The following is a 100,940-nucleotide window of genomic DNA, read 5'->3' on the forward strand; positions in this document are numbered from 1 at the left end:
TATATTATAACGATATTGAGAGATTTGTTCAAGTTTAAAATCGTTCTCTGATCAGACTATTTCGAACGCACTTTAGTCTGGACAATAGTCTGGAACTCGTCTGGACAATGGTCTGGAACTTGCCTGATCAGAGGCCACTTTGTTCTGGGACGGTCTGATCAAAGATCACTTTGGTCTGGGACGCTCTGATCAGAGGCAGTTTCAAGCGCACACAAGTCTGATCAGAGGCCGATTCGAGCGCACACTAGTCTGACTAGAGACCAATCCGAGCGACATTTTTTCAAGTTTTTTTTTTGTTTTCTTACTGACTTTTGTTATCTCGGGTAAGAGACAGAATAAAACAGCATTCTGATCGGAACTTCATCTGAAAATCTGATGGGTTTGATCAGAACCAAGGGGTCCAGCTGATAATAACTGCCGGTCCCCTCAAGAAAAGATTTTGAATTAAAGTAGATCAAGAAGTTTTTATGCAGAACTGTCTAAGTTCATTTTTTCAGTTACAAGCATAAAAAAAAATGGCATACTCAGTAAATTTTTTTTGATCATTTTTTTTCGATTTACTTTCATTAACAATACTTTCAGGATTGGTTTTTTGTTAGTTGAATATAAGATTGATAAAATGATATATGAAATGAATATATTATAACGATATTGAGAGATTTGTTCAAGTTTAAAATCGTTCTCTGATCAGACTATTTCGAACGCACTTTAGTCTGGACAATAGTCTGGAACTCGTCTGGACAATGGTCTGGAACTTGTCTGATCAGGGGTCTTTTCGGTCTGGAACTCACCTGATCAGAGGCGGCTTCGAGCGCACAATGATCTTCGAGCGCATTCTCGTCTGATCAGAGGTCACTTCGGTCTGATATGGTCTGATCAGAGGTCCCACTTGTCTGGGACGGTCTGATCAGAGGCGATTTTGAGCGCGACCTCAACCTGGGCAACAAAAAAATGGGAATTTGCTTCGAATCAAACCTAACAACAGTTTCTTGTGGTTGAATTTCTGAAAACTACCAATTCTGTTTGCAACATAGTTTAACAAAGGTTTCTCCTCATAAATTTGCTCTTATGTTATTCCAGATTTGGGCAGTTGCAAGAGGTGTCGACTCAACACTTTTTTCAATGTCAATTGTTTCTCGCAGGAACGAATGAAAAAAATGGAATCTTTTCTATTAGTTCGCTATTCCCTACAATTTCACACGGAATTTTAGGAAACAAACAGAACGTATGATTAATGACTAGAACTTATCATGTTTGTAGGAAACATGTTTATAAATCTGGTTTTTGTGAATTTTCTTCTGCCAATTTCGGAGCATTTAAAATGCATCTATTTACGTTTTTTATGTGGCAGCGATGTCCTGCAAAATCAAAATAAAAGAGCAAATCAAGTTGCTACAATTTATTGTTATCATAATTTGGACTAAATCACAAGCAAAAGAATATTGATGCTTGGAAAGCGTCAATTTACTTTGAAACAAATCTATAACAGTTTCCTACGGTTAAAACTACAATTACTGACAATTTTTTGCAAGGAATAGGAAAGCAAGCATAAGGAAGAAACCGCTGCAGTGATGAAACAATACTTCCAGAAGCCTTGTCCAAATTGAAAACCAAATTTTATCAAATATTTTTTCTCGCAAAAACGAATGTAAAAATTAGGTTCTGTCTAATTTTGTGCAATGGTTCTTTAAAATAAAGTTATCATTGTAGTAAAAAATTTGATAAAACAAGGCGGGACATATAATGGCAAGCTATTAAATTTTTCGAAACTAGTGGTGTTGTTGAAATGGGGTTAAAAGACACAAACAAAATGTACGAGGTGTCTTGACAACTATTTAGGATAAACTATCAAAAATAGAACATTATAGTTCTTACTTCTATCGTTTCTCAAATTGCTGAAGTTTCTTTACTGCAGTTTTTCAGCCTCATTCTATCAAAGTTAGAATATTTTTTCAATGTTGAAAAAAATGTGAGCGTCTTTATCAAGAAGAAATTTTCTTTGTTTTTGAAAAATTATTGCATGAAAGGTGCATAAAATTGTGATATTTTTTAATATTTTGCCAAAGTCTGTAATGAGCATCAACCTGAAAACAGGTTAATGTTTCCTCTGGTGGTCTAATGAGTGCTATTTGTGTCTCTCCTTTCGTTTGCTATGATTTAAAAAAACTAATAGCTCTTTTCTGTTATCTTCAAGCAGTTTCTATCCAATTTTCTGCCAAATGTTTTATCGTTGAGATCCTAATTAATCTCTGTTTCGCATTTTATTCAAGAAAAGCTCAACTTTGACTTCTAACTCAAAATTTTGTTGAGGGCTGATTCAAAATTTAGAAAAAAGTTTTTCATTGATATAAGAAAAACAAAAACAAATTAAAATCCAAAAAAAAGTAAGAACTCTTTTTTCAACCCTTAAAATATTCGCATTCTAATTGAAATTGAAGAGAATGATGGATAATGTGAATTCAAGTTCTGCGTTTCAGAGACGAACTTCTTAAGAAAACTGTGCCGTTCTGTACTACATTTCTTTCTTCATTACAAAATGAACATTCCAGGTGGCAATATAGTTCTAATCATACGTATTCAAAAAACTTAGAAGCGACTGAACTTCGATTGGCAATAGAATGGAAATCTTTTAGAAAGCAAGCACTCAACAACAACCAATTAACTATTAGCTTCTTTCTCACAAAAATGATTTTTTAAACCATTTTTATTACAAGCAAAGAGGTTACCATTCGAAATTTCCATGGAATTTTTTGCTGATTTTATTTGATCGTAAAAAGTGTGGTTGGTGTTGGAAGCGAACAAAATTTGTCCGAAGTTTTGAAATTATTGGTTTTAGGAATTGTATTTTTTGTCACGTTTATGATCGGCATCTAACTTGTACGCTTTTAGAGCGTTTTAAAACAGCGTGCAGATCTCTTTTGTTTTTATAAATCGCATTTCCAAAGGGTTGATGCAGTCAGCACTTTCCGGTTTATTGTACACGATTTCCAGTTGTTTTATACTATCCAAAGTATTTGGATTGTACCAGAGCGCTGTCTTTTCCAACGTCTGTTTTTACTTATGTGGCTTTTTCACGTCCGTGAGAAGTCAACTTAAATTGGGTATTTCAATCACGGTGATATAGTAATAGGAGCAAAAAATAGAGTAGCTGTGAAGCTTTATTGTTGTCAAAATATCTTTAAAGTGGACTGAGAATAGTTTTTCCAATTCCAACATCAGTTTCGAAATTTCACTTTTAATTTTTCGACAAGAGTTTCTGGAAGCATTGCTAAAAGTGAATAATTACTAGGACTGAATATGGCTATAGGAGTCTTTTTTCAGAACTCAATTTTTTGCATGCGGAAACTTCAGCCAATATTTATAAATTGAATCTAATAACGTCTGTCATGTTACAGCATCGGCCTGCAAAATCATCCAAAAACAAAATTTTTGAAAAAATTTTAGTGTTGAGGATTCCACATGACAAAGTAGGGAATGATTTTCTCAAGGAGGCATTCAATCAGTCATTACTTGATTAATTTTCATAAAGGTACTGTTTTTGGTGTTTTTGGTTTTAATGTTTCATATTTTTCTCACATTCTGTCCCCACCACGTATTTTTGTTTGACGATTTTGGATTGCTTTCTTTGATTTTCGATACGGTTTGCCCATTTATGCTAAATTATCAAAAACAGAAGATTATATTTCTTACTTCTATTGTTTTTTGATGGTCGCTCAAATGATTCATACGAAAGAAACCTGACGGCTATTGGTTAACTGCACACTAACCTATCCAAAAATAGATTTAATTGCAGTAAAAGCTAACCTTTTCAGTTTGTGTTCCCTGAGCTACCACTAGAACCTGCGTCAATTTTAAGTAATCAAATAAAGTGATAACAGGTTTTGATTTGCGTGTAAATTGCTGACAGTTCTTCGTTGCAGTTTTTCAGCCTCATTCTATAAAACTTAAAATATTTTTCTGATTTTGAAAAAAAAAAATGCGAGCGTTTTTATCAAGATGAAATTATCTTTGCTCGCATGATAATTAGTTTAAAAAAGACTTATTGCATGAAAGGTAGTAAAATTGTGATTTTTTTTTAAATATTTTGCCAAAGTCTGTCATGATCATCAACCTGAAAACAGGTTATTTTTTCCTCTGGTGGTTTAATGAGTGCTGTTTGTGTCTCTCCTTTCAATTGCTATGGTTAAAAAAACAAATAACTCTTTTCTATTATCTTCAAGCAGTTTTTATCCAATTTTCTGCCAGATGTTTTGTCGTTGAGATCTTAAATAATCTCTGTTTCTCATTTTATTCAAGGAAAGCTCAACTTTGACTTCTAACTTAAAATTTTGTTGAGGGCTGGTTCAAAATTTAGAAAAAAGTTTTTCATTGATATAAGAAAAACAAAACAAATTAAAATCCAAAAAAAAATAGTAAGAGCTCTTTTTTCAACCCTTAAAACATTCGCACTCTAATTGAAACTGAAGAGAATGAAGGATAATGTGAAATCAAGTTCTGCGTTTCAGAAACGAATTTTTTAAGAAATCTGTGCCGTTCTGTACTACATTTCTTTCTTCATTTCGAAATGAACATTACAGGTGGCAATATAGTTCTAATCATACGTATTCAAAAAACTTAGAAGCGATTGAATTTCGTTTGGCAATTCAATGGCAATCGTTTAGAAAGCAAGCACTCAACAACAACCAATTAACTATTAGCTTCTTTCTATAAAAAAAAATGATTTTTTAAACCATTTTTATTATAAGCAAAGAGGTTACCATTCGAAATTTTAAAGGAAAGTTTTCCCAATTGTATTTGATCGGAAAAGCGTGGTTGGTGTTGGAAGCGAACAAAATTTGTCCTAAGTTTTGAAGTTATTGGTTTCATGAATTGTTTTTTTTTGTCACGTTTACGATCGGCATCAAACTTGTACGCTTTTAGAACGTTTAAAAAAAGGCGTGCAGATCTGTTTTGTTTTTTAAATCGCATTTCTAAAGGGTTGAGGCAGTCAGCACTTTTCGATTTATTATAAACGATGTCTATTTGTTTTATACTATCCAAAGTATTTGGATTGTGCTAGTGTGCTGTCTTTTTCGAGGTCTGTTCATACTTATTTGACTTTTTCACGTCCGTGAGAAGTCAAATTAGATTGGTTATTTCAATCACGAAGAAATAGCAATGGGAGCAAAAAATATTTTTTCCAATTCCGACATCAGTTTCGAAATTTCACTTTCAATTTTCCGACAACAGTTTCTGGAAACATTGCTAAAAGCGAGTAATTAGTAGGACTGAATATGACTATAAAAATCTTTTTTCAGAACTCAATCCTTTGCATGAAGAAACTTCAGCCAATATTTATAAATTGCGTCTCAAATGGCATTCAATCAGTCAATAATTATCTGAAAAAAAAACCGGAATTAGCACATTCATTTTTTCCATTTTTGCATAGCAGATCTATCTGTTTGTCAGAGTTCGAAAATTTTAAAAAAAGATTTGCAAAAAGATTTCTTCATAGAACTAGAGAGTTTTTTGTGAATAATACTTCATAATTTTCTCACATTCTGTCCCCACCACGGTTTTTCAGTTCGAAGATTTTGGATTGCTTTCTTTGGAGTTCGATACGGTTTACCCATTTATGATAAATTATCAAAAACTGAACATTATATTTCCTACTTCTATTGCTATTTAAATTGCTGACTTTTCTTCGTTGCAGTTTTTCAGCTTCACTCTACCAAACTTAGAATATTTTTTAATGTTAAAAAAATGTGAGCGTTTTCATAAAGAAGAAATTATCTTTGTTCGCACGGTATTTATTTTAAATAAGACATATCGCATGAAAGCTAGCAAAATTGTGATATTTTTTTTCTATTTTGCCGAAGTCTGTCAAGAGCATCAACCTGCGAACTGCCTAATTTTTCCTCTGGTGGTCTAATGAGTGCTGTTTGTGTCTCTCTTTTCAATTGCTATGGTTTAAAAAAACAAATAACTCTTTTCTATTATCTTCAAGCAGTTTTTATCCAATTTTCTGCCATATGTTATGTCGTTGAGATCTTAATTAATCTCTGTTTCTGATTTTGTTCAAGGAAAGATCAACTTTGACTTCTAAATTAAAATTTTGTTGAGAACTGGTTTAAAACTTAGAAAAAAATTTTTCATTGATATAAGAAAAACACCATCGGCATGTTACACTATCGTCCTGCAAAATCAACCAGGATTAAAAACTTTGAAAAAAACTTTAAAGTTGAGGATTCCACAAGACAAAGTAGGGCATGATTTTTTCAAGGAGGCTTTCAATCAGTCATTACTTATCTGAAAAAAAGGCGCAATTAGCGCATTCGTTTTGTCCATTTTTCCACAACAGATCTAACTTTTTGCCAGAGTTCAGAAATTTTAAAAATTGAATTGCAAAAAAAGAATTTTTCATAGAAGTAGAGAGTTTTTGGTGAATAATATTTCATAATTTTCTCACATTCTGTCCCCACCACGGTTTTTTTAATTTGAAGATTTTGGATTGTTTTCTTTGGAATTCGATACGGTCTACCCATTTAGGATAAACTATCAAAAATAGAACATTATAGTTCTTACTTCTATCGTTTCTCAAATTTCTGACGTTTCTTTACTGCAGTTTTTCAGCCTCATTCTATCAAAGTTAGAATATTTTTTCAATGTTGAAAAAAAATGTGAGCGTCTTTATCAAGAAGAAATACTTATTTTAAGAAAAATTATTGCATGAAAGGTGCATAAAATTGTGATATTTTTAATATTTTGCCAAAGTCTGTAATGAGCATCAACCTGAAAACAGGTTAATGTTTCCTCTGGTGGTCTAATGAGTGCTATTTGTGTCTCTCCTTTCGTTTGCTATGATTTAAAAAAATTAATAGCTCTTTTCTGTTATCTTCAAGCAGTTTCTATCCAATTTTCTGCCAAATGTTTTATCGTTGAGATCCTAATTAATCTCTGTTTCGCATTTTATTCAAGAAAAGCTCAACTTTGACTTCTAACTCAAAATTTTGTTGAGGGCTGATTCAAAATTTAGAAAAAAGTTTTTCATTGATATAAGAAAAACAAAAACAAATTAAAATCCAAAAAAATGTAAAAGCTCTTTTTTCAACCCTTAAAATATTCGCAATCTAATTGAAATTGAAGAGAATGATGGATAATGTGAATTCAAGTTCTGCGTTTCAGAGATGAACTTCTTAATAAAACTGTGCCGTTCTGTACTACATTTCTTTCTTCATTACAAAATGAACATTACAGGTGGCAATATAGTTCTAATCATACGTATTCAAAAAACTTGGAAGCGATTGAATTTCGTTTGGCAATTGAATGGAAATCTATTAGAAAGCAAGCACTCAACAACAACCAATTAACTATTAGCTTCTTTCTCAAAAAAATGATTTTTTTAAACCATTTCTATTATAAGCAAAGAGGTTACCATTCGAAATTTCCATGGAATTTTTTGCTGATTTTATTTGATCGAAAAAAAGTGTGGTTGGTGTTGGAAGCGAACAAAATTTGTCCTAAGTTTTAAATTTATTGGTTTTATGAATTGTATTTTTTTGTCACGTTTACGATCGGCATCTAACTTGTACGCTTTTAGAACGTTTTAAAAAAGCGTGCAGATCTGTTTTGTTTTTATAAATCGCATTTCCAAAGGGTTGATGCAGTCAGCACTTTCCGATTTATTGTACACGATGTCCAGTTGTTTTATACTATCCAAAGTATTTGGATTGTACCAGAGCGCTGTCTTTTCCAACGTCTGTTTTTACTTATGTGGCTTTTTCACGTCCGTGAGAAGTCAAATTAAATTGGCTATTTTAATAACGGTGATATAGTAATAGGAGCAAAAAATAGAGTAACTGTGAAGCTTTATTGTTTTCAAAACATCTTTAAAGTGGACTGAAAAAAGTTTTTCCAATTTCAACACCAGTTTCCAAATTTCACTTTCATTTTTTCGACAACATTTTCGACTTACATTTTTCTGGAAACATTGCTAAAAGCGAGTAATTAGTAGGATTGAATATGACTATAAAATTCTTTTTTCAGAACTCAATCCTTTGCATGAAAAAACTTTAGCCAATATTTATAAATTGCGTCTATAAATGTCTGTCATGTTACAGCATCGGCCTGCAAAATCAACCAGGATTAAAAATTTTGAAAAAAATTTAGTGTTGAGGATTCCACAAGACAAAGTAGGGCATGATGTTCTCAATGAGGCATTCAATCAGTCAAAAACTATCTGAATAAAAAGGAATTAGAGCATTCATTTTGTCCATTTTTCCATAGCAGATCTAACATTTTGTCAGAATTCAAAAATTTTAAAAATTGATTTGCAAAAAGAATTTTTCAGAGAAGTAGAGAGTTTTTGGGTGAACAATGTTTCATAATTTTCTCACATTTTGTCCCCACCACAGTTGTTTAGTTTGAAGATTTTGGATTGTTTTCTTTGGAATTCGATACGGTTTACCCATTTATGATAAATTATCAAAAATTGAACATTATAGCTTGTGTTTTTATCTGTTCACCAGGAGCACGTTTTATGCTTTCTAAAAATAGTTTCGCTTGTTTTCGCAATTGTTGATTATCGAATGTCTTTTGAAATTCACGGCGAAGTGCTTGCCAGTTCTTTTTTATTTCAAGTGGTAAATGTGAATACCACTGTTGTGCCGGGCCAATTAGGGCCGTTTGTATCATGGCAATTCGTTTCAGGATCCATGCTTCATGACATGGTGAATCAGTCTGTTCTGGTCTTGCCGTCTTTATCCAATTTGCTGTGATAGCATTTAAGACATCCTCTGTTGTGTAAGTAGGATCAGCCCATCAAACGGTCTTAGAGACTGTTGCATGGGCACTGAGCCTCCTAAATAAGGATACGTTATTTGCGAATTTCGGCAAACTACAGGTGACGGTGTTTGTGTAGACGCCGCCTGTAGATAATAAGGAGTTGGCGCATTTGTTGTTTGTTGAATATTCTGTGAATTAAGCGTCTAATTACTTTTTCTTATTGTTGTGGAGTGATTTAAATATTTTGATTATTTTTTAGTGATGTTTGGGTTGAATTGTTTAATTTGATAGGTGCAGTGTTAGGTGTACAGAGTTCTGTCCTCGTAAACGTGGTAAAGATGTGTTTACGTTTGCTAACGTGGGTAGAGTTTTATTTAATGGATCTGAATTTTTCTGTCAACTCAGTCAAGTTAACAATTTGTCGGTGTTGATGATTCTGATAAATATTTGTGTTGTTAGTGGTACCAGTAGTGACATTATTGTTATTATTATTTTGTTTATTATTTTTGCCATTATCTTCGAGATCAATTAATGTGTTAACTGTATGTGATGAAAAGAGTGTTCTATCATCTAACAATGTGGAAATAAACTTTGTTTCTGTAGTTTCGTTAATACTAGTGTCTGTAGGTTGTGAGTGGACTATGGTATCCATATTTTTTTATCGGTGATGCTTCCAGAGTAATATTTGTGTTCTCTGGAATGTTTGTGCGTTTAAATGGTTAATTCTGTGCGTTATAGTTTATAATTTTAATATTGTTACGGTTAGTGGATAATTTTTGTATAATTTCCGATGGTACTTCTGTGATATTTACAAAATTTTATGGAAACCAGTTGGAATCATAAAAGTAATGTAGTGTTTCCGGTAGTTTAGATATTAACTGTGGGTTTCTCTCAGCTTTTAATTTTGTAGCTGGAAAAATGTGTCTTACAGGGTTTTCCAAAATCTGTGTATGTAACAAGATAGAAGTGTAAGAGAATCGAGAATCTCTTCTTCATGTAAGTCTGCGTCTTTTACAGAGCTTATATATGTTTTAAGAAGATGAGTGGAACCTTCTACTTCTTGTCGAGCGATTTTGTGTAAGCTCTCTTTTCGTGAATGTAGAGCGGCAGTATTAATTGTGGAAGCGAGACGTTTAAGAAATTCGAAAAAAGATTTTCGAAATACATCCGTTTTATCCAAGGGTTGTATTTCCGACCATACTCAATTAAGGAATTCAAGTAGTGTATCTGATAGTGGGTTAAATAAAGTGTCATTTATAAGGGGAAATATGTGTCTGTAAGAGGATCACAAATTTAAAAAATCGATTTCTTTGTGAGTTGAGCTCCATAAATTTCAATTAGATATGAGATAAACGCAGTCCGTGAAACTTGTGATGCTTTATCTGGTAAAGAAGGGAGCTGCTGATGATCTGCTGCAAAATAGTGATATTTGAGTTGTTTTGCTACGTTTAGAAGTAAATTTATTTCATCTTGGTGTCGATAGTGTTTAACTTCAAAGGGTAAAATGTCACGTTGAGGACGTTTCTTCTGTTGCGTAAGAGCAGCTAATTATAGTTCGTCAGAGTGTGTGTCTGTATTTGAGGAAGTTTGACCAATGTGATGGTTCATTTTCTCAATTTGTACTTTGTTTTTGATGGGGTTGTGTTCCCCGTTTTTCCTAAGTTTTAAATGAAGAAAAATTAAAAGATTATATAAACTATTTCTCAGTTTCTTTATCAAAAGAGAATAGTGTGTTTTTGTCAGTTCTTTTTAGGGTCAGGGTTTGATCACTCACTGGTCGCACCAGTTAACGCAGACCCAAGGTGGGCTCCTTTTACAGCCTTAAAGTATAAATAGCTAAGGCTACTCATTTCTGCGCGCGAAGTAGGCATACCTATATCTCTCAGACTAACCGACTCGGTAAAACATTGAAGATATACTTTAATTATAACGATGTATAAAAGAGTTAACACCGGAGTCAGAGGTTTACACATCGCGCAGTTACACTAATAGACTGACTATAGTTAGTGGAGTTCTCTGTATATAAAAGAGAATAGTGTCTTTTCAGTCTGTGATTGGTTGGAGGTGTACATCCAGTATTTCTACTGCTACAGTAGTATCTTCTTTCTCTGATCTCTGAACAATACTATCACAGGTGGTCATCCCATAAAATCTTTACTAAAACCTATTGTAACGGTTAAGCATTCTCCTAAAATTGTGCTTAGTTTAAGCACTAATGTTTATTTTTTATTTGCGAATTTGCTAATACAAGTTTGTGTTATCGTCTTTGTTATGCTTTTGGGTTCATCTAACCTTTGACAAAGATAAAATCATTGGATTTTTTTAAATAAGCAATTTATCAAGGTTTTCATAAAGTTAGCGGTTAATTGGACACAGATGGAGACCACATATTTATTTATATGAAATGATAATAAACAAGCATTTCATGCTCTCAAAGGACTCAATAAATGAGTATATTTGGTTGACAAGAGCCAAAACAGCGCTCAGAATTACCCACAGCTTCTCGCGATTATTCTCATTGGTTAATTCTGTTGTTCTGATTATGCTGGTTGTCCACTTTCACAGACCATTCTTGAAGAAAATGAAGGCGGTGTTGACGAAATTCAACTGAAGAGCGCGGATCTTTTAAAACTCTAGGGTTGAAATTCAGTGAAAGGAAAAAAGCTTCGAAACATTCGATTTCTGACAGCAATATTTATTTACTTAGCTTAGTAATCAATTGGGATTTAGCATTTCGCAGTAGGATTAGTTGCGAGGATTTAAAGATTTACAGTGAATTGTTAAAACTAGCGGTGAAACTTCTAATTTATGATGATTTCAACTTAATTCGATCATTAATTCAACCGATTATTGAGCATAATGAAAAGTACGTGACTAAGTTAGCAAATAAGCCTCATTTTCTCGAAAGTTATTTTAACCGGTCTTAGTATATGGTTTTACATATCGTCTTTGCATAATTTCCACAATTTCTTACACCCAAAATATGAAATTAATTAGATGATTGTCAATTTTCAAGAATCAATTAAAAAGAGAAGAAGACCACTAGAAAACTTATAAAGATTAATTCTGAAAATGATGCTGGAAAAAAGACTGCTACATTGACCAATACTTCGTTGCACCAATTATGATGTGTTGTTGAGGCTAGGTCAGTCAATTTTGACAACATTGCTAAGATTAAAACGCAGCACAAATGATAGACGTTCAAAAGATTTTTTAAAGATAAAAACTTCTCGTACAGGTTTTCCTTCGCATTATAACTTGACGCAAGAACTCTAAATTCTTGTTAAGCCGATATTGACAAGAGATTTGTTTGAATTTCGGTGACAACTCTGATAAAAAATTGTTAATAAAATTAATTTTAAATTCATCAGTGCAGAACAATGAAAACCAGAATCAATTTCAGAAAAATAATTGGAAGCGGGTTAAAAGTATAGTACATTTCTGAGCCACAATATCAATTTTAAGGCGAGTATGAATGTCTGTCTCCTTTTCATTTTTTTTTCAGATCTTACTTTGCAGCCAAAATCGCTATGAAATAGGCTTAGAAAATCAGTATAAGAGAGAAAATGGCCCTGACCTAATATCAAGTCTATTTCAGTACTGGAAAAGTCTTAATACCAGTCTGATTTCATTAGTGATTCGGAAGAATGATGATGTCACTTTTTACACTTGGTGGCCTAAATCCAAATATTGACCAATATTGAAAAGTCTAATGCCAAGTGTAAATATTCCAAAATAGGTCCAAAAACGCAAAAATCAGCCAAAAATCGTCTAGGTTATGTCTGAAAAATAATAAACTGCAAATCGTCCAAAAAAGGAAATCGCAAAAGAATAACCGATAAATTGTCCAGAATGGGTCCGGAAACCGTAAGAATTGCTGTTGGAGCTGAGCTCGCTAAGCTTGCGTAGGCGGGAAAATTGAAACAAAACACTTTCTTTGTCCTATTCATTTAATAGCTATAGTTATAGTTCTAGTTCTAGTAACAGTTTGTCACGTGATAAAAGAGAGAAAAAGGGGGAAATAACAAAAAGCAACACACAGAACTCAACGTAGCAGCCGCAGACAACGGCTGAAAGTATAACTCAGCAAAATATTGCAAAACAACTTCTCTTGAGCAGTAAATAACGTGTTACTGTGTCTTGAACTAGAAATATTCCTGATTAGTAAATTGTTACTGTGTCTTGTATCAACGAATTATTGGAGCTGAAATTGAACTGTTACAACCCCAACTTCTGGTATTCTCAACTTGTGAGTACAAACAGCAAAAGCCAACTTAAGTTTAAATTTAAATATTTTTGCACAAACAGGTCTTAGACATATATCTTTGTCTTCGATTTGTTTTTTCTATGCGATTGAACTGGTATACATAAAGAGATCCCGTATTGTGTGATCTGTAGCAATCCAGTTCAAATTGATATTTGAAAAAAAAACAAAAATTAGCCAATAGTTACGAAGTGATTTTTTAATGCAACGGTTTGAACATAGCGGATATACAGTTACTAAGGCGAACTGCAAAAACAAAATATCCGGAAAGATTTTGAACCGTTAAAACGAACTGGGCGGTGTAAAGCTTTCCTTGTCAATTCTGGGAGAGCAGCCATTACATTTGGTCCGCCGACCCGGACAGTTGAATAAACTGCTGTCCAACCCAACAATCGAATTGACGAAGTCATCGACGAACGAGAACAAAATCCAATGAGCAATTCAACAACTCAAAGCCAACTAGGCAAAGCAAACAGGAACGCTGAAAAGCAAAACTTAATTAAAGCAAACAAACAAAGGAGCTGTAGAGATTCAAGCTGCAGTCCCAAAGTACACAAGAAGCGACCCCGTCACAGAGTCAAAGCGTTTTGGATAGACAGATCAGCAACTTGCGAAACAACTGGTTAGAGAAACAGAAAGACGGTTTTGAGCTCATTAAGAATCGAGATCGACCAAGCAAGCTCAAGACTCTTTATCAGCAGATACTGCAATTGGACGACAGCGTTCAAAAACTGGTGAATAAGAAAGCTGAGACTCTCCGAGACCCAGATATTTCTTCAAAACGCAAAGTCGAGACAGAAAAATACTTTCAATATTTGAACGCTGAGTGGTTACCGTATATCCGTAAATCCACGGACAGACAAACATGTCAAGCCAGCAAAGTCGGTCAACTCTTCATGCCAATGAAAGGCAACCGCCTGCGAAAAATTTGCATCAGATAGAACAAAACGTTGGAATTCCAGAGTTTAACCAAAACCATGATAACACAAGCTATGCAACAACGAATACGGTTACACGAATCGTGCACACAATCAACCGGGATACAGAAAACGTTTCGGAAATATCTTCAGTGAAACGTCGGGCTGAAGAACGAATGAAGGAAATTGAAATTGAAGTTGAAACAAGGTTGCAAATCGAACGAGCACAATTTGATCGAAAGACATTGGAGCTAGAAATGCAAATGAGAGAACTAGTGATACAACATCAGCTTCGGGAAAAGGAGCGGGACCTAGAGCGCCAATTGCAAAAAACAGCATTGGAGAAAGATGACGTTCTCAATCGACTAAGGCGCGTGACAAGTCACCTTTCAGTTGGACCCCAAAGGGAGAGATGTCTCGGAGTGGGCGAATTCGATGGTCGACACTCGAACACCAAATGGACCAAGAGCTCGCTTCGACGTCAGCCCTGAACGGAATAAACATAGGCATTATCCATGGTACCTAAACTCTCGTGAACGCTCAGCAAGTGTTGAAGAGCGATATATATCGCTGATAGCTGGAAGACACTACCACACTGGACATTCAAGCAATAGTTTACCAAAATTGAGGTTGAACAATTTTGACGGAAACCCGCTGGAGTGGCCTGAATGGTCTAGCATGTTCACAGCAACAGTAGATAAACGCATGCATCCCGACTCAGAGAAAATGAGCCATTTGAAGACTCTGCTAACAGGCAAAGCAAAATCTGCGATCTCGGCAATGGGCTATTCTGGACAGTTTTATAGTGCTTCCTGGAACATTTTAGAAAAAAAAACTTGGAAGACCGCATGTAATTATAGATGCGCAGTTCGAGAGCCTACGAAAGGCAAATCAAGTGAAACCTCATGATTCGACCAGCCTGATTATTTTTTCTGTTATTGTATCTAACTTCGTGAACGTGCTCAAAGGGTACAGACATTTTGGTGATTTGCAATCAAGTTCGACATTGTACATGACAGTTGATAAGCTATCACAAGTTCTTAAAGAAAAATGGTGGTTCTACGTCGATGACAAAGACGAGGACTGGCCTGATCTAATCATGTTCGAAAATGGCTATCACCAATGGCTTTCGTGCATGAAAGGTTTTCAGCGTTTAAAGAAGCGAAACGCAAAGAAGAACACTGACCCAACACAAATAGAGAAAAACGTTTCTCGAAGGGATCGAACTTCAGTTCATGTTCAAACTTGCAAGAAACCAAGCAAACGCAAAGCGATCACTGTCCATTAGCCGAAGGCACTCATAAAGTGGGAACTGTCCGTCATTCAAAAACATGAGTGTGAATGATCGATCCGTGGCAGTGAGGAAGGAACGCTTATGTTATGGATGTCTGGGAAAAGGATATGCAATCCAAGTTTGCAAAGTCAAAGCGTGCGGTATAAACGGATGTACCAAAAAGCACAATCGATTGCTACACTCAGAAAAACAAATGGATCACGCAGTCAACCCGGGCAATCAGAAAACCAGGGCAATCACGCAGTCAATGTAAGCGCAGCAACAATAAATCCAAGTAACAAAGTTACCAGCTTTCTTCGGATAGTTCCTGTATCAATACAGAGCGGTCGCAACCGATTTAATACCTATGCCTTCCTTGATAGTGGATCAACGGTATCTTTCATCGATCAAAGCGTTCAGGAGAAGTTGCAAGCTGCAGGCACGGATGTAACGCTCAACATAGCTGGCATACATGGAACAAGGGATCTGAAGACAGAAAAGGTTCCTCTAAAGATAAAGGGACTGCATTCAAAGGTGCATTCGCTTGAGGCGTTTGTACACCCGTCAATTTCATTGGGAGACACAAACTATGACTACAGCAAACTAAAACAAATGTTCAACCATTTTAGTGTACTTCCCAACAAAAACTTTAATTTGATGGAAGTTGGCATCATTTTAGATCAAGATGCGTACAACCTCCAAAGAGCATTAGACTACAAATTTGGAACACAAAGTCAACCTTTCGCTGTCCTAACAGAGTTAGGATGGGTAGTTAGTGGACCCATGAAAGGTAACAGGAGACAAAATGTTTGTCATTTCGTCAGCACAGAATAGGTGAAAATTGTAGACAATATTCAGTCATGGTGGGACATAGAAACCTATGCTTCCAAAATAAACGTCGTCAGTCAATCCAGGAAGGAACTGCAAGCACAAAACATGCTTGAGAGTGCGACAAAGTTCACAGGCGAGCGGTATGAAGTAGGAATGCTGTGGAGTGAACCAGAGCCGAACCTACCAAACAACTACGGCTCAGCCTTGGGTCAGCTTCACTCATTGAAGCGAAGGTTCCAAAGGGACCCAGATCTTAAAAGTTTGTATCAACAGTCAATAGATGCGGATGTTGAGAAGAGATTCGTGAAAATATTGAACGAATCAGAAATCAAGGGCACTTTTGGGAAAGAATGGTATTTTCCACACCATCCAGTCCTAAACCCGAACAAACCCGGTAAAGTCCGCCGTGTTTGCAACGCTGCATCAAAGTATAAAGAAGTATGCCCAAACTATAAGCCACTAGCCGGACTCGATTTACTACATGGGTTAGTTGAAACAATTTTCAGATTTCGCGAAGGACCAATAGCCCTGACAGCTGATATCGAATCAATGTTTCTGCAAGTGCAGGTTCCTGAACAAGACAGGAGCGCCCTGAGATTTTTATGGAGACCAAAATTTAATGAGTCGGTGCAAATATACGAAAAACAGCGCCAAGATTTTGGAGCAAAGAGTTCAACAACGTGCGCGAACTACGCTCTCAAAGGAGTCGGCATTGATAATGAGGATGAATTCCCTATTGCGGCAAAAGCAATCCACAACAACTTCTACATGGACGATTTAATCAAATTAGTAGAAACAGCCGAAGAAGGTATCGAGGTGTCCAATCAGCTACAACCACTTCTCTCGAAACATGCATTTGAGTTGAAGAAATGGATTAGCAACAATAATGAAGTGAACACAGTGATACCTGAAGGCTTAAAATCAATCAGCAAAACCAAGCAAGTTGATGTTGAACCAAATGCACAGGGATCATCTGTGCTTGGACTGCAATGGAATGTTACTGACGATAGTCTTCAGGTCTGCAGAGGTACCAACAAAGAAGTCGAGGCTCCTATAAATCAAAGGAAGATCTTGTCTCCGGTATCTTCAGTTTTTGACCCAATTGGATTATTTGCTCTATTCAGTGTTCGCATGAGACGACTGCTGAAGAACATCTGGACGAAGAATGGGCAACATTGGGACAACAAAGTCGAGCCCGGCGAAGAAGCAGAATTCCTGAAATGGAAGGAACAGCTTCCTATTGTAGCCGAAAAAAGCACTGACAGAAGATATTTCAATACATTGGAGAACAAAATTGAACTTCATTTGTTTGCTGACGCATCTGAGGATACGATGTGTGCAGTGGCCTATCTGCGTTCGCAACCAAAGGAATATTCATCCGGCTTAGCATTTGTAATTGGAAAGTGCAGAGTCGCGCCAATGTTACATCTTTCAATACCACGCTTGGAATTGCAAGCAGCGGTAATGGCAGTGAGATTGAAAGAACAAATTGTCAAAGAACACGAGATGAAGATACACAGTTACAGTTTCTGGTCGGACTCAACTACAGTACTGCAATGGATACACAGCTCTCACCGCAAACAGCAAGTGTTTGTGGCCAACCGTGTGGCTGAGATACTGGATACAACTGTTGTTTCACAGTGGAAACATGTGAGCGGAATTAACAACCCAGCAGACATTGGCACCAGAGCCATTAAGGTTGATGAACTCAAGAGAAGCGAGTGGCTTACTGGGCCGGCCTGGTTGAAGCAACCAGAAAGCGAGTGGCCTGAGCAATTCAACCTGATCTTTACTGCAGATAAAGAGAACATACCCATGTCAACCTTCATAACGCAGGCCGCAGAAATGAAACCAATCGTTCAGTGGGGACAATTCAGCAATTTCAATATACTTGTAAATACAATGGCATACGTGAAGCGAGCATTGAGGGAAAAGAAACCAGCAACAAAGATGATTGACATTGAAGAGAATGAAGATGCCAAAGCAACTATCTTCAGATTATTACAGCAAGAACAATTCGCTGAAGAGACGAAGTCTCTAAAAGCTGAAAAGGAAATCCCATAAGGTAGCAAAATTTTACAGTTTTCACCTTTCATTGACCAAAGGGGACTTATTCGCGCCAAAGGCAGAATAGGCAAAGTCAATTGGACATCAACGCAAAGCATCCAATATTGTTACATTGGAAGCACCATGTTGTGGAATTATTTTTGCGTAACGAGCACAAGAACAATTCCCATGAAGTGACTGAGCATGTCAAAAACATAGTTCAGCAACGATTCTGGATTATTGGCGTAAGGAATGCCTTGCGTTCAATAAAGAACAAATGCATCAACTTCCGAAGAGGCAGAGCACAAACAATGACTCCAGTGATGGCCGAGCTACCGAAAGAAAGGCTTGATGCTTCAACCGCTTTCGCAAATGTTGGAGTAGACTACTTTGGGCCATCTACAGTTAAAATTGGGCGCAGAAACGAAAAACGATGGTGTTGTTTGTTCACATGTCAAACAGTACGAGCCGTACATACAGAGATAGTTCCAAAGTTGGACACTGACAGTTGTCTAAATGCAATTATGCGGTTCATAGCTCGAAGAGGTAAACCCATAAAAATGATCAGTGATAACGGGACAAACTTCGTTGGAGCAGACCGGGAATTCAAAGATTATATCGCAATATGGAACAAGGAAAGAATTGAAGAACATTTGGTTCAATAAGGAATCATATGGAAGTTCAAACCGCCTGCCGCACCTCACTCTGGAGGAGTGTGGGAAAGACTGGTCAGAAGTTGCAGGAAGGCAATGAACGCAGTGTTGGGGAACCGATCAATTACGGACGATGTTCTTTCAACAACAATATGTCTTGTTGAGCAGACGTTAAATGCAAGACCCTTGACACCAGTCAGTTCGGATGTAAATGATTTGGAATCTATTACTCAAAATCACTTCCTGCTTGGCAACAAAAATATTTGTTTACCATACCTACCATGCGAAGAAGAGTTTCTTAATCATAGAAAGCTCTTCCGACAAACACAAGCGTACTCCGATCTCATCTGGGGCAGATTCAGAAAAGAGTATCTGCCAACATTGAACAATCGACAAAAACGGAATTGTGAAAAAAAAACAGAATTTTGAACAAAGGTGATCTAGTTTGGTTTGTCGAAGACAGTGACAAAGGAGGATATTACAAACTTGGTCGGGTAACAGAAACTAAACTATGGAGGGTTATGACCGAACAATTCGATCAGCAACGATTCAAACAAAAGACGGAGTCTACAAAAGGCTTGTGGTGAAGCTCGCTCCAGTACTATCAATGGACGAAGTTGTTTTCACAAAGGAAAACAGGGCCGGCGATGTTGGAGCGGAGCTCGCTAAGCTTGCGTAGGCGGTAAAATAGAAACAAAGCACTTTCTTTGTCCTAATCATTTAATAGTTATAGTTATAGTTCTAGTTCTAGTTACAGTTTGTCACGTGATAAAAAACGAAAAGGGGGAAAAACAAAAAGCAAGACACAGAACTCAACGTAGCAGCCGCAGAAAACGGCTGAAATTTTAATATTGCAAAACAAATTGTCTTGAGCAGTAAATAACGTGTTACTGTGTCTTGAACTAGAAAATATTCCTGATTAGTAAATTGTTACTGTGTCTTGTATCAACGAATTATTGGAGCTGAAATTGAACTGTTACAACCCCAACTTCTGGTATTCTCAACTTGTGAGTACCAACAGCAAAAGCCAACTTAAGTTTGAATTATTTAAATATTAATTTAACTATTAATATTATTATTATTATTTAAATATTAGTTATTAATTTAAATATTTTTGCAGAAACAGGTCTTAGACATATATCTTTGTCTTCGATTTGTTTCTTCTATCCGATTGAACTGGTATAGATAAAGAGATCCCGTATTGTGTGATCTGTAGCAATCCAGTACAAATTGATATTTGAAAAAACAAAGATTAGCCAATAGTTACGAAGTGAATTTTTAATGCAACGGTAAGAACATAGCGGATATACAGTTACTAAAGCGAACTGCAAAAACAAAATATCCGGACAGATTTCGAACCGCTAAAACGAACTGGATGGTGTAAAGCTTTCCTTGTCAATTCTGGGAGAGCAGCCGTTACAATCGCCCAACAAATCTTCCAAAAAAGGTTTGGAAACGCAAAAAGAAATAGCCGACAACGGGTTGACAAACGGGCTGAAACGGATTTAAAGCGGCTGAAAACGGCCCAGAAACACCAGCAATGACACATTGTACCCTTTGTTCCCAAATGGTCAATCGTTTCTCTAGTACCCTTTGGTATCATTTGGTAGCAATTGATGTCTGTTTTGAAGGACTGTCTGTTTTGGGGAAATTAGGTGAAAACTGTCCTCGAAATGGTGCCACGTTACAAAAATTTTTGAAATTCAAAATTTTTAATCGAAAGTCTGAAAAATTGGTTTTGGTTTTGGAATGAACTGGCAAGTGTGAGTCATGTCTTGGCCAAGAATTTTTCGATTTGTAGGACTGGAAAATATACTAATTGCTCAGTACTGGCCCACTTGGATTTTGGTCAGGGGACAGAATAAGACTCAAACATTGAGTCCTTGTCTACAATGAGGAAAAGTAGCCTCGAATTGAGAAAGAAGGCCTTTTCGAAGGCAGTTGCAAATATTAATGACAAAAGAAGGATGAGGAGAAAAAGAAGAAGAAAAAGAAGAAGACGAAGAAGAAAAAGAAGACTAATAAGAAGAAGAAGAACAAGAAGGAGGAGAAGAAGAAGAAGAAGAAGAAAAAGAACAAGAAGGAGAAGAAAAAGAAGAAGAAGAAGAAGAAGAAGAAGAAGAAAAAGAACAGGAAAAAGAAGAAGAAGAAGAAGAAGAAGAAAAAGAACAAGAAGGAGAAAAAGAAGAAGAAGAAGAAGAAGAAAAAGAAGAAGAAGAAGAAGAAAAAGAACAAGAAGGAGAAGAAGAAGAAGAAGAAGAAGAAGAAGAAAAAGAACAAGAAGAAGAAGAAAAAGAAGAAGAAGAAGAAGAAGAAGAAGAAGAAAAAGAACAAGGAGGAGAAGAAGAAAAAGAAGAAGAAGAAGAAGAAAAAGAAGAAGAAGAAGAAGAAGAAGAAAAAGAACAAGAAGGAGAAAAAGAACAAGAAAAAGAAGAAGAAGAAGAAAAAGAACAAGAAGAAGAAGAAGAAGAAGAAGAAAAAGAAGAAGAAGGAGAAGAAAAAGAACAAGAAGAAGAAGATGAAGAAGAAGAAGAAGAAGAAGAAGAAGAGGAAGAAAAAGAACAAGAAGGAGAAGAAGAAGAAGAAGAAGAAGAAGAAGAAGAAGAAGAAGAGGAAGAAAAGGAACAAGAAGAGGAAGAAAAAACTGGAGTAACCATTAAATGTGAACCCGTGCAACGAAGTCATCAAAGGTATTCTTCGGTTTTGGCCCTGAAGCCCTGCGGATGGCGGTTGAAAAATGCGGCCTTATAGGATTTATTGGAGCACATTTGATAGGATGCAAAAAAATAAAACACTTAGATCAGCTCACCAGAGACACGCAGTCCAATGTAAAATGCCGGCATTAACATTGATTGGTCACCGGAAAAAAAGGTATTCATGAAGGAAACAGTAAGATTTTTGAGGTCTCTAGGCTTTTCGAAAGCGGCAATCGTGCTGAGAAAGTTCACATGAACAGTTCACCTGAGACAAAAAACGATTAAAAACAAGTCTTTTTTGTCCACTGAATGATTTCCTGAGACAAGGAGTCGCTGAGTTTGCGGATAGTACCAAATACCCAACAAAACAGAGCAAATTGTGTGTATAGGCGAAATGTGGGTTTTGGCCAGACCAAAAAGACCAAAGTTTGGACATTGGACAGACAGAACAGACCAAAATGTGGGTATTGGGCTGATAAAATAGACAGAAATATGGGTATTGAGCAGACAAAACAAACAAAAATGTGGGTATTGGGCAGACAAAACAGGCCGAAATTGGGGCATTGGGCACAAAAAACAGACAGAAATGTGGGTATTGAGCAGATAAAACAGACAGAATTGTTGATATTGAGCAGACAAAAAAGACAGAAATGTGGGTATTCGGCAGACAAAACAGACAGAATTGTTCATATTGAGCAGACAAAATAGACAGAAATGTGAGTATTGGTGAGACCAAACAGGCCGAAATTGGGGCATTAGGCAGACAAAACAGACTTAACTTAAATTTTTTTGGACACAAGATAATGTATGCAGACATGGCCAGGACTGTGATAATTGCATCGTTCGTATTAAATTTCATTGCTTACATTTAAAATACTGAATTTTAATTGCTTCTTTGATATAATTGTGACATTTCCTTCTAATTTTCTACTTTACATAAGTTCAAAGCAAAAGTTGAGCTCTAAAATTAAAAAATTTTGTCACGTTTAGTACCTATTCTACGTTTAAAGTTAAAATCATGTAATTTATGTGTTGAATGTCAGACGCCTTGGCAGGAGCTTCTATTAAGTATAACTTTATGTTTCATTGCTTTTTTTATACAAAGAAAAAGTCTATTGGAAAATTGTTTTTTATAGTGCTTGATGCTTGCTGTCTAACGCCGTTTGGAGTGAAAACGTAGTTTTATATGTGCAAAAGATGAAGTGGTACCGGGATATAAATAATTAGTCACCTATAAAAGATCCGCTGGACATTGAAAATGTTAGCGTTTTTTTCCTCCATTGTCGATACCAACTTTTGATTCTTAACCTATCAGTTTCATGAAACAAAAATTTCTAAATCCGGTCCCTGAGTTTTACAGAGCTTTTTTAAGGATTTTTTTCGTGTACCCATTGACTAGAATTTCTCCTTCTTTCTGTCTCGTATAGGAATAATTAGTAATAAACTATAGGATCTTTTTCATTACTTAGCAGAAAATAGCTATTACAAGTATAATTTGACAATCGGAGAACTTAATCCCACGTTTGGTTGTGATAGCTTCATATCAAGTCCCAAGGGCCGCTGAGGCATGACTATGACCATTAAGTATGTTAAAACATACGAGTACCAGCAACTGCTAATTTGCTCGGGATTTTGAACAAAATATCAAAGTACATTGGTTATAATGGCATTGGGTATATTGGCATTGGGTATATTGGCATTGGGTATATTGGCATTGGGTATATTGGCATTGGGTATATTGGCATTGGGTATATTGGCATTGGGTATATTGGCATTGAGTGAATCGTCCTAACGCTTTTATTGATACTTTGTTGAAATAAATTATACACCTTGTTGAAATTAATTAAACATATTGTTGATTTTTGATTACAAAAATTAGTGACTTTTATGTCCGAAATGTCCGAAATTATTTGCATGCATTGTGAAATTCGAGTAAAGGATTTCCTTATTAAGTTCTGTTTTTGAATATGACCCAATTGTGGAAAACTCGGAAATTCGGTCTTTGCGGATATCATGCTATGAAAGATTTAGCTTGAATTCCGCAAATAAGTATAATCGAATTCTGCGAGGGAAAAATCAGCCAAAATTGTTTCAGTTTTGCCTTTGCGATGTAAATCAGACTAATGAAAATGATAATAAATGCATATAAAGCTAAGCTATTATGAGCAGTTTTTTATTAGAAAGGAAATAACCAGATCAGTTTTGCGGGTGAAAAGAAAAACAAGGTGAACGAATAATGGATCCTTAACTGTTGGTATCGACAATACTACCAGACTATTACCCAGCCTTGAATATATTAATCCTGTTCTCCTTATCCAATTTAATTAATTTTTTGTCAAATCATCCTCTTCCATTTTATCATAATATCCAGTGACTCAATGAGTTTAACAAATGTCAGCCAAAAATGGTTTTGTCATGTCTTTTAATAGAGTACAGTCAATGCATATAAAGAAAAAGGGAAAAACGTAAATGGTTTTGTCATGTCTTTTAATAGAGTACAGTCAATGCATATAAAGAAAAAGGGAAAAAACGTTTTTTTTTTTTACTTGAACAATAACTTTTTGGGTAGCGTCACGTTCTAAAATTCCGAATTTCAATTTATTCAAATATAAGAGCTTCAAAAACGGCATTAATAGCGGCAAAAACAAATTGATGCTCTTTGATTAAATGGCGGTAATGTTTAATGATTGCAAGAACAACGAAGTAAACCGAGAATAGCTTAGCAAGCCAGCGGGTCATCTCTGGCCAATTGGTCCAATTCCACAGATCCATACATAGGTTGGTCCTCTCAGTTTGGGATTTAGCGATAAAAGGACCCATTATGCTAACTGATATTTGAACGATCCAATTGTCCTTTTCCATTTAATTCGACATTTAAGCAATACTAATTAAAAGTGGGGGGGGGGGTGTGGCTTGTAATGAGCTTGTGGAAAAACATGATCAATTAAAAAAATTATTGATTAGACTTGTATTAAAAAACAACTAAACGGATGCTGAAGATGTTTAAACAAAACTGATAAAAGGCAGGATTGATTGCCAAGCTTTTTCATAGTTAGTGGCGGCAAATAAAAAATATAATTTAAACAACCGTTTTATTAAAATATTTGCTTGCTCATTTCTTACTGATGACAAACAATCTTTTCAATTTTCCGCAAATTTACATCTTTTAAAATCAGTGTTAAACATTGTTTCTGTTGGTTGACAAAAAGTCCCAATACGCGTTGACAATATTTTGGCTAATTGAAAATGCAGAACAAAACATAAAATTGATGTAATTATTAACCTCCACATAAGGGAAAAGTCACTTCCCATTTTTTTGCTTAGTTTTCGAGTACTCCAAGTTTCGAGAGCAAGCAAATGAGAACTACCACGAACAAATGAATAGAAATAAAGTTCAATTATTTTTTCTCTTAGAATTTGTCTTTTTTTAAAGTTTTTTTCTCTTAGAAAAAAAACTTAGAATTTGTCAAAACTCGAAAATGGTCAACCCCCCCCTGACGGCACATGGTTAGGGTTACCTCTAAGCTTCACATGGACCCAACGAATGTCATTGAATCAGAGTCACAAGTACGGCTATTAGCACTAATATGTTGCAAAATTTGCGTTTTTTGATATTTTGTCATTTACTGTTTAATTTCCTAACAGTTGTTTAATTTATGATAATTTAGGAGACCATTAAAGGTCAGATATCGTACATTTGAGATATTTAGAGCTACGGAAAAACCATTCGTGCTGATGTGAATAATAGTAAATATTGCAGTAATTTGACATTTACTATGTAAACATTGACCTAAATCACATTCTTGAGTAACCAATCAGAAACAAGTAGCAATGATGTTACAAATGATAAACATTTGATTATTACTCTAACGAAATTGATTGAATAGTGAAACCATATTGTAGTCAGAACAATTAGAAACGGTTCTACAGAGCAGTTGACTCTCAGATTAGACTAAAATTTGATACTTTAACAACCTTAGTCTTTTTTGCTAAGCACGAGATTGAACATAGATTATCACTGAATGTTTTCTTAATTTCAATCAACAAAATAAAGTTACAGTCATTTAATACGTCCGAGCAACCAATTGTTTTGACGAGATTATTGGTCAATCGAACCCTGTGAAGAACCGAGCCGGCGTAAAGCTCGAGAACCAGGCTGTGATAATTCGGTTCCGCTGAGATTCTTGAGCAGCCGCAAGATTTAGTCCGCCGACCCCGACAACAACACGAACAGCAATGAATCTTCGGTTCAATTTGGTGGACCAGAAGGAAACCCTTACGATGACTGGAAAGAGCCCTAATAGACATTGGAAAACAACTGACTTCAAGATGTCAGGCCAAATCAAGAAACTAGAAAGCTCGCAAGCTGAATTCCTCAAAACATTTGATGGACACCTCGTTGATGTGAAAGGTCACTTGGCCCAGAAGAAAACTGTTTATGAGCTAAAAAATAAACGAGTGGGATAAAGCTAAGATTGAGAGTGACTTACCTCAGAAAAAGATTGCTTGGAAATTAGATCCACCTGGAGGCCCACACTTTGGTGGAATTTGGGAAAGACTGGTTAAAATTTGCAAGAAAGTCATGATTGCAGTCTTGGACAACCGAAGCCTCAACGACGAGGTACTCAGCACAACAAGTTGTCTTGTGGAACAAACTCAAGGCAAGACGCCTGAGAGCAGTAAGTGACGATCCAGAATATTTGACAGCACTCACACCTAATCATTTCTTGCTAAGACAAGAAAACGCTTGTGCTCCCTTCATGCCATCCAGCAAGCACTACCATGACTTGAGAAAATCTTTCAAAAAGGCTCAAGCATACTCCAACAAGATATAGAAAAGATAGACTTGTGAATACCTTCCACAATGGAACCAAAGATCGAAGTAATGAAAAGAACATGTGCGAAACCCGAAATAAGGCGAGCTGGAATGATTAGTAGATGACTCTGTGAAACGCTTTGAGTACCAACTGGGACGAATCATTGATATCTAGACTGGTAACGACGGTGTGTGCGATCAGCGAGAGTCAAAACGGCACATGGAGAATTGAACGCCAGTCGTGAAGCTAGCGCCAGTGGTCTACGAGGCTGTTTCCAAGAAAACAGGGCCGGCGATGTTGGTGCCACTTCAAATCAGCAGCAAGAGCCATCAGACAGTAAAAAATAGACTTTGAAACTGAAAAAAATTAGAATTTGTTAAAACTCAAAAATGGTCAAAATTAAAAACTTTTACAAGTTGGCACCGAAATTTTGTACACCCCCGGACTTTTGGAAAGAAAACATTAGCAACACAAGGTTATGCCACACCGTTAGGTTTAGTTGTAAGCTACACATGGACCCAACGAACGTTATTGGATCAGAGCCACAAGTGCGGCTATTAACACTTATATGGTGCAAAATTGGCATTTTTTGATATTTTGTCATTTAATGTTTAATTTCCTAACAGTTGTTTATTTTGTGATAATTTAGGTTAACATTGAAGGTAAAATAACGTACATTTGAGGTATGTAGATTTACGTAAAAACCATTCGTGTTGACGTGGATAAAAGTAATTATAGCATTAATTTGACTTTTACTATGTAAAAATTGACCTTAATCACTTTCTTGAGTAACCAATCAGAAAGAAGTAGCAATGATGTTGTAAATGATAAATATTTGATTTTTTACTTAAACCGAATTGTTTGAATAGTATAACAATTTTGTAGACAGAATCATTAGAAATTGTTATGCAGAGCCGTTGGCTCTCAGATTAGATTAAAATTTAATTCTTTAACAACTTTAGTCTTTTTGCTAAGTTTTGCTAGATCTTAAGACCTTGCAAGTTTAATTAATTGAGCTTACTTAGCGAGAAATTAGCAACATATTTAATACTGGTTGAAGTCTTACAAATCTCAGCACGATATTGAACATAGATTATCACTGAAGATTTTCTCACCTTCAATAAACAAACTTTAAGTTACAGTCCTTTCATACGTCCAAGCGACTCATTGTTTTGACGAGATTATTACTCAATCAAACCCTGTGAAGAACCAGGTTGGCGTAAAGCCCGAGAACAAGGCTTTGATTTTTCAGTTCTGCTGATGTTCTTGAGCAGCCGCAACAATGCGTTTGAAATCCTTATACAAAATTGAAAATTGATAATGTGTTCGAGGAAAAAAATTCAAATTGATTGCAAACAAAATAATCCTGCAAACCTTCAGGTGGATCTACAAAAATTTTAGCGAGTTTGAAGAGTTGATGAAAGTACAGGAGAGTCAGCTTTTGGCCATATGTTTGACGGAAACGTGGATCAATCTAACACAAAAAATGCATTAACCTTGATGGCTACCAGGAGATTGCTACAAGCAACTGCAATAAATTGAAAGGAGGAGAGGTCTGGATCTTTTTAAGGATGTATTTTTAAAAATCAATTATTAATAAGTTCAGCTGTACCAGTAATCAAATTTCAACTGTGAAAATCAACACAAAAAATTGCAAAAGTTTTTTATTAACAGTGATCTATACCAAACCGAACACAAGTATGAATGAAATAACGGAATCTTTTCAAATATTTTTTTGAGGAACTGACTCCGGAAGCCGAACAGTTGCACATTGTTTGTGGAGATATTAACATTGACCATAGTAGCAAAAACAAACATCAAGCTTATGAAATTAAAAGACATTTTTAGTTCTGACAAATTAAGCAATATGTCAAACGTTGGGTATACTAGAGAAACGGCAAAGTCGAGAACTAATATTGACGTAGTTTACTGATTGAAGACAGCAAAAATTGAAATCATCAAGTCAGCACTAAGTGATGATTACAGTGTCCAAATCGTGTTCTCTGATTACGTCGAAAAGACTGTACCACTGAAAAACAAAGTTTACAGAGATTGGACCGTTCTTGAAAACCACTTAACTTTTGAAAAATAGTTTTTAAAATGAGAGAGACAAATTAGGCAGAGTTATGTTGCAATTTTATGCTTTGAATTGTGATCTTTCTTTTGAAAATTTCCAAGAAGCTATCACTGAGGCAGTTGAGAAATATATTCCACCGAAAAAAACCAAAACTTTCTAAGCAAACAAATTTGATTGACAACAGTACAAAAAATTTAGCGGCAAAAACAAAGCCTATTCCAAATTTTTTAGAGACACAAGAATCATAAAAAGAACGAGTATTTCAATAAAATCAGGAGTAAGCTGCGGAAGAAAATAAGAGAAAACAAAAAAAAACTTATCAGAAAATTTTGCACAAAAACGGAAAAGGCAATTCCAGTAGCTTTTTTAATACAATGAAAATTTTGAAGCAGATACAAAAAAAGAACACGAAGAGTTTTCAGAGAAACAGATTTAAAGTTTAAACATTTATTTCACAACAATCGGAAAAATATTATCGAACAAATTAATTGACCCTGGAAGAAGCGGAAGACAAAAAGAACTTTAAAAAGCATGTTTTTGTCCTCTACAAATGAAAAAAAATATTATTGCTCATTAAAAAGTCGAAAACAAATACTATGTTTTCGAATGACCACATTCCCCGACAAATTCGATTTGCTGAAATAAAAATCAATTTGGTTTCCAAAAAAAATGAGGGACTACTGACGCATTAGTTAATTTCCTTGAGGGAATCAGAGAAGACTGGGAAGATCGATTTAAAAAACTGAAAACTGTCTTCATAGATCTGAAGAAAGCATTTGATACAATTGAACAAAATTTGCTCCTGGAAAACCCAGAAAACGTAGGAACGAAAGTACTTGTACAAAAATACTGAAAACCTACCTGAGTGATCAACATCAATGAGTGATATCCGTTGAGTTCAGATCGGAATTTTTCCCAACAGAATATGGAGTGCCGAAGGGCTCGGTGTCAGGACCACTTCTCTTTCTAGTTTATGTAAATGATATTAAGGAGTTCTGCGGTGCCTCAACTGCAATTTTGTTTGCTGATGACGCTGTTTTTAGCAAAATGAGTATTCAAGTAAAGAAATTCAATCGAATCTGGAGCCGACTATTTTCTGCCAAGAAAACTGACACTCAATTTAAAAAACCGCACCTCGTGAATTTCAAAACAATCAGAAAATCTTTTCAACCAGAGATAATGTTGCAGAAACACTGCAAAATCGAGTAGCATAAAAATGCATTTGATCAAGATTTCCACATTTTTGAAATGTTTAAAAAATTAACAGAGATACTTAGATCGGAGTGCAAAATAAATAGTCTAAAATTTTTATAACAAAGAAAGAAATAGAGTCAGCTGAGTCAAAAAGAACATCATCCCGTCAATTAAAAAGTACAAACGCGGTTAGCGGACTTAGCCCTAAACCACTAGGAGTAAGAATAAGAAAACTGTTGAAATTTATATTAAATGTTAGGCCCAAATTCAATTCATAAAAACAAATTTTGACAAAAAAACGACTGAAACGTTATCATTATACATTAGCAATAACCAAATTATAGTTTTGTTAATATATCAAGGTGATTTCAAATCTTCTTTGCGTCTTAAGCAGGGCAAACAGACAAAACTGGAAACCTCTACCCTGTTTTGATGACTTTTGCCATCTTTGAGGGCTTTCAACTTAGATAATCAAAGTTTTAGATTGCCTACCCTTCACTGCTTACCGTTCTTTGCAAAAATGATTCGATAAAGATTCAAACATCTCAAAGATTCATCATATATTCTTCTGAATAAATTTTTTTTCTCAAAATTTCTTTAACCACAATCTGTGAAAGCAAAACAAAACACCTAATTAAACAAGCAGCATGAGTTATATAAAACATTCTGCAGATAAAACTAACATAGCCGGCAGATTACCCGAAAATAGCCGCGATGGACGCTTGTGGCCTTCCATGTATTGAAACAACTAAAGAAGTAAGATAGACAGATCGACCAGCAGTACTTTATTACACCACTAGGATTATGGGTTAGATTTGGACTGTCCATTCTATTACACATACGGTCTATGAAGAAAAGCCCTAAAAAAGCTTTTTCAAAATTGCTTTTCGAAATCAAAAACTTGTATTTTTGATTTCTCAGATAATACTCAAGAATTAGAGCATATAAGTGTGGCGCCACTTAGATGCACACTATTGATCTTTAGCTAGTAAAAGTTCGTAAAAAATAAAGTTCCATAAGTGAGTTCAGAAGTCATTTTTTTTAGTGAGGTAAGTCACGCAATTGACCTAAAAGCAAAAATGAAGTCAGTCACACTGCAAAGCGGTAGTTGTCCTTAAAGTCGTCCAAAGTCAATTCTAAGAAATCAGGTCGTAAGAATCATCGATAGAGACGACGAATTAAAAAAGATAGCAGGAGAAGTCCCGAATTACAATCCAAAGAACTGAATAAAAAACAGACCTAATGTACCTGACCAGTAGATTGAACAATCCAAGCCAAAAATACAAATAATCAAAGTGTGACAAACTAAAAGAATCATACAAACTAAACAAAAAAATGACCATTGCTAAAACTCTTCAAGCCATATAATTCATGCACACGCTTTGAAAGAGCTTAATTTGCCACAGAAATTCGAAAAAATATGACAAATGCTTCAAAAAAGCACTAAGTGCACAACGTAAAGAAAGTTTCGAAATTTTGATCTCTGGAGTTTTGTCATTTAACCCAAAGGCAAGACTGAAAAGGCTTCGTGGCCCAGTATAAAGATCGTTAACATCAGAAAACGATTAAAAAAATTCAAAACATTTAGAAACAATCAAAAACGGTAACAAAATTTTGCTCAAATTGTAACAATATTATCCTAAGAACTTCTTCATTGTCCCCAGATACTATCCACGATCTCGACTGCAAGCCTTAAATAGTTTCACGGGCTCTTAAAGATCCACAAACTTATAATATATTAATTTTCATAAAATTTGAAAAATTGTGAATTTTATCAACAAAATTGCAAAAACTCGTGTTATTATTGTATTGATAACCAATCCATTGCCTCTAGCAATTATTCAGTAACTTATTATCAAACCCTGGAAGAGGTTCGTCAGCCCCTGGTGCAGGAAAAACTGAAAAAGTTTTCAAAAAACTTGAAATTGCAACTTTTATTTAAAAACCTTCTAAAATTTGAGATATTAAAGAATTGACAACTATTTTATTGCCACTAGAAGCTATGCAGTAACACACTTGCAATCCCTATAGGAGCTTCCTTCCTGGCCAGTGGGCAAAAAATACTAAATTTACAGACACTTAAAAAATTGCTTTTTTCTTTGAAAATCGCCAAAATTCGTAATATTAAAATCTTGAAATACATTGAAAACCATTAAATGGCCAATAAATTTTTTTATAACCTATTATTAAACCCTAGTCGAGGTTTCTTTGCCCCAGGGGCTGGCAAAAATTAAACAATGACAAAAAATATCAGAGTTTGAAAAATTTTCTAAAATTTTCAATGTTAATAAGTTAAAACCATTCGATTACCACCATACACTAAGAGGAAGTGTCTTTACACCATGGGCTGAAAAATCTCACAAAAATACAAAAATTTTCGAAAAACTTGAAAACTGTAAAAATTGTAAAAATCCTTCCATTAAAAATTAGTATAAACTTGCGTGTTTATGTTTGGAGTACCAAAACATATAGCCCTTAAAATGACCATAAAACGTATTAACGTCAAGCAAAAGACCGTTGCAAAGCTCATTTTTAGACTGGTCCAACCAAAAATTTTGCAAAATGGCCAAGCATGCGAAAAATTGCAACATTTTGGGCTCAAAAACTGCTAAAAATGGCCTTTTAACCTTGAATTAGGGCCCTTCCAGTAGCTTCACCACTCTAAGCACATGAAGGACTACTAAACGCGGCTAAGGGCCTCTAATCAAACTTGATACCTGCTGCTTTACCGGTTTATCCCTTTTTGAACACTCAAAGTCTTGAAAAAAGGTGTGAAAACATCTTACAAATATAATAAAGACGGAGCACCAATACAACCCAATTCTTGGTTGGTAAAACACATGATGTCCCCAATAACAGCCACTATCGCTTCGCGGCTATTAAAATAGACAGACATATTCGTAAGAAACAATGGTCTCAACCACATACATGTCACTACAACACACTGCTTACAGTCAATGTACAATAGTCGGCGCATATATCTGGTCTTTATATATCAACAATCATTTTTTTGGCAGTGCAAGGCTGGGTCCAATGGGGTTTAGTTGTGTCGATTTGATTGAAACCTTTCAAAAGTTCATCCTGAGTCCTCATGGGCCAGGAATATTTGGTAAAGAATGTCTGGAGGGAAAGTCCTGGTCAAATCCCATTACTGGTCAAAACAGACCCCTTAATTTAGTTCAAATTCTTCCATATTTTATAGACCAATAGATTTAACTTACGGCTGCCAGGAGGGGGATTTCTCATCTAACTATATGACCTATGGTTCTGAGATTCCTGAGGACTTTAGTTTTTTCTATGATCAGAAACATTGTTCAACACCAAAGTTGTCATTTATAGCTATTCCTTGAGCCTGTGTTTCAATCACCTCTTTTGTGGAAATAGCCGACTTTTTCTCCACTGACTTATGTTCAGAGCAGGAACTTGCTATTTTTGTTTGGATTTCCGGACCCGTATTGCTACAAAATGAACCCAAAACAAACTTTAAAACATACCCGGCCGATTGCCGGAAAATAGCCGCCGTTGATTCTAATGAGCATGATTGGGATTGAACGAATAGAATATATTGAAAAGATTTTTGCACAAAAATATTTTTAAAGTCCGATTTATTTTGATGGCATTTCGTAGTTGAACATACTTCTGTTTCTTAGAGAGACGCTACAGGGGCTACTATCAACACCAATAAGCATTAGAGGTGGTAACTAAGACTTATAGGAACGACGTTCAAATAGCGGGCATCTAAAATTGGGCTTTATGGGTTTATCCCGTTTCTATTTCTGACTTCAATTTTTTATACCGACTCTGTTCATTTTGAATTGCTTTGCTTAGCAACTGATGTTCAAATTCACTTTTAGCAGAATGAGAGAAGAGAGAAACTAGCCTAGAGAAGTCAAAAAGAGAACTAGCCTAGAGAACTGGAAACATGACAAAGGACGAAATCAAAAAATAATATTCTCTAAAAATCCAAACAAAATTCTCTACAAAAAGAAAACATGCAGCTTCCCATCCATAACTCATAGAAATCAATTAGTTATATATTTGGCTAGATCAATCGACCACCTAGTACTTGCAGAGAAACCTTAAACAACAAACTAAAGAAAGACTAAGAAAAAATCTTTAACGAATTAGAGTTTTTGTATAATTTGTTTAAATGAAAACTGCCCTGCTAAGCATTCAAGTGCAAATTCAAAGTATCGACACCTACAAAAATGCTCCTTATTGAGAAAAAGTTATCAACAAAAAACATTAAATTGGAAGAAATAGGCAAAAAACTTAGAAAAGACAAAAATTGGCCAAAATTTGCTCTGATTTACTCGATTTTCTTTAACAAAAACAACTCGAAACAAAAATCAATCAAAATGAGAGACATCCAAAATAACTACAACAACTGACTTACTCTATAAAACCCCCAAATGCTATCAAAGGCTGAGGAAGAATAGAAACGACATTAAAATCAAATTGAACAAAAAAACGAGAAAAAGTAAGGCGTTTTTTTTTAATTTTACAAGAAAAAATGAAGCCAAATAAAGTTACTTTGAGCAATTAGAGCAATGAAATGCTCGCAAAACAATGGGCAAGTTATAGCAAGCTAAAAAAAATTGCCTACGATTGAAAAAAAAAACGAAAAAAAGCAAAAAAATCAAAAAAGTGGTTAAAAAATTATCAGTTTTTCTGTCATTTTTCTTAAGAAAAAAAGTTTTATACCAACAAAATTGTAATCAGTTTGTATCCCTGATATTCCTTGAGCAACGAGCTTCTATGCAAATTGCACTTAAAGCAGTAAAAGAAAACAAAAGGCCAAAATACATTAAATTTCGTCGAAAAATCAGCAAAACTGATCAAAAACCTCCAAATTTGCATAAAACTCAAATTAACTACTTGAAACCTTCAATTCCTATCAGAACGAGCCCAAATCCAATACAATATCATAATCAAACCTCATAAACAAGAAAAATTGCAAAAAAAACTGCTTTTAAAAGCCGCACGTGAACAAAAAAATTTCGCTCGCTCAGAGAAAATTTTTTCACACATCAATTTCTCGCTCTCTCAAAAACAACGGTATGAACAAAAAACCACTCTCGTTTCGCTCTACTCTTCACTTTTGTTCAGCACCAAAAGCACTCTTAATTTTTTCACGCGTTTCATTTCCCGCTTCAAAATTCACTCCAATAAAATTGATTTAAAAAAAAAGACTTCTCCAATACTCCTCTTCGAGTCGTAAAAAATACGAGCGCAATAATAGCCTGCTGAGAAGATGAGGGCGGCTATTAATAAAAATTACAACTCTTACAAGGCTAAATATAGGACAGTTCACAAAAAATTCAACAACAAATACCTTCTATTAATTGTAACATCTTTATATTATTTATAGACCAATGGATTACACTTACGGCTGCCAGGCGGGTGATTTCTCATCTAACTATATGACCTATTGATCTGAGGTTCCTGAAGATTTTAGTTTTCTCTATGATCAGAAACATTTTTTAACATCCAAGTTCTAATTCATAGCTATGCCTTGAGCAGCCTGTTTTAATCGGGTTTATTTTCCTGTAACTGGTTTGTTCTCCACTGGCTTATGCTCCCAGCAGCAACTTGTTATTTTTGTTTGGAGTTCCGGACCCGTACTGCCACAAAATAAACCAAAAACAAAATTTCAAAAAAAACTACAACTCCCTACAAGGCTAAATATAGGACCGCTCAGAAAAAATTCAACAAGTACCTTCTATTAATTGTAACATCTGTATACTTAGGAATCCACAATTCTCCCAGTCTGTAATCTTCTAATTCGAACGACTGAACACCGCGCTTTATTTTCATTTATCTCAGGAGAATTTCATCATTTCGGTTTCAGTTGGACCCAAATTGCTTCAAACTTTTTTGCAAAATGACCCGACTTACGTAGTCTTTTTCGCATTTAACTTCAAATACCTGAAAAGCTGTCCCAATTTTCATTCCAACAAAAACTCAAGGTAGTACAAAAAATGATGTCTAAATTTTTGAAGCGCTTATTAAGAATAAGATACGAGCGACAAAGATCAAGTTAACTCAAGTCAAACAAACAACCAGATATCAACTACATAATAGCTGTAACCATTTTTCCAGCACTATATTTTGCTACTGCCACAGCGACAAAACGACAATTGGGTGAATTTTCCCTTAAGGTCCTGAACGATTTTAATTAGATAAAGAAAATTGATATTTTTGCACATTAAATTTAAGAAATATGCGAAAGATAATCCACTAAGGTTTTTTTTAAAGAGGTGATTATTGAAAATAGTTTTTTTATTGGAACAGTGTGCACGTATATAAGAGATTAACAATAATTGCTTCAAACACATTTTAATCTTCTAATACGATTCAGAAATGTTTAGAAGTCTCAGCTCAACCGAATGAGAGTAAGAAAAAATTGAAGGTGAAGAATAATCGTTTTCTCATATCTTTAGAATGAGAGAACAGGCTGTAGTTTTGGAGCCATAGTTTCCTGCCCAGAACTGTCTGTCTTTGCCTGTACTCCGATACACAATGGTGTCTATAGGCAATGCACATTGAACCTCGTCCTCCATCTGAAATAACGAAAAAATAATAGGTTCTAGAAAAATGCTACAAGTCAGTTTAAACAGGAGAAAGCGCTTCAAACATCTTTATGGGAAAAAAACAAAAAAGCTCACTTATACCATTTTTAAACCAATGTCGAATCTCTTCAAAAAGAGTGTCAAAAGACTCTGTTCAAAAGGAGTGTTAAAAGTATTTTTTCTTACCAACGCTATTAAAAAACGCACTGCAATGGCGTTTACACGCCGTGTTCATGATTAAAATTCACTCCAAATACTTAAAATTTAACACAGAACAAGACCACCGGAGTAAGCCCAGAAAAACCAATTCAGCAATTCAACTACAGTCAAGAAGAACCCATGTTTCTAAAAGCTATCCACAGATATATACTGAGATATATACTAAATACAAGTTGTTTTCGTGCAACAATTTGACCATATCAGGTTGCGCACAAAACTTCAATTGCTATGCAGACCTTTAATCTTCAAATACCAAGAAAAATGGGATCTATTCTGTCCCCCCCCCCCCCCCAGTGTTTTTACGACCCCCAGTTACAAATTATATGATTTTTTTTATATGATTATATGATTTTATATGATTAAATGATTTTATATGATTATATGATTTTTTTGTTATATAGCACGTTACTATGTAAGAAAATAGCACGTGCGCTTGGGGGTCATGAAAGATTTATGCTCACTAAGCTGTGGGGGGGGGGTGCAAAACAAATAGATCCAAAAAATGAAGAGACCTAAGATACTCAGCCGAAAGATTCACTATTGCTACAAATGTAACCGTCAATTAAATTGAGAAATCCTTAGTTTACATAATCATCCCAAATTAAAGTTAGCTTTTGTCATCTATAGCGTCATGCAGAAATCATGTATGGTCATAAATAATTCAGCAAACCAAAAAAGATTATTCATATAAGAAAAAATGACGCCAAGCAAACAACTCAGTCAAAAAATTTGGGATCTATTCTGTTTCGTTTCGCCACCCCCCCCCCCCCCCCTCCGCGTTTTTACGACCCCCCGTTACAAATTATATGTTGTTATATAGCACGTTACTATGTAAAATAACAGCACGTGCGCTTGGGGGTCATAAAAGGTTTATGCTCACTAAGCTGGGGGGGGGGGGCGAAACAGAATAGATCCGAAAAATGAAGAGCCCTAAGATACTCAGCAGAAAGATTCAATATTGATACAAAAGTAACCGTCAATTAAATTGAGAAATCCTCAGTTTAAATCCTCAAAACTAACAAAACAATTGAGATCCAAGCTTTGAAACTACCTGTTCCGAAACATTAGATATCACAAAATCAGAAATACATAACCGGTACTATTAACGGAAACAACTCGACGATGCGTGCAATATAGTATCTAAACTAATCTTAACCTAAATGAGAATGGAGAAGTAACAAAAAAATGAATTGCCTAATAAAACTATAAAGTATTTTCAAAATACGAGGACACAATTCTTAGTAATTAGGTGAGGGTAAGAGGAGTGAGGGCGCATGGGGTTGGGGTAGGTAGCTGGAGGTGTGTATTAAAATACAAACAAAGCGTAGAAAAAATGGACAAAAACCGCCAAAAACCGACTAGTAAGTGTACAGTTTTATCGAAATGAAAACACCACTCGTCATAAACAAAGGAATTAAATGCAAGAACCACAAAACGGACGTTTCCATATACAATGATTACAAAAAAAGTCCGCTCAACGATTTTAAAAAAGACATTATTCAGGAAAAGCTAAAAATAAACCAAGAAAACAGCCGATTTTGAACTTGAAACGCATTATTAGGCTCTCCATAACAGGGTTACACATTGATTCTGGGTCATTCAAAATATTTTACAAAAATCAAACAAAGCAATAAACTGAACAAAAAGGCAAAAAAAGTTATCCATATGCTTCGAATTCTCCCAAAAACTTTCCAATGTAAAAAATTCATTCACTCAATGCAGTGCATGATCAGAGACGTTTTCTTACTCAAAAATTCATAGAGCAATTTTACTCACGTTCACTTGGTGAAAATGCCGTGTAAACAAATAGTAACTTCAAGTAAACCTAAAAAATACTCTTCTTCAAGTAGTTAAAAAAACAGAAATACCACAATACAGCAACACTCAACTTATAGCCTCGCAGCTCTAATGATAAGAACTGAAAAACCGACTGTTGAATTCGCAAAAAACCCCGGAAAATACTTTCACTGATGCTTTCAGCGATTACTTTTGCTAATACTTTTAAACATTATTTAAACAAAATGATGATGTGCTCTCGTACCAACTGAAAAAAAACTGAAGCAATCAATAGTAATTTTACAAGGCAACAAGCAATACGTAAATGGCGTGGGAGAATAAACTAGGTGCTTTTTAATTTTAAATCAAAAAATTAATAATTATTAAGCCGGTCATATAATTTAATTTTCTTAATCTAAATTAATTAAACTGACAAATTATTTTATTATATTGATATCTTAATTACTTTATGGAATAACCAAATATATACCAGACCTTGTACCATACCCTCCTTTCGACACCCTCTTGAGAAGTGTTCCAATCCAGAGGGTCTGGCTTCATCGTCCATAGACCAGACTTGACCTGGATTGACAATTCCGCTTCACAGCCACAGTCATGCCGAGACGAGACCCTACACAATCAAGAGCTCTCTTAGAAGGTTGAAGTAACAACTAAATGTAAAATCCGTGACCAATTAAGCGCGATATGATTGATTAACATAACTTAACACGTGTAATGTCTCCAGTGGAGTCTTGATATCTATTATTTACAGAAAATTAATTAAATTTTGTTTCTCCTCAAAGAAGGTTGGACAAAAATGCTGCTGTCTTTGTCGGTTTTTTTTTCGAGTGAGAATAAAAATGTCAAAACAATTCTCAAATTGATCATTATATTACCAAAACAAAAGTGGCCAACCCAGCGGGCCAACAAAATACACCACCAACAGTAGGTGCTAATTTTTACAGCGCTTTATGTATCACATTAATTATAATTGTGGGCTTAAAACGGTCCCTCACTGAGGTCAAAAAAGAATATATAAAAGTTTATTAGAAACATCAATGACAGCTAACCATTGAGAGTAGTTAATTGTTGGCTTTAGTAGCTCCATTACTCCTTCTCTGATGCTGTACTTGGAAAAGTTCAGCACCTGTACTCTAATTCCCAGTCTGTAGGATGTCACAAAACAATGTTGGGTTGGAACACCTGAAAATTACTGAGAAACTAAAACCAAACTTGTATTAAGATCTTTTCTGTTTCGGCTCCCACGGCGACTTTTATGACCCAAAATAAATTGTGTGTTGTTAGATAGCACGTTACTAAAAAAATCATGCGCACCTGAGGGCGTAAAAAATATATACTCATTAAGTTCGAGATATGCCTTTTGACGTCATCAACTACTGTAAAAAACGAGCAACATATTCTTTGAATGTGGTAAACATTAAACACTGATGGTGTAAATGCAACTGATTTTACAGAAATCACAATATACAGAAATTTAACGTCGTGCAAATTGCCCTCATACGACCAGCGAGCGGTTGTATTTGGTAGTAGTCAGCTGGGGCGTAGGGATTGTAGTAGCATTTGGGCGTGTATGGAGGGGGAGGGGGGAGTGGGGGTGAGCGAAGCGGAGGTCCTCAGCAGTTTCGATGAACGACATAATTAGAGACTAGTAAAGCGTAAGGCTCGAAAAGAGCTGCTCGGCCACTTATTACGCTGCAGGCTTTTCAGGTTTATCCCGTTTTTGAGAACAAAAAGTTTAAAAAGCGTCAGACAAAAAATCAGCCAAGCGAGCTACAAATAACATTAGAAGACCGCAGGTCTAATATATTTGCTACAAACTACAAACGCAGATTGAGGTAAGTTTAAAAAAAGTAAAATCTCTGTCTTACATTTAATTAGGAACATTTTTGAAAGTTTCAATTGTAGTATTGGGCAACAGTTGTCAAAATTACTAGTTACTCCATATGAGTTGACAATAGATCAAGCCGACAGTAGATAGAAAAAATTTAAAGCGGAACAGCAGGTTTGAAGGTGAGGCATTGAAGCGTGATCGAAACCGTTTTTGAGGTTCAAGAAGTGAACAAATCAAATTTAAAACATCAAGAACGAATTCACTGAACAGATCCAGTTACGCCTCATGAGAGAGCGAATAAAACGTCACAAACAACGCTAAGTAGGACAGGGCAAAACGTGCAAATAATTTGCCATTCTTTTAAGTTTAGTTCTAAAGTCGAAAAGCATGAAACTGAAAACATAAACCTCATACATCTCTGCCTCATTGGAGAGCCAATAAGACATCTCATTGGCAAGTCTTGGTGACGCGATAACAAAAACAACAATTACAACCAAGGTTAAAATTTCACATTTTTAGATCAAATAGCTTAAATTCATACAAATTATTGGCTGCCCTTTGAGGGACGGGCACGAACCGTTGCAACAACTATGCAACATTACAGCACATAATATCATGTATGAATTCACAAAAAATACCAAGAGAAAACAATGAGAATAGAGATCAAACTGCAGCACGTTCAAAGATAATTTTCTCTCGAAAGCCAAAAAAATTGCGCAGATACCAATTTCTCGTTCCATATTAAAAACAAATTCAGAAAAAAAAATATTTGCGCCATTTATTAAATCACCTTTTTGCTCCGGAGTGACTAATATTACTTCCCCAGTTTGAGTTCTATCAACATGACAGTCTCGACAAAAAAGATTCCGTAATTAAATCCGTGCAAAACCTGATCAAACTAGATATTATTTGCATTTTATTGTGTGGCACCATTTATTTTGCATCAATTTTATACAGTATAATATACAAAACAATAACATCGATATACACCAAAAACGTCAAGGAAATAGTAAACACACGCGAACAATTTTTTCAAAAAACCTATACCTAAAACTGCTCACTGAACAAAGTGCACCACACTAAAAGCAATTCAAAAGTAATTGCAACCATTTTTTGTTGAAGCAATATCGTCAGTAACGATTTCATGCATATATGTTCTCGGCAAATACTTATTGTTGGTGATAAATAGCAGACGTGTTCAGATGCAAAAAACAGTTGTTAATTGATTACTCGTGTAAAGCGAGAGTTGCCTTTCGTGGTCGAATACTATTTCTCAAATTTCTTGTAAGTTGTCTTCATGAACTCGTTCTTTATTGATTTTCACTTTTTGGGATGAAATTTAGTTAATGATTAGGTCAGAGAGTAGATTGTTTCTTTAATAATATTGATCAACTGTTCGACTTTGTCCTTTTCACTCCATTCCATAGTCGACCCGAACTAGCTTTTGACTACTTTTGAGTAAATAATTATCATTTTGCTTTTTGAAAGTGAGGTGTCGGAATCAAAATCACACAGGGCAGTCGGCCAAGAACTTCAAGCAGTGAAAGAAGAAGGTTGCTTGTAAATGTTGCATGTAGCTCTGAAAATTGGTTCTTTATGCGCAACAGTGGTACGCTTAGGAAACCAAATGCTTAGCGCCGAATTGCAAAAAAGCGAGAGTTTGTCCGCTTTCTAACAAAGTTTTGGAAAGGTGCGCAATAACGATACGCCAAAAATTTAATTTACAAAAGTTATAAACCGTCACCGTCACATTTTTTTTATATTCATTACTTTTACGATAAATCCTAACTAGCATGTGAACGACTCAAGTCTAAATAATGTCACTTTTTAGGAATTAATATGTCAGATTCAAGACCACAACGTATTCCAACAAAAACAAATGACTTTCCTCCCAATTACAACTACCTGTTATATTACAAATGCATCAAAAGCTTCGAGTATTACACCCAGTTCAGTCCAAGACGTTCAACAAATTTTAAATAATAAATAAATGTCACTAGTCAAAAAAGAAGTAATCATGACGAAAAAGTTTGCAGCTGTCTATATAATTCACGACGACAAAGGTCAGTGTGTTTAATGCTGAGTGCTGTTTTGATAAATAAAAAGACCATTGAACAGATCGACATTACTCAAGTAGCACTCGATGAGATTAATATCGATAATCTTCGTCTACAAGTAGTAGTAAAATGAAAGCCAGTAAGCAAAAAATGAAGTCGGGAATCGCAGAAAAGTCGTAATCAGAGAGGTAAAACTCGAGAAGAGAATGGAATCAGCTACAAAAATGTTCAAGGATGCGAGTCTCTCGCAGATCGAAGAACTCGACCTTGAACAAGTGGTGCGAATCAACTTTGTTCAAAATGTTTTGAGTTTATCGAGACATCCAAGCAGAGAAAGGTGATTCTTTTAAAATACGTTAAGCACAATCGTGAAACGCAAAGATGACTGGCGGGTTCACGCCTTCTCAAGATACATTTTGATTGTAGCTGCCACCTGAAGCTCTTAAAAGAGATTCGTTGCGCGCAACTGCGACACGCATGGGAAACCAATTTTAGCTCCTAAGAATAAAAAAATGCTAGAGATTTGTGTAATTTGGTTTGGGAAGTTTCGCAACGATGGTACGCATTTCCTCACGAAATTGTTTTCTATTGGTTGGTAAGCTATCTGTCAGTTTGGGCTTCTGTGGTACGCACAATGACTACTCTTGAACAGTGCCTGATTTGTAATTAAGGTTCAGGGGTCAGTCTTCAACTAATTCTGAAAAAAAGCGGAAATTAGTGCAAACATGTGTACTTGCCACCATTTTTTGTTGAAGCAAAATTGTCAGTTGAGTATGATTAAAATTGATCCCAACAGTTGTACAAACAGCGACTCTTTCATTATCAGTGACCACTTGGTAACAATTAATCGATGCTCACCCGGTTTTACCCAATTTTATGTCAGGGAAGACTTCCTTTGTTTGCGTTTTTTTGTATAGCACAATTTAATCTCAAACTCTAAGTTGTGCACATTAATGCAAACGGACACAGTCACAAATTTGAAAGGAAAAAAAACTTTACGCAAAGCTGACGCTACACTTGAACTGATAAAAAAAATCTGACATGGCTCTGAGGGTTAGATTTTTTCTCCACGATCACTATTTAGATGTCCACTTTTTCGGCAGCTCTCATTGCTCTCCGCAGTTCTCTGTTCACTGCTGGTTCAACAAAAGATAGCAAATAAATTTCTGTAAGGCAAAAAGATAACGCTGGATAAATTTGAGACACGGATGGATCGCGATGAGATTGCAGGGCCAGGATGCGATTGCACAAGATGAGATTGCAGAGCCATAATCTGGCAGCTCGGAGTTGCACAACCGAGCTAACCTCCTAATTCTAGGTGATATGAACGATGCAGACAAGACAAAGAGAATAACTGCAAAACTACGGACTGCTGAGGAAACGAAACTAATTGTCCTTGACCCAAAAAGGGACCGTGTTACCTGTTCTCCGCCAGACATAGAGACAACTGAAAAATAAAAGGCTGTACAAATTGTTTTGGAAGCCGTAACAGTGGGAAGTTGTATCGATACACGCTCCGTCCGGATAATCAGCAAAGTTTGGACGCGGTAGGAAGTAAGTTGGACTGTTCTTTCAGGCAGGATATAATTAGTACAAACAACTCTCAAGAACCATAAAATGAAGAGATTACTAATATGGGCTAATACCGGTTCAGAGATCGTTACCGTGGATTCAAGCAATGGTAACGCGGAGTCTGAGAAGGGTGACCCGGAGGCAGAGAATGTCGATTAATAAGGATTCAGTGATTGTTAATAAAAAATTGTGATGGCGGAGAAAAATTGCGAACTACAAGAAAAATTCTACAGTGCTTCACATTGTCTTCTACCGTTGATTGTTTTTCAGTTGTTCCTTCTGGCTCCCCATTGCAGTATTATATTTTCTTTTTTGCGCACTGATTCTTCTCGCTTTGCTTTTATCAGTATATAGGTATACCCTTAGTCTTTCGGCTGTTTTTTTTTGGTAGAAAATTCTCTGGCATTTTGTCTATTTTTGATGAGATCTTCAAAATTTTTGTCTTCTCGACGTGAGATTGGCCAATGCAACTTTAATTCTATTGTCTGTCTCCTTCAAGTTTGAGTGATGTACCTCAACAACAATCATCACACTCGATTGTGAGACTAAAATGGATAAAAGTTGAAGCATTTTGAATGCCCACTAAAACTGCTTTATTATTGGCCATACTATCAGAGGCAAATTTCCTCAGCCTATAAATCAATCTACTACAATAATGTAAAAAAAGATTTGACGCTTTGATGGAAATGTCGAAGCTCTGTATCGTGAGCTTCAACGAGAGCGAAGCAATTTTTTTACTCAACTTAAGAAGTACAATTCACATTGTTTGAAACTTCACTACACATTTCTTTGGCGAGTTGTTTCATATTTGTGAAACTCGTTGATTTTTGGGGCATTTGTTCATGCACAAAGCAGGGTTACTTTAAAGATTTGTCAGTTTTGATATGAAATTTGAGAATATAGCCTTCCAATTGGAGAATTACAACCTATTCTTACAGTGATTGCTACCAATGTTTTTGTGAGCGTTTTAACATATGACAATTCCGTGACAAATCATCTTTTAATAAATCTGGATTTATTTTCTTATAATAATCGGATCATACACTTTTAATAATCTACTATTAATAATTTATCATTAATCTTCTAAAAAAAGATATCTCATTCGTTCTCAAAGAAATATTATTTTTGCATGCATTTAGCAAATTTTGTCTGCTTCAGTGGCCCACACATTCAAGCTCGTAGCATGGTCATTGAAAATTTTAGAAGATGCTTTAGAGATCTGTTATATCTTACAAAAACAATGTGCCTGATGAGATTCTTATAAGATCTTAAAAGAAATGTTTTAATCTTCAAAGATTAATGTTTGTCTTATAAGATTCTTATGAGATCTCACCAGCTATGTTATAATCTTACAAGAATAATGTGTCTTAAAAGATACCTATAAGATCTTACCAGTGCTCAACATTCTTAGGAAGTCTTGAAAGATTAAAAACATATAAGAATCATATAAGATCTTAGGAATTTTTACAATTCTTAGATCTTGACGTTCAGAGTGAATCTTTATTTCTCCTATAATATCTTGATCCAAGATTATTGCATTAACTCGTAAGGCAATATGGGAAGCTTATACTATCTTATGACAGGAGAGTTTCAGTGACCAGGGATGTCAGGAGTTCAAAAGTTACCAAATCATAATCAGAAAATTCGATGAACTCAACCAAAATCATTTCTCAACCGATCGAAAAATTGGAATAACCAGGAAACTGTTCAAATGAGTTTTGAAAAGAAGAATTTTAACTAAAATGATTAACCAATAAAATTATGCAAATCAGTTTTTAAAAATAAGATTTCAGCCATTATCTACCTAGAATCAAATCAATTAAAAAGATCATTTTTTCGAGAAAATTTTATTGTTCGATTAAACTTCCCCTAATTATACCTGTCTAGGACGTTTCGAAGAGCAATCAGAAATCTTATTAACAGCATGTGGTCAAACCACTACGCGATTTCCAGCTCAAAAATTGCTCCAAAATACAGTTTCACAAATTACCGAACACTAACAATCAATTGCTAAAGAAATCCGAATAGCACCAAATAACGTCGGGCGAATCGCTCTCAAACGATCGGGTTGGTTTTGGTAGTACCCAGATCGAGATGCTAGTATAGGGGAAGCGACGTGGGGGGGGGGGTTAATCGGAGTGTGCAGTAGGGTTGGGATGGCTGGACAAGAGCGGGCCCAAACCTCAAGCTGTAGGACTGTGGACTGAAATTGTGTTGGGGAGGGAGGTGAGGGTGACTACGGGGGTTAAAACTTTCAAGATCAAAAACCGCCCTTCACAGCATGCAATTGTCTCCTAAATACAGTTTTAGTGAACCGCATTCTTAGAGAACGGGCGTCAACTGTTTATACCGTTTTCGGGGATGAAAAATCAAATGCATCACAAAAATCGATCAAGCAAAATATCGCATTAAAAACGAACCAGTAGAACTTTCAAATTTAGAAAATGAAATAGCAAGAAAATACCATAAGCTTACAAAAATTGAAAGAAAGATGGAAAAAAAGCGAAGTCAGTGGATTCTGCAACAAGTTTTTTCATGGCAACAGCGAACTCAACATAGCAAGCTGTGTATTAGTTGGTTCAAAATGAATGCATAAGGATAAAATATGCGATCATACCTAGAGACAAATCAGAATTATATGGAAAAAACTACGAAAAAGATCAAAATCAGTCAACTTTTTCTAAAAATATTGTTATCTTGAGAAATTAATGTTGACAGAATCCGAAAAACAGGATTCCATCTGTACAGAAAAGCATCGGTCCAAAACAGGGTTTCCACTTAATGCTTTCCGCATTGGTAAAATTGATCGAAACGCGTTAAAACGAGTAGAAAGTCAGAGCCTGAATACAATAGAATTTTTCTGAACTGTAATAAACGAAGAGTACCTCAATATATACTTACCCATCATACAGATTTGCAGCTATGAATAGTAACTGCAAGACAACCATTTTAATTCAATACCAATTTGTTTGAATAGGTAGACGACAACTTTTCTCCAAATTGTTTCCTCCATAACCCCCAGATTAATCGGTGGATAATATTTGCAACCCATAGGCGCAGCTGTCTGAAGCAACTTACAATTGACTTATCTGAGGGCGACGGCGGATTTATTCACTTTTCAAACATAGCCGGCAGATTGCCGGAAAATAGCCGCAATAGACGCTCGTGACCTTCCATGAACTGAAACACCTAAAGAAATAAGATAGACAGGTCGACCACCAGTCCTTTAATAGACCACTAGACTTTTTGGGTTAGCTTCGGACTGTCAATTTTTTGACACATACGTTCTATAAGGAAAAAGCCCGTAAAGAGCTATTTCAAAATTGATATTCGAAATCAAAAACTCCAGACTAATAATCACGAATTAGGGCATATAAGATTGGAACTACTTAGATGCACACTAATAACTAGTAAATCTTCATAAAAAATTGAAGTTCCATAAGTGAGTTCAGAAGTCATTTTTTGAGTGAGGTAAGTCACGCAATTGACCTAAAAGCAGAACCGATGTCACGTACATAAATTTTATCTGCAAAGCAATAGAAGTCACTGAAGTCAATTCCAAGAAGTCATGTCGTAAGAATCATCGATGGAGACGACGAATTAAAAAAACATGGCAGGACAAGTCCTGACGTACAATTCAAAGAAAATTCAATGACTAAACAGAAAACTAGACCTAGTAGGGACTATGAATGGATTGGAAAAACCATTTTAAAAAATCCAATCCAAAAAATTGGAAAAAAAGTAAAAATCAAGGTGAAATTGCCGCATGTGAACAAAAACCACTAGCGAGAAAGCGAATTTTTGTTCAAACACCGTTTTCTCACTCTACTTTAAAATTAGAGCAAAAAATATTCACGCCGCAAAACCACTCGCTTTTTTGCTCCATTTCCTGTTTCGGCGTGACCAAAATCACTACTCCAATTTGACTTCAAAAATCATGAAAATAAATTGAACAGATCTTAAAAAAAGGCAGCGCCCCAATACAATTCAAATTCTTTGAATTGTAAAAAAAACCACGATGTCCCCAATAATAGCCGCTATCGCTTCGCGGCTATTAAAAACGAGTGCGAGTACTAACCGACCTTGTCCGGAATCGGGTAGGCGCCCACTGGTTTCTCTTCAACCTCGAATCGAACAGCGCTGTATTGGTCATCGTAATCCTCATCTTCATCCGAGTCGCTATCATAATCTGCATGCCTTTTGTGTGCTTCTTTTTGAACCCAATACTTGCGCCCATCTAAGCAAAGAGAATTAGCTACCCTGGCATCTTTTACTATATAAATTCCAATCGGAAGTCCTAAAACGTAAAATACAATATATTCATTCATATGTCAACAAAGAGAACATCGTGCAATTTCTGATTTTTAATTTTTGCCTGTATTTGTCGTTCTTCTTGTAGTCAATGACATATCCTGGATAATGAAAGTTCTCAATCACTTTCTATGGATGTATCAATGAACCTCTCAATGATTTCAGTTCATATATAATGTTTTTATTCTGTTTGACATTAAGTTTTTTCAAAAAAATGGAAACGTTTTTTAAAACTTTGCCCTTTCGCTCTTTTCTTGTCGACTTGTTATGTGGCATTGAGGAAAAGTGCCGCATTTTTTTTTCAAATGAAGTACATGTTTATTTTTTTAGTATAGGTTTTATCTGATGCCATTTTGATTTGGTAATTAGTTGTTTTAAAAAAATGAAAAATGGACAACGAGTTTTGGTCGTAATTAATATTTGTAAATATTTGATTTTTGTCGCTCTCTTTTCTGGTAGTCACATGAATTACAGGTCTAATCGACCTCTACGGTATAATGTTTTTTTTTCATTCAATGGTTTGTTGAACGATATAGTAATTTTTAAAGTAAAAAATGTAGATGATCGGTGTCGCAACATGATGTGCGAAGGCACATTACCGAGCCTCGTTGTTTACAACAACAACACCCGATAAACAGATTGAAGTTTCTTCCTTAGATACACCAGAACATATATAAGAGCACGTTAAAATGGAAACAAGAGTTATCATACACAGTTTGATCAACGAAGTTCAAGTTACAATTTCTATAGCAGAAAACTTCTGAAACTTATGAACGTATCTGAAATTTTAAAAGTTTCAATCTAATCCGAATACAGTAGTTATTTCCTTTTGCATCGAAGTTGGTTGCCATGTTATCATTTGATATCAGTCAATTCTGATATTTTTCCTCTCCTAGAATAGGTACCATCTATTTTAGTTTTTAGTTTAATAATTGCTGACAGTTATCGAAGCTCCAGAGTTTGGGGAGTTCAATTTTGCTCCTGTTAATTTAGTTAAAGGACTCACCTTCCCCACACGGATTTCTGATGAGATTCCGGTTGAATGGCAACAAACCACACGCCACGCCTTTCAGAATGTAGATGCACAAACTATAGTCACTGTTGTCTAGTAGCAATTGGCGATTCCTCTCAGATATCCGCATTCCCTCAGATTCTATTCTAAACAATACATTGTCAATTTGGTATGTAGTTCGTCGAAATTATGCAGTAATTATTTATTTACAGAAACAAAAACAGAAATCGATAGTCCGTTTCTTGTCCCGAAGAAAAAGTGCGAACAATAAAAAAACAGCAATGAAAGAGAACTTAGATATAGTCTGTCCCATAAATTTGGAATAAGCGAACGTTCGAAAAACGCCAAAAACGTGCAATTGAGCATCAATGTTCTCATTTGAATGTCAACGTTTTCTCCATTAACTTTCCATTCATCAATTTTTTCTACATGTTTTAAATTTGAACTTTGACCTTTGAACTCTAACCTGTGGCATTTGAAACGTTCGCTTATTTCAACTTGACGCGACACGCTATAACTTGAACAACGATTTTTAAAATACCGTCAAAAATGATTCTCTTCTGACGTACGTGATTAACTGCCACAAACGATCTGTGATTGCTTTCTAGACCTATAGAGAAACGAAAAAAAGGTCATAAAAGCATTTTTTAAACTTCATTACTGGGGAGTTTTTTGGAAATCAAACGGCACACGGCAACTCAAAACAAAGTTTTATGTTTGGAGTTGTAGTCTGAACTGAAACAAATATTGTTAGATTGCAAATATAGAAGCTGTTTGTAGTCATGAAAGCAGAAATTTTTACAGAATTTTTTTACTAAATAGTCTTTCAGTCGTAAAAACCACGAGATGGATAATGCTCTAAGCTATTCCCCAATCAAATGAAAAGCCAATGATTTGTTCAAGATTTGGCTATCCCATTTTTTTTGGAAAAAAGAAGGTTGCCATATGTAACCATGCAGAACTGATTCTAAAAATGTGATGTCATCAACTAAGCTTATACAATCAGTCTTCGACATGCAAGATCGAAAGCTCCCATAATTATGATTCAAATAAATCGAGTTGCATCTGAGTAGATTTCAAGACTTTCATTACTGCTTTGACATAAAACGAATATGGAAAACGCAATAAATTTTGTTAAACTAGAACATACCCGGCAGATTGCCGGAAAATAGCCGCCGTTGATTCCAATAAATATGATTGGGATTGAACGAATAGAATATATTGAAAAAGAAAAGATTTTTGTACAAAAATATTTTTGAAGTCCGATTTATTTTGATGGCATTTCGCAGTTGAACATACTTCTGTTTCTTAGAGAGAGGCTACAGGGGCTACTATCAACACCAATAAGCATTAGAGGTGGTAACTAAGACGTATAGGAACGACGTTCAAATAGCGGGCATCTAAAATTGGGCTTTATGGGTTTATCCCGTTTCTATTTCTGACTTCAATTTTTTATACCGACTCTGTTCATTTTGAATTGCTTTGCTTAGCAACTGATGTTCAAATTCACTTTTAGCAGAATGAGAGAAGAGAGAAACTAGCCTAGAGAAGTCAAAAAGATTTCACGCAAAATGTCGAAAAAGCGGCAAAATGGTAAAGCGAAAAAAAGTTTGACGAAGTAAAAAAAAAACGAGCGCAATAATAGCCGGCTGAGAAGATGAGGGCGGCTATTAATAATCCAAAACTTACTTCTGTAGCCAAAAATATCTGCCAGACAGAGCCTCAAACCATCTTCTGCAAACGAGAGGACAATTCAAAACTAAATCCAGAGCAGGGGTACGTAGAAAAATAGCATCCAACACATCTTCAGGGACAATGTCAAACACAGACATGCTTGTCATATCTCAGTCGAAAAGAATAAATTGACTCAAAGTCAATATATCACATATCATCTGAAACTAACAAAAATTCAAATTAAAAAGATTAACAACACTTCATACATAAATTTTTTATTCCATTTCTGTATGTTGAAATATATAGCCAACATGTTTTAAATAGATAGATTTCATTTGCGTTTCTCGCAATTTTCGACGGCTGCATCGCAATTTCAAGAATAAGATCACTTTTCATTTAGGTTACTGATAATAGTAAAACTTTCCTATTCAGCATTTCAGTAGTGAAAAATGGGGTGGTCTACAATGGTGCTGATCGAAAATCGTTACGATAAGCACAATTCCCACGGCAAATCTAAAACGTGTGGTTGCATAATATGCTCAGAGCTCCTACAATTCTTAAAGATTTTTAGACATCATTACACATTAGACAACAAGTTTTTTTTTGTCTTCTGTGTAATGATAAAAGACTGAAAAATCTAAAACAAAATCGTGAAATTTTTTGAAAAAAAGGAAGTGTCAAATTCGTAAAAACCATCAGATTTCGAATCAAATCAGGAAATTAGTTTATATAACCCAGCAGAAAGCCAATGTCACCTATCATTAACGGGACCAAAAAACAAAACAACAAAAAACTACAGAAACAGGTAGAATCTAAAAAATCACTTATTGAAGACAAATAGTGTTTAAATCCTGGGAAACGTTAGTTTCATTTTGACGGCTTACACAACTGCAATTAAGCATTATTAGAACACACTTATCGCATTTTAAAAGTATTTTTTACAGAAAATGAAGAGAAAAACAAGTCAAAATGCCTCACGCGATAACAAAATGTGACACATTTTCTCACTTCACTTTAAGAGCAATTTGCAAAAATGTTACACCTTAAAACTTATCGCCTTTTGCTACTCCAGAATGATTAAAATCACTGCCTCCAATATGACTTCTCATTGAAAAGAAAAGGTCGAAAAAAAGGTGAACAGATCTTAGAGAGCGCAACAATACAATTCAAATTCTTTGAATTGTAGGAAAAAACCAGGAACACCGCAATATAGTTATGTTTAGCCTCCAACTTCGCAACTATAATAAAAAACATTGAGGAGGGACAATATACCCCAAATCCCTACCTTGTACAATACTCTCCTTTCAACACGTTCCTGTTCAGTGTCCCAGTGGATGGTTTTGGTACTCAATTTTCATTCCCCAGATATCACGAGGAGAGACTAATCTGTTGAAAAACTCCTGAAAATGACCTTTTAACCTTAAACTACGGCCTTTCAAGAAGCTTTACAACACTAACCACTTAAAGGCTTACTAAAATGCCAAGGGCCTCTAATGAAACTTAATGCCTTCTGGTCGCTACCTGTTTATCCCGTTTTGAGGACGAAAAGTCAAAATGGTGAGACAAAATATCGGTCAAGCTAAAAATCTGATACAAAAGACCGCAGCACCAAAATAATTGCTAAAACTTTGTTTGAGAGCAATTAACTAGACGAAAAATCGCATAACAAAGACCATCAGGACTTAAATTAAAAAAATGAACGCCGTCAATAAACCCAAAAACAAGGGACTACGATATAAATATTCTCAAATTAATACCTCAAAAAGATTGAAAACCAGGGAGGAGAAACGCAAAAAAATGACATTCTGAATACATCACACATCGAAAATTAAAATTCATGACGCAGCACAACTGAGTGAAAACTCAAGCTTCCAAATGAATTCTAAACTATCTTTGCAACGATATAACAATGCGCTCTTAGGAGAATAAGGCGTTTTGTAAAAAAAAACAACAGCCAAGCGAGTTCTCTGTTAGCATAGAGCATTGCATCAATGAGACAAGCATATTAAATTGATTCTTCTACGTCAAAGCAAATATGAAAACTATCGCACAAACACACTCTGTCGCACAATTTTCGGAAAAATTAGGATACAATTACTACAATACAAGGGGTTAACGTAATTAAAATAATTCAAATAATGTTTTTAGTAAATTAGGAGCTATGAGTAGGGAAAACTTAAAATCATCAAACAGGGATCGATTTCATTCACATTTGAAAAAAAGTGCAAAAACAAACCTGAAGTTCAAAGAATCTCTCTTCGTGAATTAAAGGGCTCCAAAAAAGATAATAGAAAAAAAGCATTCTCAACCATTATTTTAACAGCAATACTCCTGCTGTAACGTCAAATCCAAAACCCTATTATGCACATAACAGAGAATTTAATAGGGTGTAAAAAGTACCATCTTTTTTGGGGGGGGGGGGGAGGGCTTTCCAACCTTTTACCCGCGGAGGGTTGTTTCTGGATACCGGCCTAGCCACTTTCGATGCGTACCCACAACTAATATCCTCGCCTACAACCAGATTGCGTCAGCAAGGCTTAATTTTTGGAGAGCAATTGAGACAGCACGAAAAACCAATAAGTCAAGAGTGAAAATGTCACACGAGAAGTTAAATCGCTCACGGGGGCGACAGAATGCTCTAGAAAACCATGGTGCCACAAACATTGAGCACAAAAAGACACAAAGGTTTCCAATAGTTGCTACAAACTTCGAAGGAGAGCAGTTAAAAACAACAGATCAATTAATTCAGAACAAAACATAAAAACGAAAAAAAAAATAAATGCGCTTAATCTTTAACCTGGAAATAAATTTTAGGACAACAGAGCTTAGGGCTTTATTGGACATTTGCGTATATGAAGTAGCAACCAAAGCACGATTGTTCTAACATAATCATATACGCAATTGTCCAATAAAGCCCTAAGCTCTGTTGTGTGAAAACTTTTTCAAGGTTTCACGAGAGCGCTCATTTTTGTACCTGCCAAACTAAATTGTGACCAAGAAAGAACAGTCGCTAAGCTCTACTGTGGCTAGATTGGAAAATTGCTATCAAGGGTATACACTCTCTGAAAAAGGTATCAATTCATTCTTAGAATAAAAAAGCGGTTCAAAATATTTCTTTTGTTCCTCTATAGGCCTCGCCTTAACAGGGCAGGAACCTCAAGTTCAGATTTTGGATCCTGTGCCCCCCTAGGCACAAACGGAAAAGATCACAGATTTGTGCCTTCATTCAGAATAGTGTTTAATGAAAGGGTTCTGGTATACACCCTCTTTCAAATTGTACTTAGTGAGGTCAATCAGTTGAGTTCTGGCACCAGGTGTAAAAGAAGTCACAAAACAGTGCTGTGTTGGGACATCTTAAATAAAAATATCATAAGCAAGGCAGGATATTCTTCCACATTACTCATAATCGCCCAACCCGCAACCAACCCGCAACCAACCCGCCTACGAGTTTGCCAACTATCCTCAATTGTATATTGCTGACTGAATCGATTAGAAATCTCAGATGATTCTGGAATTACTTTTTGAAAAGGCACGAGTAAAAATTGATCAGATGACGTAATTGGTAAATGGTGGGTTTTTAGCATTGAGTCTTTTGGCTCTGAAACCGTAATATGTGTACCGGACTGCAAGTAGATTTCGCAAAATGTAGAAAGAGTTCAACTCTTTCAACTTTTTGCGAAATCTACTTACAGTCCGGTACACATATTACGGTCTCAGAGCCAAAAGACTCAATGCCAAAAACCCACCATTTACCAATTACGTCATCTGATCAAGTTTTACTCGTGCCTTTTCAAAAAGTAAGTCATCCATGAGATTTCTACATCTACTTCTTCGAAGAAGAAACGAACTTAGAAATTTAAATTCTGTATTTAGCTGTATTTTGAAGTGAGCACAATGATTACACAAAAAAAGCCAGATTACCCAAAAAATATACCAAGACTACCCATTTTTCATCAAACTGCCTTAACAAATAATCTGGCTGACAAACTAAGCCATCGCTCAAACGCAAGCTGATCCGGAAAAAATATGATCCTAGATGTACTTTTGTCCTCAAAGGGCGGGTGTTGAGTAAAGCAAAGACACCTATGATGACATAACAATCGCTTAATGACACAATAATCAAATGATGACATAATAATCACTTGATGACATAATAATCACTTGATGACATAATAATCAATTGTTGACATAAAAATCATATGATGACACAAAATTAACTTGATGACATAATAATCATATGATCAAATAACAAGCACTTGATGACAAAACAATTATATGATGACATAATAATCACATGATGACATAATTATTATATGATAACATAACAATAACTTGATGACATAATAATCATTCGATGGCATAATAATCAATTCATGACACAATGATCACAAATTGGTTCATCAGCCACTTAAAAACACAAAAAATAAGTAAACAAAGTAAACCACCGAAGCCTGACGAAATGCACACAAAAATATGAAAACATAGCCGGCAGATTGCCAGAATAGCTGCGAAAGAATAGACCTGCGTGCCATATAATAGAGATAGAAACAGATACAGATCTAAATTGAAAAAAAAATCGACGCCGCTCAAAAAACTAGGTAAAAAAATTTAGCGATAAATTAATAAAGCTTGTTGAAATTCATTCCGCAGAAGCCTCTTATTAAGGACCTTTACTGCACATATGAGTTCCTTTGACCTTAAACAAATTCAAATTAAACTTAAGTTTTAAAGTGCAAAAGTCATTTTATTGAGTGAGGTAAGTCACTTGTGATCAAAATCTAATCACGCAAAAAACTTTTGCTAAAGAGGGTGAGAAATGACGTCACGCGCGCAAACGCCGTTAGTGAGAGGAAGAAGTCATTCAGAAAATTTGACTTTTTCAGCTTTTCTGTGTGAACAAATGTAAAACGAAAAAAGAGCGTCAGACGACGAAACAAAACAAAAACCAAGAGCACCGCAATATAGCTACGCTCAGCTTACAGCTTCGTAGCTATAAAAAGATTGGCCTTGGTTATAGTTAACTAAAACTTAAAAAGTCCAGCCTCGTTGGGTGCGATGGGGCCGGCGTGAAAAAATTGGAAGAAAAGAAGAGGGAAATTATTTCACGAAAAACAAAACTGGACAAAAATTAGTTCACTTCGATTTTCGTAGATTTTTTTCAACTTAGATTTTTTTTAAATTCATATCATGTCAGCTCAAATTCTCAATTTCTATAACATCCAGAATTCTCAAATGAGCTAAAACCCCTACAATTTCTCAAGAGAGATAAACGCTCAGGTTGTAGATTTATTTTTTACTTCCACAACAGTTTGTTTTCATTTTAACTAGCTGGCTGAAAAGTACGTAGGGCCGCCTTAGTGCGCAAAAAGATGAGTATAAAGCTTGCAGTATTTGTATTATGGCACCATCAAACCGTGGACCTATTCTGTAACCCCACATACACCCTAAATAAAACAATATACAATACTGAGGAGAGGGGACGATAAAACTGCGCGGAAGAAGGCTAACTTGCGTAAAAACAAAAAAGTACTCATTCTGACCATATTTTCTACTATTAATGTTGGCAATGTCACATCGACAGCGAGGAAAACGCATAACTAACTACTACTACTACCTCCAAGTCATCAACGTGCAGTGGTTATCACGTGCGCCACACACGCACCAGACACGCGGTTCGAGCCAGCGGGGTGACATCAAACACTTTTATTCTATCGTACATGTGCCGAGAAAACCAGCTATTTTCGGCATTGACTCGGGTGCGAACCCATGCCCCTCACTTTACAGCCATAGGTATTATCCCATTCACTAACGTTACTTATTCCATTTGTCTATTGTTCTTTCTCAATCAGCAATAATTTGGTCAATGGCTTCATTGGGTTGCCTGTTTTGGCAAGCTTAATGATTATAATGATTATTAATGACTAGAAAGACATGAAGAGAAAAACAGCAATTACACACTTTTGGGTTGAAAAATGAGCAATTTTTAGCAACAACTTGGGTGCTAACAAATGCCCTCGCTTAACCACCATAAGCCTCATTCTATAAGCTACCGATGCGTGTTGAAATCGTCAATTGCTTTTTTACAATCCGCGGTTTTTGCCTCACCTGTACTGGCTATGTGCCAATCATAATGAGCGCAAAACATAAGCAATTTAGGACACTAATTATGACAACAGAGAAATATCAGAAAAGAAAACGAAAAGTGAAAAATGAAGCAACAAAAAAAAACGAAATAAAAAGAAAAACAACATTCAAATTTTGTGGTCAAGGAAACTATACGTCTTTTTCCATCCAAATCGGGCTCGAACTCTTTCCCCTCGCTTAACAGTCATTGCTCTCATCCCTTACACTAACGATTCCTATTGCTTACTTCTATTCGCCTTCTTAATCAGCAAATTTTTCTTTGGTACGCAGCTAATTGGCTCGATGGTTTTTGCTATGCAGCATCCTCAAAAAGCGCAAAATCATGCAGATCAGCAGCCTTAACATGGCGGTATAGCGAGTCCCAAAGCGCATGTGTTACGCCTGATGTAGCTCTGAGGGCAGTTAGAGCATGTGATGATAGCAGCGCTTGTAATCATTGAGCTCAAGTGCAATTTGTATTTGATAGAACAGTTAAAAATGTTTTATCAAAAAATAAAAAAAAAATAAAAAGAAAGAAGAAAGCAAGAACGAAAAACAACAATTATCTATTTTTTGGGCCAAGAAAAGCATACCCATTTTTGGCATCAGCTCGGGTAGAAACCCATGCCCTCGCTTAACAGCTACAGGTCTTGTCTCTTACGCTAGCTGAGTATTGCATTTGTCTACTGCTCTCTCTCTCAATAAGCAATGTATTGGTCAATGGCACTATTGGCTCCCCTGTTTGGGTTATGCGGCAAGCTTAATGAGCGCAAAAAAAGTGCAGATTGGGAGCCAAATTATGACAACAGAGAAAGATAAGAACAAAACGAAAAGAAGCGAAGTAAAAGGAACAAAAAAACCTCAAAAACAAAAGAAAAAGAACTTCGAAAATTTTGGGTTCCAGGATATTATACGCCTTTTCCCGCTCTACTCGAACTCGAACGCCCTCTCCTCGCTTAACAGCCAATGCTCGTATCCCTTACGCTACCGATGCCTATCGCTTACGTCTATTGTCCTTTCTAATCAGCAAATTTTTGGTAAGTGGCTATTTATTTGGCTCGCTGATTTCCGATATGCGGCACGCTTAAACAGCTCAAAAACATGTGCAGATCAGGAGCTTAAACATGGTGGTATAACGCGTCTCAAAATCGCATGAGTTATGCTCCGCTGTAGCTCTAAGAAAAGTTAAAGCATGCAAAGATAGGAGCGCAATTAACCATTGCCGCTCTTGTCCGATCTACATTTTATAGAAGAGAAGATAGAAAGAGAAAAATATTTAACGAAGAAAGACAAGAAAGAATTAACGAGGAAGAAAGAAAACGAGAGTGCATGAAAAACAACAATTGCCCATTTTTGGGCCGAAAACGGAAGAATCATTTTTGGCATCAACTCGGGTGCAAACCCAAGCCCCTCGCTTAACAGCCATAGGTCTTATCCCTTATGCTGCCAATACGTATTGCATTTGTCGATTGCTATTTCTCAACCAGCAATTCTTTGTCAATAATCTTTATTGGCTCGCCTGATTTGGCTATGCGCCAAGCTTACTGAGCAGATTAGAAGCACAAATATGAAAAAATAGAAAGATGAGAAAAAACGATAAGAAGCGAATAAAAAAGAACAAAAAATCCGAACTCCAAAATTTGCGGTCCAGGAAAATATGCGTCTTTTTTGGCCCTCAATCGAACACATCCCCAGCCCTCGCTTAACAGTCGTTGGCCTTATCCATTACGCCACCGATGCCAATTGCTGGCGTCTATTGCCATTCCTGATCACCAAATTTTGGTAGTGACAAGTTGGCTCGCTTGTTTTTACTATGCGGCATGATTTGAGTACAAAAAATGAGCAAATCTGGAGCTTAAATATGGCAACATCTCGCGCCTCATAAAGGAAATACTACGCTAGGCTGCATGCTTGAGGACTGTTAAAACATGCCAGGATTGGAGCTTAAACCTGATGGTATAGCATCCGAGTTAGATAAAAATATAGGGACCAAAAGAAAAAAATTCTTTTTGCAACGAACGATAAGAACGAATTAAAGAAAAAGGGAAAGAAAGAAAGAACGACAGGGGTGGATGAAAAACAACATTACCCGTTCTTATGGTCAACAAAACAAGAGCCATAAATTTCTATACTTGCTACAAATGCTAGGGTAGAAAAAACCAGTGTTGTTAGCGCCGTCATTATGCCCGCCGTGGAACCAAATAGGATTATTTGGCAACGACTGATTGGCAAAATGGGCTATAAAGATCAATTTGTTAAATTAGGATAAAATTTGTTACATTGTTACACATTGTGCTGAAATTGGGGTGCGATATCATGTTACTGACTTCAAGACAAGCCATTTTAAGATATCATACGTTGTACATTATTTTCAACTTTTACCCGCTATCTCCGGAACAGTATCGGCACCAACTGCACTCTCCTCAATACTGAATTCATATCTCATCACCTGGTCTTCATCCTCATCACTTTCAGACAATTCTTGGCCAGACTCAATTCTTCCGAATTCATCCTCAATGCCGAATTCATCTTCAATTTCAGAATCTGATTAATTCCGAAACGAAAGAGGGCGAGCTAAAACATCACAGACCTTCGTCTTGCATTTTAAAACATTGCCATATTATTTATTATGAAAAATAATACCAACCAAAAGTTATACTCAGTAAGAATGAAGACATTTTACCTAAGACATCAACAACCGAACAAAGCTTGCATATGTATCTAACAGTCTATGTATACAAACGACTTTTCACAAATGTGACTAAATAAACCCTACTCAATTTTGGCAAACCCTACTCAAAAATTGCCATTCAGTTATGACACATAATTGGTTTAAAATTGACCAAATATGTTACCAAATCTTACAAAAAATGGAATTTCTTTTGAATTTTAGTGGTTAACTTCCCGCAATTAAGTTAAGCTGATGTAAATTTACAATTATAGATCACTTTAAGAACCAAAAATTGAAACGAGAAATCAAGCGTGCAAAATACATTTGAAAAGTCAGACGGAAAAACGGTCACAGAAAAAAATGAGTTAAAAGACAAAACGTAACCGACTAACGTCGGGCGAATTGCTCTCAAACGACCGGCGAGCAGTTGGCTTTGTCAGTAGCTAGCCACGGGGGGGGGGGGATGTCTCAACCTCTAAGAACCGCCCTTCACACCATTAGTATAAGTATAAGTCTCCAAAACAGTGAGCTGAAACAGAGCTGAAAGGCTCTAAGAGCACTTAATGCCCACTGGGCGCTACCTGTCTATCCCGTTTTTGAGGACCAAAAGTCAAAAGCGTCAGAAAAAAATCGGTCAAGCAAAAAATCGCATAAAAAAGACCGACAGGACTAATATAATTGCTACAAACTTCGTTTGAGAGCAATTAAACAGGACAAATGAATTGTCCGAATTTTGTTTGAAAACAATTGAATACCTGTTTTCCCCCTATAAAAAACACACGAACTGAACATTAATCTTAGGGTGGAAAGGATAGCTGAATTTTTTTTAATCTATTGTGCAAAAAGCCCATTTTTGTTTGGGTGTGATTATCTTAAACTTCGCAAAAAGTTTTCGTAAATTTTTGATAATCACAGCTAAACAAAATCGACTTTTTCGAACAGTAGATGAAAATCCAATTATCACCAACGGTCTTTACGGAGATTTTTGCATCACAAAAGCGTGTACAGTTAAACTCCCGGCTTTATGAGCAGATGTACATAACAATCTGAAGACTCGTGTCGAAAGCAGCGTCATAGGAGAGAAGCCAATAACTACAGTTCGGCTAAAACTTTTAAGTACTGAAACTTTGCAGTCAACGGCTCTGTAGCATAGTGGTTAATGCGCCGGTCTCGTAAACCGGAGATCAGTGGTTCAAATCCGCTCAGAGCCTACATCGCACTCTTTTTTACTATTGAAAACCAGAACAGACTAAACGTCGGAAGAATTGCTCTCGAACGACTAGTGTGAGCTCTAATCAAATTCAGTGTTCAAGTTAATAGGAAATTGCTCAGCAGAAAAGAATTGGTGAGAATACATCGCCTTGTCGGGCACCTGCCATTTGTTTGAAATAAGCCATTAATATCTCACCAACTTGAACTTGTTTCAGTTATTGGCTAAACAGACGAGCGAAGATTACACAGGCAAAAAGATAGAACAACATCCATTCCCAAATCGAACTCATTAAGAAATGAATTAAATTTTTGTGAAAAATTCGAGATGCTTAGAGTGAGACTGTTATTTTCGCCTCAAAAGTTCTGACTCTAAAACTCACATCAGTCGGTTTTTTTGTTCATCTCAAAGTATAACCGTCAGAGTGACGGAAAAAGTCAGGATTTCTTTTTTAATCTTCAAAAATGTAAATTTAAAGTTATAACCACAACAAAAATGTTTGGTTAAATATTTACATTTTCAAAATCGCCTCGTAAATATATGAATAGTTTGGTCTTTATACTTCAGTAGAAGAAATGTCTAAAGCCTCTTACTTGTCTATCTATTGGAACACGTTCATGCAGTTTGACCATTTCGCTGCTTAGTTTTTCCTTAAATTTATTAGTTTTCTCTTTTCGGATTTCAATTGGCAAATTATTCCACTTCCTAGAAAAATTTCTAATCAGTGACCTGTCACTCCATTAGGAATGGCACTTATTCTTTGGAAAGTACTGGAGAGTTCTGGAGTTTTTGGTCAATTCGTACTTTTCAAAAATCCTGAATGAGGAGTTTTTGGTTTCTCGACTGCTCTCTTTATATTGTGAGAGGAGGTCAAAAAATTTAGGAAGACAAACTTTTTTAATGAAAAGCTCTGCTGGTAAAATTTTGTCTTTCAATAATAAATCTTTTGCACTGTCAAACTTTTTGCGAAGGTGGCAAACCTTTATTCCCCAATTTATTTGCCTATTAACTCTCTGAAGTGACATAACCGACAACGATTGAAAAAAAAATGGCACTGAAATTGAGATGGGACAAAACAAGTGATTTAAAAAGCCCGATTCTTGCTTTTAATGGTAGAAAATGTCTTACTAAGTAAATTGACCTAATAGCATTTGCCATTTTTGTTAACGTTTTGTTTAGCTGAATATCAAAATTTAGATTGTTATCAATCATTATACCTAAATAACGACAACTTGTTCATGGCTCTATGAAAATTTCATTATAATGAAATTGTTCAATTTTTGATTCAGCATTTTTTGAAAAAACCACAATTTGTGCTTTATCTCGGTTTAAAGTTAGCATATTTTGCCTCATATAACTGTCAGTATTTTCAAATACACTGTTAATTTCTCATAAAAGATTTTCATCGGATTTGGAATGACAAATAATGCATTTGTCATCTGCAAACTGTAAAACCTCCTCTCTTTTTTTCATTTTTTCTGGGAAATCGTTGATATACATAATAAAAATTAAAGGTCCGAGAACTGTTCCTTGAGGTACTCCGTGATTGATTGTCACCCAGTTCGAATATTCAATGCCGTTCTTTACGCATTGTTTTCTGTTAGATAAAAACGATTCTAGCATTGCAATTGATTCCGTACTAAATCCATATTTTGCAATTTTTTCGAGAAAAATTTTGTGAGATATTGAGTTAAAAGCTTTGGACAAATCCAAGAATATACTAACAACGGTTTCGTTTTCTTTTAACAAACTGTTCACTGATTCTGTCAACGATATTACTGTATCATTCGAAGATTTTCTTTTCCGAAACCCAAACTGATTTTTATTGATTATTTCATACTTTTCAACATATTCTAGCATTTGTTGGAGCAAAAGTCTTTCAAAAATTTTTGTAAGAGTCGGTGTAACTGAAATTGGTCGGTAGTTTTCTGCTTCCAGTGGATCACCTTTTTTGTAAATTGGAGTTACATATGCTTTTTTAAGTACATCGGGAAAAACATTTTTTGATATGCATTCGTTTATTGCAAACTGTAGATGTGTTCCAATAGACATTTTGCTACACTTGAAGGACCATGTAGTAAGTAATCCAGGACCCGCTGCTTTGTTTTGTGGTAAATGATCAATTACAGTAAACAGTTCTTTTCTCGTTATGTCTGAAGGAAAACTCAGTTTTGTCAAAATCATAGTCCGGTAGCTCAAACTTTTCTGTCTCGCCTTCGTATAAATCTAATTTAGAAAAACAAATATTAATTAAGTTAGCGATTTCTTTTTTGTCTTTTAAAATAATTTGTTTGAACCGAATTCTAGAAACCACAAAGTAACCACAATAAGTAACCACAATTTAAAAAGTAACCACAATTGGTCAAAGGTTGCAATGCTTTCATAAAAGACGAGAAGGTGTGACCAGACAATAGATCGAAAGGACAATAGATAGAAAAATAGATATTATACAATGAACAAGGGAATAAATAGAAACGAGAGATCGAAAATTGTTCTATTCTCATTGGCCAATATTGGTCATTATTTGCAAGCGGGTATAAAATTAACCCATCTGGCCATGTCTCGCAAGCCACGGCCAAGCCTTAGCAGCCCGTGGGACTAGATATGAACATATCACAACCGAAAAAAATATCACGACCAAAAATGTTATGCGCTGCATTATTGATGCGGGCTAAAATCTGATTTTCCAAAACGCAACTCAAAATTTGAACTTTGAATTTATAAAAGACACCATTGAACAGGAGCAGAACCCGGATCAATTTAGAAGTGTATAAATAAAAAGATTGATTTTAAAACTTGGAATAAGTATTTTAGTTCAAGAAGTAGTTTCATATTGCAGTTCCATTCTTTCTTTCTTTCCTTATTCAATCCATTCAAATCAATTCAATTCAGTTCAATTAGTGAGTTTTGCAGCTACTCTAGCAGAACGCATCACTTCAAAATATTATAGATATTTAATTAAAACTTATGACGCGCTGATCCTTTTAACGAATGCATGTGAAAATGCAAAGACTAAGCAGTTCTGCTGCACATCTGGTCCCGTTATCGCAGCTTGAAAAAAATGCTAGATCATACGGTTCATATACGTTCGTATAAGCTGGATGGAACTGTTTCTAGGAAAGTTTCTATTGAAAGTCTGAGAGACAATTTATGAATTGATGTTCCTAATATCAGTTTTCAGGTCTGAACAAGCAAGTTCTCAAAACCCGCATTCGATAAATTCAACCGCTGATGCGATAGCAACAAAACAAATTTTGGAAGTAGATTAGCGTAATCAAACAGTTTTAACGGGAATATTATTTTTTCGCAAAAATAAATCTCATCCAATGATAGGGGAGAATGAAAACCGATATATAATATTTGAATTCCAGATAGCAGGATTTGTGGTAGCCTGATGGAACTGTTTCTAGGAAAGTTTCTATTGAACGTCTGAGAGACAGCTTATGAATTGATGTTCCTAATATCAGTTTTCAGGTCTGAACAAGTAAGTTCTCAAAACTCGCATTCGACAAATTCGTCGAATTGGAAAACAGACCCCCAAAAATGGACGCAATCGTCGTTAAAATGAAACTATTGTTTAGACTTTTCGATGATTTGGTCCAAAGTGTTTTGTATAATTGATCTGAAAATAAATTGAACTCAATTAATCAACTTGTGGGTGGACAAGTTGATTAATTGAGTTCAATTTATTTTCATAAAATAAATTACAAGATACGATAAACATAGCCTGTTGGTAGAAGAACAGAAAGGACTCGGAGAGTTGTGCAACAAGAACTTTTAATTATCCAACCTAGTTGATAGAGAAGTAGGTTAGATAGGTAGGAGGGACTTAAATTGGATCAAAAACATTCGAGATGAAATTTTCACCTTGAATATAACCAGCAGTTCCTATTTACTATACATTACAAACAAAGCTTCACAAACACTGACTGCTAAAATAGAAGTCAACGTTCAAAAACGGGGGCAAATGTTCGAATAGAAAAAAAAGTCCAAATTGAAGTTATGAACAAAATTGCTTCAGCTTAAAATTGTAGCCGGTAGAATAACGTAAACGAATCGAAGAGACGTGTAACCAAAACCGGCATTTAATCCTACCTATTTCAGAAATATGAACAAATAAAAAACCAATTAGTGAGATATCACTAAAGATTTAAAAAAAGTCAACTTTTAGTGAGAAATGTGGCTCGATAGGTGGGGGACGGCGGTAAGTGGGGGGGGGGGGTATTTGGAGGGGGAACGATGCGTGTATAGGGTAGGCGTGGGGTATTTGGGGGGACGGGTAGGTTAGATATGTTGGAGGGACTTGCATGGGATCAAAAATTCTAAAATAACTTTTTCACCTTTAATATTACAATTAGTTCCTATTTACTACACATTACAAACTAAACTAAAGTCCATTGTACGAAAACAGAAGTCAACGTTCTAAAACAAGTCAAAATTCGAAAACGAAAGTCAAAAATTCAAGTCATGACTTCAGTTTAAAAAACCTGTAGAATGCCAACACTTCTCTTCGAGATGTAAGAAACCTGTACAATACCAATACGCCTCTTCGAGTCGTAACAAGTAATTTGTGCTAAACTCGCCAGGTCATAACCAAGTTAAAATAGACAAAATTGTACACGAAAAACCTATATTACCTATTCAAAAACGCATTTCATCCAAAAAACTTATGAACAATTTGGGCATACAAGAAATCAGCAATACGTAGAAAACTATTATTTGATTACATTTCAATGATGATTTTCCAGCCAATCTTTTTAAAAAACGAAAGCCTCTAGAAACAAATCGAATCTCAGTATTAACTCATTAACGAGGAACTTATTTTAATACAGAGCAGTTTGAGCAGGTACAAAAAATTTCTCATCAAAAAAGGAAAGAAAATCTGAACTTCTCGAAGCTTGAAGTAGAATTCAGATCAACAACAGAAATTGAGCAAATGAGCTCAATAGTCAATTCTAGAGCGTAACATACTGCATGATGACAAAAAAACAATAGGAAATTAATGCATTAATCCAAGAAAAGCTTGATATATCAGAAAGACAATGAATAAAAACTTGTTAAGAACCCAAAAAAATCCTTGTGAATATTCCTAAAAATCGAGTCCTTGATCATGCTTAAAAAAATTTCTAGCAGCGCCCCAAGAGCTCCGTCAAATGCACCAAATCTGCTGGCTAAGAAAAAATTTTTGCGATCTTCAAAGCGTAAAACGGGCATCAAAGCAAAATTTTAAAAACCAATTGGCCAAATATACAACTAATTAGTCACAAAATAGCCAGAATATGAGAGCAATTCTTCATTATAGGCGAAATACCGATTTCGAAATCAAAATCTAAATGACAAAGTCACAAAATCTAGACCGACAAATTCATAAAAATGGTCTTTTCAAATCAAAACTGCTTAAGGAAAAAATCAGAAGAAAAACTGGACGAAACACTGAGAACATAAAAACTGTCACGATACCAAAAACTCTCCCTCGAAAACTAACGTGCTAGTTTTGCACTCTATTTTACATGCTGCAAAGAAGAAATCGAAACGTAACACTGCTCTGCCTCTTTTTTCTTTGCTGTATCGTCTTGAATAAATGAAAAATTAGCTAATTAAATTCAACTAATTCAAGTAAACTCCTTAGCTACAATTCAGAGCATTACAATTGCTCAAACAGAAAACTACACCAAAAAAACGAACAGATTTTGGAGACCACTTAGAAAACTTAACCGGCAGGTTGCCGGGAAATAGCCGCTTTTGACTCCAATAACCAAGATTGGGATGGAAAGAAGAGAAACATACCCGGCAGATTGCCGGAAAATAGCCGCCGTTGATTCCAATAAGCATGATTGGGATTGAAAGAATAGAAGATATTGAAAAAAAAAATTTTTTGTTCAAAAACATTTTTTAAGTCCGATTTATTTTGATGGCATTTCTTCGTAGTTGAACATAACGTACTTCTGTTTCTTAGAGAGAGTCTACAAGGGCTACTATCAATACCAATAAGCATTAGAGACGGTAACTAAGACTTATAGGAACGACGTTCAAACAGAGGGCATCTAAAATTGGGCTTTATGGGTTTATCCCGTTTCTACTTCTGACTTCAATTCTTTATACTGACTCTACATTTGGAATTGCTTTGGAGCTACTGATGTTCAAAATCACTTTTAGCAGAATGAGAGAAGAGAGAAACTAGCCTAGAGAAGTCAAAAAGATATCGCGCAACATTTTTTTTATTCGACGAAGTAAAAAAACATAGCAGGACAAGTCCTGACGTACAATTCAAAGAATTTTCATTGACTAAACAGAAAAACTAGACTTAGAATGGACTATGAGTGAATTGAGAAAACCATTTTTAAAAAATCAGATCAAAAAAAGAAAAAAAAAAACAGAAAATCAATGTCAAAATGCCGCATGTGAACAAAAAAAAACCACTAGCGAGAAATTAAAATTTGATTCAAACAAAAAAATTAGGCCTAGAATGAGCTGTGAATGGATTGGGAAAACAATTTAGAAAAAAGCCGCATGTGAACAAAAAACCACTAGCGAGAAACCGAGTTTTTGTTCAAACACCGTTTTCTCACTCTACTTTAAAGTTAGAGCAAAATATTCACGCCGCAAAAGCACTCGCTTTTTCGCTCCATTTCCTGTTTCGGCGTGACCAAAATCACTACTCCAATTTGACTTCAAAAAACATGAAAATGTGTGAACAGATCTTTAAAAAAAGACAGCGCCCCAATACAATTCAAATTCTTTGAATTGTAAAAAATAGGAGCGCTATAATAGCCGGCTGAGGAGATCAGGGCGGCTATTAAAAAACCCAATGAAAAAAAATCATTTTTGCACACAAACAATTTTTAAAATAAGAACTTTATTGATGTCCTTTTGGAGCGGGACATACTCTTGTTTCGTAATGAGACGACACAGGGGCTATTACCAATACCAACAGGCATTAGAGCTGGTAACTAAAAACAAAGTTCAAGTAACAGGCATCTAAAATTGGTCTTTATGAGTTTATCACGTTTCTATTTCTGATTTCGGTTTTTAATACTGACTCTGTTCATTTTGAATTTCCTTGCTGAGCAACTGCTATCTAAAACCAGAATGAGAGAAAAGTGAAACTAGCCTGGAGAAGTCAAAGATTTCAAGCAAAATGTTGAACAAGCTGTGAACTGAGGTAAAGCCAAAATTTTTTTATTAGACGAAGCAAAAAAGAGCGCTATAATAGCCGGCTGAGAAGCTGAGGCGGCTATCAAAAAGAACAAAACAAAAAAAAAACAGCAAGGCAGCAGTCAAATTGCCATACGAGAAAAATAAACGTATAATCGAAACTGTTTAGAAAGAAAGCTGAACAACTCTTAGAACACAATCCAAAGAAATTTTATTGCACCAGCAACACACAGGAAAATGTCTCAGAACCGATTTAGAAGCCCATATAGAACAAAAACCACATTCGTTCGGTGTAAACGAAATTATCACTCATAATTGACATCGCAAATCATACGAGTGTGTTAACCGATATTTAAGGCACAGCGGTTATATACTGTTCAGATTCTTTGAATTGTAGAAACCTGGAGCACCGCAAAACAGCCTCACTTACCTTTCAACCTCCTAGCTATGAAAACAAGCAAATTTAATTTGGTCATTTTTCTCGCTCTATCAAGAAATAACTCGGGTCAAGAACTAAGATTAAACTTTACAGAATGTAGAGCAAAATCTCCCAAAAATGGGTATGAGCATAAACACCATTCATTTCTCTCCGCACTTCATTTTTGATCATCAACAAAGGAAAATAATCAAGTGAAAAGACAGATAAAAGAAATAATCATTATTTTCGTCGAGTCGTAGGAAAGACAGCGGACCAATACAATCCAAATTCTGTCAATTGCAAAAAGGACAGTGCACCATAAAAACAATGCAATTCTTGGATTCTTCAAAACCTTCATAGCTTCAGTTTCTGACAATAAGTTGTATTCCTGTCATCTTAATAAAACTCATTTTGTAACATGGGCAATTTAAGATAATTTTAAGAAAATTAGTTGATTGAAGAAACCATTTCACCTTTGAAGCTAAAAGAACCTTCCTGGAAGAAGATGAAGCCAATGTCTGCAAACGAAAGAACAGTTCAACACCAGATCAATTGCAGGTACTCGAAGTAAGATAGCATTCAAAGCATCTTCGGGTAAACTCCCAAAGGCAGACATTTCGTACGAACTGAATAGCACTTCAAAGATGCAAAAATCATGGAATTATTCAACCATAAGGTCTGAAATTGGAAATGACGTCCATACTATTTTAGACGTTCATTCTTGGTTATAATAATAAACAAGCCTGGTAATATCTAGTTTAATTCCAGGGGTTATATCTACCCCAGACGAAAGCCAAAATGAATCTGGCAAGAGATCTATAGAAAGATCTTGCAAAACTAGCGCTCCTTCTCGACTCAGATAGTTTCTTCTTCATAAAAAAACATCAATTTTCTCTCAATATGAACAAGTATCCCAAGGACACTCGAAGACAGAAAATTTCCGTTTTGAAATAAATAATTGAATTCATAGATGTCTATCTAATTTTTTTCATGCAAAAGCTTCAAAGTTAATTCTTATAAGTTTCTTTAAAGAACTAAGAGCACCAGTAAGCTAAGTATCAGCAGTGAAGTTAAATTTTAGCACAATTAAAGTTGATGGGAACTGAAAAATGAAGCTATTATTTAGGCATCATAAAAATCGCATTTCCGTTGGTAGATTCAGAACTCCTCTTCTCAACGGGTTATTGTTTTATCTCGTTTTTTTGTTCGCTTTTCGATCTTGAATATATTTGCGTAAATTTGCTGTATATATTCTACATCCATTCACTTGGAACATTGAGTCTGATACGTCATAAATAATACGTGAAAGTCATGAATTATAGAAAACGAAATAAGTGATCGAAAGATAAAACGAATTACAAAAACATAGCAGGACCACTCCCGAATTATAGGTCAATGAAAGGAAAAAACAGAAGAGAACACTATCAGACTTTTAAACAAAGCAACTTGAAATCTTGAAAACATTTAACTTTTTGAAAAAAAGGTTATCGAAGTTATCAAGTCTAACAACGTGAACTTAAAAAACATTTAAACAATGGAAGTTTGGCCCAAAAAACACCAACTTATACAGACTAAGTAAAAGGCCGACAAATATTTGGCTAAAACAATTTTTACGATTGCCTTGAAAATAAGTTGCTTGAAAGTCAATGAATAACGCAAATAATAAGCACAACTAGACAAAGAAAACAAAGGCATAATAAAAACACACCCGGCAGATTGTCGGAAAACAGCCGCCATTCAATCCCATAACCAAGATTGGGATTGAAAGAAGAAAAAACTGATGAAAAAAATGATTTTTGTACACAAACAATTTTAAATTGCGAACCATTTTTATCACATTTTGGAGCTCAACATACTCCTGTTTCGTATTGAAGCGACAAGGAGGCTAGTATCAATGTCAATAAGCATCAGAGAAGGTAACTAAGAACAATGTTTGAGTAACGGGCATCTAAAATTGGGCTTTATGGGTTTATCCCTTTTCTATTTCTGATTTCGTTTTTTGATACTGACTTCAATTTGAATTGCTTTGCTGAGTGACAGCTGTCTAAAAACACCTTTAGATTTCACGCAATTTTTTAAACAAGCTGTGAACAACGTTAAGGCTGAAAATTTTTTATTCGACGAAGTTAAAAAAATAGGAGCTCTATAATAGCCGGCTGAGAAGCTGAGGCGGCCATTAAAAATAATACCTTTTGAAGGCAAATTCTGTCACAATCGTGAAAAACGTTAGATATGAATAAAAGCATTCAAATTGATCATACAGAAAACAGAGACAAAACGGAAAAAATAAAAGCAAAATTGCCAAAAAAATGTTTTGAAAGTGCAACAGAAATAGTAACATTTTGGTCAATTTTGGGCCTTGCCTGCAGCGTCAGCACACTGAGCGGTTGAAACACTAATGGAGCCAACTTAGGACCTCTGACAAAAACTAATGACCACCGGGCTTTAGCCGTTTCACAAACTCAAAGTCAAGGAAAATGCGTAAAAACATCTTGCAAAAAAAACAAAGCATGCATGTCATAAACTACAATAACTCATTGACTCAGCAAAAAAACTAAAAAAAACAAACTCCTGGAATTTGCTCAAGAAGGGCGCTTAGAAAAAAAACGATGAAAACTGCAAAAAAAAGATACTTAAAATGTTGAATTTGATCAAAAATCACAATCTAGAGACAAAATTTTTGTAAAAAACAATTTTCTCACTTTACTTTAACATTACTTTACTTTACTTTACTTTAGAGTAAAAACATTTCGCGCCACAAAAAACCACTTCTTGATTTTTCGCTCCACCGCGTGTATGGCTAAGACTAAAATCACTGAGAATACAAACCATGAAAATGTGTGAACAGATCTTAGAAAAAAATTCCGGAAAAACTCGATGAACCATCAGTGCCAAAAATACAATCCTTTGAGAAATATATTTTATGGTAAATTTATGAAAAAATTTGCCCCCCCCCCCAAAAAAAAACTAAACTAGAATATAGAAAAATTCAGTTGTTTCCTCATATCAGAGAAGTGCACATATAAACGACAAATTTTCTTTAATCAAACGAAGATCATGTGTGTTCTGGAAAAAATTGGACTGATTTCAAAGAAAGTTCGAAAAACTGCAAGGAAGTGACCTCAGTTTTAAATTTCTCAATTTTTGTCAAATTCTTCAGCAAAAACACTTTTTCAAATAATTAAAACCGCATTAAAATACTTCCCATCGAACAATAGGTGTTAATTCAATCCCCAATGAGTGCAATGAAACAAAACAATACGCAAAAATTTGATAAAACAGCCTAAAATCTAAAGATCCAAATTAGTATAAAACTCACATTAATAATCCAAAAGAATTTATAAACACTATCAACACGAACATAGAACCATTATTATAGATTAATCAAACCGTTTAACCAACAATATTTGTCAACAAAAAGCTGCTTGAAAAGGTGAGCATGGACAAAAGATTTCGTTCACTTACGGAAATATTTTTGCACATCATTTTATGGCACTCTCTAGTAAAACAGCTGTATGAACAAAAAAACTGTTCTCTTTTCGCACTACTTCAATTTTGATCCACAATCAAATCACTGCAAACATTTTTACGCATTTCATTTCCTGTTCGAATTCACTCCAATAAAAATGGGTGAAAACAGAAACTTCCTATTCGAGTCGTTAAAAAGACAGCGTCCCTATAGAATTCAAATTCTATGCAAAATAAGAGTGCCTAAATAATAGCCTTTGAGAGTCTCGCGACGGCTATTAATAATCTCAATTTACCGGAAATCGTAAATATATCATAATGAGGGCTAATTTGTCAGTAAAAATGTGTCTAAAAGTGTGCGACAGACCCCCCCCCCCCCCCTTATCACTACTGCGGTTCTAAAATGGAGCCCGAATCGTTCAGCAAAACTATTGTATCATGCATTTAGTTAACAAAGTATTTGATGTGAATACTCATATCTCCATAATAAGTGAACAGGCTGTTGTTTTTGGTCCATAGTTGCCATTCCAAAATACGAGATCACTTCCAGAGCTCTGATAGATAATCCAGTCAATTGACACAGGAACTTCAACTCGCCCCTCCATCTGTTAAAAACAAAAAACATTAAAAAATGTAGGTAACCATTGTGCCCCAATAGAAAAAGATCGGCTATAATTAATATGGTGGCAGCCTTACAGCGGTATATGTAAACTGTAATTGATGATCCAATGTTATTGAATCTCATACGGATAGATGGACTATTATCATTGCAAAAACTAGCATTGGTTTGTTCCCATAGATTTATCATCACAGAAACTTTGCTCACGGGGAAGTGAAAACAGTTCACACGTAGTTCCATTTTGCATTGCAGCAATAAGTTTTGGATCTATTCTGTCCCCCCCCCCCCAGTCTTTTTACGCCCCCCAATTATATGTTGTATTATAGCACGTTACTATGTTAAAAAAAAGCACGTGCGCCAGTAGGCGTAAAAACCCACTAAGCTTGGGGGGACAGAATAGATCCCAAGTTTTTCTTAATCTGTAACTTAAATTTTGTTTTAAAATCATAACTGCTATCGGACGTCAGTGAACCAAGCTAGTCAGGTTGCTTCACTGACGACAGCGTTGGTTAAGCCGAGAACAATCTTGTATAATAGTTCTTATTGACACGCTTTGTCCGGGCTACCCTTTGCCTACTGTTGTTCGACAGACACAGTTCAGAAATCCGTAAGATTTCATCAAAAAATTTTCTGCAACCATGAGAATTGAACTATTTCCGAACCTTTATTTGTGTAAAGAAACCAACATTGTTTTGTTTGGAACAAAATTACCCCTTTTGATTGTTGCGCGTACCACTGGCACAATATCAGTTGAATGTAAGCCCCTTAATTTTGTTAACATTACGTTTTGAAAACCACATTTGCTGAAATCAATCATAAGGCGAACATTGTAGACAAAACGTAAATAAATCAAAACAAAATTGACTAAATTCTTGATGTGAATTGTGGTGACAGTAGGAATGCATGAATTGGCAATTAAACTCCCCCCCCCCCAAAAAAAAAAAAAAATCAAAGGACTAGATTAGAGTCGGCGACGAGATCAAAGGTTTAGAATCAATGAACTGTCACCATTTTACGCACACTTAAAATGCGAAAAATGCCGGCATAAATATCAGCGTTTGAGCATGTCACCGTTCTCTGCATTCGCTTATTTTCTTGATCCTTCTACATGTGTACGGAAAACAGCGATCAGGCTGAGTATTTATACTCAGTACAATGTGGTTCTAGTTTTGTAACGAATTGATTTAAAAAAAAACAACCATAACCAATGAACAAACAAAGACGAGTATTTTTGACCTATTCCGGTTGATATTTTGAACTTAGAAACGTCTTGAACTAACAAAATGCACATTACGATAATTTCAATTATATGCCAAAGGAGACACGGATTAAAAAAATGGTGTTTTGTTTTTCGACCATTTAGCCAACGCAACTTCTGATCTACTCTGACTTGTATTAATATTATTTAAACTTGGTGCCATAATAAATTCATTTCTATCAATTCTGTCATTGTTATCGAAAAAATTTAGCTGAATAGATTCCAGAAAAGGAATGAGCAAACTAATTATTTATACTGACAAAAATTAGGTTGCAATTCGAGATTCGAGTGAATTTTTCGGCATCAAAAATGAATTTTTTGTATTCTCATAAAGGGGCAGATCTTGAATTGACAAAATGTACATTACGATAATTTTAATTATATGCCAAAGGAGACACGGATAAAAAAATGGTGTTTTGTTTTTCGACCAATTGGCAACGCAACTTCTGAATTACTCTGACTTGTATTAATATTATTTAAACGTGGTACCCTAAAAAATTGGTATCCATTTTTATAAAATCTGTCATTGTTACCGAAAAAAATTAGCTGAATAGATTCTAGAAAAGGAATGAGCAAACTAAATATTTATACTGACAAAAATTAGGTTGCAATTCGAGATTCGAGTGAATTTTTCGGCATCAAATATGAATTTTTTGTATTCTCAAAAGGGGCAGATTTTGATTTGACAAAACGCTACGATAACTTGAATTATATGCCAAAGGAGACACGGATAAAAAATGGTGTTTTGCTTTTCGACCATTTAGCCAACGCAACTTCTGATCTACTCTGACTTGTATTAATATTATTTAAACATGGTACCCTAAACAATTGGTATTCATTTTTTATAAAATCTGTCATCGTTACCGAAAAAATTTAGCTGAATAGATTCCAGCAAAGGAATGAGCAAACTAAATATTTATACTGACAAAAATTAGGTTGCAATTCGATTCGCGTAAATTTTTGGGCATCAAATATGAATTTTTTGTATTCTCAAAAAAGGGACAGATTTTGAATTACATCTTTATAAATTCAGAGATTGCATCCATTGATCAGCTATCAAATCTATGGTACCCAATCAAAGTGGCCAATCAGGTGATTGCACTAAAAAAGTTAACGAAAAGAAACGTTGTTTAAAAGAAAAAAATCTAAAATGTTATGATGATGGGAAAAAGTGATTTTATTCAATTTTTGATACAATTGATGCAAAATTCCTGAAAATCAATAGAAAGATTAGCATTTTAAACAAAACTTAATTTCCATGAAAAGTTGCCAAAAAATAAATCTGCGTCCTTTATTAGCACTTCTATTACACATAAATAAGCGAATACCTTTTCTTTAAAAAACAGCAGCCAAACATTTTTGAAAAGCATTAGATTTATAACATTTTTAATGGTTTATGTAGGACTGCCAGAGGATGAACGGGCCATTACAACTAACATATAGTATTACAAGGGCTAAAAAGATCAAATACGGATGATAATATCCGGTGTGGGGAGGGGGGGTAGTACTGTGATATTGTATTACCTTGTACCATTTCTTCCCTTCTACGCCTTCTTGTTGAGTATGCCACTGAAGAGACTTGGGACTCATTTTCCATTCGCCAGAGGTCACCAGAAGAGACAAATCAGCTCTACCATCACAGCCGCGCGATGCCACCCTAAAATGTTACAATATAGAATCGATTGAACGAAAAAATTAGCTCTTACGAACCTCTTTTTGAGCTCAAAGTTTTCAAAATATGAGAACGGACTCATCAGGAATCTCACAGACCAGTACTTGCCGAGAAAAAAAAGTACTTTTTCTTTGGATCGACTTAGTATATCCACCCCAGCAAAAAAATGAACTTAAGGTTTTCAAGAAGATAAAGCGCTGAAGGTCTAAGAGAAATGGAGGAGGTTCTTTGCATGTAAGAACGTCTTCGCGTTGCTCATGTAAATGATTTCTCGCCAATTTCTTTCGAGTTTTTGGTAGTCGAATACCAATAGGAGAAAGAACAGCAGAGATTGACATTGCCTAAATTGTCTCAGATCTGAGACAATTTAGATGCAATGTAAATCTCCGCTTTTCTTTCTCCGCTGCCTCCTTTGGTGCTTTGCTTCGGGCTTTCTCTCCGCACCGCTTTTTTATGCCCGTTACCGCTAGGATGAAGGTTCCGCTTGCTGTTCCTTCTCATCTCGCTGCATTTTTGCCCAGAACTTACGCATTGCCTTGCTTTTAGTTTTCTAACCTCAGAACTGAAGCTCGAGAATGACCAAAAGATTTCAGGCTAAGAAATTTGCATTTTTCGGTGAAGTAAACTTTTTCATACTCCTCCCGCTGAGTTCGACGACAACGAAGCAAAAAAATTGACAATCAGGCCAAGAAAAACGTAAAATATATCGAAACAAAACTATCGGTAAATAGGACGAGAACCCTATTTTTAACGTCTTAGAGATTTTGATGTCTGATCTCTTTGACTGAAATTAATTTGGATGTATAATAAAAGTTTTGCCTAGTCTTTGTCTTTTCCTCTGAAAATTTTAAATCATAAAATAGATTGAAAAAAGCGTGGTCGTACAAAATTTTTTAAAAAAAAAAACGACTAACGAAGGACAACTTGCTCGCGAACGACAGGAGAGCCAAATAAATTTAGAGGGGTTCAGCTTTGATTAATTTTATGGGTGTTATAAGGGTGCATAGGGAGGTGCCCAAACCCGCACTCTCCTCCATGCTAATTTTTGTTTTAGTACTAGATTTACCTTCAGAAAGAGAGAATCTTAGATCACACAAAAATCAAGAGCACAGGAGTGGTAAGCAGAGGAAAGTGCAGAAACGGCCGAGCAAAAATTTTACACAAAATAGACACACAAGTTTACAATTATTGCTTTGAAACTTGTTCGAGAAGAGAGTATATTGGACCAAAACTCATCTCGATTTATTGTAATAAGAGTAATATTTTCCCATTTTTTCTAAGGTAAAGCGAGCAAATTTACCATTGGGAGTAGCAGATGGAGGGTTTGAGCAGTTGCATCACTCCGTCTTTCATTTTGTACTTTCCGATGTCAATTAATTGCCTCCTAACACCAGTGTGGTAGGATGTCACAAAACAATGCTGAGTCGGAACACCTGAAAAAAAAACTCTCTAATGACCGTCGTTAACTTCAGGGTCTTTGGTCATTTTGAGTTTGAAATGTTATTCGCAATTTTATCAGGATTGAAAATCACTCCGTTGTGAAGTCTTGATGTAAAACGGATATGTAAGAACTATAATTGATGTAACTTGGAAACAAAACATGGGAACCAACAATTAAAACTTAAGAAAAGAGAAGACGATCAAAAGTAGCCACAATTTTGCAAAACACAAATTCAAAGATAATGATTAGGTCATCAACTGAGGTCTTGAAATTCAAAAAGATACACTGTAGTCTTCAGTGTTCTTGTCTGGCTATTGTCTGGCAATCTTCAGACTGTTTTTTTAGCGTTGAAGCCATGAGCGAAGAATGGAACGGAACAGCGTACTTTTAAAGAAGGTCAGGTCGCATTCACTGACACTGTGTTTTTTATGAAGAGGGCACTATTCCATGGAACAACCCGGTTAAACTCCACTATGAACATTAAGACACGCTCGGCTAGTTTATTGAACGCTCAAAAATCGGCTAGCTTAAAGAACGCTTAAAATTCTTCAATAAATTTTGCAGATAATGATTAAGTCATCAACTGAGGTCTTGAAATTCAAAAAGATAGATGGCTTCAGCGCTCAATAAACAAACAGTCTGAAGATTACCAGACAATAGCCAGACAAGTACACTGAAGACTACAGTGTATATTTTGAATTTCAAGACCTCATTGGATCACTTAATCATTATCATTAATATTGTGTTTTGCGAAACTTATTCAGATTTTTACCGATAAATAAAGTAGCCGAGCGTGTCTTATTGTTCATAGTTGATTTCAACTGTGTTGTTCCATAGAATACTGCCCCATTCATGAAAAACACATTGTCCGTTAATGCGACCTGATCTTCTGTAAAAGTACGTTGTTCTGTTCCACTCTCCGCTCATGGCTTCAGCGCTCAATAAAAAAACAGTCTGAAGATTGCCAGACAATAGCCAGACAAGTACATTGAACACTACAGAGGCCAAAGACAAAAGCAGTTCAACAAAAAAATTAAATAAGTGATTCTGATTTATGTTCTCGTTTCAAATAAATTTCTTTAAATTTTAGTTATAATTCATCATTATTTGAAATTCAGTAAAAAACACTTATTTGAGATTATCTGGACCACAAAAAACATAAACCGATAAATGTCGGAAGAATTGCTCTTGAACGACAGGCGAGGTAATTTAATTCAGGGGCTGTAGCCTAGAACAATTTTTCTTTATGGGTGCAAAAAACTTCTCCCCCGCCGGGATTCGAAACACTGACCTCCCGATCCATAGCCTGAATCACTAACCACTGCGCTACAAATCACTTACCACTGATATTCTGCAACCGATTTTACATTAGCTTTACTTCGTAGCAATAGAGATCACTCAAAAATGAACGAAAGCGAGAAAAAGTCACTTGAGAAGTCAAAGAATGTTCTAGAAAAGCGCAAAATTGTCAAGCAAAAAATTTGCATAAAAAAGACACACACGTTTACAATAATTGCTATGAACTGCGTTCAAGAGCAATTAAAAACAGACTTGTTACACAAAGTGTTGAAACAGATTTTGTGTTATATCCTTACGTTCAGATAAAGCTGCTAAACTTATTTTACTTCAATTCATTTATGATCAAAAAATTCTATCACAAGATTGGCGTGAAATCTCTTAAGAGTTTAGCAAATGACAAGCACACAAAATTTTTTGTCGGTTGGTAACAAAAAAACTGCTAATTTATTGTTCGAGGATCAATCAAAAAGTTGAAAATGGCACAGCTGACGGATTAAAAACAACCAAAATGATAGCTTCATATATCACTTCGCGGCTATTAAACAAAGGGAGAATTGCTCGCAAACAAACGACGACCAGTTGCATTAGGGAAAGGGGTGAACCGTTGGGGGGTGGGGGGGAGGGAGTGTCGCGAGGGCTGACGATAGGGTCCTAATCGCCAGGTGGAGCAGAGGAGTCATGACGTGGCAGAGTAGCGGGGGTGTGGGTTATTGCTCTCTGGGATTTCCCTGTTCATCCCGTTTTCCAGGACAAAAATTTAAAAGCTCCAAAATCAGTCAAGCGAAAAATAGAATTAACAAAAAAACGGCAGGACTAATATAATTATTAAAACCTTCGCATGAAAACTATTAAAAAGCTATTAAGATTAAAATAACAGCTGAAATTACCGTCATATGTTATATACTCAAATATGTTTTATTCAGACCTAAATAATATCCAACATACAACACTCAAAAACTTGACTACTTGGCGCAAAAAATTGATGAATTTCACAAAATGGTTCAAATTAACGAATTCGTCTACATAGCCCAATACATAAACGCAATCTCACAAAAAAACAATCTAATTTTCTGAGCATTAAGACGTTTGTTAAATTTAAATTTATTATATGATTACTATGATTTAAAAAAAATATGTCAGCTCAACCGAAGTATTTGTTGAACACTACCCGGTAGTACTAACCAGCTTCCTCTGGAATCGGCTCAGCGCCTATTGGCCTCTCTTCGACAGAGAATCCATGTCGACTGTATCTGTACACCTCGGGGTCGTTCTCGTTAGGATACCTTCTTCGCAATTCCTCCTTCATTACGGTAGAGAGATAACATTTTTTTGTTACCATTGCAATGCAAAAAACTTTTTTGCAATGTAATAAAGAACATTTTGAATACGAGAAAATAATAAACACTACTGATCAACTGTCGATCAAAATAACTTAAGGAATGAGCAAACAAAACGGTAATCAATCGGAAGAAAAGTGGAAGAAGCACATTTTAATGAACATAGATAAAAATTTCTAAAATAATTGCAAGGTGACAACAAATTATTAGAAATCTGTTCCTCAAAAGAAGTCAGTGAATCCAAAATCCAAAAATAGAAAATAATATACAAACAAAACAGAACGAGATATTGATCGTGACAAGCAAAGTTTCACAATAGTTAAAACTTGCTAGCATCGATAAAAAATCCTTGCCTCGTGAAATTTTCTGTCAATCAAACTTCCATATAAATTCGTAATATCAATAAGCTGAGCCTGTAACTCAGGAATAAGGTCTGTTTCTAACTCCAATTTCTAGCTATTAAGTAGAGTTCAATATATGTTTGGCTAACGGAATCAATGTTCCTGTATTCTAAGAACAACGAATTTAGTTTTCGTTTTTCTTTTAGTTACATTTTTTAGATTGATAATTGAAAGGCACGCCATATACTTGATCAAGCAGGACACGCCAGCTATTACTATTTGTTCAAATATCGAGAAAACTATCCATTGGAGAATAAGTTAATAACTTCAAAGAAAAACGACACACAGCTTCTAAGTCATCGCTTCTAAAAATAACAGTACTCTTTGGTTTAACATTGAGGACACCACGGAAACAACCAATTTCAATTAATATTTCAAAAAAAAAATTATAATGATAAGTGTAAACATGTATGGTTAGCTCAGGCTCTTATTACGCTACACTCATTGACAAAAGTGACCCCACAAAAGGCAATTTGACAGGGTAAACTTGTCGTTTTTGAAATCAGCTTAAGTCAGCACTAATTCGTCCGTTTTAGTTTAATATCAATAGCCGCAATAAGAAACGGCCAAAATGATGATAACTAAAATTGCCCCCCCCCCCAAAAAAAAACAACCAATTAACAATGTAAATAGCGTTTTATACACTTACTTTAACTACAATTTATGCTGAGCTTATGTTAGCACGCTATATTTTAGCTAAGAAAATGCACAGTTTAACGATATTGCAACAAATTCTGGTCAAATTTCGAAAACTCCTTTTACACCACTGCTCCCCTACCCTAGTTGCCTTGACTTCTTATTAAAATGAGATAAAACGCATTGGTAACATACTAAAAAATACACTGTAACCCATTGAAAACACTATTTTCATTTCATTCGAAATTTACATGAAACAACTGTAAATGGATAAAATTTAACTCCAGAAAATTGTAACCATAGCTGGTAGATTGCCTATAAATAGCTGCAACAGCTTCGTAGAACTGCAGTCTCAAGAAAAAAGGCCGAAGAAGAGAAATTTGAAGTTTTCTTGGCAATTACCGAGACGCAATATTTTCATTTAGATTAAACAGCACAACTTATGTGCTTATTAATCGCTATACTCAAGCAATCGTCAATTAGAGTACCATATGCTTCGTTGACTTTATCGCCTTCAGATAAGTTAAGCAAAAAACAAGCGAAATCTTAGATCTATTATACTTCTGAATATTATGCGTCGGCTGATAACAAAATCAAACGAAGATTTGTTCCAATGATACGCCGACTACAATTGATTTCAAAAACAGACAGATTACCTTATAAAAGTGGACGTCGTGGGTTTACTTTTGTCAATACCTTTAAAAACAAAAAATTTTTTCTCTCTCTTACGTTCCTCTCTTCTCTGATGTTTAAGGCTAATTAAAAATCTATCTTTGTTGACATATTTCAAAAAATATACAGAAAATTTTCTTTTTATTTTGAGTATAAATCCGGCTATAAATCCGGAATATAAATCCGGAATATAGAATCCGGCTTGTATGTACCGCTCTCGATTCAAGTCCGAGGAGCTGCCGTGGCAATCAAGCAACCTGATAATTTGAACATCGAGGACAAAATACGTCAGGAACAGGGAGGTTGGAGCAACAGTGCACTCCTACCGAGGGGCAACCCTTAGGGACCTCATAGAAGTAGGGCAACAGTACCCGCCCCTCAACTTGAACAGTGTCACCATCGTAGCGGGCTTCAATGATCACGGTAAACCGAGTAGTAAGGTCAGACTGTTCTTCAAAAAACTTATCGAAATCGTGACTTACAAATTCCAACCGAGCAGCATAATTGTACCCCAGATTATACCTAGCGAAAGTACCAGTGCTATTAATCGAAAAATTTTCAATCACAATTATAAACTGCATAATCTATTGAAATACTTTCGACCTTGCCCCAAAATTGTGCATCCCAGACTATCTTGTTTCTTTGATAAAAGTTATTGAAGAGACGGAATTCATTTTTCGTATTATGGAAACTTCGTTCTGACAAATGCGCTCAGAACACTGATTCAAATGTTCTCTTTCTGTTAATAATTTGAGCCTTCCCAAAATGTCTTCACAAACTCACTGTAGCTTCTGCAAGAAGCACCTGAGAGGACAAGGTATATGGTGCGGTATATGCGGTTATTTGCACAGAAAATGCAGTGGGTTAGCCCCTACCGAACAATACCCTGAAAATTTCATCTGCAATAACTGCAGCCTGTCAACCCCAGTCAACGAGACAACACCTACCGTGGAGCACAGCGCTCAGACAGGCGACACAGAACAGAGAGACATGGATCAGCTGTGGACGAACCTCGATAGCTATGAAGAAGAAATCGACAAAATTTACTTCAGTGTGGTACACTGGAGGAGCCGGTTTTTCTCACTCGGCAAAAATAAAGGTGGGACCAAATTTGTAGACACAATGAGAGCGATATTACAAATTTTTACAGACAGAAAGGGCAAGAACGACATCCCAATGAAATTGCTGATGATCTTACCCCACTTGATACTGCCCAGGACAAAGTCTGAGAATGCCGGCTCAAATGCAATCATCCAGAGATGACTAGATTCGTTCACACAATGCAAGTTCTTGGAGCTTTATAATGAAGCACGAGCGATACAAGTGAGGCTGTCCAAACAAAAAATGCCGAAAGAAGAGTCAGATTTGAAGAGCTTCAATAAATTCATGTGTCAAGGAAAATCTCGAAAGCACTGAAATGTCTGTTCGATCACCAGAAAGGAGGAATTTTATCACCGAAAAAAAAATCGGAGAGAAAACCGTTTTAGAACTATTGAAAGAAAAACACCCCTCACCTGGAACATTGGAGGAAGATTTTATTACTGAAGAAGTTGATACCCTCCCATATCCCGACTCAATTTTTGACAAGATCAACGCTGCGACGATCCGCAAGGCAGCCATGAGAACAAATGGCAGTCATGGGCCTTCAGGTCTAGATGCGGACGAATGGAGAAAGATCTTGACCAACTATGGACAATATTCAATAGATCTGTGCAAAACTGTTGCCCAACTCGCGCAACGAATAGCCCACGAGAATCTCACTGAGAATCATCTAGAAGAATACAATGCGTGTCGACTCATACCCTTAGACAAATGCCCAGGCATCCGCCCCATTGGAATTGGAGAAGTTCTCAGACGGATTATCGGCAGATGCATAATCAGATGCATCTCAAAAGATCTCCAAACGATTGGCGATGTAACCCAACTATGTCTTGGACAAAAATGTGGAATTGAGCACGCAATACATTCGCTAAGAGATACATACCAGCAACCAGAAACTGAAGCTATCCTCCTAATTGATGCATCAAATGCCTTCAATGCGCTCAATAGGAAACTAGCTATGCGGAATATCGCCAGAATCTGTCCTTCGCCAACATCAGCAGTCTACAATTCATATATCTACCCGTCTAAACTATTTGTCAATGGTGAAACCCTACTATCCGAAGAAGGAACAACACAAGGCGACCCAATAGCCATGGCAATGTATGGCATTTCAATCATGCCAATGATCAGAAAGTTGAATCCATCAATCGTTCAAAAATGGTACGCTGATGATGGCAGCATGGCCGGGACACTTCCCGATTTGCTGGATGCCTCCAAGACCCTCAAAACAATAGGGAAAGCCTTCGGCTATTTTGTTAATGCCCCCGAAATGTCAACTGATAGTGAAAAACTGCTTAAGTAAGAAGGCGGAGCGCATATTCAAGAACTCTGAAGTCGAGATTACTGATGGTACTCGAGTTCTGGGATCAGTAATTGGGGAAAGAAGAGCCTGCGCGGAGAAAACAAAAGATTTCACAGAGAAAATGATAACCATGATACAAAAACTTGCGAAGTTCGCCAAAACATCACCACAGAATGCCTACGCATGTCTGACCAAAGGCCTGCAAAGTAAATTGACATTCATGTCCACAACAACACCAGATATGCACCAACATTTTGACACAATCGAGAATCATATTAAAACGGAACTGATTACAGCCATCACTGGCAAAACCAATCCCGATGAAACAATGCGGAAATTGTTGGCTCTGCCCCTCAGATATGGAGGCCTGAATATACAGCATCCAGATCAGCGACTGAATGACTACACGAACTCATGTCTAATTTCCAATGCCTTCGCAGCCTGTCGAGAAGACGAATCTCAATTAAGCAAATTAACGATACAGATAAGACAACAGAACTCGAAAACGTTAATTGAGCGCAGAAACCAAGTACTGAATGATATGGACGAAAAAGAACAATTCATTGTGACATTAGCTTCAGAGAAGGGTTCGTCCAATTGGGTGAAAGCTCTGCCACTTCAAAAATACGGATTCAACATGAATAAATCTGAATTTCGAGATGGGCTGTGTTTGAGATATCATTGGGACCTTGAGAGAACCCCCGAACATTGCGCATGTGGAGAAAAATGGACAATCGCACACTCCCTCCACTGCCTGAAAGGAGGATATACTCACCTGAGGCATAACGAAATCCGTGATTGTTTCGGAGAGTTGTTGAATCAGGTTTGCCATGATGTAGAGATAGAGCCGAAACTTCTTCCGCTTCAAGGTGAGAGCTTTGCAAGCAACTCAGTAACCAAAGATGATGAGGCTCGACTCGACATTAAAACAAATGGATTGTGGGAGTCACGATTCCAGCTTACCTTCTTCGACGTCAAGGTCTTCAATCCGCATGCCAAATCATGTCCAAAAAACACCAAGGACGCTTACAGGTATCATGAATCACTGAAGAAACTGAAATATGAAAAGCGGATTGTCGAGGTTGAACAGAGCTCCTTCAAGCCACTGATCTTCTCATGTACTGGCGGAGCGAGTCCCAACACGAACAAAGTCATCACAAGGATAGCTCAGAAATTGAGCCACAAACGAGAAGAGAGTTTTAGCGATATTGTTAGTTACATACGGACGAGGTTAAGCTTTGCACTTCTACAAAGCTGCCTCCTATGCATAAGAGGCTGCAAAATTTTAAAAAAAAAACCGGAACTAACCGAATCATCCATAGGGGCCATCATAGAGGAGGGAAGGCTCAAATAATTTTTGTTTCTAGATGCGATGATTATTACTGTCATCTAATGTTCTTTACATTGCTATTATATGTCTTTTCCTGAAGCTATTTAATAGTTACTCTTTGTTGTACCACCGTGTTAAACTGAATTCACGCTTTTCTCCTTTTAAATTATAAACACCTGCTAATATTGTTTTATGTACCTTTAATGTACGTGCTTTTCTTAACGCTAGCTTCTATTTGATTTCTAATTTGTTGTACCACCGCGTTAAGCTGAATTCACGCTTTTCTCTCTCCTTTTATTTTGAATTCGATTGTTCTCATCAAATTTTGACATTGGGGTTTCTGATAAGTTATACTGCGTTTTAGTTGTTCACGCATGCTGATGAAAACAAATTTTGTTCACGAAGGAAAAGGGAACTTATAACCAATTGGACATTTAAAAAAGTATCTCTGCACCAAAGTCTCTTCCTCTTCTTCTTCTTCCTCCTCGTAAGAAGCAATATTGGAATCTCCGTAAACTCCAGAGCCTCGAGAACCTAAACAGAAAAACGTTGGAAGATTGAGACATCAAATTGACTAGAGATATGAAGCTAGAACAACAGCAGTAGCCGGTGTAGTTGGAGGTATTAAGTTAGACCAACTGGTTTAAGACCAGCTGGTTTAAAGCTTACCACGCTCCAGTTAGAAGCAAGAGATGCTGGTTCGATTCCAGTACTGGCCTTACAAAAAATTTGTAAAAAAAATAGGCAGTAGTTTATTCATGAGTGCTTTCGCAACGTTATGTTCAAACGCACATTGGAGCTCGCTCGTTATCAATAAGTCTCCTTTCAAATCTAAATATTTCCATAAGCTTTCAAAAACCCTCCGATAGCAATTCCATTAACAATACTAAAACATACCCGGCAGATTTCCGAAAAATTCCGCCATTGATTCCGAAAAGCAAGATTGCGATTGGAAGAATAGAAGAAACAAAGGAAAATTGATTTTGCACAAAAACATTTGTAAAGTCCGCACTATTTTGATGTCATTTCGTAGTTGAACATACTCCTGTTTCTTAGGGAGAATACAGGGCCGGGCTAGCATCAATACCAAAAAGCATTAGAGATGGTAACTAAGACTTATAAGAACAAAGTTCAAGTAACGTTCATATAAAAATGGGCTTTATGGAATTAGCCCGTTTCCATTTCTGATTTCGTTTTCATACTGACTCTGTTCATTTTGAAAATCTTCGCTGAGCAACTGCTATTTAAAATCACTTTAAGCAGATTAAGAGTAGAGTGATAATAGCTTAGAGACGTCAGAAAGATTTGACGCAAAAAGTGGAAAAAATGAGGTAAAGCGAAAAATTTTTTCGACAAAAAACATAGCCGGAAGACTCTGGAACAAACTCGAATTTAAAAACAACTTAAACCCTAGCCAACCACTAACCGATAGAACTATTAACTTCATTATACTATTGGATTTAAAACAAACATAGCCGGCAGATTGCCGGAATAGCTGCGAAATAGACTTGCGTGCCGTAAAATACAGATGGAAAAAGATACAGAAGTGAGTTGATAATAGTTATCGCCGCCGCCTATAAAACTTACAAGTTTATTTCAAATTGAGGTTGTTTTTGGGTGCAAAAAAAAGTTTCCCTGTCGCGTCTCGAACCAGCGATCTCCGGATTAACAGCCAGTCACCTTAACCACTCGGCTGTCGGACCATACAATCTGTTTTCTTACAATCAAATTTGTTTCAGGAACAGATTCTGTTTCTGAATAACCGCAATTTAGGTCACGCAGAAAGCGTGAAATCAAGCGCGAAAAAGCCATTTAAGCAGTGACGAGACAGAATGTTCTAGAACAAATGTAAAACGAAAATAAAGCGTCAGACGACGAAACAAAAAAAACCAAGAGCACCGCAATATAGCTACGCTCAGCTTACAGCTTCGCAGCTATAAAAAACTGACGAACGGAAAAAAGAAGTGGAAAAGCAAAGGATGAAAAAAAATTTCTTGGGTACATTTCATGAGTTGCTACTCCAAAAGCAAATTATAAGGTATTGCCTGGTATGATTCAATTGTGTTTAACAACAGAAAATCAAATGATGAGAAAAAAAAATAACGATGCATCTCGAAAAAATACAAAAACCGAGCAAACAGAAAAGAATCAAAGCACGAAAATTAAAAAAAAACTGTTAAAATTTTGAATAATTCTTTTAAAATTACAAATTCTAATTAATTGTGTTAAAATTTTGAATAATTCTCTTAAAATTGCATATTCTAATTAATTGTTCTCAACACACCTTAACAAAAAATCAATGCTGATTCATTAGGCAACCAAGCGACACTGAAAACCACTAAAAACACTTAAAGCATGCGCTAGAATAAAAAACTACCAACAATTACAGAATTGATTAACTTATTTTTTGAAATTATGTGCTATCAAGCGTTTAATTCTTTTCACTTAGAATTACAAACTCTAGCACCAACGTTAATTAAACAATTCAAAATTGCAAAATATTCTGAAAGTAAAAAAAACTTGTTATTTTTCGACTTGAAAAAAAGAACCTGCCCTTTTTTCTTTTTTGTAAAAGAAAGAAAAGGCAAAAAAATGGTTCAAATTTAGCACATTTTCTTCTACTAAAACAAATTTGAATTGATATTCACGGAGCGAATCAAGTCTCCAAATACAAACAAAAAATTAGTCCCCAAATACAAACAAAAAATTACCTTAAAAAACAGTACAAAACCCGATAAAAAAAAGCGTCTAAAACGACGAAATCGCAAAAATACCTCAAAATGGCATATAAAACTCTAGTAAATAATTTAAATTGTCAAAAATACTCTGAAACATACAGTTAGTTGTTCATATGGTTCATAAAACCCATTTCATCTAAAAGTACCTACTACAGTTTACCTAATGTAAAGTAAAAACTAAAAAAAAAAAACAGCTTCAAAAAGCCACATAAGATTTAAAAAATTCCACTCGCTCAGCGAAAAATTCTTTACGCTTATTTTTACGCTCTCTTTTGAATTCTTTTATGAACAAAAACACTGCTCTCTCTCTCTCTCTCTCTCTCTCACTCACTCTCTTCTCTCCGCTCTCCATTTTTGTTCAACAACACAAGAAAATCACAATTTTTGCACGCGCGGCATTCATTTTCATACCCTGCTTCAGAACAACTGGACCGATTAAGAAAAACGATCACCATAACTCCTCTTCGAGTCATAAAAATAGGAGCGCTATAATAGGCGGCTATTAAAAAACCATTCACTAGTTGAACGCGAACATGTATTCGGTCTCATAAGTATTTGCACAGCTGTAGTAGCACAACTGGGCCGCATCACTCGCTCATTAATGAATTCTTACCTAATGGGACGGGGAGAATTTCATTCTTGAGGTAATCCAGAAAAACCATTCATCAAGAGTTAATTTCTCCAATTACAAGTTTTTGTTCTTACCTGTCCAAATTGGGGAGAAGGAGAACAAATTGAAAGACAGGCTCATAACCAAGTTAACTCAGTAAGGACAGTTTACAAAGAAAAACAAGTTGAAACAGGAATACCAGATCATATTAATGTTAATGATGATATTAATATAGCAGAGTATTTAATATAATGAGTTCCTCACCGTTCTCTTGTCCTCCAGCAGTTTTCTCTCTATACAGCCAATGCTTTCGGCTCTCTAAAAATCAATAAATAATCATAAATAATATTTCTCAATGTCAAAAGAGTGCGGATTAGGTTTTGAATACATGTTCTTTTAAACGCAAGACGAAAATGGTCTGGTCAAAGCCATAAAAAATAACACAAAACAAAAAAACAAGCAATAAATTAAAAAGCTATAAGGATTATAGGTCAATTTATTGACAATTTTTGACAACTCATAGCGTCTTCCGCGCTAGATCATAACATAATATAGTCTTTCCAAGAAGATAATTGTAAATTTTCCATGTGCTTGTCCAAATAAACTAATATTAGCTTGGACAATTGTTCGATAACTCAACCATTTTTTTTGTTTCATAGGACAAAATATGTTTTGCAACAAATATTCTGCACGATTGAGTTAAAACAAGGTCATTTCCCATCATAAACTTGGCATAAAAGCAGCCGTATCTGATCAAACTTAATAAAATAGCTCACAATATGGAGACCATTAAAAATATTTTCAAGGATGCAATAACAGACAGCGTTAACACTTAACGAAACCTGAGAACGCTTAACTACTGATGATTGTGTAGGAAAAGAAATACTGGATGTATACCTCCAACCAATCACAGACTGAGAAGACACTATTCTCTTATTTGAAGCGCATCCCAAACTTTAGTTAGTCTATTAGTTTAGATACACCATGTGCATACACCTGACTCCGGTACTATACTTTATTACCACCGTAATAACAGCAGTTTATCTTCTGTGTCTTACTTAGTCGGTTAGTCTTAGAGATATAGGTAAGCGTACTTCGCGCGCAAAAATAAGTAGCCTTACCTCTATATATCTTAAGGCTGTAAAAGGAGCCCACCTCGGGCTTGCCTTAATTGAACAGCGTCAGCTCACCTTGTCCGCAAGGATTCTTTATGAGATTCGTGTTGAACGGCAACATGTCACAGGCCAGAGCCTTCAGAATATACAGACACAAGTCATAGTCACTATTGTCAAGAAGTAACTGCCTGTTACTCTCTAAAATCCTCGTGCTCTCTGATTCAAGTCTAAGCAAAATCGTATGATTTCCTATTTTAGTCAGGTTGCGAAACAAGTCCGTCCAAGGGGTTTTAAAAGTTTTTTCGAGCTAACTTATCATCACAAGGCTGTAAATTTACTACAAAGTTTTTTGGCATTTTTTTCCAGAAATTAGTAATAATTACCGCAATCTGAATTAAGCTCCTTTAAATTTTGAATGAGAGCACGTTAACTAGCAACTACCAAGAAGACAGAAGAAGACAGGGCCACAAGCTATTAAAATCAAAAGAATACAAGGAGGCTCGTTAATGTGCGTCTGCAAATGGTGTTCCGACCCGCACTCAATTACATTTTTGACATAACTGTCAACCAAATGAACAGATAATCAAAAATAGATCTTTGTGCATAAAAAAACCGTTATAGAAACTACTAAATGAATTACTTAATGCCATGCCTCATTAAAGCACTCACGAGATCTCGTACACTTAATAAAATTACGGGAGAAGAAAATAAACAACATAATGACCAAAAACAAAAAAAAAGACAAAAATTCAACATTTAAATCCAAAAGCACCTAGTAACAACGTCAAAATACAATAAAAAACCTTAGCTACACAAATTTACCTTTTATTTACTAAAGCAGATGGGACATTATTTTAATCAGACTAGGTAACAAATTGACAAAAAGAAGCAATAATGAGGCGAAATTAAAAAATCGACCAATATTTTTTAAACCAAGTATTTACAAATGTCTTAAAAACAATTAGCTTTTCACAAAAAACCTTCTTGAAAAATTTACAAAAAAGTCATTAGGAGATCAATAGAATCTGGTTAGACTAAGCGACAGAAAATGACTAAAGATGAAGAGAAATTGAAAAAAATACGAACAAATTGCGAAAAAACAAATTATTGAAGCCATTAAACTCGTTCGCTGTTACCTGAATAGTCTGTTTTTATTTCAAATGTTAACTGACCTTTTTCAGTTAGAACAATATTGAAAGATTAAGTACGTTCACTCGGGCCTCATTTGAAAATCCTTGGGATCTGTTATTACGCGAATAAAAAGGAACACATATTGATCACTAACAAAACTTTTATGAAAATGCATATTGTTCAATGAACAAAACATCAATTGCGACGTAATATTAATAACCACATTAAAATTTGAACTAATGGGAAGTGAATGGGGCCTCTCAACTATGAGAATTGGATGCATGTTGACAAAAATAACAAAAAAACTAAAAAGTTTAAAAAACGTTTGAAAACAAAGAACATCATAAGCTTTAAGGCTACTTGCTTTAAGCTTACCGCATTGAGAAACTTCATTCGATCAACATTCAGCTAGGGGCTTATGAGACCTCTCAGCGCTTTACGACTACATAAAGAATTAAAAAACAGCTAAATGAAAGAAGTAGAGAAGTGTCGAAGCCATTACAAAAATTAACTCTTAATTAAACACCTTTTTTCACTTTCAAATAACTTTTTAACAACAACGAAACTGTTTTTCGTACCAAATTGACTTCAAAAAATCAACAAATATGAACAAACATATTAAAACTACGAATTTTTTTTTTTGAAATTCTGTGGTATCAAAGCCATTAAATTCAATAGTTCTCCACGGAAATCAATAAATAATAAGATATAACACGTTATGCTTCGAAAAAAAGGCAAAAATTTGTGTCATTCAAAAATCATCAATAAGTGAAGATTACAACTCTGAAGATGACAACAAGTACAGGCAAAAACCAAATAAATCTGTAGAAAAGTTCGAGAAGACATTGTCGGTGCCAATAAAACCATATGTTTTTCTCTTTAAAACTTACCTATGATCTATTGAAAGTATCCTGTATGCCAATGGGAACTTGCAATAATAGGATTATGTGATAAGACGACAAAAGGATCCAAAGTTATGAAAAAAATAGCAAAAACTAAAAAAAAAGTCGTGGCATTAAGTAATTAAGACAAAAGTTCGAACATAAAAGCGCTCAGCATATAAATTTTGGTTGCAGTAGACGAGAAAAGCGATTCTGTCAAAATGGGACTGACTTGCAGTTCAGAAACAAGTATTAGATCGCTTAATGTTCAAAATAAAATTTTTTTTTGAAAAATTGTTTTTAAAGTCTTAACAGCCATTAGCTGTCCACTCAAATTACTACATAGGTTTGCTTACTGCTTATCAAGAAGTCTATTGCATTTTTAGTTAATGAGTATGTCATAGGACTAAAAAAATTTTAAATCTCAAAAAAAATCAAAACTTCAATAAAAAGTACGAAAATTGGAACCACAAAAATTGAGCGATTCCTCAAAAACGAAGTTTTTGTTCAATGGGCATCATTTGAATGTAAATGAGGTTTCTAATGAACAGGACCTGGTCTTAAAAAGCGACTAGTCTCTTAGTGACTTGAAAAAAATCAAAATGGTTTTTAAAATATCAGCTCTCAAATAGAAATCGATTTTTTTTATAGTAAACTACCCTATGAGACGATAACAACTGCCTTTTATGGCCTTTCGTCTGTTAGAAACACGATATTGTTTCATTTGTTGCATAAAATAAAAATTTGAATTAATATATCTGTAGAAAAAATTATACTTTGTACAAAAAAGTGAACAAAATCAAGCCAAACATCACGTGTTCACACAAAACTTTAAATCTCGATAACTCCACGAAAAACACGAAATTAAAAAAAAACTTTTTAATTCCGAACTCTACGCTGGACGAGCTTTTTAATTATGCCACTCACATTTCTCTACGATGAATATATCGATCGGCCAAAATTGTCCGAAAAAAAACCCATTTGAGTATATAGATCCTCCCCCACTAGTGGGGTCGGAACAAAAAATGCATTAAAAACTCAAAACGGACTAAAAAGTGCTGCCAACTTTATTTTAGAGCAATTAAACAATTTAAATATCATCCAAGAGTAGGATGAAATATATACTAATCGAGATGAAAATTACACCAATGTCAAGAACAATTTAGAACAAGTTGTTAACAGTCAACTCAAAACACATTTGAAAAATCAGCAATAAAATAAAATGAGAATGGAAAGTTAGAACTGAAACAACCAAGAAATCTTGGTTTTATTTTTATTTTGTCAGAGCTATAATTAAGCGACAATTTTTTGTCTGGGGCCTCAAACTAACAATTAAGTTTATATCCATTTCGCAATGAACAATTTTGAATATATTCAATTGCTCGAAATGATGTGAAACGACAACTGAAATTGTCATACTTTCTGAGCAAAGTTTAGAAAAATTCCTTGCAGTAAATGCTGACAAAAATAGCACCCGAGAACCTGAACTCTATATTAAGCTTTTTTTGCTACAGAATTCAATTTAAAATTTCAAATCGATGCCAAAGTTTCATCGCTTCAGGGAACCATATTTAATAGCTTTTGACAGCATTTGTGCATTACTTTTCAAAAGGATATTTTAACAAAACTGTTACTTTAAAACATTGACGAGAAAACATTGCTCCAAAAGAAATAGACTTCCGTGCAGTCTAATAGAGATAGAAACAGAGACAGATAAAAGTTGAAAAAGTTATCAACGCCGCTCAAAAATCTATTTGGCAAAAAATTAATAAAGATATAAAACTCATTTCGCAGCTGTCTTTTTATTATGGACCTTTATTACAAATATTAAGTAATTTGACCTTAGCTATTCAAACTAAACTCAAAACTTTAATGTGTAAAAATCAATTTTTTGAGTGAGGTAAGACACTTATGGTCAAAATCTAAGCACGCAAATGACCTTACTTAAATGTTTTTGCTAGAGTGAGTGAGAAATGACGTCACGCGCTCAATTGCCGTTAGTGAGATGAAGTAATTCAGAAAATTTGATTTTTCAGCTGTGCTGTTTGACACATGTAAAACGAAACAAGAACGTCAGACGACAAAACAAAAAAAACATGGCAGGACAACTCCTGACATACAATTCAAAGGACTTCCATTGACTAAACAAAAATAGACCTAGAATGCACGGATTAGGAAAACCAATTAGAAAATCAGGTTCAAAAATTGAAGAAAATTAAAAATTAATGTCAAGATGGGGGATGTGAACGAAAAACCACTAGCGAGACAGCAAATTTAAGTTAAAACACCATTTTCTCACTCTACTTTAAAATAGGAGTGAAAAATTTCATGCCGCAAAACCACTCGCTTCTTCGCTCCACTTACCGTTTCGGCATTTTAGTTTGACTTCAAAAATCACTATGAAAATGTTTAAACAGATCAAAAAAGTCGAAACTTTCTTCTTAATTATACTAAAAATTTTGAACAGCAACACGGAAAAATAACAATGAAAAAGTATCTGACAATAAACTCTTTGTTACAAGTTACATGTTGGACACAAAAACAGTTATTGGCAAAAACCTTGTGACCTGGTGACACGGTTAGTCTTCATTCATCAAACCACAAGCAATCGAGAGATAAGCAAGCAAAAATAGGCAGAGAAAATCGAGTAAAAAGAACGGACGAAGTCTAAATATACTCTTACAAAGAGTCTCGAACAAAATAAGCCAGAAAAAGCTGGGAAAGAGCTGGGAAATTTGTATTGTTTTTCGGATAAAAGTTAGTCGTGCAAAGTAGTAGCAATCTTTAGGAGTAACACCTATAGAATAGCTCAAAAACCATGAATCAAACTACAAGGAGAAGCATAAAATGAGACGAGACAAAACAATTAAAGAAAACAGGCAAAAGTTGGCAAAAAATAGCTTTAAATTACTTTATTATCTTTGAGTTAAACAACTCAAAATGAAAATCAATTACCTCAACTGGCAGTCAAAACAGCTAGAGCAAAAAATCAGAACCACAGAAAATGCTGAAAGCCATAAGATACAAAAACTGTGAAAAAGGCCTGCAATATGGCAAAATGTTAAAAACAGCTCAAAATTGAGTTTAAAAAACTATTTGATTCAGATTATCAAAAACTATTCCAAACACTCCATTACTAGCTTAGTAAAGTGAGACAAAAACACCATTGCCAGAAAAAAATGTTGTTAAACAATAAACTGCTTTGAAGATGCCGCACGTTTCCATTAAAAATATTGCTCGCTGAGCGAAAATTTTTTCACACCTATTTTTCCAGCTCTCTCTCTCTCTCAAAATATGGTATGAACAGAAAACCACTCTCTCTCTCTCTCTCTCTCTCTCTCTCTCTCTCTCTCTCTCTCTTCTCTGTTCTTCAGCAATTTGACCTAATCACTGCTTTCACTTCATGTTTAAAATACACACCAACAAAATTACCTATCAAAACATAGCCGGAAGCATTCCAGAAACGATTCGAAGATGTCTTTGCCAAAAAGCAAACTGCCGAATAACTAGTTTCTGATGGCAGCAGTGAGTATCGAAGAAGAGAAAACACTACTTCAAATGAAAGTAAAGAAAATTTAACTGAATCAATTTAAATTAGAAAAACTGAAAATTCAATTACATTTTCATTTTGAACAAGTACAAATACAAAAGGAAAACAATATTCCAAGCAACCGAGTCAACTCTATTGCTCACACAAATTCAGGCAAGCCAAAATAAGCACAAAAATAGCTGAAATAAGCGAAGAACTGTAAGAAATTGAGAAAAATTTCAACAATTTTTTCACAATCAGTTGTCAAAATTCATCGACAAAAATGCTTTTACCAATGCACCTGTATTCAATTTGTAAACAAACTGCCCATGAGCTTTACGCTCAAATTGAGCAATCAGTAGAAGCAAATGGGCCAAAAATTGCTTAAAGACTAAACCTGAGAAATTGTTGACAAATCGTCAATTAGCGTAAAACTCCCTTTAATTACCAAAAACCTTCGAAACGCTATCAAAACAATCTGAAGATTACAAATTTAGTCTAATATAACCGTTTGAAAAACAGAAACATTAAAAAAACAAAAAAAAACAGCTTAAAAAGCCCCAAGTGAACAAAAAAATTGTGCGCTTACCAATCTTTTTCACACCTACATTTCGCACTCTGTTTCAAAAGAAGGCTTGAACAGAAGAACCACTATCTCTTTTCTCGACACTTCGAATTTGATCATTGAAACAATCCTATCAAACTTAATTAATCCCTTCCGGTCTTGCTCGCTCACTTATCAAAAAAAGATAGACGGAAGAATTCCGGAAACGACATGAAGTCGTATCCTCGAAAGATCTGACTATTCACATCTCCCAGAAGACAGAAATAACCTAGAAAAAAATAACACTCCTAAATCTTAAGAACAAAAGAAAATTTGTCAGAAAATATTAACATGAAAAATTCGGAAAATTCAATTTATTTTTAATGTAGTACAAACACATATGCAAACGAAAACCGTTTTTCTCGCAATGAACTCTAGTTAACCAACCATAAAATATCAGCCAAGCCTTAACGAGCTGACAAGTTTATGAAGAAAAGGAGAAAAATGAGAACACAAATTCTCAATTTTTGTCAAATTGCAATGCAAAGAGACAACTTTGTAGCGAAAGAAACTTGCATCTCTTGTAGTAAACAGAGCCTAGAGCCATGACAAATTAACTCAATTATCAATTGATTAATAAAAAGATACAATAGGCCAAAAATCGCATTAAGACTATAAACTAACAAGATAATTGAGGAAACTTCAAATAAGTCAACAAAATGATAAAAGAAACAGAAAATCATTCAAAGAATGAAAATCGTTTAAAATCAAAAGTAAGACCCCAACAAAATTTGTAGAAAGTAATTATCAGTGAAAAAATGTTCAAACGGCACTTCAAGCAATTTCTCAGTGCCGCACTGTAAAATGAACTTATTGCAAACAAAATAAAAACCTAAGAAAAAGGCTAAAACCAATATTTTAACAACTGATAAAAGCAGAGCTGATAAGAGCTATAGGCCTCAAGAAAACAAAAGTGTGATACATGCCAAAATGCAAAAAAAAATCAAGACAGAAAACAAACAGAAAAAGAGGAAACAATTGAAAAAAGACTAGTTTTTGATATTTGAAAGATAAAAATCAAATAAAAAAAATGAAGCAGAAAAACAACTACATTTCCTTATTTAACAGAAAATTACATAGCTATCCTCCTGCATAGATTAAAAAAGTAGAAACATAGCTGAAACATTGGAAACCCTACAACATGTTGCAATAAAATTTCATTAAAATTGCACTAAAGAAAACAAATTCTGCAGAATTTCAAATTCTGAACCCCACAAAATCATTCAATTATGAGTAAACGAAAAATAGGATCCCTGACAGTGCACAAAAAGACCTTTTCTTGTAACTAAATCCGAAGGGAACCAAAACAGAAAAAATTGGACAAAAATGCCGAAATCGGGCAAGCATGTGTACAATTCAGTAAAACAAAAGCACCTCACGTCATAAAGAGTCGTTCAAGGCATGATATATCAAAGGTAAATAACCATTTGCACTAATTTTTGAGAAAAAGAAATCCACTTTTAGATCCACAAATAATGAAATTGATTATAAAAAAGCCAAAAATGAAGTAAAAAACTGGGAAATGCGCTCACTTAGAATTAGAAACGCATTAATACGGCTTATATCCTGGACCAATCCGACAAAAAATCGGCAAAAAATGGCACTGTCAGAAAACACTTTTCGAAGTCGAAAAAAAAGTCATTCACTGATCGAAGCGCATGATCAAAAAACTTCTCTCGCTCAGAAAAAATTAGTTCACACAGCAATTTTACTCTCTTTTGCTTTTAGGTAAAAACGCCGTCAGAACAAATAAAAAACTGAAGAAAACCAATACTCCGAAAACCAATCTTCGAGTCGTAAAAAAGACAGCGCCCCAAAACAATTCAAACTCTTTAAATTGTAAGAAAAACCAAGAGCACCACTATGTAGCTCCGCTCAGCTTCGCAGCTATAATAAAAGAAAAAATTACCTCTGAAGCCAAAAGTATCGCGATGACAGAACATCACACCATTGTTTACACACGAGTGAACAATTCAACACAAGATCATTTGCAGGCACACGGAGTAATATAGCATTCAGGGCATCTTCGTGCAGACTTCCGAATCCAGTATCCATTCCAGACTCGATCACTCGTCAACGATGCAAAGATAAATAGCAACCATAAATTAATCTGAAAATGCCAAACGTTGACTAAAGCGAGCTTTTTCCGGAATAAAAAAAACATATACCATCAGTCAAGAACCCAATAAACCAACAAAAAAGTTTATTCGACAAAACAGTCATTGAATTGCTAGTAAACTAAATCAAAGCAGAACTATAATATTAACTAAAAATAACAAGTAGAATTTTAAAAGTAGATATTGCTGCTGCAAGCACAATCATTACACCCTACACATTTACAAGGTAAATCTTAAAAGATCGTATGAGACGGAGCTAATCGTATAACACTTTTATGAGACAAAACAACACCTTCCAGCGTAAAGATCTGTTGCAAAAGATTCGGCCTGAAGAAGAGCAATGCAATCCATATGCAACTCCAAGTTTTTTATCCACAATCACCATATTTGATGGGTTTAACATAGTTTTGAGACATTCCAATTTGCGCCATGATAACAGCTCTTATCAAATTGAGCTGATTCGTTCAAAGTTTTGAAAATAATCGGCATTACGAAGATCGAATATTCTTTTATGAAGTTATTAGGGACAATATTTTTTCCCAAAAACCATCTTTTATGAAGTTTTAACCTAAGTGCATATCTCAGATGTTTCTTATAAACTATTTCTAAAATGTATCAGATCTCAGGAGATCTTTGGACAACGAATCTGCAAAAAAACGAAAGTTGATTAAAATGCCTGCTGGGTCTGAAAAACAGTGAAAATGGTGTCGCCATTCACCACTGCACTGTTCAGAAAAGACACAAATCTATATTTTGGTTAAAACCAAATCAGTTTAACATTGTATTGGTTTTCGCATTGAAAACATACTGTGCTTAGAATATGCCAATTGTTTTTATTATTGAACCCAACTTTCTACCACGATTTTGAAAAAGACCAGGTATAGTTTTTCACACAAAAAAGAAAGAAGAAAAGAATTAATTTCGTTGTTGAATAGGTGTAAATAAACAAGCAACGTGGACAAATAACGACATCAGAGCGATCTTCTTTTTCAATTTGCCCAATAAATTATTGACAACGATGACTTGATCTACGTTCGTTAAATACATGTATAATATAGCAAACAAATTATTTAAATAGGATTTCAATTCAATAAACTAGAGTAGCACATGTTCAACATTGTTGTTCACTTCAGTTAAAAACGAATCTAATTAGTTCATAATTCGACACCAGATATGAGTTTTTCAATTTATGACAGAAACTTGTCACTTCAGCTTGACTAACATTCTCTAAATTAGCGGGAATTATCTGCATTATCTTTAATTTGTTATATAGTTCAGCGCCTGTAAAACGTATTGAATTGCGCTACAACTTTTTTTTACAAGACGGTTCTTTTAGCAAGTTGAGAATCTCACTTCTAGTTTTCCGGTCATTCGATTTAAATTGAAACAAATTGTTGAAAAATATTGCTGGAGTAGACCATTGCTTGATTTCAGAACAAATTTAATTAATTCGTATATGTGTAGCTCGTAGTCAACAACGAGTGCCTCATAAAAATATCATTGCAGTGATCGACTTTTTTCCAAAATATATTACTTTTGAAATGTTTTTCTGCAATAGGTAGATCGGTAGAAGCGATGAGTACGTACAGCAACCATAAACCAAGGCACCATGTTGAATAAGTGGTGTCACATTTGAATTGTAGTAAGAAATCAGTTGATTCCGAGGAACATAATGTCTGAGTTTTGCTAGTATGCCACATTGTTCACTCAATTTAATTTGCAAATGATCGATATGAGCTCGAAAGGAGAACTTATTATCTATTTTTAGCCCAAGATAATTTTAGTTAAGCTCAACTTTGATGTCAGTTTTGTTCAATTGGAAACTAAGGTTGGCTGGGCCTTTTTTAAAGTTAAGTTGAACTGTTTTTACTAAGATTAAGCAAAAGCTTGTTACTCTCATGCCAAACGTTTATGCTATCTAAATCTGACTTCATTTTTTCAACAGAACACCCAACCGCTTCTATGTTAGAATCGTCAGCAAAAAGTACAATCAACATTTTTACAGACTAAAGGAAGGTTGTTTATATAAATTAAAACAGAAGAGGGCCCAAAATCGATCCTTGAGGAACACCATTTTTGATTTCGCACCAATCAAAAGTAGTACCATTAATTACAACTTGCTGCATTCTATTACTCAGATACGAGTTAAACCATTTCCACCAGTTGCCTCTAAATCCATATCTATCCAGTTTTTCCAAAAGAAATGTATGATTGATAGTATCAAAAGACTTTTTTAAATCCAAAAAGAAACTAACTATGGTCGAATGTCGCTGTCTCATGCGAACAGTTTCGGCTAGCTCAACTAGTGCACCAATTGTACAATGCTTAGATCTAAAACCAAACTGCTTCTTATAAAACAAAGAAAATTTCTCAAAATATTGGTACAGGCGATTGTACAATGCTCTTTCAAAAACTTTATTGAAAACTAAAAGAAGTGAAATTGACTAATAATTATTTTGGTCAACTTTAGACCCCTCTTCGCGCAGTCGGAGAACCCTTGCTCGAGCCAGTTCTTTAGTAGGGGTTGATGACATCTGAAGATAATTTTATCAGTAAGTTATTTATATCATCAAGACCTGAGGATGACTTGTTGTCAAGATTGGTTAAAAATTCCCCCACGTCTCTCGCAGTAGTTTTGTAAAGATACATGGAGCATTGGTGTTCAGGAAAAGAAGGTTGGAAACTTTTATTTAGGTGCCTACTGACTTGATACCCTATGGAAGCAAAAAAAATGTTGAACTCAATTGCATTATTTTTATCCGAAGGCTCATCAAACTTCTGATAAAATATGCTTAGGATAGGACAATTCTGTGATTTATATGATTTGCCTTTAAGCTCATTGAGTAGGTGGAAAAAGCATTGCAAGGATCGACACTTTTGTAAATAACGTCACTGTTTTTGTTAAGATAAGCTTCCAATGCCATTTTATAACGGCTCAGAGCATCTTTATTTTTTTACAAAACTAGTATCTCGGAACATTAAATCAGTTTTATTTATATCTTCACTTGTTCGCTACGTTAGAATAACAGGATTATGATCAGTAAAATTTTGATGTTCTAGTACTTCTATAGAAACTTGCTTATCCGAATTTTGATAAATCAAATGGTCCAAGCAAGAACTGTACTCATTAGTTGAACGTGTTGGTTCGGGAGAGGAAATAAAGAAACCATTTGCTGTAATTCTAATCAAGTAATTTCTGCTCAGCAAATTATTTTTCATAATATCCAAATTCATATCACCACAAATAATGACCGACTTGTTGCTCGAACTTAGATTTTCTAAAAATTTATCCATCATATTGACAAATTCAACTTTGTTTGAGCGGGGTGGGTTATATACAATTACAGTTTTAAACGTTTGTGTACTTTTGCAGATATCTACACAAAGAGCTTCTTGAAGGTCGATCTAGCTTTCTGTTGTATTACTAAAAAATTTGTTACATTGCAACATGACTCCACCCCCTTTAGAATTCCTATTCGTCGCTACAAAGTTATTGTATCTAGTAACAAGATAGTTGGAAATTTC

General features: G+C 35.3%; 3 protein-coding genes and 1 non-coding gene across 5 annotated transcripts; 2 read left to right on the forward strand and 2 right to left on the reverse strand.

The window, feature by feature from the left end:
• Positions 1–16,201: 16,201 nt before the first annotated feature.
• Positions 16,202–18,112, forward strand: LOC142338177 (uncharacterized). The gene is made up of 4 exons (XM_075387813.1): positions 16,202–16,486; positions 16,616–17,290; positions 17,458–17,637; positions 17,690–18,112. Exons 1-4 carry the CDS (start codon positions 16,202–16,204, stop codon positions 18,110–18,112), a joined length of 1,563 nt encoding a protein of 520 aa, XP_075243928.1.
• A 17,680-nt stretch (positions 18,113–35,792) lies between these two features.
• Positions 35,793–50,797, reverse strand: LOC142338689 (F-box only protein 44-like). The gene is made up of 6 exons (XM_075388556.1): positions 50,592–50,797; positions 48,897–49,048; positions 47,658–47,816; positions 39,169–39,301; positions 38,594–38,729; positions 35,793–36,094 (listed from the first exon to the last, which is right to left on the reverse strand). Exons 1-6 carry the CDS (start codon positions 50,741–50,743, stop codon positions 35,963–35,965), a joined length of 864 nt encoding a protein of 287 aa, XP_075244671.1. The 5' UTR covers positions 50,744–50,797; the 3' UTR covers positions 35,793–35,962.
• An 8,143-nt stretch (positions 50,798–58,940) lies between these two features.
• LOC142338690 (F-box only protein 44-like) lies at positions 58,941–97,404 on the reverse strand. Of its 2 annotated transcripts, XM_075388557.1 has the most exons (9): positions 97,208–97,404; positions 89,229–89,380; positions 88,303–88,356; positions 85,145–85,224; positions 79,093–79,210; positions 76,471–76,603; positions 75,023–75,155; positions 72,095–72,226; positions 58,941–59,273 (listed from the first exon to the last, which is right to left on the reverse strand). In XM_075388557.1, the coding sequence occupies exons 1-8, from the start codon at positions 97,351–97,353 to the stop codon at positions 72,095–72,097; spliced, it is 948 nt and encodes a 315-aa protein (XP_075244672.1). In that variant the 5' UTR covers positions 97,354–97,404; the 3' UTR covers positions 58,941–59,273. The 2 variants fall into 2 exon arrangements, with proteins under 2 accessions (XP_075244672.1, XP_075244673.1); XM_075388558.1 differs by lacking the exons at positions 58,941–59,273; positions 89,229–89,380 and having other exon boundaries at positions 72,019–72,226; positions 97,208–97,362.
• Trnat-cgu (transfer RNA threonine (anticodon CGU)) lies at positions 60,509–60,581 on the forward strand. The gene has a single exon. It is a non-coding gene; the product is annotated as a tRNA-Thr (tRNA).
• Positions 97,405–100,940: the final 3,536 nt, after the last annotated feature.

This window comes from Convolutriloba macropyga, chromosome 4 (genome assembly GCF_964194025.1).
Source record: "Convolutriloba macropyga chromosome 4, txConMacr16.3, whole genome shotgun sequence".
Classification (NCBI taxonomy): domain Eukaryota; kingdom Metazoa; phylum Xenacoelomorpha; order Acoela; family Convolutidae; genus Convolutriloba; species Convolutriloba macropyga.

Excerpts from the sequence above, each read along its gene's own strand:
- LOC142338689 (XM_075388556.1), bottom strand. The coding sequence starts at position 50,743 with ATGACAAGCATGTCTGTGTTTGACATTGTCCCTGAAGATGTGTTGGAT. Across the intron at positions 39,302-47,657 it reads CCCGATTCCGGACAAGGTCG|GTGTTCCAACCCAACATTGT; the intron begins GTTAGTACTCGC and ends AGTAATTTTCAG. Across the intron at positions 38,730-39,168 it reads ACAATTAACTACTCTCAATG|GGTCTCGTCTCGGCATGACT; the intron begins GTTAGCTGTCAT and ends TTGATTGTGTAG.
- LOC142338177 (XM_075387813.1), top strand. The coding sequence starts at position 16,202 with ATGCTGTGGAGTGAACCAGAGCCGAACCTACCAAACAACTACGGCTCA. Across the intron at positions 16,487-16,615 it reads CTGCATCAAAGTATAAAGAA|GTTCCTGAACAAGACAGGAG; the intron begins GTATGCCCAAAC and ends CTGCAAGTGCAG. Across the intron at positions 17,638-17,689 it reads TCTCACCGCAAACAGCAAGT|TGGAAACATGTGAGCGGAAT; the intron begins GTTTGTGGCCAA and ends GTTGTTTCACAG.
- LOC142338690 (XM_075388557.1), bottom strand. The coding sequence starts at position 97,353 with ATGGATACTGGATTCGGAAGTCTGCACGAAGATGCCCTGAATGCTATA. Across the intron at positions 75,156-76,470 it reads TCCATCTGCTACTCCCAATG|GGTGGCATCGCGCGGCTGTG; the intron begins GTAAATTTGCTC and ends GTAACATTTTAG. Across the intron at positions 72,227-75,022 it reads AAGGGAAGAAATGGTACAAG|ATGGAGGGGCGAGTTGAAGT; the intron begins GTAATACAATAT and ends TGTTTTTAACAG.